Source organism: Phoca vitulina, unplaced genomic scaffold (genome assembly GCF_004348235.1).
Source record: "Phoca vitulina isolate PV1807 unplaced genomic scaffold, GSC_HSeal_1.0 scaffold1, whole genome shotgun sequence".
NCBI lineage: Eukaryota > Metazoa > Chordata > Mammalia > Carnivora > Phocidae > Phoca > Phoca vitulina.
Genome location: NW_022589704.1, coordinates 42,913,954 through 43,035,849, shown reverse-complemented (window position 1 = coordinate 43,035,849; position 121,896 = coordinate 42,913,954). Strand labels below are relative to the sequence as shown.

The window sequence follows — 121,896 nt, the reverse complement described above, 5'->3', positions numbered from 1 at the left end:
CTGGAAGCTGCCTTCTTTCAACATTTATTCCAGATAAAGGCACTGATACTCAGTACAGTTGGGTCAAAGTGAGTCATTGTGAAAAAGAATTTGACAAGGGATTAGTAAAATGGACATCTGTGATTGGTCTGGGATGGGTGAGGGGAGGAGTGAAAATGTGATTAATATTTTAAAAATAAATCTACATTTTATTTCGTTAAATGCTACTTATTTGCTGCCAGTTGTAAGAAAAAAATATATTCCGGGGGAGGATTCGGTGGAAATTCGGTGATCTAAATGCCCTTCCCATTCACTGTACTTCATCTCATGTGGCACACCTTAGCCTCAACTAAACAGGTATCTCCAGGAATCCTCTGACAAAATCCCATTACTCTTACAAAGATGATTTCTAGAATGCAAGACTCACACTCTTGGGAAGTAACTCTATACTGTGATCAAGAACTTGGTTTTGATTTTCTGAATCTAAGTGCAAATAGCCACTTACTGAACTCTTCTTCTTACTATATGGCCTCTGTGTCTGTTAGAGAGAGCAAACTACATATGTCCTTGTATCGTCTGCCCTCAAATAACGATGATGGTTGAGATCACATATGAAACCTCGGCATTCTGCTACCAGGCTCCATATTGAGATGTTTTTAAACATTTTGCTGAGTAAGAGTGCATCATACTTTTAATACATTCCAGGGAGTGAAAAGCTTCTGCAACCTTCTTTGGCTTCTAAATCCAATTGTTTATTTCCTGATAGTAGATTACCTCTTTAAAGATAAAACAATAATAATAATTTTATAATTCAAAATATCAATCAAGATATAACTTTAAACCAGGTTTACGATTATTCTTCTACTTTTGTTGCCAATTGATATATTTGAATTGCAGAAAATTGGGCATGTGGAGGAGAGATTGGGAGACTGCCCCTCAAGTTAGCCTGGTGGTCCTCCATCCAACAGACACGGGAAGGGGTGCCTGGGTGACTCAGTCGGTGAAGTGCTTGCCTTCGGCTCAGGTCATGATCTCAGGGTCCTGACATTGAGCCCCACGTCGGGCTCTCTGCTCAGTGGGGGGTCTGCTTCTCCCTCTCCGTCTTGCTCTCTCTCTCAAATAAATAAAATCTGAAAAAAAGAGTACTATCAGGAGCTTGCAAAGGAGTAAGTGAACTGGCCTTGGTATAGGTACAGAGTTAGAAGAACAATATAGGATCCAGTTGGGCACATGTGAATGGGTATAAAGGATGCGATTGGTAAGATGGAATGTCTCTGAGAAAGAAGGTTATATTAAAACCTTTTTCTCTTTGAAATCTTTTCCATTAAACATTAACTTCTCTCTGTATGGCTTGCCTCAGGGACAGAAGAGGGGTGGAAGAAGTTAGAGAGGGGTCCTCCAGAGGGATCTATCTGGTATCTAGGGTGATGGCTTTTACCTTCTAGAACTCAGGACATAAGCTTATTTGGCTTTTCTCTAAGGTCTTCTTGCTGGGCTTTGAGTAATGTAGGTGTGACTATGTCATTCATAACCTATTCTGAAATCTTAACACTTAATCCTTCTAGAGCCAAAATCATAAGTAACATGTGAGAAACAAAATAAAAAATGAAACAAAGACAAAAGAGTCTTTTGTTAATGTTATATTAACACTGGTTTCTTAAAGTGTCTTATCTTGCAAGTTTATCTGAAGCTTTGGTTTTTAGCATTTCAGTCAGGACATTCCCAATTGGTGGTGTTAGGCGGGTGAGAGGAGAGCTTCAGACTTCAACCATTTCCTGGAAACTGGTATATACAAAGCTGAAGAAATAAGATAGGATTGTTGGCAAAGATCAGTCTTTAAGCTTTTTCATTTGCTTCCTTCTTTTGAGTGTCAAGAATTTATCTTGTCATTCAGCAGAATATGGAGACTTCATCTAAAATTGGAAAATGAAAATGACTTTTGAGGAAACTATTGGTTTTTGCAAATAAGTCATCATTTTTAAGGTAAACACCCTTTTGTCTACTAAATACTTCACAATCTTTCTACCAATTAACTAGTAAGCATTCACAAAATTCATCCCACAAAAATGTAATGAGGAAATGAGTGCAAAATGTAGCAAAAGTTCTCTTATAACTAAATGATTTAAGACAACTAACATTGGATCAAGACTATGGGTTTTCCCATCCCTGGAAATCTTTGAGAGGACTAAAACTCACTTGGTTTATAACCCGCGTAGAGGAGCAAAATTTGCCACCCTAAAATGTGTCTTTTTAGCATGTGGATTATTTTAGGCTGAGTAGTTTTAAGAAACAAAAAGCTCAGGAAGAAACTTTGACCTTCCCCTTAACTGTCTAAAAGAATTTAGTTAGAGAAACTGGCTACAGGAAGGGAGTTATCACCATAGATAACTACAGTATAATATGAATTAGGTGTGGTAGACAGGGAGGAACTTAACAAAATTTTTGTTAAAATTCTTCTCTGTGCCCCATTGTTTCTGTATGCCCCAGCAAACATTTGCTTTTGAAATATTTACTCTTTTCATCTTCCTGTGAATTGTCTTCAATCCCTTTGAAGTCCCAGGTCCCAGCCCCTTCTCCTTAGCTCAGAATAGCATATAAGCCTCAAGTGCTTGTCTGTGGGCCTCATATTCTTATGGCCCCCCTGTTAGTACTTTATTAGTAATTATTTGATTTTCTTTTATTAATCCATCTCATGTCAATTTAATTCTTTGATAGCCAAAGGAACCTTTAAGGGTAAAGTAAAAATTTTCCTCCCCAACACCCAACATCAAATTTCTTGGGGCTCAGGGTCCCTCCAAGATTCTATTATTCTCATCTGTTCATCTGAATGTAAACTGGATTAACTTGATGGTATTGAGGAATAATAATAGATAGGATGCATCCTAAATCACATTATTGCATTTAAGATTGTGATTAAGTTCTCAGAGGAGTATTATTATGCTGCTACTGACTATAATTCATGTACTACTTGAAGAAGCTCCTGGGACAGGACTAATAATGCAAGTAAAAATTAAGAAAAATTGGAATTTGTGGTTCTTGAACTAAAATAAATATTGAACTAGGTTTATAAATAGTGACTAATATATGTTGTCTACTAAGGTGGGAGAGTGGTGGGGAGTGGTGCGGCCAATGGCAGAAGTAGGGACAAAGTGTACATGAGCGAGGAAGAGGAATACTTTGCCCTTTGATGGCTTTTGATGGAAAGAACTTAAAGCAGTTCAAATGAGTGAAGGTGTCTGTTTTCAGTGCCCCTATCAGTGACCCACAGGAACATACAGACACACCCAGTGTGATGCTCATGGATTTGGTCCAACAAAAGTGTTTTCTCACTTCTCAGGCAGAACTTCAGCCCCTTTGATTAACAGGTGCCACATTTGCTTCATTAGGAGTGCCCTTGACCAGCAATGGAAAAGAAAGGGAACATACTGCAGTTTCAATTGTTGTGGGACTCAGGTTTTCTCTCAGCACCGCATATACGCTTGGAGACATGGGAAGAAGATCTGATGGAGAATGTGGCTCCGTTGAATCACTTCGGCTTAAAGAGATAACAAGGTGCATGTTGAAAAGGATTAAAAATAATAGCTTCTGGTGACACTGTGTCAGGAACTCATTTCTAGGGCTTCCTCTATTTGTTTCACTGAGATGCCTAATTCATTGTTTGAAATCAGAGCATTCAGCGTACTCTGGAATATACGGCATATAAAAAGGCAACTTTATAATTCCAGTCATGGTAGACTATGGTGCTTCCTGAAGACTAGCTTTATGTATTAAAGCAAATGGGACATTGAGCATTAAAATGCTTTATTGTCAGGTATATGTACTCGGCTCTATCCGAGTAGAAATGCTTTTTTTAAAAAAAAGATAAATTCAGTAAGAGATATTTTACATGTGGCTAAGGTTACTTACATTGTTGAAATGGGTATAAAAACAGATGGAACATAACCTTTGTCCCCCCTTTCTGTTGGTCTTGAAACTGGAAAAGAAAGGCAGGAAAAAATGTTATCAATATTATTGATAAATTTTTTTAAAGTCTAGACAAATATAAGTAATGTTAAAAAGAAGAGCGGTATTGGGCGCCTGGGTGGCTCAGTTGGTTGGGCGTCTGCCTTCGGCTTGGGTCATGATCCTGGAGTCCCGGGATCGAGTCCCGCATCGGGCTCCCTGCTCGGTGGGGAGCCTGCTTCTCCCTCTGACCCTCCCCCCTCTCATGCTCTCTCTGTCTCTCATTCTGTCTCTATCTCTCAAATAAATAAAAATCTTAAAAAAAAAAAAAGAAGAGCGGTATTATGATTGTTTAGTGACTCAGAAAGATTTTTAGTTGAATAGATGAAACAGTATTTTAGGTGAACATAAAATGTGCAAGAAGAGAAAAACAGATCTCTTGGCAGGCCTAATCTGACTTTACATATTATTGTCTCCAAAATGCATGAGAAAAAGTGGGAGGCAACTATATTACCTGTCTTCAAAGTTATGTTCAAGTTTGATTATATTTGATTGATTTGTGTATTGCGGGATTTCTAGTAACTCAGCAGGGTAGCAGCAAGTCAGCGTCTGTGGGTGACAATTGTAGGCTATTCCAAAAGATGGTGCTCATAGATTTAGTTGCTATAGATGAACATTTTAATGGATTGTATACACTTTCATCAGAGACACAGAATGGTTAACTTAGATTACAATTATAGAGCTAATTTTATTTATATTCTTTCGTGTATTTAACAAATATTTACCAAATGCTTCTTTTGGCCAGGTGTGATTTTAGCCCCTTAGGATACAACCAGGAAAGGCAGGCATGTCAAGACTAGTTATTGGAAGGCCAGCAGGTGGGGAATGAAGCACTGACCCCTTAGCCCCTCCCTGGCAAGTAAACTACCCAAGCTGAGTTGTGAGACTACAGTAAGGTAAAAAATATAAAGCTTATAAACCTCAGGCTTCTTTTGCAGAAAACAGACTCCCCTAACCCTTAACAGCTTTCTAATCATTACCTCCTCTTTCTTTTCCTCTCTCCCAGTCATAGACGTGAAGTCAGCACCACTTCTGTTTTAGAAAGGAGAAAGCCAAAGCTCTCCAGGCGGCTGGGAGAAGGCACATAGCCGTGTGAAGTCTGGTCACAGCCACCGATTACTAACTACTCTGCTGGAGTTGGACAGCCCAGCTGTTCCTCTTCAGGAACTGTTGACGCACTACTTGCTTTCTAAGGCTTTGACCTTCACATACCCCCTACGTCTTATGACAATCAAAGTGAACATAAAAAGAGGAACTTCGTTTACTCCAATATGAGGTTATTTGCCAAAAGCTGAGGAAAACAAGCAAACAGAAAGGACCTAACCTTCGCAGGGCTGGGAGCTGTAGTGTTTACCGAAGGCTTTGTCTTTGGGAATGTCAGGATAAAGGTACTTCAGAGGGTTTTCGGGAATGTTTTCAGCCATAATAACCTTGTAGTCTCGAAGGATGTCGGCGAACGGCAGAGCAGACAACCGACCTTTATTGTAGGGTTCTACAGAGTGGAATCTCACTTCTCCTGGAAAAACAGAAAGGGTGGGTGGAGGGAGGTACATTCAGGTTCCTGCAGGCATTCTTGGGGGCCATTCTTCCTGCCCACGTCATCTTCACGTCACTGGCTATCAAGCAATGCCAGCCCTTTTCTGCAGTGTGGACGGCACAGATTGCCATGTGACTGAGGACACCCACACAGGCTGTGAGAAAGTCATGAGCCTCTCTTCTGGGACAACTGTAACAACTATATTCAAACCCCTGGACACATGAAAAACAGAACACCATGCTACACACTTCTGAAAACTGAAAGACCAATAACCAAACTCAGTACTACTTTCACAAGTATAAATCATGTACCATTTTCAGAATGGTCTACCCAGGTGAAAGTTATTCCTCCAAGGTGGCTTTCACTGAATCTTAACAAAAAGGTTCCAGGCATTTTATCCTTTAGCAAGAGGCGCTCCTTCTCTTTGCTAACAAAGCCCATGACATACCTAAAAATAGAACAATGCATAGTTTTACCTGATCAAACACTGTAATTTATTACATTTGTATTTATTTCATTCACAAAGAACAGACCTAAATTTGTTCTGAGTATAATAAAAAGTCAATGAAATACTCCTCTAAGATTAAAGTAAATATCAGTACTCTATGAAGAATGTAAGAAACTGAACTATTCCCCACCCCTCTATCACTAAACACGCTTGAAAGGAAAAAAACCAACAGCTTAAAAATAAGAACCTAATGAACTCATATGGAAAATATAGCCTGTAACTCACCCATCTATCCAAAGAGGAAGAATGTGTTTCTTAATTAGATCCAATATTGCTTCAAGCCAAGTCCAAAAGGTAAATGATTTACCAGGTAAGTGTTCCTATTGTAATAAACAAACATGTCAGGACAATGATTATTTTAATAGTTAATGTTGATACAATAATTCAAGTTCCATTTTTCAATGAAATACTTCCTTTAAACTTTTTTTAAAAAATTATTTATTTTAGAGAGAGAGAAAGCAAGCAAGGGGGAGGGGCAAAGGGAGAGAGAAAATCCTGAAGCAGACTCCCCACTGAGCAGGGAGCCTGATACATGTGATGCAGGGCTCTATCCCAGGACCCTGAGATCATGACCTGAGCAGAAACCAAGAGTTGGCTGCCCAACTGACTGAGCCACCAGGGCGCCCCAAAATATTTCCTTTAAACAAGACAATAGTTTAGAGTTTAAAAAAAAATAACTGCATCCAGGAAATCCTCAAAATCCCAGATTATGATATGGAGGCTTAAAAAGAAGCACTACTTAAAAAAATTATCTAAATGATATTCTTGCTCCCCTATTTGTACCTTGCAGAACTTGGCCCAGGTGAGATGACCATCACTGTAGCTAGACTGGACTAAAATAAAAGAAAAGAATGAGATTTTTATGAAACAATTAGACTTTTCAATTTGGTGCTCAATTTAGATTTTACCCAGCCCCTTTCAAAAATTCCTTAAGCACCTGTTATAGGTTTGTAGTGTACTTAATGCTAGAAACAATAAAAATGTAAGATATCATGAAATCTATTTTCTAAGAAAAAGTTCTTTTCAATGGAACTAAGATAACTTTAGAAAGAGGGTGAGTGTCTAGGGCCAGGCCCCCATGGATAGATAGGATATAAATTATCAGAGGAGGAGGAGGAGGAAACTAAACTCTAGTAAGAATAATGTAAGATGAAGCATAGTGGACATGAACCCGGCTTATATAGGAGACAGCAAGAGCTGTCTAATGTTGGTAAATAAACATAAAATAAATTTAAGTTAGATATGGCCAGATTACGAGGAGTCCTAATTATTACTATGAAAAGAATGAACTCGAGATCTATTAGGCAATAAGGAGGCACTGACTACTTTGACCCAGGGTGATGAAAGGGTACAAGAGTTTCTATCTAAATTTTTGAGGAAATTATACTCATAAGGATAATCTGATAAAGATCTGAAAGGATATGGCTGCTATCTATACTACACATTTAAAAACTTTATTCACTCAACAAATATGCCTACCATTGCAGTTTATAAACTAAATAAGTTCAAAAACCATATTTACATTAACTAAATGTTTTAATATTCCCCAAAGATCTGATTTATTTAAATACCTATTGATCAGATAGTAGGTCCAAGTGGCAACCCAGCATCACTTGCCAAATCACACATGATTTCACTACTGATGCTCAGATGCATCTGTGGCCCTACTTTAATTAGAACTGTACACAAACTCCATCTTAACTCTTTTTTGGTGCTAAGCATGTTCACCCTAGACTTGTCAAAATATAGATATCTTTTGAAATTCTTTTAGAAAAATCTTACGCTATAGTCACTACAGGAAGTACCAATGAGTCTGTTTTGCAAACTTTAAAAATATTAGTCAAAACTGAAATTTTCTTGATACGGACAATCAAGTATTGCCTGGGTGGCTTTTAATTTCTATTAAATTCCCTGGTCCTGGAATCAGCTACTGTCGAGTTGGTTAATGACCACTGTGATATTAATATGAAAGTCAAAGCACCATTAAGGCTTCGCATTACACTCAGTGGGAATGGCATAAAACACCCTGGAGACTGAAGAGCGGAATGGAAAGAAGGGGCTTTGGAACTGGACAGGCGAGGCCGGTGTCTTGGCTCTGCTGTGTACTAGCCACGCAGCCATGGCAAGTCACTTAACCTCTGAACTTAAGTATCCTCATCTATAAAGTGGATAGAGTAAGGAGTTATCCTTTCCTAAGAAAGATAACAAAACATTTAGCTCTGTGCCTGGCAATACAGTGGGCACTCAATAAATTGTGACTATCGTTATTATTATTAATAGTAGTAATATCACCTGGTTCTTTAAAACGCTTGAGTACCCCAAACAGAGGCAAGTCTTCCACATCTACCCCCTCTCACCTGTAAGCTTCTCTGCTAACATATTGAGTTGATCTGAGTTAAGGCCACGGCCGACATAGGATGAAAACTGCCAGCTCATCACTTCCAGGAGTTGACTCAAAGTGGCAGATGGAGGATTATTAAAGAAAACTAAGTTCTGAAATAGAGTTGTAATGATGATGATATTCATTAATCACATTGAACACACTATAATTCAGTATATAAAATTCCAAACTCTTTAGGCCAATCTAAGTTAATACAGAATATTGTCTCATCTCTGTTGTACATTTTAATTGACACTGATTTTGTCTTTTCCTAAAGAGTTCCTTAATCCTTGAGTCCAATAGAATATACGGCTCCATCTTATCCTTGAAAGAATCATTGGGCACCTCTTAACTTTCCCTGGACTATGGGCTATCAATCAACTCACACAAGTACTTAATACTGTCCAACAAATCATTGGGCAAATATTCTTTTCTGAAATAATATTAATCTTAAGCAAATCTATATCAAGTTATTTAATTAGTTCATCATGGCTTGGTATAAGTTATACCTTGACCAAACAAAGAATCCCAAAGCACAAAAACAGATAAGTCTCAGGCTAAAGTAGGTGACCCTATAATGTGAATTCATAATTACCCTGAGTCCTGTTTTATGAACAGTATAGTAGTCTTTTTCTTTTGATCTGGACAAGAGAATCTTCTGTATGACTAACTGCAAACAAGATTGCTTGTACCAGAAACTGGGTCAACAATAGTGAAAAAGAAGACTTCATCTCAGATTACTGGAAAGCAGAAGGTGTGAAAGCCAAGAAAGATGTCCTAAAGAGGGAAATAACTGAGTAATGTAGTGCAGTACAGGGAGAAGCATGAACTACGCTGGGCAGCAAGAAAATGAACCAATCCAAGAAACTTCAGAAGGTGGGAATAAAAGAGGATACAGCATCCAACAAGGAGTGGGAGATGGGGGGGGGGGGAATGGAGAGAAAGAATTTCTAGAGAGGCAGTTTCCCCTGAACCAGAGAACTGTGTCTGGATAAATGACCAAAAGGCATAGAACCTAATCGAGGTCTGGGGGCTTGGGTTTTGAAGCAGAAGAGAGTGAAGAAGAGAAACCAGAGTTCGTTGTTATGCTGGACTCTGTAAGTAGGCTGTGCATCTGCATTGTAAGCTATGTATGATCTGCACTCCCACATTCCTCATCCAGGAGCAGAGCAGAGTCTGGGATGGTTAGTGGGACAACTTTGGTGGCTTTCTTATAGAAGAAGGATGCTGAAGAAAGCTAAGTACAACAGTGCTGTACTCAGAGGACAGAGAAGTGACCCATCTTTCTTCCTCCATCCTGAAGTTGAACGAAAAGCTCTGAATATTTGTAGCTCCTAATGGGGCATGACATGTAATTCCAGGGGTGTAGGCACTTCTTGGCTTTAAAGACCAGATAAGTTCTCTAGTGGGTCCTGCTCTCAGTGCAGCCTGAGAGGAAGCGACACACCACGCACCCTCTGCAGCCTCCTCTCTAGAGTTAATCTGTTTCAGATGCCAGGGCACCGGAGGATGAGAAGGCATCAGGCTGAGTCATTTACCATATTGTTTCCTTATTGGGCACATTTTTTAAAAAGGGAAAGAACACTTGGAGCTAACTCATCATGTCTGTTCTTATTGCTAGAACCTAAGGTAAAAAAAAAAAAAAATTCTTAAGAGTGAATATTTGCTTTGAATTAAGAAGAAATGTTATTTATATTTGACCTATTTTTTCTAGACCTCGGTGGTTTCCAGGACAACACAATGAGATTTTGTAAGAGGGAACAAGGCGAAGGGCTGACTCATCTTTTTTGCCACTCCCTTCCGTGGTTGTCTTTTAAGAAGAGCATCTGTTTTCTGCTAGCTTTGTAACTTGAGGCCAATTTTTGATCAATGTTTCAAATAACCAGCAGATGGCATTAAAACCCAACTTGAGCCTAGAATGGATTAAATCTATAATCAACTGGAAAATTTGTAGAGTCAGAGGGCAGTTAGGCAAGATTGGTTGATATTCTAGGTCACTTATTTGGAAACGAATTTTCTACCTTTGTAGAAAAGTCTGTGTGGAGGTGTGACCAGAAGTAGTTGCGGAGGTAAACACAGCAGTTAGACGTTAAATTCTAGACCAAGAAGTTTCCCCACAGCCCAATTAACAGAGCCACAGGATGGGCCTAGAACTCTCTGTGATCCACATAGTTGGGAGCTGATCAGACCCTCAGAAGTAACAAATACCTGTCCGTCAGTTTTGCTAGCCAGAACTCTCCCAGCGTCCAAGTACATCAAAACATATCATTTTAAATATAACATGAGAGAGGATTCATGCAACTAAATATATTGGAGTTCTGGAAGAAAACAACCCACAAAGACATGCCAAATTTCATATATATAGATATACGAATATATAGTCAAAATTCATACATATATCTTTTGATGCAGATGGGTGTTTTGACAATAAAACAAATCAAATAGAATTAAAGGAGGAGAAATAGGAATAGAGACCCTACCTGGGAATCATTGGTTGACACATTGTACCAAATGATGGATGCCCAAGCATTAGGTAACTGACTGACATTGGAAATCATCACCACAGGTAATGAGCTGGTCTGGTTTAAAAGAGAAAAAAAAGCACAGTTATTACAGGTAGTTGCACCTTGCACTGATTTGATACTTGATCCTGTCCCCTACAGGGCTATCTCAAGCCAGCTCTACTCCTTTAATCCTGGTGTTGACACTGCCCTGGTTACTAAAATGACTTGTGAAGGAAAGGGAACTTTCTGAGCATCTATGAATCAAGGTATAGGGATGAAAGAAGCCATAAAAACAGGAACCCTTTCAGAGTGCTTGGTCAGTTAGCTTCTCCAGTATCTTCCCTTGACATTATACAAATACTGATACTTACATCATATATAGCCCAAAATGCAACAAATTAGAGCTTGCATTGATTTTGCCACTGTTCTCTTACTAAGTTACTATAAAGAATTTAATTTTAAATTTATCTTGAAATGGATCAATATATTCAATTTATGATCTGACATCTAATTAATGTCAGTACTAGACATGGGCATTTTCACTGCAGAAGATGGAGAGGTAAGCAATGTTGGAGTACAAAGCTTTATGAGAAACAGAGCTGCCTGGTCTGCTGTGGAACTCAGCTTAGCAATATTCGTACTGTCATTCTCAACCTCATGGAATAAACAGGCTTTCACAGACTAGTGTGCAAAACCAATCAACTTACATTAGTCCCTTCTCAATAACAGTGGTTAGATTTCTACAGACAGTGAAATACCCAGCTTAATAGCTCATGGAAACAGAGGTATAGGAAAAAGAGACGAGGAAGGCATTTATGGAAAATTTTTACATATTTACACTTATTAAGATAAAAAAGGAAAAGCAGAACTCTAAAACAATACATCCCACAAATAAGATCATATTCGGGGTGTGTAAAACTGTGTTTGTTCCTTCATGCACCCATTCATTCATTTATTTAACCTATGTTGAGCATCTATTATGGGCCAGGCACTGAGTCACTGGTAATGGAGTGACAAAGTCATGATGCCCTGCCTTCAAGGAGCTCATAGTCACTCATGTTCAATTTAATCCTCAAGATTGCTCTATTCCTTCTTTGAGTACAATAGTGACTGTTATAAGAGAATCAAAACAATGTATCGTTAATGTTCCTATCATTTGTCTTTACTCATTACATTAGAAAAGCTTTCCTTCTGAGGGATTTTATGTACAAGTTAAATTTTTGAAAATATATCGTTATGTGACATGGTTTAAGGATACTTATTTCTCTTTAGGCTTTCCACTAACTATTCGTGACTCAGAAGATCTCAGAAAATGAACCAACAAACATGCAATCTGGGCAAGCAATTATTCAATAGATATCCAATTGATAATGCCCATGAGATCTTTTTTTTTTTGCCCATGAGATCTTATCATTTATATTTAACCAGAATAGTATACATTCTAATAATAGAATGTTGACTAATTAGTAACTATCTGACATAATGGTTTTCTAAACTAAATCTTCTAAACAAAACTCTAAACAAAAATAAAAAATAGGGAATGTACTAAAACCTAGAAAAGACTCAGCTTTCATCTATAAATGCCAGCCAATGACTGAGTATATTATTAGTAAATAGTTGATTGACGCCTACCTCCAAATCTATGGTCAGGCCATAGAGGCAGATCTGTGTTTCAAAGGTTATAGAATGAAGCTCTTCAGTTACCATGTGACAGCCCTAGGAAGAAAGAAATCAATTGTTATCTTACGAATGCACTCCTACTACCTATTAGGCCTGCTTCTATAAAAATTAATAAAGTCTTAAAGTAAATGCCCCAAACATTCCCTATTATGGAACTTTCCCTCTTATTATTTAAAAAAAGTTATTTAGCGTATATACAGAGTGAGAAATCTTATTTCCACAAACAGAATGATTTTAAGTCTCCCTAACAATGTAATTTTTGACTTTTTTAAAATTCCAGCATATTTTCATCAGTTTAATGCAGACAAATAATTCTTTATTTTTAATTTTAAAAAAATTAGTCCTTCTGGCTTACAAACTATTAATAAAAGCAATGCATATGTGTATAGATATAACAGAAACAAGTCAGTGTCATAATGAATTTGTTTAAAAAGTGAAAGGAAGTTTTTTTAAGAACCAAAAAAAAAAATTGTGCAACAGAATCAGAGGGCAATCAGTCCAAATTAGAGAAAGAGATGGAGAGTTCCTAGGGGGATGTTGCCAAGAAAAAAGAAAAAAAAACAAAAAACTCAGATTGACCTGTTTGACCATATTGCAAGATGTTTTCAAGTTTCAGGGCGCCTGGGTGGCACAGTCAGTTAAGCGCCTGACTCTTAGTTTCTGCTCAGGTCATGATCTTGGAGTTGTGAGTTCAAGCCCCACATCAGGCTCCATGCTCAGCAGAGTCTGCTTGTCCCTCTCCCTCTGTTCCTGTCTTTGCCGTGCACTCTCTCTCTCTCTCTCTCTCTCAAATAAATGAATAAATAAATCTCTTAAAAAAATCTTATTAAAAAGAAAGAAGAAATTTTCAAGTTTTGAAGAAAAGTTTTGGGCTACATTAGTGATAAGTACATAAAATAAACTGATCAAATAAAATGAAATTAAGGCAACTTATAAATCCAGGGTAAATTGGAAGTAATACAAGAATGGAAATACAATTATACTATGATATATGGTTCAGCTGTTAATAATTTTCATATATTCATACTAATGTTAACACTGAATATACTGACTAAACCAAAATATGTTCTGTAATGATACTGTGAAGATGGGAGAAATTTATATGTATAGAGAACTGGTATAAAAGAGCCACAGTTTAATCTCTTATAAAAAGAATTCAGGGGGTGCCTGGGTGGCTCCGTCATTAAGTGTCTGCCTTCGGCTCAGGTCATGATCCCAGGGTCCTGGGATCGAGCCCCGCATCGGGCTCCCTGCTCGGCAGGAAGCCTGCTTCTCCCTCTCCTTCTGCTGCTCCCCCTGCTTGTGCTCTCCCTCTCTCTGTGTCAAATAAATAAAATCTTTAAAAAAAAAAAATTCAGGAGTTAAATGTATAAACTTTTTTAAAAATCAAGAAATACTAGTATGTGGATGGTGAGAAGTTTCCTCAGTGATTCAAACTAATTTCTTTTTTATTTTTAAGATTATTTATTTATTTATTTATTTGAGAGAGAGAGCAGGGAAGGGGCAGAGGGAGAGAATCTTCAAGCAGACTCCCCACTGAGTGCGGAGCCCAACGTGGGGCTCAATCCCAGGACCCTAAGATCATGACCTAAGTCGAAGTTGGACACTTAACCAACTGAACCCCCCAGGCGCCCCTCAAACTAATATCTAATGATTACTTAAAACCCCTGATGCAGTTGTGAGGCACATTTAGAATGAGATCCAGCAAGGAAGCTGACATATAATACACATGCCTGGAGAAAAGCAGCTCTGACAAAAGGAAGCATTATTAACTTTCAAAGCTCACATGGCCATCGGTCATGGTCTTTATTACTTTATCAGTGTAGTCCCAGCCAGGGACACTATTTAATTTCCCATTCCCAGGATCCATTCTTTGTCGACGGGGCAAAACATCATAGATAAGATGCACCATTAATGGCTGTGTTTAAAAGCCATCATCTGAAATGATTATGGATTTAAAATATTCATATTTATGATATTTTTATTATATGGCACTGAATAATGTAGACGGATTGACTTCGTCGTACTTGTAAAGAAAAGCACACATTGGATAATCTGCTAAGAAACTGGAAAACTGGCAGAACTACTTGACCAGGCTCCTGGAAAAAAGATACACAACCTTATGAAAGGTAGGTATAGATGTCACCATATTCTTTTTCTTTCCTCTGCTCAATGCCTAATAATACACCCTAGAAATCTAGAATATGTTAACAAATAGTTATGGCTTTTGACTTCAAAAGAAACCTCTGTTGAGGAGATATGACTGGGATAAGGCTAATTTTCATCTAAATTCCTTCCTCACCTCTTTTTTTTAAAAAAGATTTTATTTATTTATTTGAGAAAGAGAGAGAGAGAGTGCGCAAGCGTGGGGGAGGAGCAGAGGGAGAGGAACAAGCAGACTTGCCACTGAGCACGGAGCCCTGAGCAGGGCTGGATCCCAGGACCCCGAGATCATGACCTGAGCTGAAGTCAAGAGCCGGTTGCTTAAGCTACTGAGCCACCCAGGCGCCCCTCCTTGCTCATCTCTTAACAAGCCGTAATCTATGATAATGTAGCACGGGGAGGACTATGTGGAATAGAAAATAATTAACAATAATCCATTCACTTAATGAATATTTGTTGAATACCTATCATGTGCTAGGTTAGATGCTGGGATCTGGCTTAGATGCTGGGAAACAATGATAAAGGGGAAAATAATGGTACAATCACATGAGACATAGACCTTAATCACAGAATCATAGGAAATAAATGGAGAATAACAACTATTCTCAGCCCAGTTTATGGCGGGGACTGCATGGAGGGTGTCCCATAAAAAGTCGACATTTTTAGTGTTATTCTTGTATTGACGTCTCTTTTGGAAAGTGTTGCTACTACTTGAATTGTTCAGAAGGAAATAAACTTTCTGTAAAAATGCCTGGGCTAGTTGGCCCGTGAGTAGTGTATCTGTGTTTGAGAACAGTGACCCTTGAAAGAACATCTGTTTGGCTATTTTGTTCAATGAAACTCAAATCGCCCAGGCTTTACTAACAGCTTCTTTGTGCTTCATGACTTTCCACCACATAAACAAAATTACTCAACACCTCGGTCTGTGGCGAGAACTGTCATTTATCAGTTAAAGCCCACTGACCAAGAGCAAACTCGAGCGGCTGCGATACTAGCTTGCCCGTTCAAACAGTGACCACATTTCCACAATGACTCTCTAGCCAGCTTTTTGCCAGAGAAGGACATCTGGGAAAGCCTGCTTCCTGGGAATGTCTGTTTTACGGGGGCCACCGGATGCCTCCCCAGTCTGGCCGTTTGCTAGGGGAAGGGACTGTGGCTTCGCGGTGGCTTCTGCAAGGAAAGATCGAAGGCGGGAGAAGCAGGCAGCAGTGGCTAATCTTGGTTTTGTGACAGCGTGTTGACTGATTTCCCGAGGGGGGGCGGGGGGGGTGGTTTGCAAAATTGCAAAGCAAATCATTAGAATTAAATCCCTTTTTTTTTTTTACAAAAAAGTAAAGACCATGCTCTATGTTGCACTTTTGCAGATTACAGAACCTTAGTCAAAAAAGCTTTAGAAACTGTCTAAATCCAATGGTTTTCAAATGTTTTTTAACCTTGAAACAAATTCTTGAAAAGAAATTCACCATCTGGGTTCCAATCTGTAAAATATATAAAATAGAGCCATCTTGACTGAAACAGGGGTGGGGGACCCAGAGCTCCACCTCTCACCAACGCCCCCCCTCCCAAATCCAGAGATGGCTCCCAAGGCACCTCTTTGGTTGTTCTGGGACAGTATGGGTCTAATGCAACTTCCTCCCTTCATCCAGTCCTACAGCCAGGAACCTCTGCACATCTTGACCGACCACCTCTTTGTGGATAATATGAGTCAAACAGCCATGGGGTGCTAGGGAGGTTTAGAATGGCGCCCCTAGGGAACTATCATTCATGCTATCTTGGTTTGTTCTCAATCATTTAGTAAGTTCTGACAACCACAAAAGCAGACGGGAGGGGCCCAATGTGTGTGTGTGTGTGTGTGTGTGTGTGTGTGTGTATCAGATGGGGGGGCAGGTGGGGTGATAGTAGGAACCCAGGACATGTGATCCTATAAAAAGGGCATACATGTATGGTGTTTTGAGGTCTCAGGGACCTGGAGCCAGAGAAGGATGTGCTCAGGGGCCCTTGAGAGGGACCAGCCCCAGCCCAGCACTTTGGCAGGTGGGTAGAGAAGGAGAAGGAGCAGCGGTTTGTCCTAAGTCAGGTACCATCTTTACAGATATTTCTCCACCCATGTAAATAGGTACTCTTTATAAAGGGGCAGCTCTGGAGGGCAGATCAGGAAGAACCGCACCACATACCATCTCATTTGGTCCTATTAACAATCCTGTGAGTGCAGGTCAACCTGATCCCCATTTCACAGATAAGGAAATTGGAAGTTAGTGAGGGTAAGTGGCTTGCACAAGGTCAGCTGCCTGTAAGAGGCAGCCCCCAGCATGGTGCTATTTCCAATCCCCAACTGATGCGTGGAGGAGTAAGGGAGAGGTCAACAAAATTTCCTGAGAAAGCATTATTTTAAATTTCTTCTAAACTTTATAAGGCTTCTGGTGCGAGATAGCTATGGGATCTCTGAGTGGGCGGGCAAAATGAGAACAGTAAGAACAGCAGCCGGAGTACAGGGGAAAGGATGAGATGCTACTCGCACGGTCGCAAAGACCTCCCTTCTAGGAATCCCAACAAATGGAGGGAGTGCGCTGAGGTGACGGGCAGGAGGAGGTCAGCGCCGCTTCTCCCAGTGCAGGTTTTATGATCCCAGACACAGCATGGCGTAGTGGCCAAGAGCATGGACAGGGGAGCCAGACTACCATGGTTTGAATCTTGGCCTGACCACTCTGTGCCTCAGTTTCCCTACCTAAAATAAGTACACTAATAGTAACTACTTCATAGCATTGTCACAAGAATTATATAAATCAAGGTCATTGAAGCTCTCAGGGCCCAGTAAATGCCACAGGAGGATTTGTTAAATACGTTCTTATCAGGCTGTGAACTCCTGCCGTGGATGCTCACAGATAAGCAACAACTACTATTTGAAATCTGAGAATGAGGTATCATATCCGAGCCTTCTGGTTTTGTTTTGTTTTTTTAAAGATTTTATTTATTTATTTGTCAGAGAGAGAGAGAGAGAGTGAGCACAAGTAGGGGGAGGGCAGGCAGAGGGAGAAGCAGGCTTCCTGTTGAGCAAGGAGCCCGATGCGGGACTCGATCCCAGGACCCTGGGATCATGACCTGAGCGGAAGGCAGATGTTTAACGACTAAGCCACCCAGGCATCCCTCCTAGCCTCCTGTTTTCCTGACACTTTGGTTACTACCATCTCTGACCCTATGACTTTATGAACTCCGCTTTATTGCTAGATCTTCCCCAAGCTTTTTCCTGATTTTGTTTGATCGTTCCTACTGCCTGGCCAAACCCCTGATTCCTTTGCTCGTCTTTCTGAGCCCACTTCATATGTTTTGTGACTTTTCAGTAGTTCCTGTAGCACGTGAACCAACTTTTCGGTCTGGTGTGTTTTAAATGTACCTAGGTGTCATATTACAATTCTATCAACAGGGGGAGCTCAAGGAATAGCTTAAAATAAAACTGAGCTAGCAAACTTGGGGAAAAAAAGGAAGAATAAAATCATTCTGACATGACTGCACCATTTTGTTATTAATCAGGAAATAAGAGGAAATACATTCAAAGTAATACACGTAGACAGTGTTAATAAGACAGTGCTTGGTTATTATATAGTAGAAGATGATTTTACGTAGATTTCTTCTCTAGGGAAACCCAAGACTTTGATTTTACATTTATAAAGATGACAATGTATTGGAGAGTTGAGCTATTTAGATTTATTCCCGTTGATCTGTTTTACTTAAGAAACGTTCAGAAGCATTGTATTTAGTCTATCCAGACTTAGCAAATACTGCTCAGGGATGTGACGCTGCATGAAATGTTTGCAACTCTGGCCAAAATTCCAGTGAGATGCATGAAATGACTTTTTATTTATAATGTGCTAATGTTTCAATTAGGAAGTTTGGAAAATCTTTATGGATTTCTCTGAGGTGGGAACAATAACTCCTACTTATCTGGCTTACCAGAATCTCGTTAAACTCAAAAGCTCTGCTTCCGTTTGCCGCTCTGTCCTACGCCAAGGTCCTACCCTGGGAGGAAGGCTTAGCTCATCTTCCCTGGGGCTGTGATGGTGGGCAAATGCTCTTTAAGACACAATTAAGGGAATGAAGAATTCTTGGAAGGGAAAATGTGGAGCATTAAACCTGCTGTGGTCAATCTCTGTGGTTTTATGGGGAGGGCTAGCCTGATTGCAGTTGAATGCTGGATTTATAAGGTGCTTTTTCCTTCCAAATAATTCAAAGCAATTTCTCTTAGAAGCTGTGACTCTAAAGCTAGGAGACTGAACCCATACCAGCCACGCCAGAAATAAGTCTCACTGCTTTACAACAGCATTATGTAGGTGATCTTGCACATATAACATCTCCAAGTGGAGAGCGTTGGGCGTTACTACCCTGATCTGTTAGAGGAAAAATATGCAGTATTTCTCCATCTGCGAAGGATCACATTTTCAGTCACTGTCAGAATGGACTCAAACCCAGGTTTTCTAATTCCAAATATGTAAGGCATAGGCATACGCCCTAGCATCTAGGCCAGCTAAACAGGTGATCCCCAAGGCCACCTGCAATCCAGGATTTGACTGCTCTATCATTTACTGACTCAAATGCAAACACTTGGATCACATCAGTGTGTGCTGTTAATCAGTTCATCCAGTGGAATGCAAACCTTACATGTAAGGGCAAGGTAATTGATACCATAAATTAATAGGACTGTTTTTCCCGTGTGATTTTCACATCATATGTCATGAAGTTTGAGACTTGCCTCTTCTCTGTAGAAAATGAGTGATTTTCAGGTGTCTTGTAATAGCGGAGGGCTGACTAAAGACATTATGGACACCTGTAAAATGCAATACAGCGCAACCACTTTCAGTGTTCTCCAAGAGCATCAAGGTCATGGAAAGCTGTCCACCTGACATGGTTATGTGGGGAAGAAAGCAGGTTATAAAACAATGTGTATATATATATTTTAAAGTAATATATACATAGATAAAGGTCTAGAATGATGTGAACCAAAATGTTAATAGTTATTCTTTTATGAGGGTGTTATTATGGCATCTGGGTGGCTCAGTCGGTTGAGCATCTGCCTTCAGCTCTGGTTGTGATTCCGGGGTCCTGGGATCGAGCCCCGCATCGAGCTCCGTGCTGGGTGTGTGTGAGGGGGAGCCTGCTTCTCCCTCTCCCTCTGCCTGCCTCTCTCTATCTCTCTGTCTCTCATGAATAAATAAAGAAGATCTTTAAAAAAAGAGGCTGTTATTATATGCAATTTCTGTTTTTTCCTTTTTAAGACAAAATTTCTTACACTGTCTGCAATTATCGAGCTTTAACTTGTAACCAGAGAAACACAAATTTGACTTTCTATAAAACTATAAAGGGCAGTTTAAAAGCTTTGTAAAAACAAGAGATTATAAGGTTATTTCCCTAAAAAATTATCTTATAGAAAACATTTTGTACCTCATTTCCTTTGCCTCCAGCACTGGACTTCATTTCCTTTGGTTGCTTTGCAAAAAAAGAATAACAGCGTTTAGATGGAGAAGCATTATCAATTAAATATCAAGTTGGTCATACCTATTGTAGTGATTTTCTTGGCCACAATTTTGCCTTTTAGAACAGTAACCCAGATGTCTTCTAATTCATGGAAACCTAAGGTAGTTGCCTGGATTCGACAGAAAGAAGCTCTCTGTTTCATCTCATGGGATGCCACTTTAGAAACTTTCACTGAGGTAAGTGAACAAGTTGGCATACTATTAAGACTATGTTTTTTAGCCGACATTTTGGAAAGAGGAAATCATGCTGGGATGTCTTAAAATCTACTCAGCACTCCTTTGTACCTGGAAAGTAGGATCTGAGCTGAGCTGTGATGATTCTCAATCCCTGTGAAACCAAGTCCAACACAGAAGCCTGGGAAAACAGACGATGGGATAGTGTGCCCTATGGCACAGGAAGCTACTAAATGGCAGTAGAGATGGACACAAAAATGGTCAGGATCTAGATTACTTAATTTAAAAAAAGGCAGACAACAATTTATATAGTGTGTACAATCTGATCCCACTTAAAAAGTACATATACATCTATGTATAAAAGAAGGAAAATCAAAGTAGTTAAAAGTGTTACAAGGTAGTGAGATACAGGTGATTTTTCATTTTTAAATTTTTGCCTCTCTGATTTTCTACATTTAATTTTGTATTAAAAAGCAATTAAAGTTATTATGCAAAAGATAATATATTTAAAAATGCTTTGCAACTAGAAGTGGACTGTAAAAAAGTAAGGTTTTGTTAATTTATATATTATACCTGCTGGAAGAAAGACCTAACCACTTTTTGGTATGTTCCTTGTTCTTTTTCACATGACTTTTTTGAGAGACAGACATCTCTAAGTTAAGCCCTCTCTTACAGCTTTACTTATTAGCAAACATTGTCCATTACTGAAAATTTCTTAAGGATAGAAATTGAACGTAAGCAAAAAGAGCGCTAGTTATAAGGATGTATAATATATGACTCATCATTACACTTTATTTATTTATCAGTCTCACACTGGAGGGATTCAGTTAAAAAGAAATTTACTCTTCAATACTAAAGATCAAACAAAAACAAAATCAAAACCAAAAACCAGCATAAATTTGTATGGGCAGATATCTATTAACCTAAATTTTATCTTTTATTTTTTTTTTTTAAAGATTTTTTTTTTTTATTTATTTATTTGAGACAGAGAGAATGAGAGAGAGAGAGCACATGAGGGGGGGAGGGTCAGAGGGAGAAGCAGGCTCCCTGCCGAGCAGGGAGCCGGATGCGGGACTCGATCCAGGGACTCCAGGATCATGACCTGAGCCGAAGGCAGTCGCTTAACCAACTGAGCCACCCAGGCGCCCCTAAATTTTATCTTTTAAAAAGACTGTTTGAGGTTGATTCGGTGGTGCCCCAACACTCAGGTGAGGTACTTCCTAAGTGTTAATAAACCATAAGTAACCTGCGTCTGGCAAGAAAGTGGTAGAGTCTTTGGGAATCTAAGAACTATACAAAGAATTAGAAAGAAAGCAGGAAGAGAACTCTAGGTTAAGAGGAAGTGGTAAAAACAAGAAGCAACAGGGTGAGGCTGGGTCAGAAGCTTTCTAGACATGCCAAAGCAAACTGTATGCAACTGCCATACCCAGGAACATCCTACTTCCTCAAGCCACTCCTAAAATGAAAGCACCTTTGGCCAGACATGTTGCTGGATATCATTTCTCGGGGAGATTTAAAAAATAAAATCAGGAATGCCTATCCATTATAAGACCAATTATCTCTGTCATCATTATCAAAATATACTGACCAATTGCTGTCTATATTTAGGTACCATATCACCATTGTTGAGAACTCAGACTTCTGAGTTAAGGTTCCGTGTTCTTTCTGACATTTTTAATTCTTCAATGACGGCATGTTTTATTTCTCAATATGGCCCTTAATCTCATACAAGAAACCCCCCAAACCCAAAATACATTGACTTATAAGGCCTATTTGTGAATATGTATCTGATTAGGGGAGGGGGAGAAGTTTGTGTAATTGAACTCACCAAATGTCGAAATTCTACCGAGAGACTCCCGTTAGAAGATTCTTCAATGGACATGGCTTTGACATGAGTTCCACAAAGGACAAATCTTCGATTGCTAGAGGGAATATCTTAGCTATTTACATGGTCTCAGATAAAATATATTTATGAGAACAGCAAAAAAATTCTAAAATAAATTTCTTACCTTAGAGTTGAAACGTTCCTGTAAAACCAAGAAGATTCCTTAAAATGAGCTATTTTATAGATCTAGTAAAAACTTTCTTTGATACTTTAGAGGATAGTATAATATAGTCATAAATTTTCATTTCAAGACTTAATAGTAAAATTTTTTAAAGTAAGTCTTCATTGGGAGTTCTATTAAATGTTTGAACTTCAAAGTCAAATATTTGAAGTACGTTGATATGTAATGTTAGAGAAATACATTTAAAAGTTTGAAATTATTCTATAAAATGAGGAAAATTCTTTTTAAAAAGTCTCACATTTTCATGTTTCAAAATGAAATTAGAAACTTACTTGTCAATTGATGCTTTCACCTTTACCTGATAGTTTAGTTCTGGCAATTTTGTTAGTAGTCTGGAAAGACACATAAATAAAGAATCAGAGGCAAAAATGAAAAGTGCCAAGAGCCTTTTTATATTTAAATATTTAAATATATTTATGTCATATATATAAATCAAATTCAGGTTATCTCTAGTTACATGTTACTGTATTTTAAAAATATCCAATTCATTGTTGAATCACTATACTGCACACCTGAAACTAATATAACACTATATACTAACTATACTGGAATTAAAATAAAAATAATTAAAAATAAAAATGTCCAACTCTTCTTTAGTTTGTCATGTTACTGATGTTGACACCAGCCACTTAATATCGTATTGACAAACATTTGGAAAGTATTTTCAGCTGACGTGCATTAGATAATACATTGGCTAGGTCAGAAAAATAGCTATATATTTTGGCTAAAGCCCACATTTGGGTTAAATGTATAAATACAAGAAAAATTCTTTGCAAGTTTATTCATATGGCCCCATTTTATTCTCATACCATAACAAAAATTGTAAGCTTAGAAAAACTAAATGTCTTGATGATCACTGTTTTATGGTTAAAAATACTGAGAAAGACCAGGCCTCTGATGGAATGTGAAAAATTCCAATTCAAGTGCATTTGCAATCTTTAAATACACTATGAAAGTAACAGCAAAAATGTTCATAACTAGAAAAGATCTAACTCCAAACAAACAAGTGATTAAAGATCAGAGTAACAATTCCTTTAATTTCTTCTTCTGGTGTCAGCTCCTCCTTTATTCTTTTGCTTTCCCCAACTCCTTCAAGTTGGAACCTCTGATATACCCTCTCTGTGGGTTCAGTCCAGTTTCAGAAATATTAATTCAATCACTCACTCACTCATCCCAATCGTGCACTCATCCCAAACCTCATTCATTCACTCAGCATGTACTGAACTCTTCATCTCCACCCAGTACAGCCCTAGGTACTAGGGAGCTGGTGTAGTGAAGTGTAGGGAAGGGAGAAGTGTGGACATGGCTACATGTAAAAGGAAGAAGTCCAGCTAAATATAGTAGATGGAATATGGAGAATGGTGATAAGCAACTGATGGGCATTAGAGAAATATAATCATAGATGATAGCCCAAACAAAAGTGTGGGTAGAATGTGACGGAGGTTCCTTATAAATTCTGTATGAAGCACCGGATTGGTTTTAGGGTTCAGAATGTGATGTGTGTAGTTGTTAGCAGTGAGGGGTGAGGAGGTCACGTGAAATAGGGTAGGAAGGATCATAGATCAGGATCTGATTCACGGGAAGATGCTGATGACTAAAGGGAGTTCCATATCACCCCTTCCTTTGAAACAGGAGATGCTATGGTAGGGAGGGGTTTTAGGGAAAATCTTGAATACTAAGTAAATGATCATCTATCAAGACAGTGGAGATCAGGGCACAGAGAAGAAGGACAGGGACCCAACCAACAGGTGGAAGAGAAAAGCAGGAACACTCAAATCAGGGACTAATGGTCAATGTCCCAGTCATCGGTTCAAACACCATGCAAGGTGATGCCCATTTGGGGGCCTCTTCTACTCGGAACTCTTGGCTAAGCAATCTCTACTCATCTCTCTTTTTGTCCCAAAGAGCATCTTAGACTTATCATATCATCTATGGGGGTGCCTCAAGGAAAAGTAGGATGCCCATCACCCCTCTACCCTTTAGTGTTACTATCTTCTGGGTTATATAGAGATGTGGGGATGAAGAATGAACAACTCTTGAAAATCATGAAATTCTAAAAGAGAACCTGGTCTCTGACTTTTGTTCTTGGTTCCTAAGTCTTGCTGCAAAATTCACGCAAAGGAAACAATTAAGAATTTCATGTAAAGTATTTAAAATGCACACTGAAGAAAATGCCACCTCTTTAAAAATGGAGTTCTGAGGATGTTAACTTTTTGTAGTAATCATTTTGCAGTTATGTAAGCCAAGTCATTATGCTGTACAGCTTAAACTATAGAAGTTTATATGTTATATGCTGTATGTCAATTACATCTCAATAAAATGGAAATGAATAAAATAAAATAAAAATACAATTCTGCTAGTGATATGGGATCAGAAAACCTATCATGGGGCCCTAAATCACTATGTGGCATCTTCACCTCTTGTCCTGGTCAGAGGTAACTTAATTAGGAATATAAAGCTCGGGGGCCTTGGAGATTGATGCATGATGAAAATCTTTGAAATCTCAAGCTCAAATTCATGATTTTAAGTGTCATTGGGGAAAATGATACATTTTGGTTACTCATGCTAATGGAAAGGATCAAATGCATAGACAAAGCAACAATTCAAAAGCCATATGTCTTTAAATCCGGTACATAGTAAGGATATATTGAAAATTACAGTGTTGAGAGTTTTCATGGAAAATCCTATAAGCTATTTGCTCGGCAATCATAGGGGATGAATGTGCCACTGTTATTTCCTGGGTAAGATATTCAAAGCCTTCCATATTCTGTCCCCAATCTATTCAATTCTACCTCTCCCTGCTTCACTTACTTGCAAAACAGACCCAGGAAGTCATTATTTCTGTAGTCTCGCTCTCCTACAATCCCACTTTCCCTCCCCTCTCTGCTCCTCCCTCAAGGTCCTTCCTCAAAAGGACCACAAGACTTCTCCAGACTCTCTAGTCTTCTCCCAAGTTAATCTTTTCAGCAATTGATCCCATGATGCCCGATACTGTGATTCCATCCTTTCATGCTAATATCCCTCGTGTCTTCATCTTTACTGTCCTATTCTTTATAAGCAGGGCCCTCATATTAACATTTCTGAGGGTATCTACCATAGCTCAGTGCTGGGCATGCAGGAGGCACTTAATACAGAAGAGTTGAATGAAAGGCCCTAGGAGAGAAATTGGTCTTATTTAAACAGTGGCTGTGGCTCCACAAACAGAGGAAAAGATAGAGCACATTCTGCCTACCTTAGCTTTACAGTGAACTGAATAAGAGTTTTAAGTACCATCGGTCTCTGGGGGTGGGTTGGCATGCATGGCTGTCGCTCAACCACAAATGAGCTAGATTAAAAGGAAATAAAGCACGTCATTTGAAAGCATTGAAAATATCGACAGGCTGAAAACCACAGAGAAACAGGATGCTGTCCTCTTAAAAAATCCAAATTTTCTACATTTACAAGACATTCAAACCTCCGTTAAGCTCAAATCTTTCTAAAGACTGCTCATAGATAATTACCAGGAGATGGAAAAAATGCCTAAAGATTGTCCTTTAAATAATAACAGTAAATAATTCTTGTTACCCTTGAGTCGAGAATAAAAGCCTATTTTTATCATACTATTTTATCATAAAGTAAAATGTTAATTTCATGCCATCTTTTAACTGGATATTAGAAATCCTGGTACATAGTAGTGGTTTTTTTTCCCCCTTTGGATGAACTTATACACATAAACATGGCCTCTACCCTTCATTTCTTGGATATATACTTAAGAAGAAATTGCTGAAATCCTTTTCTAAAATGTGAAAAATGAACTTCAGCTGGATGTTGTGCTTGGCTCATAGAAAACTGAGTCAGCTTTTGGGAGAAGTGTTGAATAAATAGTGAAGAGCAGAAATGTTTCTGGAACTCTCTGGAGCTTTATTCACTTTACCCTGAGGCTCACTGTTTAACACTTCCCTACCTTCCTTCACCTTAACACCAAAACCCCAGCCAGGGTGTCCTTACAACTCCACAGGACTGAGGCTGCCATGAGACATTTAAATTTACTTACTTCTTAAAAAGGTTGTAGATCAAGAAGGTGACTCTTTCTAGCAGATGTGCTCTTTGCATGGGGATGGGGTCTCCTTCATATGTCATTTTAGTAGACTGTTCCTCTAATTTCTCCAATTGCCTTCTGAGTTGAAACAGACTTTCTGCCAACAGTGTAAAGCTATCAAACAGCAAATGAAAATCAGCAGCTAGTTTTCCCACTTAACAATCTACCATTCCGGGGCACCTGGGTGGCTCAGTCATTAAGCGTCTGTCTGCCTTCGGCTCAGGTCATGATCCCAGGGTCCTGGGATCGAGCCCCGCATCGGGCTCCCTGCTCTGCGGGAAGCCTGCTTCTCCCTCACCCACTCCCCCTGCTTGTGTTCCCTCTCTCGCTGTGTCTCTCTCTGTCAAATAAATAAATAAAATTAAAAAAAAAAAAAAAAGCAAGGGGCCTTTCCATTAAAAAAAAATCTACCATTTTAACTGTTAACCACATTAGCAAGCAATAAATTATTAAATAATTATTCAATTAACAAAATCATTCACTTAATTCCATTAAAGGTTAGTGGCAGTTCTTTATGTTTATTTCCCCAATCCTTTTTTTCCTCTAAGATGCATGACAGATGGAAAATGTTTTCAATGTTTTGTCATTTATACCTGTAGTTATAGAAATCATTTATAAAATTTTGTCAACATCAGGAACCAAATCCCTTTTAATGTTTGTTTAAAAGTCTGTTAAACATATAGATGTTAAGGATATGGTACTCATTAATGGGTAAAGAAAGAGCAAATTTAAAACTTTAAAGATACATGATATGAAGAATGTTATGTGCAAGAATACTAAAGAAAAAAAAAACAATATGAAATTTTTTATGTTTTTCACAAAACATATGTTTTTTACAAATCCTAAGTATTGGCCAAAAATGATCTGTCTGGAGAAAGGTACGGGCTTAGAGTTTGACTCACTATGTGGTGATCTCACCTTGGAAATGAAGGTGGGAACTTGGGCCCGAAGTCTAGGGAAGAGACAGCCTGAAACGGACACCCAAGGGACTGTCAACTAGAGAAGAGGTGGGATGTCTGGAGAGACTTGGTAAGTCCATCTGGCCCCGACAGCAGCTCTTTCTACTTAGAAATTTACTCCCCACATAGTGCTATAAAAACATCTGTCCACCCCCCGCCGATTTTGGTATAAGCACTGTTATCTGCTAAGTTCTTGATTGCTTCCTTTGTTGTTTATTATTTTTATTATTATATTTTATTTTTATTATGTATTTACTGTTTATTATTACAGTGAGGTTAGAGAATAGAAGCATCTCCCCAAGGACACTCAGTACGTTTTAGTATATGTGGGGCCGAAGCGAGCACACTCAGTATGTTTTAGAAAGAGCCCAATTCCTTACTGTTCTGGAGAAGAAGGCCCGGCAGGGCAGAGGTTTCAGTGCAAATGGCCCCAGTTATGACATATTTCCACTGAACTGAATTGTACCCTTTGAAAGCAATTTTAGATTTCAACTGAATGTTTTCCTTCTTTTTCATTATTTTTTTCTAAGTGTTCTTTCAATCAAATATTTTTATGTCGCATGGATGAGGAAAACCCTATCAACATTTGTTCTTGTAATACAAAGGGTAGTATCTGCATATGATTGCCTATGTACATGCATTGGGGATGTCAGGTCGTACGTAGGAGCCATTTGAGATTTTTCATTTAAATACAAAAATAAATCACTCTGTTGAAAACACAAAACACAAAACACAAAACCAGTGTTTAATTCCAACTTCTTAAGATACACCTTTAAAAACTGAGATATCTTTTCCCAAGCTTTTGAAGCTAGTGCTTCTTACGTCCCTACAGAAAGTTGTATTCATTGCTGGTTTCAAAAATTCATTGGAGTCTTTTAAGGTTAATATATTATGGGAGAGAATTAAGCAATTCTTATGCATTCTACAGATTTCTACAGATGCTTTATTTTTGGCCCCAAGGGAATAAGAGTAAAAATACGTATGGTATGCATCTATTTTTTCTCAACTGTGGAGTTCCCAGCGGCTAATAAACCATCAATAACCTCAATGAATTTATGTTTTGGTCTGAGCCTGCCTTCTCTGGCTGAGCGAAACTGAAGTTTTGTACTTCCTGTGGTTTTCACTAGAAACTAAAGTCAATTCGTTTTACCAGTTTTGAAGCTGGTCGAGCCCATTGTGGAGCGGCCCGCCGATGCAGGCGATCTGCTGTCTCCTCTTCCAGTCCTGCAGCTCTTCCATCAGCATGCTGTTCATTAACAAGTCCGTTTCATTTACTATTTGGGTCATCTTACTGAGGGCTTCCTAAAAACAAAGGTGACTACTGAAAAGATTTTCGTGAGATACAACCAAAGTCACTCATAATTCAACCCGTGAAATGATTTGTCTGACCTGGGGGATAAAGGCTTGGTTAAAATTCTCACCAAATATTTTATCAAATACTACCTTCTATTTATCACAGCACTGCCTTTTCCAACTTCCCATATTAAATTCTTATAATTAAGTAATGTTATTAAAGGAAAAAGCATGATCGCAGTTAACAATCTCATACTATCTCATAATATCATTGAATATCATCTAGTACAAATTCAAATCCATTGAATTTGTAACTCCTGTGACAATATTGAATCTTCTAGTCATACAGCCATATCTCTGCTTTTTAAAAAGACATAAATTAAATTTATATTCTTATAAATATATGCATTTATTCTAAAATGTGGTGACTAAAATTTGAGCCTTTCTGTGTTAGTGTTTTTAGGACTTTATCTGGGTTGAGGGAGGCATAGTGGAGAAGTTTAACTTTCAAAGGCCTAAGGATTAGAAGGTGTGAATTCCTATCCTGGTTTTGTGACAAGCCACGTGAATCTGGAAAAACCACTTAACTTTGCTGGAACTTGGTCTTCTGACCTATACAATGAGGTGATTGGAACAAATTATTTCCAAGGTTCCTTCTGTCTTAAAATCTTATTTCTAAAGCAGAATAAGATAGCACGCATAAAACATATAGCATAGATCTATTATGCATAAATGCATTAAGCTTATCTTGGATTAAATATTTGCATGTTTAAAATCTGATTTCTAACTGTTGAAGTTTATAATGTAGGGTGAAAATAAATTTTACATTTATTTGTGCTCACACAAATTCCTGCACAAAAAATGAAGCTGAACTTTTAGAAATAAACTCTTGATTTATCAGTGACTGCTCAAATTTCAATTGCATTTATTTTCAAGGAGAGATAGAAAGTTGAAATAGAGATGTTTCCCCTCTTTTAAAATATTTCATTGAGCCAGAAAAAGCTTTCTCCTCTCCTTGAAAGGAGGTTAGATTGAATATGTTCAGTTATCAGTGAACTATCCTGAAATCTATTCAATTACTTAGCATGAGGTCATTTTTCAGAGTGGAAACTGGAATGTTGATTTTTCTAATAAAATTTTAGCGGCCATCAAGTAATATTTTAATTACACATGTAGTAGAACCCATATCAACATATTAAGTACAGAAACTAAAATGGTCATGTCTGAAATAGTGGCAAATAAAAACTGGGTAAAATGTTCGCCTTGAAATTAATGGTAGCTACAGTAAATGTACTGCATAAACAAGATAAACTCTAGAGAGGGCCAGCTTTGTAAACTTAGGAAGAGAAGCATGGCAAACAGTATGGCACTCTTCCTAGAAACACTGCCGTTTATTCATTCAGCTTAAATAAAACTGAATGAATCCAAGAGCTTGATTCTTTTCAGTGGGAGCAGAATATAGGAAAAGGAGAAAAATAGGCAAAAGGCCAAATTAACGTTCTTCACTAACCTTTCTCTTGAAGTCGAGACTGTTAAGCATTTCTTGAAGAGTCAAAATTTCCTGATTCATTAGGGCATTGTTCTTGTCCCCCTGATCTGTGAAGGAAAAGAGATGAGATTTAGAGTCCTCTCCAAGGCAAAGCTCTCTGTCCCGAAAGCCAAGTCTGATGCAGTCCCCATCCTTAAGTCCTAAGATACAAGAGACTAAATGCGGGCATTGCAGAAGAGCTTGAAAGTAAGTCCCTATCTGTTCATTTGCCAAGAAGGATCACCTCCAAGCAAGCCAGGGAGGAGCTCTCTATCTTACAGACCTTGACAGAAGACCATTCCTCACACCATTCTCCTTTTTGGGGTGGGGAGAGGGTTAAAAAGGTTTTTGAAATGCATTCCTTTTTAGATACCTCTACACTGACAATAACCCTAGCTAGCTGGCATAAGTAGGAAAGGGGCCATCTTTGTGCCCATTATTAAATCATATTTGATTCTTCCTGATCCCTTTACCCACCTGTTCCCGCTCTACTTTTTATCCAGGAATTACAGAAAACTGCCTGGAAGGGTTGCAGTTTTATCCACTTAGTCTCATGAACTAATAAAGACTAAATCCTTTGCTTCCCCCCCACCTTTTTTTTCCTTTGCAAAATGGGCTTGCCTCACAGTAAAACTAGAAGTAGGAAAGAATTACAAAGTAAGAAAAATCTCTGACTGAAAAAACCCCAAATGGCTTATCCTCTTAAATGGGAGACATGGAATAAACATTTATACTCTTTAACTTGAACCTTTAACTTTATTGGTCTACAGCAAGTGATTGTTTATACCAACCCTCTTGTTTATGCAGAGTGAAGGTTGGAAATGCCCGTCTGACTTGAGTAATTGTGAAAAAGAGACCGCAAAACAACATTGTGCCAAATTTCTCCACAAAACAGCACTGAAATCCGGGAAATCATTCCTGGTTGTATTAATTCACAAACTTTCTAATTCCTAGATCCCACGTGTAGCAAAATCTTGCTCATATATAGTCTTTCATAAACTCAAAACTTCATTTTTTAATACTTTTCAGTCTTCACCAGCAAGATACAACTTGTTTCCTGTGCGTCTTTCATTTCACTTAAAACATTTCATTTCACTTATAACCAACAAAATGAATACTTAAAGTTGATGTTAGTGACAGAATGAGCATTTTTTATTCTTCGTAATGCTCATGAAGCACTAATTATAGTAATTGTCATATATTAAGTCCAAAATAATTTTATTGTTTAATGTATTTTGTTACATCCTACTTCTTAAATTGGTGGTTCACATATGAGATTTCGGATGAGACTGCTTCCTTTTCTTTCTTTTTTTTTTTTTTTTTTAAAGATTCTATTTATTTATTTGACAGAGAGAGACACAGCGAGAGAGGAAATACAAGCAGGAGGAGTGGGAGAGGGAGAGGGAGAAGCAGGCTTCCCGTGGAGCAGGGAGCCCGATGCGGCACTCAATCCCAGGACCCTGAGATCATGACCCGAGCCGAAGGCAAACGCTTAACAACTGAGCCACCCAGGCACCCTGGGTGAGACTGCTTTCAGTGGACTGGAACGCTTGGTGAAATTGGCAGTTGTAAACATTTTTAGGATCATGATCCCTCTGATAAGCTCTGATAATCCCCAGGTTTGTGCCATTTCTTCTGAAGGGAAAAACTGTACATATAAGCAACTATGAACATTTTAAAGATTATTTATTTATTTAAGAGAGTGAGCGAGCAGGGGAAGGGAGAGGGACAAGCAGACTCCGCTCTAAGTGCAGAGCCCAATGCGGGGCTTGATCCCACGACCCTGAGATCATGATCTGAGCTAAAATCAGGAGTCGGTCGCTTAACTGACTGAGCCACTCATGTGTCCCGCAACTACGAACATTTTAAATATTATTTCCTGGGAGTCAATACATCCTGAAGATGCCAGGATAACACATCACTCCTCACCTATGCCGAACAAGATTCCTATCCTAATATCCTCACTTTTAAATCTGAGATGAAAGTGAAGCGCTTGGTCACAATCATCCATACTTCCTTCCAGATAAATTTTAAGTTAACATTTCAATAGTTAAAGATGCTTCTGTAAATAAAAGATTTCTATCCAATTTGTTTTTAAGAATTATTTTAAAATAATTTTAGAATTACAAAAGAGTTGCAAAAATAGTAGAGGTCCCATCTGCCCTTTATCCAGCTTCCTCTAATATCTTACATCAGCATAGTACAGTTATCGAAGCCAGCAAATTAACATTGGTACAATCCTTTTAACAATCCTGTTAATCTCAATCTAATTGGAATTTCTCTGATCCTTCCACTAATGGGAACACACTTCAAACGATCAATCCTGTTACTTGTAAATTTTAGACACTGTAAATATTCTCATTCTTCCTATTTTTTAAAAAAACATCAAATTGTAAACAAACTCAATGTTTAATCACAAAGATATAGTCAAACAATTGCAGTGTCCTTACATTTTGACATTTATACAGTTATTGAAATTATGTTTTTGAAGATTTTTATGATATGGGAAAATACTTAAAACTTCAGAATGCAATACACAAACCTATGTAAAGGATTATCTCAAGTTTGTTGCAAATAAATAGATATGTGTGCATTTGAACGTATAGGGAAAATGTTGGAAGGAGACATACTAACATTTTGACAGTGTTTATCTACACATAGTGGAATTTTGTGTGATTTTTTATTTTTTAATGCTTTTGTCTATTTTCCAAATTTCCTACAGTGAATCACATTCTACCTATAATTAAAAAAAAATTTTTTTAAAGCAGGCTCCACACCAGTGTGGAGCTTGAACTCATGAACCTGAGATCAAGAGTCGTGGGCTTTACTGACTGAGCCAGCCAGATGCCTTATGTTTCTACTTACAATCTTAAAAAACATATTAAAAAACTCACCTAGGGATGACATTAGTAATTTCCTGATCATACGAGGCAACTATCATTACTTTTCTTAGTCATGATAATGATGTTTTGATTCTATAGGAGAATGTTTTTAGTTTTTGGAGATATGTGCTTAAAGTAGGAGTGATTTCTCATGAGCTTTATAATTTATTTTGAATTGGTTGGTAAAAAAAATATATTTATATGGAAAGAAAAGGAGGAAGCAAAATACTCCTCTCCTGTACTATCTCTTCAAAACAAAAACAAAAGCACTTCCCTTAGGGAGGTAGATCAGTTTGTCAATTCTGTCAGTATAAAGAGGAAATCCTAGTCATGTTGTCTTTATGTCCCTAAGTAGAATTATAGACAAAATAAAAACTTACCCATTGTCTGAATTGTTTTATACCTGTAGTCAAATTCATCTTGCAGGTCTTCTAAATATTTGGTGTCTTGTTCTGTCATCTTTTTACAAAAGAAAACATACTCACTCTGTTGTTTTAATTAAGCATGTCAGTGAAACATCATCATCAGTATTTCAAAGTATGCTGTTTGGTGCTTCCAGCCTCCAGTCACGTCCTGGACTAAGTGTATAGAACCTACATTTCTAAAGAGCAATACCCATGAAGGTTGAATAGCACTGGAAGAACCAGACTAAATCTGCTTTTCCATTTGCACTTCCTGATCATTTGGAAATCTTTCAGCATCTTGCCTCTTATTTCTCATTTAGTTCCAAATGATTCTACTAATGTCTTTTTTTTTTTTGCTGGAGAATATGGATACCTTTTCCCTTTTAGTTCCATATAACTCTGCATTAACGTACCAATTATCTTTTCACTTAAAGTCTCCATTCTAATCTGCTGTAGTTTATGGCAATTCAGTCTACATTTTTTCCCCCTCTCTACTTCTTAGAAAAATATCCATGTGTCCTGTTTCTGTTTTGAGATTTCACTTTGCTCTTCTCCAAACCTGGTGATGTCTGTCTGCTCATAATAGGTATTAAGTGCCAAGATCTGGGCTAAAGGCCTTTCTTACATTATCTCACATAGTCCTTCACAGCAATCCTGTGATGGTGGTCATCCTCACTTTTATAGATAAATGCAGAGATTTACAATGTGAAGGTTTAGAGGCATGGAGTTTGGTGGGGTAGGCCCAGTCTCCAGTAAATTGAAGCTGAAAAGTTTCCCCCCCAAGAAATCTTTTCTAATATGAACATAGTATGTGAGAGATAGTTATTTTATTATCAAATTGCCCTGTGATTTCTGTAAGGACTAACTTTGGGCACAGTTAGATGTTTGGGGGCAATAGCTAGCCTTGCTTGGTTTCTATGAGCTTACTCACCTGCACACTATTTTTAATGGCAGCCACTTTGTGCTCCACATTCCTCTGCCTTTCTGAGACTGAAGAACTTTGTAAGGATTTCTCCAGAGGTCCCTGGAAAAAGAATGTCTTGAAATTTCAATGATATGAATAAAACAAGTTTATGATAAGTGTAGTATATGTAGTATACTTTGAAATGAGGTTTGAATTTATAGGATATGGAATACTACACAGCCATTAAAAAGCATACTTTATTTAATGACATTTAAAGTAGCATTAAGTTGTTAAGAAATAGAGCAAATTATAAAAACACCATGTATTTATGATCCCTCTTCCTTATATATATGTATGTATAAATATATGGGTATATGTATAGACATGTCAACTCAAGTACATATGATTGGAAGAACACACACACCAAAACATTATCAATATGTAAGTGGAATTACAGATGATTTTGTGGCTTAAACTTTTTTTCCTAATTTTCTATAACAGACTTACGTTGCTTTTGAAATTCTCTAAAATGAATACATGTAATTTAAAAATGAGTATAGCAAAACTACATTAAATTGGACTTAAATTCAGAATTAGGGATGTTGACTCTGCTAGGATGAGATTTACTTTTACACTGGAACAAAGGGAGTTCACTAAAGAATATCTAAAAATGTTAGCCTAGTTAAATAGAAAGGCTAACCAACCTTTCCATGCACCATTTCTTGGTCATTCAAATAATCTAACATTGAGTGTTCCTTAGATATAAAGACACTGAATGTGTTCCTTAGATATCAAGCCACATAGATACCCAGTTAGAATGTCAGCAACCTTTGCCTTAGAGTTGGGCGAAGAGCTACGGTTAGAAAGGCTGATGACTTGACTAAGCAAATCAGCGGTGGAACCTCAAGTAGAACTAATGTGGTTGGCTACAAATCAAGTGTTCTTTCAACCAAACCACATTCTTCAGATTGGAAAAATAGTTATAAAATCCCTCTCTCTCTCTCTCTCTCTCTATATATATATATATATATATATATATGCTTCCATATATATATGCTTCCATATATTTGTATATTGGTTTGAAGGTTTGAAATTTTTGTGGTAGTATGTGGTACTGGCAGACTGTTTGTAGTTTCTAATTTGACTGATACCTGACATTTGAAGACAACACCCACACCCACACCCCCCCCCACACACACACTAAAATGACTGGAGATAAGAGGGATATAGAAAAGGATAGCTGAGAATATATGTGAGAATATCATATATTAGTAGTAACAGCATCTTAATTTTTACCTAAAATGCACTGAATCAAACTATATTTACTTTAGAAGCACTATACTTTAGATTTTAAATTAAATAAAAATATTATCCTTTATCTAAAAAAGAAGAGCAAATTGTTAAAATTTCATATTTTTCCAAAAACAACCATAACACGACAATAACTAAGTCTAAACATTTTTAACAGCTCAAAAAAAGATACTTTCCTGGGACCTTTAGAAATACATATAGTGGTGTGATTTACTAAATTATGGAGGACATCATCTGGAAATTGATTACTTACATACTCTTTCCTTTTTATAAGGATTAACTGAAAAAGTATTCCCAAGGACTTCATTGATCCCTCTACTTGTCTTTGATGGGGGCTCTGAATTCACTGAGAATAGTGTGATAAAATATAATCTAAAATACGGCAGGGCAAAGTACATTGAAACAATCAACAAGCAAGTATTTATGGAGTTTCCATAAGATAAAATTTTGTGTGTGTAGTTTTGGACTGGTGGAGGGTAGGAAATCGGAAGCCATAGAAGGTTTTGACAAAGATCAATCCCTGAGGATAATCATGCTGAGGGAAGCAAAGTCCAAACGGTAGTTAGGAATTCAGCTGGGAGGCAGTTAACTATATTCCTCAACTGATATTGTAAGACCATGGACCAGAGTGTGACCAATGGAAACAGAAAAGAATGTATAGAGAGGAGTCCAGAAACAAACTCTAGAAAGTCTTGGTAATTATCTCAGTATGAAGGCAGAGAAAAGGAATTACTCGAAGATGATCCTAAGATCTTGATTCCAAGTGACTGGAAGGATGGTGGCACCATTAACACAGGTAGAAGGAGCTGATAGGGAAGAAGGTAAGAATTTCTGTTTCAGAAAAATGGAGTTCCAAGTGATAACAAGACCACAAGTTCAGAAAATATTACCTGAACGGGCATATTGGCTGCAGCCAATATTCTCCTCTCTTCCCTTAAACAATTCGAAATAACCACAGCTACGTGCATTGGATTTCCATGAAATTTTCCCTGGAAAAAAAGTGAGCAAAAACAAACATAAAAGCTTAAATATATACATCATATGAAAACATCGCTACTTGTAAATCAAAAATAATCTCTCAATAAATATACGAAACTATTTGGGATTTGTTTCAACAATCTATTCTAAAGCCACAGAAACTTGTATTATGAAACTCCTATGGAGCATATTGCTCTCTCTTCAAAAATCATTTTTAATAATTAAAAATAATTCTTGAACACCCCTTAGGAAAGGCCCTGAACACACACTCGGGAGGATCCGTTTATTTTAGGCTTAGGATAGGTTCTAGGTAAAAGAGTTACTTCTTTGTAAATGATTATGCACCGGGGTGGTCCCAGCCGTTCGCCCGTTCACTCTGTGCTCCGTGGTAAGCTTAAAGCATTCTTTGGTCCCCGTTTGCCGTTGTTCATGTTGACTAGCTTATAACTATACGAATTTACTAGAGGGAGACTATCACACATTTCAGCAACAATATTTTTATCACACCTAAGCATATACATTTTTTACTACCCGGGCTAATGGTGCAGAACTTGGAACTGGCAGCCTATGGGCTTAATTCAGCCGGTCGGTACACCATGTGAGTTAAATATTATAATCCCTTCAGGAGGAGCATGTACTACCCAACCCACAGCTGCCATTGTATCCACCACTGAGAAACCCAGGCACTAATAATTTACCTTACCTGCCAAGACCCTGTAGGAGTTTCAGTTGTCTTGGTTTATAGGACTAATCCCAACAACACCATCATTTTAGTCAATACTGTTAAACGTCTTTGTTAATAGACCTTTTCCAAGCCAGGGTTAACAGGAAGCTTCATAAATGTAGACAAATACATTTATTTAGTTTCCCTCTACCCTCCTCTCTGAAGGACGTGCTAATTATCTACGAAATGGTCAAACGGGTCAATAAGAGAAAAAAAATAAAATAACAATCCATAAAGTGGGAAATTAACAATTAATCAAAAGGAAGATTACACAGATTATACAGATTGACAAACCAAAGGGTCTTTCAAGGGACGAAATGAGGTTGTAAACATTTTTATGACCTTCACTGCTGCCACAGTTTTATTAGATGATGCACATTAATTAGGACATCTATTTGTAAAACGAGGGTAAACAAGTTTCTGAGTTCCTGCTCTTCCATATTCTACAGGCTTCAAAACTCTTTTTTCCCTTTTAAATCAGAAAGCTCCAAAGAAAAAAATAAAAATGAATTGACAGAAGCTCATAAGGTAAAGAAATTAAAATGATCCTTTTTATTAAGCAGAGATACCAAATTTCCCATTTCTGCATGCTGACAATTTCAGATTCTCTCTAGTTAGAATTTGTTCCTGTTGGTTGTTAATTTTCCTATCTACTGATGTTTTCCATATACCTTCCATTCAACTTCCCAGGAAAAAACAATGGTTTCTCATTTTGCCTTTATTTTGCAAATATTCCATTGTTAAAAATAAAGGGCTTCTTCTGGGGCTCCTTTGGAGGCTCTGTTACTTATGTAAATTTGAAAACTCCTCTTCCCGTCCAAGATCTGGAGTTCCTCTAAGACCCTGAGAATCACCCTTATTTGTCCTTGTTTTTCTCACCATTATAGGAGCTTTTCCATGATCATTCAGATATTATCTTTCTACATTTGTCAGCTCCATTGTGCACATTTTCCTTTTCCTTTCCTACTTGTACTGTTTACCTTCCCTTTCAGATTCAGTTTCCCCTCATGTCTTAGAAGGTTAAACTATTCATTTTTCTCCCTTGTTCAGAGCACAAGATCACCATCGTGTCCATCTAGGCTATCTTTTCACTTTCCTTTTGCATTTTTCCTAACTTAGTCCCTCCCTTAAATGTATGAGACAAAAACTTCTTACGGAAAATTGATCATTATAGATTCAAAACCAAATTAGTGCTTTTTATTTTTGTAAATATCAAAGATGTACTCATGTTCACCTTTCAGTTACCACGTATATGGACCTCAAAAAAAAAAAAAAAAAAAGCAACCAAAACCAAAACCAAACCAAACCAAAACAAAACAAAAAAAACACCCCTGAGCGTGTGTTGGTGGGAGGAAAAGAACACCAGAGAGAAAAAAACTGCACATTTTCTGTTGTGTGTCTCTCTTGTCTCATGCATGTATAGTGCATATATCTTCTGCTCTGTATCTTGTCTTTTCCCAAGTGGCAATGAATAGAAGTTTCTATTTTAGTGAAGTCAAACTTATTAATTCTTCTCTTTATGGTTAGTGCTTTTTATGACTTATGAAATGTTTCCCTAACCTCCAGTCATGGAGGTTTTTTCCCTCTGTTAAGTCTTTATAGTGTTGTCTTTCATTGTAATTCAGTTGGAGCTTGCTAATAATGAGAGGTCTTTTTCACATTTTTCATATGGATACTCAGTTCTGACTGTATTTGTTGAACATTCTGTTTTTTTCACCATGCTCTGCTGGGCCAACACTTTCATAAGTCAAGATCCACATGTGGATGGGTTTGCTTCTGAACTCTATTCCATCTTAGAATTCTATCTCTGTTTTGTCAACAGCCTATTTTAATTACAAGAGCTTTATAATAAATTTTGATGTTAAGTAGGTTTCTTTGCATTTCCATATAAATTTTAGAACCAGCTCGTCAACCTGCGCCCATACATATAACCATGTTGAGAATTTGAATGGTACTATATCTTTAGATACATTTGGGAGACTTGGCATCTTTATAATTGTATTCTAATCCATTTATTGGGGTCTTCTTTAATGTTTCTCTATTAAGCATTATAATTATCTATGGGGATCTTACACATTTTTTGTGAGGTTTATTTCCATATAATTGGTATTTTGATAACAAAATAAATAGTATCTTTCTTTCCTAATTGTTTTTGCTGGCATGTAGAAATATATTTGACTTCCATATATTGATTTTGAAGCTAGCAACTTTGCTAAACTCTTATTGACTCTAATAATGTGTTTTTAATATCTCAACAATTCTAACAATTTATCTGTAGACTCTCTTGGATTTTCCACATACATAAATCGTATCTTGTGTGAATATTGATAACATTTTTTCCCTTTTCTAACATCTAACTTCCATCAGAATTTTACCTTCATCCTAAGTCTTACTTAGAAATGTACTGGTTAATTTCCAAACATAGGGTTTGGTTTTTTAACTTCTCTGGTTTTTTAACTGATTTTTTAAAAGGATTTTATTTATTTATTTTAGAGAGAGAGAGTGAGCTCTCGAGTGGGGCCCTAGGGGTGGAGGGAAAGGGAGAGAGAGAGAATCTTAAGCAGGCTCCGTGCCAATCCTGAGATCGTGACCTGAGACAAAACCAAGAGTCAGATGCTTAACCAACTGAGCCACCCAGACGCTCCTTAACTGATTTTTTTAATAGATTTAAAAAATTCTAATCAGAGTAGATGTTCTGAGTGACTTCAACCACTTAAAATTTGCTGAGACTTGCTCTGTGGCCCAGCAGATGCACCTCTCATAAGCTTGTGGAGATTGCCAAGTCTGCAGTTGTTCACTGCAAATGTCTTATCCAGGCTCATTAACCCAGGTTTGTTCATTGTTTTGTTCAAATTTCTGCATCCTTGTGGATTTTGTTTCCTGGTTAATTTGATCAATTATTGAAAGAGGTATGTTAAAATCTATCCTGTGGCTTTTTGTCCTGGTGGTGCTGTCACATACACTCAAACTTACACATTACTAGTGAGTCAAGGCTCCCATTTCTGTGACCTGAACTTTAATGATGCTTTTAGCTTTGAAGCAAAAATATAAACTATGACATAATGCTTTTTATCACTTGGAATTTTTATTTTATCCTTACTGAAAGGACTGGATTTATTTCTATGGAGATATAAATATTTAAAATCACATAGCAGTACTGTGCATATATAAAAAGGGTAAATACATGTGAAGTAAATTGGTTAATGTATTCCTAAAACTTCTTCATATACTTAGAATTCAAATTTTCTGAATCTCTTTTCAACTTAGACTCATTGGAATTCATATTTTTCCATAAAATAATGTCCTCTGGGACATCAAAAATATCCGTGAGGCAGCATTTCCTTAAAGTGTTCACAACTACTGTCTCCATCCTGTAAGTTTTGATGCTGACACTTTCCTGATCTTACCAGAAGTTCTTAATAGAAAATCTTCAGACAAGAACCAGGACTCACACTCCTTCTGCAAGTGGTCCTTAATGGTTTGTTGACAGAAACATTGAGGGATTGTAGTGGCCTAGTCATGCCATCGTGATTAACAACCATATCGCTATGCTTTTAGATGAAATTATTATTTAACTGCTCAGAAACACGTCCATAAAATCACTGAAGACTAGAAAACATAGTAGGTTCCTGGATGTCTATTCCAGAGGACTTCTAACCAGCCCTTTATCAGCTCAACCATTAACCATACTCTTTGGGTCCACTCCCAATAATATTTTAAAAGAACTTCTTCTTAGACATTGTTTAAATTAAATTAAATATGGCAGTAACTTCAGCAATTGGCAGGTATAAGATTACAGTGACACACTGCTTGTCATAACTCAAACTCATATTCTTGATCCCTTTAAAGATCATTTTGCATTGACAGTGTAATTTTAAGTCTCCTCAAAGAAAACAAATTCTCACACCAGGCATTACCTATTTGATTAAACACATATTGAACTTTTTCCTCAATGGCATCATGCTGGAAGTTAAGTGCATTCTGTTCCAAATCAGCAGGAAGTTTCTGATAAATGGATATCATACATCTTCAAGATAGTTCCTTGCAATGCATGATTCATTTACTCTGGCTTCCTATCACACTGAGATTGCATTCACCTATTGTGAGGAATTTGGCAATTTCTCTTGACACTGTTGCTTTGTGTATGATAGGCAATCCTTTTGCGTGAATCTCAATAATAAAATATAACATGACTTCTTCTGCCTATGTGTATCTTTCTTCCTTTCTTGCATCCTATAAAGCACTTTACTGTTACTTTCCATGAAAATATGGAATTTAGGATCATCCATCCAGTGACAAATAATTTGCTTAACAAATATCAAATTTATACCCTGCTGATTTGTTCCCACCCCATTCTGCATACATGATAGCTATTTGTTTCAATCCTAAAGCAGTATTCTACTGATGACACTTTAAACAGCAATTAAACTCAACATATGCTACGCCAACAGTGCACATCATTCAACTGAAGTGACAACAACACGAAGAGCTGTGACCCAATTTCACATCACTGGCAATGACAATGACATTGTGTTTGCCACCTGACAACAATAAGTAAGAGATGCTATTGATTATAAGATGCATTTTCATTTCAGAGATTAAAATGCTGAAAAAAAGTAGTCTTAGAATTAATAAATATGCTGTTTTATTCTTGTTCCTGCTTTATACTAAATTCTTTGGCTTTCCTTCAAATTCCTCTTCTCTTGCCCTTCCATCTAATTTCTAATTTTGACTCATCACTAAAGAGGGACTAGTTCATCTGCTTTTTTTCTCCCAAAAGGTCCAAGGAGTACCAGAATCAGAGGTAAAGGATATGAGAAGTCTTGCTTAAAATAATCTCCTTCATTCAGGTGGCACAGAATCAGATTTCACAACTAGACATTCACTCCTTTGAGTTCTTTCTCCAAGGATCCCCTTTAAAATGCAAACACAGGAGGAAGAGTTAACACTATATTTAGTTAATTTCCTCTGCATTGTGCAAGAATGATCGGATATTGTTTTCTGGCTGCAGTGACTTGGCAACTGCAGGATGAAAGCAGTGGGTCCCAGGACAAATACAGGGAGAAGTTTCGGGGGAGCCCTGAATGAGGGAGGCAGTAGTAATCAATGGGGATGTGGGATTCTGCAGAAACATGTAACCAACAACTGTCTGAGCTTGGGTTCCTCTAGAAGCTGATCCTGAAATATGAATTCCAGTCCAAAAAACACAATTATGGGAGGGAGGGTAACTGAGACAAAGAAAATAAGGCATCGGAAAAGGGGGTGTTATCAAGTCATTGGCTAAGATGGGCTGGGAGCCAGTGAAGAACATGTGACAGAGCTATCTACACAAGGGTTGCGGGGATATGGGGTATTTTTACACCAACTCCTGTCTTCATTAGCCCTGAAGCAAAAGAAATGTAGATGCTGGGACTCCACCACATTGAACTAAAATGATGAGGCCCGAGGGGATATGGGCAGGGCACCGCCCGCCTCTGCGATACCAGCTTTTCTCCCAATCTCAATGGGAGACATTTTGACTTCTCATTGTTTTTAACTACCTACAACCACATTATGCTCAAACGTTGACATTTCTTTTTTTGTTGTTATGTTAATCACCATACATTACATCATTAGTTTTTGATGTAGTGTTCCATGATTGTTTGCGTATAACACCCAGTGCTCTATGCAGAACGTGCCCTCCTTAATACCCATTACCAGGCTAACTCATCCGCCCACCCCCCTCCCCTCTAGAACCCTCAGTTTGTTTTTCAGAGTCCACAGTCTCTCATGGTTCGTCTCCCCCTCCGATTTCCCCCCCTTCATTCTTCGCCTCTGCTATCTTCTTCTTTTTTTTTTATTTTAACATATAATGTATTATTTGTTTCAGAGGTACAGGTCTGTTATGGTATCTCTGGGATATGAAGCAGTTGTCTCCAATTACAGAGTAAAATGTTTTCATTCACATTTTTATTGGCAATCTGCGATCTACTGCACATTTCTGGTTGCCAATTAGCTCTCTTCCCTTTTATCATCCCAAATACTGCTGTTAAATCATTTTTATCCTTGCCCCATACCAGCGCCAAACACACTGGCCAATTTCTACTTGACAATATGCTCTCAGCTCCAGCCTTTTACTATTTCCTTCCCTTTATTCTGAGCACATGATTTTTCCAAATGGCTTCTACCTAGTATCTCCTCACTAGAATCATAAGAACATGTCTATGGTGGAAAAAACCCCACTAATTTGAACAAGAGCTGATCTAGTTGTCTTAAGGCTGATCTAGCTGTAGAAGGATCACTCTAATAGATTTAAAAAGCAATTATCTTTCATGATAATTAAAACCACTATGAGATACCACAACACATCTGTTGGAAAGGTTAAATCCAAAACACACTACACCAAATACAGATGAGGATATGGTGCAACAGGAACTTTGAAATGGTATAGCCACTTTGGAAGATAGTTTGGCAGTTTCTGACAAAGTTAAATGGAGACAGTAAAAGGATCAGTGGTTGCCAGGAGTTGGGGGGCAGAGAGGGAGGGAAGGATGAATAGGTGGAGCACAGGGGATTTTAGGGCAGAGAAACTTTTCTATATGAGACTGTAATGGTGGATATATGACTGCAAATAAGACCCATAGAACTGTGTAACACAAAGAGTGAATCCTGACGTAAAGTATAGACTTTAATAATGATGTATTATTGATTCATCAGTGGTAATAAATGCACCAACCTGAATGCAAGATATTAATGATGGGGGAAACTCTCTGGCAGGGGTGAGGGGAGGCTAAGGGAGTAGATGGGAACTCTCTGTACTTTCCACTCAGTTTTTCTGTAAACTTAAGACCGCTCTAAAAAATCAAGCTTATTTTTTAAGTCATCTTATTGAAGTCACAGTTCTCACATATCCTTATGCTATTTCTCTTGGCAGGAATGAACAAATTCAAATGAATAGAGTTGCCTGCCTTTCTTGCTTAGTTAGTTTTAAATCGTCTCGTCACCACGAAGATTTTCTTGATAAAAAGGAAGTGAGGTATAGAGTCTCCATGGATAGAAATGATTAATGCCTTATTTCTGTTTATGCTGATAATAATACATCCATCTTAAAATAAACTAGCTAAAAATTAGCTGCAGGTATATATAGCTTGTCTTAGCTTATTTTTTCAATGAAAAGAAAACACTTCTTAAAGGAATCAAGACGTCTTCTGTAAATTCTGAGTATGTTTCCTGAGCCATGTTCTACATCTGTGAAGGCTCAACTCATTCTGGACAGTTGCTCTGAGATGCAGCCAGAGAGCTCTCTAATCAACTGAGGGGACCTGGGTTTGTGGCTGGTACCAGCTGTGTGACCTGAGGCAAGTCACTTTTTAACCTTCATTGCTTTAATTGTCCTATTAGTCAGTTGGGATAATAATGCTTGCCCATCATAGAGTCACAGTCAACATGGCAGACGTTTGAGAAAGAGCTTTGTAACTTGTAAAGCGCTCTGTAGACATAAGGAGTTTTCTTTGTTGCCTCTTGGGGGTGTTAGGAGAGTTTAAAGCTCACAAATGGCAAGTCAAATAGGAGATAAAAATCTTCCTATTGGTTTCACAGAAATGAATGAAGATACTGATTATAAAGACAATGAAGACTGAGGAAATATATTTACACGAATGTAAAACTCCAGAAAAAGGAAGAGTATGTATTTGGGGCTTTCAGAACATTAGACAGTAAGGACTTTCTTGTCATTTCTTTAGGACTAACTTGTGCATGCACATAAATACACTAAAAGCTGCTTTGAATAGAAAAAATTAACCCACAAGCTAGCAATTAGAAATAATAATAGTATAGTGCTTTCACTTGAGCATAATTCATACAATCTTTGGGAGAAAATAATTAACACTACACTCTCTAGGCATAGGAAAAAACCTGGAAGGAACACATCAAACTCTCATTGATGATTATCCTTGGGGAAATGGGGTTGGGGGGAATGGAAATTTTCACTTTTACCTCAATTCTTTGGCATTATTAGAATTTTTTTAAATAATTGAGCATGTGTTACTTTTATGATTAAAACTAAACAAGAAGTGATAAATTACATGTATATACTTCATATCAGATCTTTCTCTTTGCTTGATTTAGGCAAAGGTTTTTGTAAAACATGACTGTTGGCTTTGAAAAGAGGAAAAAAGAGAGTTTGGAGCCTAGTTAGATCATTATGCTCACTAAAATTTAGTGCTCCTCGGGAATTCGCAGCCTTGTAATTAAGAGATGAATGAACTGCTTAATTCAAAATGACAGGAAGAATACAAGGTAGATGTTAACAAACTCTACTTATCATTTTTATGTTTGAACATAACTATAATAGAACCTGCCATGTACTGAATACCTATTATATGCAGGGGGCTTTATAGGCTTTGTTTTTAATGCTGACAGTAACCTGCAAGGTACATATTAGGAAGCCCAGGGGTTATGTCATTTGTGGAAGGTCATAGAACTGGGAAGTTAGGGGGACACCTGGGTGGCTCAGTCGCTTAAGCGTCTGCCTTTGGCGCAGGTCATGATCCCAGGGTCCTGGGATCGAGTCCCACACTGGGCTCCTTGCTCAGCAGGGAGCCTGCTTCTCCCTCTGCCTAAGGTTCTCCCTGCTCGTGCACTCCCGTGCGCCCGCTCTCTCTCTCTCTCTGTGACCAAACCAACCCAAACCAAACAAAATAAACAACCAAACAGAAAAAACCCAAACAAACAAACAAAAAAGAACTGGGGAGTTAAGAAGAAGAAACCCTTCAAATCTAGGTGTATTTTATTCTATAAACAATGACCTTTCCAATTCATTACTGCCTTTAAAAAAATGCATTCCTTTTTTATTTAACCAAACCCTTTGAGCCACAGCTGCATTTAATTTTATTTTCCCTGGACATTATAATAGTTTCTATGATAAATCTGTTCAACGACTAACCATTCTCTATTGGAACCTCAAGATAGCTAGCCGCAGTGGTAAAAATAGACAAACCAACAGAAAATGAGCATGGGTTTGATTACAAAATGATTAAATCACTTCCTGAGACAACTGAGGTCTTAATTCCTCCGGCACTTATACTTACTTTTGATAGAGGCAATCGGCCATGGACCCTGGGTGTCCCTGCATGAACTTGCTGGATATGGCAAGAGTGCAAGGCCCTGACCATTCTTTACTCATTTTTCAGGGTTGTATTTGCTGCAAGCAAACTTAAGTGAGGTAAAAAGTCTCCCCGCCAGGTAAAGAGCAGGCTTGCTTTCCCTACCTATAAAAACAGTGAATTCCTCAAGTTTAGTGTCCTTCTCCTGTAACACAATCCGCTGAGTGTGCAGACAGCTATGATGGGCCCAGGGCATCACCCCAGGACTTGGCGCACGTGGGGGAACCAATGCAAATGAGCATGAAGCTCACACTACTGCTTTTGCTGCATATAATAAAGTTATTTTCTCTGATCCAGAGACATGTCTTTTTCTAGCACCCATGAAAACAATAACAAGCTCACTTGTTAGCTTGAAAGGAGAATAAAATCCCAGGCCCTGCACACATCTTGATACCTACTTGTGTTGTAAAACTTCTCACACAGCAGTTCCATTATTTATTTCTATATCTGATTCCCCATGTAGACTCTGCATCTTTCAAAAGCAGGGATTGGGCTTCTTCAAGACTAATCTTGAAATAGCTATCCCCTTATAGGAACTTCATAAATGCATGTTGAATGATCAAATGACGAGGTGAATAAATTACAATAATCTCCTCCTAACTGAAATAATAGAAAAAGCATATTATTCAATCTCTGTGTTGGTAAAGGCCTTTTTTTTTTTTTTTTTTTTTTTTCTAGAGGGGGTGAGAGGGGCAGAGGCAGAGGGAGGGAGAGAATCTTAAGCAGGCTCCATGCCCAGCACATGAGATCATGACATGAGCTGAAATCAAGAGTTGGACACTTAACTGACTGAGCCACCCAGGTGCCCCTAGGCCTCTGTCTTTAAATACTTCCAGAGTTTTTATTACTCATGGGGTCCCTAGTAGCCAGGAAGATGAAACTAGAGTCTTGAGAGTACTTGGAAGAGGACAGCAGGTAGGAAATAGTTCTGGAGATGGCAACTTTGCTTCTCAAAGGCCTGATGGGATCCTCACCCTGGTTGACCAGTATCATTGGTAGTGAGGCTGCCTTGAGGAGACTTGAACCATGAGGGTTCTCCCACGAGTGGGCTCATACCCAAGCTGAATCTCCTGCTTTCTGTATGGTAAGACACATCTTTTATTGATAGTAAAGGAATTGGTGTCCTGGGCTTATGTCTGGTGAGATCCTTTGGTCACCCTTTCACCTCTATTCTTGTGATAACAAGGATACATCATTATCATAATTACAGAGTATTTAGACAAGACTATAAAGACAGGAAAATGTAATATTAAATGTCAATCTTGGTAAAGAAGGTATACACACATCTCTCTTGCTGATGATATAATTGTATGTACAGCAAAAACAAGAGCTCTAATATTCCAGAATGATGACATGTTTTTTTTTTTCTTCCTACACTGGCAATAACCATCTAGAACTGGAAATGGGAAAATTGTTACAATCAGAATAATAAGAAAAAATAATTTTTAAAACTTAGGAATACATTTAACAAGAAAAGTTCAAGTCATATGATTTAAACTGCATCATATTGAAGACTTTAAACGAGATCTAAGGGGGCACCTGGGTGGCTATGTTGGTTAAGTGTCTGCCTTTGACTCAGGTCATGATCCCAGGGTCCTGGAATTGAGACCCAGATCCGGCTCCCTGCTCAGCGGAGAGCCTGCTTTTCCCTTTCCCTCTGCCTGCAGCTCCCCCTGCTCTCGCTGTGTAATAAATAAAATCTTTAAAAACTAAACAAGATCTAAGAGGGCATAAATTAAAAACATAGCATAGGATAAACATACCAGAATTCTAGGATGTGATACATAGTATCATAAAACTGTTAACTGTCCCAAAATGTTAAATGTCCCAAAATATATTTAATGCAATTGAAGTTAGACTCACAAGAGTTGCTTTCAGAGGGTTTGGGTTAAAGGGAAGAGTCAATAACGTTCATATGAAAGAAATGTTGCACAGCAATTAAGAAATTGTAAAGGCTAATTTTTTAGCGCTTAAAATATGTCAGGAAATTTTCTACGTGTTTTTTATTTTGCTTCATTTAATCCTCAAAACAACTGTTTGTGATAAATATTATCGTCCCAATTTACAGATAGGTAAACTAAGATAAAGAGATGTTAAGTAACTTGAAGCCAGGATTCAATTTGACACCAGAGTGTGTGCTTCCAATTACCCACCAGGTCATTGTCTCCAAGTTGGGGGGAGGAGGACTGCCCATATACTATGAAGTATATTTCTAATTCATAAATATACATTATAATCAATAGTACTGACATATAACTAATTAGTAGAACATACCAGAGAGTAGTAGAAAATTATCACGAGAAAAGTAACATAGGTTCAGTGGGGGAAAAAATGATTATTTTAAAAATCTGTCTGGTATACTTACCTATATCAATCCAGAAGAGAACATTGGCTCTCTCTGAGAAGAATTCTATTTAGATTGAGACTTATTTTTTTTTAAATGTTAGAAAAAAATTTAGGAAAACACGTATAATTGAAGAGTTTGGAGACTTGTAGCCATAGTAGGAGCCCCAGAAACTATATTAAAAAAAAAGATGCATTTTTCACTACCCTTGAATGCTTTTTGTATGGAAAAAGATGTCATAAAGCCAAAAGACATATGATAGACTGAGGAAAATATTAATAACTCATATCAAAGAGTTATTTACCATGAAATATATTTTTAAAAATACTAAGCATTTTTTATTGAAGTATAATTAACATAATGTTATATTAGTTTCAAAGGTACAGTATGTTTCAACGATTCTGTACATTTTTCAGCACTCATTACAATAACTGTACTCTATCTATCATCTATCTATCTATTTCAACCCCCCCCCCCCACTTCCCCTTTGGCAACCACCAGTTTATTATCTGTATTTAAGAGTCTGGTTTTTTTTGGTCTCTTTTTAATTTGTTCATTTGTTTTGTTTCTTAAATTCCACACACGAGTGAAATGAGAGAAATGTCTTTATCTGACTTATTTTGCTTAACATTATACCCTCTAGGTCCATCCACGTTGTTGCAAATGGCAAGATCTCATTCTTTTTTTATGGCTGAATAATATTTCATTGTATATTTATATCACATCTTCTTTATCCATTCATCTGTGGATGGATATTTGGGTTTCTTCCATATCTTGGCTTTTATAAATAATGCTGCAATAAACATGGGGGTGCATACATCTTTTTGAATTAGTGTTTTCATTCTCTTTGGGTAAATACCCACTAGTGAAATTACTGGATTATATTGTACTTCTCATTTTAATTTTTTGAGGAACTTCCACATTGTTTTCCATTGTGGCTGTACCAAATCACATTCCCGCCAACACTGCACAAGGGTTCCTTTTTCTCCACATCCTCCCCAACACTTGTTTCTTGACAGGTGTGAGGTGAGATCTCATTGTGGTTTTGATTCATATTTCCCTGATAATTAGTGATGTTGAACATCTTTTCATGTGTCTGTTGGCCATCTATATGTCTTCTTTAGAAACATGTCTACTCGGGTCCTCTGCCCATTTTTAAATTGGATTTATTTGTTTTTTGGTGTGAGTTCTCTAAGTTCTTTATATATTTGGGATACGAACCCCTTATCAGATTTATCATTTGCAAGTTTCTTCTTCCATTCAGGAAGAAGTTGCCTTGTTGATGGTTTCCTTTGCTGTGCAAAAGCTTTTTATTGTGATGTAGCCCCAATATAAAATTATAACTTTTGCTTTTGTTTCCCTTGCCTCAGGAGACATGTCTAGAAAAATGTTTCTACAGCTGATGTCAAAGAAATTACTGCCTATGTTCTCTTCTCAGAATTTTATAGTTTCAGGTCTCACATTTAGGTCTTTAATACATTTTGTATTTTTGTGTATGGTATAAGAAAGTGGTCCAGTTTCATTCTTTTGTATGTAGCTGTCCAGTTTTCCCAACATTTACTGAAGAGACTGTCTTTTCTCCACTGCATATTTTTGCCTCCTTTGTCATAGAAGAATTGACCATATAAGCATGGGTTTATTTCTAATATATCAAGAATCCTTTGAAATTGATGAGAAAGCCCAAGAGAAGAAAGTAAATAGAATGATAAAAAGCACATCCAAATAACCAATAATTTGTGAGAAAGGATGCCCAGCCTCAGTCAGAGAAAAGCAAATTTAAGATGGAAAAAAGAGGTATTATTTCTCAACCATCAGGCAGGCAAAAATGAAAAAGAATGAAAATACCTATTGCTAATGGAGATATGGGGCAGAGGGTCCTCATACACTTTACTGACGGAAATGTAGATTTTACAACCTATTTGGAAAGCAATCTGACACTATCTCCTGAAATTTAAAATACTTATGCCTTTGACTAGTAAGTGCATTTCTAGGAATCTATCCCATAAAAAGAAGAGCACTAGCCCATAAGAATGCATGCACAAGGTTGTTTGTTACAACACTGTTTATGATTGAGAAAACCTGAAGGTAAAATGCTTGCTCATCTAACAGGAATGGCTCAATAACCAGGGCACATCCACTCCATGGACCATTTGCTACCATTAAAATCTAGAGATTTCTGTGATGTAAATTTTGGAAAGCAGAGAAACGAGTAATAAAACTTCATTTTTGTAAATGACAAAATCTTGACTTCCCCACTTACAAAATTCCATAAACATACACATAAATTGTACATTTTCCTATTTTATTTAAGTAATCAGGTATAGGTATAGAGGAGCACACATTGGTTAACAATGATATCTTTGGGGGTGATGGCATGGATGGAGATAAGGGGAAAAAAGAAAAAAGTTTGTAATCAAAAAGCAGCATGTATAATCCCTAATTTATGGTAAATTCTATGAGTGTGTATTCAGTAAAAGCATGAGAAGACAGTGACCAAAATTTTCATAGTGGTTATCTTATTTTGGTGGAATTTCAGAGGATTTTTATTTTCTTCTTAGACTTTTCATTGTTTGAATACTTACAAAGATTTGTATTATTAAGCAGTCGGAAAAAAAAATTTAAAAACTATTTTCACAACAAAAATTCCATTAGTAAAAACTTTTATTAGTTTACATATTGGGCAAAAATTAGAAAATTAGAACTCCCAACGCAAAAGTGGAAAAATCATTCCAATCTGAAGAAATATAAACATTCTCTGAAGATTGTTGACATTTACAAAGCAACCCTCAAAGTGTCCCTGTAAGTGTGCATTGAACAAAAATCTGCAATCTATTTTGAACTGCAGCGGAGATATTAATACAACCTATCTAGCAACTGAGAGAAAGGGAAACTGAAAAATTGCTAATTTCGTTCATAAATAATGGAAAGTGAGTGCCCAAATGACCTATCACTCAACTGTGAACAGGAAGCCAGGTCACAGACCCAGTTCTAACACAATGAATCCTACTGTTGGTTTCCAGATGCCCAAGGTGACACTTCAAAGTGGTCTTTAGACAGGACTAAAATGCAAGCCACGCTAACATCTTTATGCTTAGAGTATCTTTTTCTTTCAGGGCACCTCTAGAAAAGATGCTAACCAGGTAAAATTTGTCCCTCGGTGACAGAGACTTTGAAGCTGACTGGCTCCAGCTTCCATGACTGTTTCCACTTCCAGCTTCCATCAAAATGTTTGATCTCATTGCCTTAGTTTCTTGCTCACTTACAGCTAATTAAATATAGTCACCTTCTCCTATCAGCTTGGATGCAAAATCCTATTAAGCTGTATGGGTTTCTCTATTTTATTACCTCAGGACCTCGGTCACTTGACATGCTGAACCAGCAGCATTTGTACAAGGCCTTTGTGGAGACACAGTTTACCCAGAAGGATGCCCTGGAAAGTCCTCAGGATTTGAGATCAGAAGTCAGGGTTTTACCCCAGTCCTGCCATTAACTATGACATAAAAAAAAAAAAAAAAAAAAAAAAGCAGCTACATTACCTCACTGAGCCTTGATTTCCTCCCCTATGAAATCTGTACCCTTTCTCTCCTAGGTTGTGAGAATCAGTGGGATGTCTGTAAGATCCCACTCAATCATTAAACAAAGGTCATTTATGTTTTTCTCTGATTGCAGAGGTAAAATACCCTTTGAAGAGAATTTTAAAGTAGAAAAATCAGTGAGAAAATACAATTACCCATAATCACAACATCTGGAGATAACTGATGTTAGTATTTTGATGTACCCATTTAGGTTATTTTCTCTGTGTATATATTTACATATGTTTATACACACTTTAAAAAATAAAATTCAGAGCACATCCTATATGTCATTATGTATCTGCTTTTCCATTTAACTGATAATCATAATGTCATTAAAACCTCTACAATATCATTTTTAACATTTTAACTGTGTAATAACCATCTACAATATCATTTTAATAGCTGTTAAAAGGTTATCCTAGCCCTAGTCTGATCTGTTTAATAAATTCTCCACTGTTGGCATTTAGATTATTTGCAATTTTCACCATTAAAATGCTGTGATATATTGTTAAACCAACTTCATCAAATGATGGCAGTTAGATCTTGTTCATTTGTTTTTGCCTGCTTGGTAGGTCAGAAACAGAAAAGTGTGTTAAAGTGTCCCACTACTACTTGACTTATATCTTGTGTTTATTATAACTTTTGCTTTACGTGTTGATTCAAAATGCTTTGTTGCTTACTGATCTGTGAATGGTAGCTGCTTATTTGAAATTGTCTCTTACAGCCATATCGTATTTGTCCTGATGATTGCTTTTGGACTGGAATTTGACATTACCTAACAACCTCCGAACCATCTTGAGCATTAAACGAGATGTTACATGTCCTTAGTACTAAAGAAATGTCAGCTATTACATCTCATTTCTATTTTATGATGTTATAATCACATCATACATATTGACCGTGCTTTCTTTTTGTCTGTATTTGCCTGATGGATCTTTGCCTTGTTTTTTACTTTTAACTCTTCTGGAGCCTCATTTTAGGGGTTGCTTGTAAATAGCATGTTATTGAATTTTCTGTGTTGATTCTAAGTGAAAATCTTCTTGTTTTTAAAGAGAGCTTAACCCCCTTGGGATTCATTGCTGCTTTTAATAGATTTTGTTTTACTTTGTCACCTGGTTTCCTATTTCTTTGCCTGTCTTGTGCTATACAGTCCATACTTCTTTTCTTTCACCTTCTCCACTATTTTTGGAATTTATCCAGATAGTTTGACAGGCTTCTAGCTTTAACCTTTAATTTTATCAGAAGTTATTTTTGCACCTAGTGGTTCTCCACTGTGTTTCCACCGTAGCCACCTGGTGGGTGGTTTCACGTTCGTACCTGCTTCTCTCCCTATGCACTGCGGGGTTGAAAGCATGGGCTGGGCTATGCACAATTCCCAGTGGCTCCAACTCTAATTCGGCCGTTTTCACTTGCACTCATCACAACACACCACGGTTGCATGACATTGTGATCGAAACCTCATTTATAGTGTCTGGAGTAAAAGGTAAGCTTTTGAAATTCCATGTCAGAATAAGGAATGTAGGATACCTTCATTAAATCTCCCAACTCTACCTCCAAATTTTTTTTTTTTTTTGGCAACCCGAAAAAGTATTCTTCTATCTATATTTATATTCATTTTGTTTTGTTTTGCTTTTAAGTAATCTCTCTACCCAATGTGGGGCTCGAATTCACAGCCCTGCGATCAAGAGATCAAGAGTTGCACGCTCTACTGGCTGAGCCAGCCAGGTGCCTCTAAGAATATATTTTTGACTGTTATTTTTATTCCATTTGTTTTGGTCTCTTTAATTATGTGTGTGTTGGCCTTTCTGTCTCTGTTTTTCATAATCTATTTTCCTCCACTTCCCTACACTGTGTGCTTCAAGTGTGCCTCCCACATTGCCCATTTATTATTTGTGGTATCAAATCTATCCTTTCCTAGGTCCAACACAAATTTAATTCTACCCCAGTTTCTCTTTTTCCCTCCTGAGAAACATTCCCGATCTTACGTACCATCTCTTCTTCTCATATTATGCTTTTGAAGTTTTAATTTCAATCTGTTTGCCTCTATGAGTCTTTGAAAGTCATAGTCTCAAACCTTGGTTACTCTCCATGGAGATGGAACAACTGTTAGTATAGGAGCAGGTGTTGGAAAAGGAAAGGTAAAAGCAGACTTGGTTGATAAAATATATATAAAAGACATATTTAAATTGCCACATAATAAAGAATAGGTTGTGGGAAAATACTTTTTAAAATCTAACGTCATGTTGTGTAACTAGCTGAAATCCAACTTCTCTCACCACCTCCTCTACCACTACCATCCTTGTTTAGCCTGGCTAAACATGGCAGCCAGAGCAATCTTGTTAAAATCTAAGTTGGGTCAAGCCACTCTTCTACCAAAGCCGTCCAGTGGTTCTCATTTCAAAAGAAATGCCAAAGTCTTTACAGTTTCCTACCCAAGCCAAAGTCATGAGTGGATGGCACATACATTATGCATCATATTCATGCTGACATATTCATTAAAAGGAAAAAAGGATAGTTTGTACAGTTACCAACTCCCCTCTTCCAGTTGATTATGAATACATGGGGGATTGCTTGAAATAACACTCTTTGTCTTCCAGATTATAAATATAACCATATCAATGAATAAAATATATAAAACACAGGAAAAGTATACATAGAAATATAAAAATCATCCCTAATTTTATCCACTAAAGATAAGCATCATTAACATTTTTATGTTTTTCCTTCCAGATTTTTAAAATTATTTTTTAAATATATATAGTATGATATAAAATTGAGATGTAAGTTTGTATTCCACAGTTAGTAAATAACACACCAGGATTATTTTTCCATGTCATTAAATAATCTTAAAAAACATGGTGTTAAATAAGGTTAAGCTACTAAATTATCTCCCTAGGCACAATCTGTGGAACCATTTCCCTCTTATGGACATTTAGGTTGCTCCTCGTTTCTAAATATAGTATTTAATGATCCCTGCTAGTAGAGATGAGCTGACAATAAATCACCGCTAACTTCTGGAGTGGGATAGTGTTGGCATCAGCATAGGGGGGCTTGGGATGGTCTGAGATGGTGGGTGTGTAACTGGGGTTTCCTGTGAAAATTGCAGAAGCAAAAGCAGGAGGAAGATGACCGGTCAATCGGCTTTCTGTTACTGAGAGAGGCATTTCGGTCAGGTCACTGTGGCCTCAATTGAATCATCGGTAACATTAGGAGTTGGATTAAATGGCGTTAGAATGCTAGCTCTCTTAATTTTTGTTTTGCTATCAACCTGTCTCAAGTCAAAAATAATCAGCCATCCATCAGAACACAGATCTTACAAAAGAGCTCGTAACCTCTGGGGTCTCATTTGTGCTTTTGCGGTTGTGTTGCCAAATAAATCACTTGGTACTGGGAACTCTTCCAACCTGGCAGAGCAGAAGACAAATCAAAACACATGCCTAATTCTGTTTAAGTTTCATGGTTTAGTGGCTGCTTAGAAAAAAAAATTAAAATGTGTCCAATTCAAGGAGCTTTCTGAAAAAAGTGCGCGTGAGTCAACAAATCATTTTAGGCAAAGCAAACATACATGCTCCAGGGCCAGAGCAAGACTGTGTCCCCGTGACAGTGCGCCTGTGCCCAGCATTCGAATTAGGCCAGATCCTGTTAAGAATAGTACAGTATGTGGAAAAAATCTCATTTTTATGTGGGAGCATTCCTGGAACCCTCTAGGTGAGAAAGATAAAGAGAATCGCACAAGAATGTTGCTGTCTGAAAAGGTGACGTGTTCGGTGCTTGATGATATACCCAGGATGTTGGTGAAGTGATACTGGAGTTGATATTGATCAGTGTATTTATTGAATTCAAATACTTCTATACATTTAACCTCATCAGTAGAAACTTGTGATTGGACAAAATAAATATAGGTGTTTTTTTATGTGTGTCCAGGGAGGTCAGTAAGATGAAAAATGTTTAAAAACTTCAGAGATTCACCTTCTTGTTCTTTTGAGCTCTTTGGTGTGATGGTCATCCTTTTATCCCCAGGGTTAAACCTGGTGTGTTGGCCTCAGTATGTGCTGAAAACATGTTTATGGGCTGAAACCCACCAAATCATCCTTATTTTTCCTTTATAATTTTTCTGCCTGCTACCAATCTTTTTTTTTTTATTAAAGATTTTATTTATTTGTCAGAGAGAGAGAGAAAGAAAGAACAAGCAGGGAGAGTGGCAGGCAGAGAGAGAAGCAGGCTCCCTGCTGAGCAAGGAGCCTGATGCGGGGCTCAATCCCAGGACCCTGGGATCATGACCTGGGCCGAAGGCAGATGCTTAACTGACTGAGCCACCCAGGCAACCCATCCTGCTACCAATCTTAAAGAAACATGTCACTTATCGTCAGTTCTAGACGCCATATATTAAGGAATGTTTACTGAGGGCTTTCTGCTAGGTACCATGCTCTATAGGCATTTTGTCATCCAGCTCTCTAACAGCCCAGTGATAAGGGCACAGCGCTATCACTCTCCTTATTTGATGGGGAAGATAAGGACAGCAAGGAGCAGAGGGATTAAGTCACTTGCCCAAAGTCACTTAGCTGGTAAGCCAGAGCCAGGAGGCAACCCTAGGTAGTCTCACTCATGAACGCATGTGCACATAAACATTATACTATTACTTTTTTTTTTTAAAGATTATTTATTTATTTATTTGACAGAGAGAGACACAGCGAGAGTATGCTATAACTTTTAAATTCTTTTTCCACATTGTGGTTTTGATGTGGTATTTTTTCTTAAGGTCACTGTGTGTGGCTTCAGTTTACCCAGGCTAAGTGGAAGTATTCAAAACATGATTTCTTTGTGTTTTTAGTGTTTCAATCCAGGTTATTACCATCCCTTCCTGCTGTTCTACTACTGTATGGTCACAGGAAGAGAATCACAACGACAGCTCTGGTTTTTCAGCAAGTGTTTATTATGTGGGGAAGTCCCCAAAATTTCTAAAGGCTGAAGAGCCCCAATTTCTACAGAATGTTTCTTTGTTAATGACCATAAATTTACAAAAAAGAGGTAGTTTCCATGTTCCCTGAAAAGTATTCTTGCAATTTACGAAGCATACCCAGGATGAAATAAAGAGATTGTTCACTGTTGAACTTATAGAGACACAACTAGGCATCAGGGAACTTATTTGGAAAGAAGCAGAACACATAACTATAAATGTAATGGTAGAGTATTATTCTAGATGAATAATATCCTTTTGGAAACGTATGTTTTTCACTTACAGTGATACAAAGAAATGGGTGCAGAAACTGATTTTGGAGTGTTAGGACAGGTCAGTCCAATATGGAAGGAAGAGCAGGAGGTGGTGGGGGAAGAAAGAGGGGGGACGGGTGAACTTTTGCTTATTTCACTTCAATTCATGCGTGCAAGTTCTTTAAAGCTAAGCGGATGAATTTTTCTCACTTAAAAAAAAAAAAGGCAATCTTTTGGGCAGCATCAGCAAAATACGGGTGATGAATAGGTTAGAGGGAGAAAACATGTGCCCTGGGACCATGATTCTGTGGTCAGACCTGGTTTGAACCAGCCAAAAGGTCACAGCCAAAATACGCGCGATTCACTGATGGAAACTCCCCTAAAATTCTAAAACACAGCATAGTTGCCCTTAAAAATTTGATAGAGATTGGCTAACAAAATCATTTTTCTTAATTGAATTTTCCACGTCTACTAAACTATGTGGAAAAATAAAAGTGCATGCGTGCCACGTCTTTTTCCATTTGGCAAAAACAGAAACCTCTTGGTTTCAAATGGAAAATCACAAAAATATTAGCTTTGTTTACTTTCCTATTTATCAAAGAGACTCTACTTATCTGAATTATTCACACACTGACAAGTATTAGCAATGTGATAGGGTGTTTCTGTTGCTGAGAAAAGGAGCGAATTTAGTTGAGCAATGGAACACCTGGTGTGCGCTGAGTACTTTCACTGATTTCCTGTGGTTTTCATCCCGGGGAGGCGTTCCTGGGAGGCGTTCCTGGGAGGCAGGTGGAATTGTCCCCATTTTACCAGTAACGAACAGAGGCTGAAAGGGAATTCTAGTAATTTGGATGAAAATTCTTGGAGCTTTTCATAGAAACATGAAATATGGTTAAATATTTTTTGAAAGAGGAGGAGGGAAGCCAGAATGTTTTCCCTTTGCATGTCAAAGAGGAAGAGGCCTCCTTCAGGCGTTCACGCCCCAAAGATCTACTGAAAACTGTCTTTGTGTGAGTTCTGTGTTGGATGTGTCTGTCCTCACTCTGATCCCATTTAGTTCTCTTCCAAGTAGTTCGGTAAGACAGGTACTGTGAAGGGCTAGCTCACAGATAGGAGAACTGCGCATTCTTGAAGGGAGGGGGCCTCCCTGGGTCATTTAGCTTGTCAGAGGCCGACCTGGAACTCAAACCAGGTTTCCGTGCCCCTCCAGAAGTCTTTCTGTAATAGTAGAGGGACACGTTGAAACACATTCACTGTTCTTTAATTTTTAAATTGCATTGGATTCCTCTTCTTCCAGTGCTTCTTAAAATGTTTCCATCTTGTTCTTTCCCATGTCTCACTCCATCTCTCAAAAACAACCCCACCGTTGGCTTTATGGGGTCACTTAGAGTTCCCACTCTGGCTTTCGTTTTGGGCCCCCACCTCTGTGAGGGGAAGAGGAGCGGGGAGAGTACAGATGATGGAGGCCCAGGGCATAGCGCATGTATACTTCTCACAGAACAAACCCCTGGTGGAAAATGGCCCCCATGCAGACCCAGGAACGGTGCCGAAGCGAACCTACTGATGTTGGAAACAATTTTGCCATTTTCTCTTTCTCACTCAACATGGTCAAGTTTCTTTGCATTTAAAGTCTCACAAAGGGCTCTTGATGGACTCCCTGGAAACTTACTTGGGCTTCTCACAATAGCAAGGTATTTGGTTTACTAACTGAGGGTGTGCCAACATTCTAGCTATGCAAATGGTCCTTAATAACATGTTATGTTCCCCAAGGGGTCCCATTCACAAAGGCCACAATCATCAAACCCTTGGTTTCCAATCTGTCCTGTCACCAAAGTATCTAACCACGGCACCATCTAACAAAGCCCAGTAGCCAACACCAGCCACACCACAGCCTGGGCTCCCCAGGCAGACACTCCTTCATGCTTCTCATGGGAACAAGGCCATGAAACAATCCCTCCTATTCCTCAGTCTGCACAACCATGGATTTGGTTTGATGCCATTGCTAGGAAGAAAAAGTCTCCTTTGGGCATTTATTCAACAAATACCCCAGGGCCAGCTATGTGCCTGGCTCTGTGATAGATGCTGGGAAGAAAGTGTATGAAAAGTGCTAAAGTAAACAAACAAAAACCACACACACACACAAAACCAGAAAAAAAGGAAAGTGTTAAAACAGGAATGGGTAAAAGCCCTTATACTTCCTGGAAGCCTAAAGAAGTATTCAGGAAAAAGAACTTGGAAGGGGCAGGGAGAGGAAATACCATTTATAAAATCTTCTATGTACCATGTGCTCTCAAATGCCTTCTTACTTAAAAGCCCAACACAGCCCTCCTCCTTGTTCTTATTTGACAAACAGGGCATCTGAGGCTCTGGGGAGCCAGATCCCAGCCCTTCCGGCAACCATAGGTCTTTCTGCAACACCATCTGGAGCCGAGTGTCATATGGATTTGCAATTTGCAAATCTGAAAAGAGAGTCATCTGTCTTTCTTTAAAGTATTTTTTCATGGTATACATGTACCTAAGCTGGAAGAGTTTACTGACCACTTAAAATGATACCACTGAAGAAAAGACGTATGAATTTCAATGGACACAGTTCTGAAGACCTGTATCACCGAGTGAGTTTCTATAGTTTATAGCACTAGATTGGATTACTTTAATTTTAAACATAATATTTCAATTGTAGAACTTTATGCACAGAATGCAAAAGTATAGATTTTATATGCATTCATATAAGGGGAAAATTTCAAAATTAACTTATGGTTTTAAAAAGCTGCAGTGCAGGGTGCCTGGGTGGCTCAGTCGGTTAAGCGTCTGCCTTCGGCTCAGGTCATGATCCTGGGGTCCTGGGATCAAGCCCCGTGTTGGGCCCCCTGCTCAGCTGGGAACCTGCTTCTCCCTCTCCCTCTGCCTGCCGCTTCCCCTGCTTGTGCTCTCTCTTTCTCTCTGTCATACAAATAAAATCTTTTAAAAAATAAATAAAAAATAAAAATAAATTAAAAACTGCAGTGATATTACATCCGGGATATACTTCTTATCCATCCTCTCCTCTCTCCTATCTTAACTCCCTATCTCATTCCATTTCCATTTAGATACCTACTTAATATTTCAGGAAAACGTATACAATAAGTATTAAAATAAATATGAATTAAGTAACAGAATACTACCAAATTTAAGAATGTAACTGGTGTTTTTACTTCTTGCATATTCTAGAGCACAGAGAATAAAAATTATCATAAATAAACAAGTTTCAGTACATCCATACAATGGAATACTACTAACAAAAAGGAATGAACTGTTGATACATGAAGAAATATAGATAAATATCCAAATAACTATGAGTGAAGGAGCCAGTTGTAAAGGGGCCCAAAATGTGTGATTCTATTTATATTAAAATTCTAGAAAACGCAAACATCTTTAATGAGCAAAAGCAGATCAGTGGTTGCCTGGAATGGGACCCAGGGCAGGGAGGGATGGGAGGGACAGATTACAAAGGGGCCCAAGGAAACTTTTAGGGGTGACGGATAAGTTCATTATCTTGATTGTAGTAATGGTTTCATGGGTGGATACTTACGTCAAAACTTGTCAAGTTGTACACTTCAAATAAGTGTTTATTGTAGATCATTATATCTTGATAAAGTTGTTAAAATGATCATAGACTATTTTTTCAGAGAAATATAAAGACAAAATTTGGAGATAAATTATCTACCTGTGTATAATTCTTGGGGCACAGAGTCTAGATTCAGAAAAACTGAGATTGTATCTTAGTTCTCTCACCTCTTAGCTATGTGACCTTTGTAAGCCTCAGTTTTCTCATCTATAAAATGGAGTTAACAGCGGTAATGACCTCACAGAGTTGTGAGGATTAAATGACCTAATGAAAGTAGTTAGCACAGTATACCCAGCATACACTGAGAGCTCACCATTATTCTGAGACGTACACATGCGTGTGTGTGAAATATGTATGCGTGTCTATTTTTTATATAAATGGATCATGTGGCGCAACGTATGTACAGTGTAGGATAACGATGAACCCAAAAGAAGCAATGAATCAATCTATGAAAAATGAAACAGTTATTACTGTTGTCACTTTTCCATCCTATTTTTATCAACTAGGTGAGGTAAGTCTTATTATTACCCCCATTCTCCAGCTAAGAAACCTGAAGCAAAGGGAGGGTAAGGTCAACCAGCTACTGAGGGGTGGCATTGGAACTGGAATAAAAGACACTTGGCTTCAGACCTAGGGCTCTTTGCACAGACCATCGGAGGAAAATTTAAGGTCATTTCTGAAGAGTATTTAACAATTATTCTGTGACTCAGATTAAACATACAACTTCTAGTCCCATAGCAGAACAAAGAGTAAGGAAAAGAATCTTTTGCCCTACACCCCACCGCCGGTTCACCGTGCTCCCTCCCATGCAGGGCATTCCCATGGTTCTCGGTTGCTCTGGCCCATCTTCCCACGACTCTAGGGAGTGGGCCAAGGAGGCCCACAAATTGCCTGACCCAGACTTTTCTGTCTCCCTGGACTGCTTTCCTATCTCTGTGCCTTTGCCTACACGGTTTTGCCCACGTGTAACACCTGCCCACTCTGCTTCTGAAGATCCTCCCCAAACCCTTACAACCACTGCTCTCAGACATTACTGGTGCCACTCATTCATTCGTTTGCTGCTTCCATCAGTTTACCCTGCACAGCAATTATTGCCAGGCCCTGATCTGGGTGCTTAGAAACCAACAAGTACCGTCTCCTCCATCTTCCCCTTTTTTGAATCTGAGCTTCTTTTGGAGTACCTATATTGTAGTTGTTCCTTTACCCTTGAGAACTATGGTAGGGGCACAGAGCAGGGCTGGAGGCATGGGAGACAAAAACTTATTCAAAATGTATTGAACTTAAGAGAAGGGAAAGTGTTGAATTTGTACAATAAAGAAGTTTTTTTAATATATAAATAATGCTCAGAAGCTTACACAAGGTAGCCAGATCTGAGTAAGGCTGAATTGGTTTAAAAAAACCTAGGAAACTTTTGGCCTCGCAGGGAGATGGAGGAAGGCAAGAGGGGCCACCTTTTGCCTTTTGTTGTCGTTTGAAAAGAGATCGACTAAGTTACAGATAAAATTTACAGAGTGCTCCAAATTGGGAGTTTCAGCAAAATGACCAGAGAAATAGTATAGAGAAAAATAATTACAGAAACCTGTATCATGAAAATCTGTGGAAATTTTTAATTTTTTAGAAAGTAACTTTTCCACAGAGGAAGTTTACTCAAGAGCAGCAGAGAATGTTACAGGTTTTTAAAATAGAGAAAGTGATTTATACAGAGAAAACGCTGTCAGGCATATGATTTTTGACATGCTTCTCCCTTCTGCTCAAAACTACCATAGACAGGAGGAGGTTCCCCTAGAGAGTCTAGTTATCGAATCTGATGTTTAAAATACATCATTTCTTAAGAAAGCTGTGGTCTGAGCAAAGGTGTGACATACATACAGGAAGCTGCTGTTATAATTTAGTCTGGGCCACAATTGTTTTACAACTTAGGTAGCTCTTCAGACTTAGTTTATCCAACGGAATTACAATAGAGATGGGGGAATAATTATCAATGGAAGTCATGAAAACCTCAAGCCTTAAGTGGTGTTGTGCTCAATGTTAAGCTACTAATACAATTTTTAAAGCTGAATAAGACATAAAACTTAGAAAAATGTAAAGCTTGAAGTTTTATCAAAGTCACGGTAATGAGACCATATACCAAGATGTTCCTTTCCCTAAACACACACACACACACACACACACACACACACACACACACACATGTTTTGCTGGTTACTTGTTGCATACATATTCATTATGCCTAAGGTCCTTTCCATATCTAAAGTGTTGTTTCTCTAAGATGCTTAAACACACAATGTAATAAACAGATCATGTAGTACACTCTGTGGACAGTAGAGAGAGTGGGGAGACTAAAAGAAGAAACAATACATCAAAAAAGAAGTATTTAAGAATAGTTTCTTACTGTTTTTTCTCACCTCCTCCATAAAGTTGAACAGGAAATCACAACTCTCAGTTGCATAATTCGTGTTTTCCATTCTCTGTATATTTTTCAGCTGAACATTTATTAGAAATATGAAGTCAGTTCTAGTGAGAACGCCATCACGACATACCTCATCACCTGTGACGCCACTTCCGTTTGCAATCAAAGCCCCAGGACTCTCCCGCCACAATCTTTCACCTGCCATAGGGTCACTGGCCTTAAGGGGTACAGAGATTAGGGGATTCCTTGGGAGTGGGGAGACAGCAAATATGAAAATGGAAGAGGATGCAATTCTATTTCCAATTCAGTTGGGCAGACACACTCTTTTGTTGGGTGGGTGAAAGGTAGGTTCCCACCCTCACTGGCAAAATGTCATGTGTCTTGCTTTCTGTGTTGTCATCTATTGTTACTTTTTTGTTCTCAGAACTGATGTGTTGATGTACATTAGTCTGGGTGCTTGAAAAAGTAAATTTATTGATTTTTCCCCTCTATATTCCATACTTTGATTTTATTTTTTGACAACAAGCACGGAAATGCATTATTTCTATAAAGAGAAAAATATTTATCTGTTTTTCAATTTCACCAACACTTACGGAGCCCCTGCTATATACCAGAGGTTATGCTAGGTATTGGAGAACCGAAGTTGAATGAAATATAATTCTACCTGCAGGTGAATTCATCAAAAATCGGTTCACGAAGAGCCCGTTTGTCAAAGTGATTCCTGGCTGTTGGCTCTCAAAAACTCGCAGTCTAATACAAAAGGTAGATGTGTAAGCAGCCATGAGATGTCTGCTTTATTAGTGGTGTGAACAAAGCCTTTGTTCAAAGCCCAGGGAAGAAAATGATTCTTCTTCGAGGTTAGGAATTGATTCAATGAGAAAGTATGATTTGATCTGGGCTCTGAAGGAGGAGTTGGATTTAATCTGTGTTGTGTCCTTAGTTTATTTTGTTTTGTTTTGTTTTGTTTTTCACGACTTCAAGCAGGATGACAGATAGTGTATTTTTTTTTAAAGGCCAGTTTGAACTCTAGATTTCCTGCCAAACTAAGCACAAAGGAGGTCTTCCTTTCAATTATGTGCTTTCACCTAGTGCTTATAAGAATTCCTAAAAGTATTGGAACACAGCCTCCTCCTCCACACAGGACTCACTGGGGCAAAAAGAGCATCTCCATTCTTCCAGCTTCCGGTCTGCTGGTGAAGCCATTTCCAAGAGATGCATACACAGGCCTGAAGTTGGATGGGCTTACAAGTTCTGACCTCAGTGATGCACTTCAGTGGCCTCTGGGCTCTCCCTTCTTCCAAATGGTGCCCTCCTAGCTGGTGGCCATGTTGTGCCTCACGATGGCAGTCAGGTTTATAAACAATCCTGACCCAAGGGGTCAAGAAACTGGATGTATCTCAGCTGAGGAAAGGCTTGGGCTCACAGGCAGATAGGAAATTAAAAAAACCCAAGACAGCTATTAGTCCATATAATGACTTAATGTGACTCCCAGTAAAGCAACCTAGGCAGTCTAGCACCAGGACACACAGCTTTCTAAGAGGGGTCCCCCACAAGTCCCTCCGCTTGGTCCCTCCGCTGTAACCTGTCCATCCTGCTTCAACACCTTGAAAGTTCTACTGTTTTGCAAACATCTGCTTTGATTTTGTGCTTGATGCCACTTTACCAGACTCCCCAAAAGCCTATGGGCCATTTCTATTGTGTCTCATTTGGTGCTTCCTCATCTGTGCACAGACTGCTGCTCCCAGTGGAGCAGTTTCAATAGCTTCCAGCTCCATGTTTCCAATAAGACTCTTAGCCTGCATTTAGTATTTTGGAGTCTGGGTTAGCACATGACCTCAGTCCTCAGAAATAACTTCCTACCAATCCACAGATAGTGAAGAAGCCCTTGATAAATTAGGTATCTTCTTATATATGTTACATCAGAAATATAGTAATCAATATACACCAGTTCTTGGGGGGGGGGTGGGGGGGCGGATCTAAAAATGTCCTCTGATTTTACATACTAGGTCCTTTGTTGCCGAGTCAAGCAGGGCTATGTGAAAAGGTCAGATAAGATTGCGTCCATTCTATTGTGCTGCTTAATACTCACTGGAGTAAGGGATTAGTCAAATGGACTAATGAACCTGTGTTCATGAAACCTGTGGTTCAAATGAACAGTATGGTCACGGAAAAAACTTTGAATGTTCTTGGATCATCAGAAAAACTTCATTTGCTTGGAATGTACTCTGCTCCTAACATGAAACCCTTTGTGGTAAGGGCCATAACTGGCAGAATGGAAATCTTTATGGTTTCCTTTTACTGTTGTCATTCCCAAGGTGAAGTGAAAATCACAGGTGCCCTTTGTCCACTGGTGCTGACAAGAAGGAAACAGTTTGATGATGCAATGCTTTTCGACCTATGACCTGGTACCACCATTCTCTACAGGATCATAGCACCCATTACATTCCAAACTGGACTCACATGCCCCTCATGTCTTGTTGCTGTACAATTACTTTGCAATCTGAAGTTTACATAAAGAAGAATCAGCTCAGTCATAATAAAAAATAGCCCAATAAAATTTCAGAAATATTACTTCAGGTTCGAAAGAAATACCCCTGAGTAGCCTGGAAAATTATCTTCTAATAAAATGATTGCAGATTTACACTAAATTAGAAGGAATGACCTCATAGGAAAGTTTTTTTTAAAGCACATTGTAATCAATTTAGACAAAGGCGGCATGTTTTAGAAATGGTCCATGATGGTTAACTTTCATTGTGAAAGCAGGACACCATAGGAGCTGACTCACAAACTCGGTTCCAGTGTAATTACTTGCAATTATTGAATTTCCACTTGGGTAGATCACACACATCATGAGGGCAGCATCCCCAACATCAGCAGTGTTCCAGGCAGAGAACCCCCTCAGTGCATACTTGTTGAGTGACTGAATGACTGAATAAATGAAAATAAATGTACTCAGACAAACTTTTCACAAGTGACAAGAGATTTGAGGGAGATAGTAAATAAATCTTTGGGAATCCATTACTTCCTCTAGAAAAGCAACTCCTATATCCCCTCCTCTTAAAGTGGCAAAGAATAATTAGCTCTATGTGAGATCTACACAAGATTTTTTTTTTTTTTTTTGTATTACTTCGGACAATGAGACTCAGTCTTAGCTACACATTATAATCACCAGAGGAACTTTAAAAAAAAAAAATCTCAATTAAAACAGAATCTCTGGGGTGGGGCTGAGCATGGCTGATTTTTCAATGTGTCTCATGATTCTAATAAGCAGACAATGTTGAGAACACCAGCAGAGGGGCACTCTTTCCCAAACTGGTCTGATCATAAGAATCACCTGGGTTGCTCAAACCACAATCATCCCTGAGTGGTATCAAGGGTTTTTAATCTCTGCCAGTTTGGAAGATAAAAAGTGACCTCTGCTTTGTTTGACAGAGAAGCACTCGTTTCTAATTCTTTAAGGCTGTGCAACTTCAAATTTCACCTTCTATAGAGTTGCCATTGCTTCTAATTTAGTGTCAACACAAAAGTAATTTATTGCAGGATTATTTTCTAGGCTATCCTGGGGCATTTCTTTTTGTCCTGAAATAATATTTCTCTAGATTTCATTAGACTATATCTTTATTACTGTAAGTCGATTCTCATCTATCTAAAGTAATTGCAGTGTGTGATTAAGTGGCAGGATGAGCTGTTTGGACGCCAAGGGCTGTGGGGGTGTAGAGGGAGAGAAATCGATGTGAATTTTAATGACACATAGAGACGACTAGGGCTGGAGCTTGGTGAATGTTGGGAAGTCAGTGGAGCCTAGTCCTGGGCAGAGGGCAGGGCAAGTTACGAGCAAAGGGTCTATTCTAGGGATATGAAATACCCATATTCTAAGTCCACCATTGCTCCCTTTTCTTCTGATGCTCCTGCTTGGGATACATCTCTCCTTTGTAAACTCTCCGATCTAATCTCTCCTGTCCATATTCCCAAACCCTATCCTTGACCTGCTCAATCAGAACTGAAAGTGGGGAGCTCAAAACCTACATTTTTAAAAGTTCCCTAAGTGATTTTTATAATGAAACATTAACTTAGGGGGATGAATCTACATAATTCAAGAAGAAGACAGATAGGACAGAATGTTCCCCAAAGAGAACCAAATGCAACAAACTAGTGCTTATGTCTAAATAAATCAGATATACCATTTTTCATTTATCAAACTGGGAAAGATTAAAACACTTTGTACCACTCAGTGTTGATGATGGAATGAGCTTTTACACACTGCTGGTGGGAATGTGAATTGGTACATTACTAAAGGACAATTTGGCAATTCTTATCAAAGCCTTAACATTTTTCATATCCTTTGACATAGTAATTCCACTTTTAGAAATTTATCCTAAGGCTGTAGTCTCAACCTTGGCAATTTATCAGAATTGCTTGTGAGGCTTTTATGAACTACAAATTTCTGGGTCCTATTCCTTGGAGATTCTGATTCTGTAGATTTGGGTGAGGTCTGGGAATCTGGGTTTTAAAATGCTGATGTAATTTGGGTTTATTTTTTTAACCTCAAGTAATAAAAAAAGTTTAAAAAAATCGGTGAGAGCTCCCATCCTCCACTTTCTCCCCTCACTCCCTGTGGGCAATCACACTGGACATATTTTTTTGGTTTTCTGCTCAAAAACATATATTATTGTCATCCTTCCATTTCAGGATATACAGATCTAATATTTTAATAGTTATTGCATGCACTGAAATAATTCAATGCATTTCACCGTTGTGAACATTTCAAGATGGACATTTGAGATCATTTTCACATTTTTGTTGTTATAAATAACAAAAACATAAACATTCTTCGATATCTATGGATATCCTTCTCTTTGCCTGTGTGAGAATTTCTGTAAGATAAACATTCAGAAATGGAACTGTTGAGTCCCATCAAACTTTGAGACTGACAAATTGTTTTCCAAAATGGTTTTACCAAATGTAGCAGACAAATCTAACTGTCCACTAAACCTCCTTCTTCCTCTCTGACAGGATGCAGTAGGCCCTTGGAAGTGGGAAATGGCAGCCCGTTCAGAAATTTCATTTCTTAGCCTTCCTTGCATGATGCAGGAGGCACACATCTAGCTCTTCCTAACGGAAAGCAGAGGGCATGTCATTTCTAGGCCAAGAAATCCAAGATATGGTTGACTTCACACTCTTTCTCTTTATCTCCTGTCTATCTATAGAGACATCCCGTCCCATTTGGAGCAGCCAAGACACACAATGGAAGGAACTTGGATCCTTGAATCGCAATGAAAAGTAAAAGAATAAGGTATTCTTATCCACACAATAACCAAACATTGGACTGTCATGTGCATGATAAATAACATCCTATTGTCTGTTCTTTAATACAGTAACTATTGTTATCCTCATTAATGTATCAGTTTACACTCATGTCAACAGTGGATATCAGTATTAAAAACAACTCTACAGGGGCACCTGGGTGGCTGAGTAAGTTAAGCGTCTGACTTCAGCTCAGGTCATGATCTCAGAGTCCTGGGATCCAGCCCCAGGTGGAGTCCTGTGTTGGGCTCCGCATTCAGCGGGGAGTCTGCTTCTTCCTCTGCCCCTCCCCCTCTTTGTGCTTTCTCTCTCTCTCTCTCTCTCTCTCAAATAAATAAATAAAATCTTTTAAAAAAATAAAAACAACTCTACAGGTGATTTTGATGCATGGAGTTGAGACCCACTGTCCTAAAAAAAAAAAGACTCATTGTCTTAACAGAATAATCATAAATATGAATGGGCTTTTGACAATAAGTATGTGTGCTTCACTTGTTTATATTGGTGAAAAACTGGAACAAAAGTAATAAATGTCCAACTAATAGGTGGATACAAATGACACTGTAAAAGAATATTTAATGGCATAGAATGCCATTCCATGGTGGTTTGAATCATTTAAGTGAATGCATTAAGCTTCAGAAGGAGGTAAAACAATATTAATTTTTAAAATAAGTTAAAATATATGTAAGTAGAAATATCAGCAGGAAATATACTATAATGTTAACAGTGGTTAGCAGTTAAAGATGGGATTACAGATGAATTTTTTTCCTTTTTATTTATCTTTTATTTTCTAAACTTTATTGGATCACCTTTGTAATAAGAAATAAAGTTCTTTAAAAATTGGTTGGTATGGGGCACATGGGTGGCTCAGTCGGTTGAGCGTCTAACTCTTGGTTTTGGCTCAGGTCATGATCTCATGGGTTGTGATCTCAGGGTCACGAGATCCAGCCCCAGAGTCAGTCTCCACCCTCAGGGGGGCATCTGCCTGAGATTCTCTTCTCCCTCTGCCCCTCTCCCCACTTGCACTTTCTCTCTCTCCAATAAATAAATAAATCTTTCAAAAAATTTGTTGGTATGTTATTAACCTACATTAGCAAAAAGATATAACCTAAGGAACTCAGAGATAAACTATCTACATGGCTCTGGATTCGTGTCGTCTGAGGCTCAATAGCTTATAAAAGTTGGCTCTCTCTGAGAGGAGACCTGAAACCAATGCTTATTACAAGGCCTTATAAAGAGCAGTTTACCAACCAGCACATGCTCATTAATTGACTGACAAGGTTGGAGATTAGGACCTATACGTAGAGCTAAAAAGAGTTATAAACAGCTACAGACCTAAGACATTAATAGTCCCCAAATACAGTTTCTGTCTTCTAATGCATGAAGAACTAGTTTTTAAAAATGAGAACCAAATATTCTTCCATTCATTGAGGAGTTCTTCCATTGACTGATAAGTGAACGATGGGAAGATGGGTGCAATTAAGAGCAGAGTGACAAAAGGAGCCCTTTCCTGATGACCAGGTCGTTAAGGCTTTGGAAAGGCTCTGAAGTCTGTGCATGTAATACCCTTCCCTAGAGATTTTAAATAACAGGAAACAGATTGAGGTGGTTCAGCTGTGGTTTTAAAACCCAAAAGATGGGACACTCTGGGGGCCCTTCTCTGCTCTTTGATTTCTCTTTTGTAGATGAGAATGTAGGAGGGGAGAATGAGGGGTGTTAGATTCCAACTATAGCACTTAAACATGACAAACAAAAGTTAGATGTAAGGTTTTAGATTTCGTTGCGCTTATAAAGGTGAAGTGGAGTAAGAATTGGAAACTAAAGACCCAGGTCTAGAGGACTGATTAAATTATGGTATGTCCATAAGACGTGAAAGATCTACATAAAACATTGTAAAACATTGCTGAGAGAAATTACAGACCTAATAAATGGATGTTTCATGTAGTTACCAGAGACTGGGACAGGGCTAAAGGGGAACGCAAGATTGTGGGTCAAAGGGTGCAAAGTTGCAGTTATGGAGGATGAATAAGCCTAGACATCTAATGGGCAGCATGAGGACTATAGTTAATAATACTGTACTGAATATTGGAAATATGCTGAGAGAGCAGATTTCAGGTATTCTTAACACACACGCAAAAGTGGTAACTATGTAAGGGAATGATACATTAATTAGCTTGGCTGTAGTACTTCATTTCATTTCATCTCATTTCATTATGTGCAGGTATATCAAATCATCATGCTGTACACCTTAAATATACACAATTTAAAATATATCTATATTTCTTTATAATATATAAAGAAAAAACTAGGTTGTGTTTTGTATCCCATCTGGTAACTCGGCTTTGGAGAACAAAAGAAGAGGTAATACTTCCAACTCATTTTATAAGGTTAGTATAACCTTGAAAGCAAAACCAGACGAGGACTAAAAAAAAAAAAGGATATGTCTGCAATTAGATGTGAATCCTATATAAAATATTAGCAAGTCATTTGGCAGTATATAAAAACCAAAGTTTATCTCAGGAACATAACAATGGTTCAATATAAGAAAATCTATGTCATACACACTAAGTGTAGATTAATAGAGATAAGTATATAATTATCTTAATAGATGCAGAAAAATCATTGGATAAAATGTGATATTCATCAAAATTTCTAAAAATCTCTGTAAACCAGGAATATAAGGGAATTTCCTTAACATCACAAACCTACAGCAAGCATTACCTTAATAAAACATTTCAACTGTTACGACTGCTTCACTTCAATATTGTAATGGAATTCTTAATCAATAAGAGAAGAAAAAGAAATAAACATGAAACTTGGAAGAGAATAAATCTCTCCTTATTGCAGATATGATAGTCTGGAGAAAATAAAAGAGAGTCTGCATAAAGCTGGAATTAATAAGAGAGTTCAGGAAGATTTGTATTCAAACATCAGTAGTATTCCTATTGACTAGCAATAATCATATCGAAAATGTAATAGAAAAAATATCCCTCAAAATATCAATAAAATCCCTAGTTTTTTTACATTACCATGGCTTATTTTATAAAAATTCACATTTATTCATTTATTTTATAGGAAGTTTCTACCTTTTGACCCCCATTACTAATTTTTTTTAAAATTCCAGTATAGTTAACGTACAGTGCTGTATTAGTTTCAGGTGTACAATATAGTGATTCAACAGTTCCATACATTACCCAGTGCTCATCACAAGTGCACTCCTAATCCCCTATTTCACCTATCCCCCCTCACCTCCTCTCTGGTAACCATCTGTTTGTTCTCTATAGTTAAGAGTGTGTTTTTTTGGTTTGTCTTTCCCCTTTTTCCCCCTTTGTTTTGTTTCTTAAATTCCACATACAAGTGAAAATTATATGGGGTATTTGTCTTTCTCTGACTGGCTTATTTTGCTTAGCATTATACTCTCTAGCTTCATCTATGGTGTTGTAAATGTCAAAATTTCATTCTTTTTTATGGCTGAATAATATTCTTTTGTATGTATATAGTATATATGTTAATATACTATATATGTGTATATATATATATGTGTATATATATATATATATATATATGTGCCACATCTTCTTTATTCATTCATCTATCAATGGACACTGGGGCTGCTTCCATCGTTAGGCTATTGTAAATAATGCTGCAATAAACATAGAGGTGCATATATCTCCAGGGATAAATTTAAGGAAAGATATGCTGTAATTTTATGGGAAGTTTAAAAGGAGCATTGAAGAACACGGAAGACCCGAATAAATGTATTGTTGACCCTTGAACAACATGAGTTTGAGCTGCATAGGCCCACTTACATGAAGTTTTTTTTTCAATAAATATATTGGAAAACTTTTTGGAGATTTGCAGCAATTTGAAAAAACTCACAGATGAACCATATAGCCTAAAAGTATCTGAAAAATTAAGATAAAGTATTTTTAGAAAGTGTTGATTTCAACAAGAAAATCTTATCATCTAAATTTCACTTATGGGCTCTAAATTACATTTTCAATAATGACATGACGTTTGCTCCATTGTGTTAGGGATACTCATTGCAATAAGGCAATAATCATTTTTCTTTTCTTTTTTTTTTTTTTTTAAGATTTTATTTATTTATTTGACAGAGACAGAGATAGTGAGAGCAGGAACACAAGCAGCGGGAGTGGGAGAGGGAGAAGCAGGCTTCCCCCCGAGGAGGGAGCCCGATGTGGGACTCGATCCCAGGACCCTGGGATCATGACCTGAGCTGAAGGCAGACGCTTAACGACTGAGCCACCCAGGCGCCCCGGCAATAATCATTTTTCAATGTCAGCTCAACCCTTCATTTATTAAACAAGACACTGAGCCCTACTATGTGCTGGGCTCTGTGTTAAGCACTAGCGATGCAAAAATGAATGTGCTCAAGGAGCTCTCAGTCTTGTGGAAGAGACAGTTAAGTACGTAGACACATTACTTCTAGTCACTTCCCATTAACTTCCTACTGCACTCCACTTAGAATTGACCAAACTCATCTAGCTTTCCCACTTCCTTCCCCAAACCCAATCTTCATTACGCATCAATATCCACATAATAACCCAAACTAAAACCCTCGGTCATCTCTTATTTCTCACTCATTTCATATGTTTCACATCTGTTCACTCATTACATGCCAATTCTTTGACCAAATTACTTACAACTCCAGCCCATTTTTTTCTGTCCCCACTGTCACTGCCCAGCATCCTGTTTCCTTTCCTTTTAACTATTGCAATAATGTCCAAATGTCTCCATGTCCCTGTTTCCACCTCTGCCACTCTATCCTCCACATCGTTCCCATCAAGTCTCTATCTCCCTCTCAGTCTCTGCCTCTATCTCTACCTCTTTCTCTGGGAAGACTTTTTATTGTTCAGGGAAAGAAATACAAGAATCTAAAGGAGAAGATATGATGAGCTGATGGTGTGTTGAGCTACAGAGAATCAATGAGATCTTAATTATTTTCCAAAGTAAATTCTGACAGATGTGAGGTAAGTTATGAGAACCTGTTAAGTATGAAAGGCTGCTAGCCATTTCTGTTTCTCACTCCCATATCTTTCCACTGAGGCAGAGATCACAGATTGGATGATAGAAAATAGGAACCTTCTTGAAAACAGACAAAGGGTCTTCTCATTTTTTAGCCACCAACATACTTCTTGGCTATCCGTACCACATTAGCACCTCAATGCACACTTAGGAGCCCACTCAGCGGCTGGGAGAGTAAGATCTATGTTCTCGATGAAAGTAGCCAATCAGAGGATTATGGTAATAGAGTGCTGAAGATCAACCATGTGCCAAGTACTTGGATTTGGATCCTCATTTTTGGGAAAAGGTAGAGGGAGAGATAGGTATCAACTGGGCAAATCTTTTGTCTTTCGGTCATCTCTGGAAAAGGCAGTAATGCAAGCCTGGAGGGTGCGTGGTGGGCTTAGTGTGAAAACCAACTTCTTTTCCAATTGTGAACATCTCATTGATAAGTTAAAATGGAAGCCTTTAAAGTGGTTTGGATCAGTTAAAGGGAATCACTCAATGTCTATGAACTAAAATGAGTTATCTACTAAGTTCAGATATCTACTTGATCATTACTCAGTCAAACCACAATTTTACATATAAACATAAATTGGCTTCAAACTGACAATTGGTTTCTAACTTGTTGACAAGGGGATTTGTTTTTGCTCCAATTTGTATGCTTTTGTTTATTAAACCATCTTCTGCACAATGTACATAAAAGTGTTTCACAAAGCAAATGTTTAAGGTAACAAGTTTTATGAACTACTTGGTCTTGGTTAAGTATCTTTTTGGAAAGCCTCCAGATCATAATGGATTCAGACCAGTATAGACAGCTTCCCTATGGGTCTTCATCTTCATGTGATAGGGACAACTAACTAAAATAGAAAACTTCAAAAAAAATAAACTGTTGGCAGAATGACAAAATTCTCCTACTTTTAAAATGAGTATCTGCCCAATTTTTTCTTCACACCCACCATGACACTCCTAGCAAATGAAACCACAGGATAATAAAAGTCAACTTGTGACTCTAAACATCCTCATATCCTCTTTCTCAGCTAACATCTGTGTCTCGACCCACTTTCCCAATGGCATGGTTAGTCATCACACTATGGGCTGTAGGAATCCATTTTTCTTCCTGGTTGCAGCTGCTCGCTCTGGGGTTGGCAGCTCCTCTCTAAACCTCTGCTACCGTCCACCAGGCCAGTGGATTCACAGGCCACATCAGTGTGTGTGGAGTTCCCATTCAGCTCCTGGACAGATTTTGTGGGTTTCCTGTTTCCCAAACCAAGGGTTGGACTTGACTTCTCATCATCTGAATAGTTCAGTTTTTGTTTTCCTTTAGCACACGACAGCTAGTTTTTGTGTTAAGAAAAATGAAATGTATTCAGTCTCTGGCTCAGTTCTCTAAATTCAAATAATTTGAAGAAAGGAAATATAGGGGTAGGAATGAGAAAAGAAAATACTTTCAACCTTAGGAGAATTTTCTAATATTTCTTAGCCTATAGTAGATAAGGGGCAGGTCGTCCTAGAGAGAAAACTAGCTCTGGATATGTTTTCAGTAAAAACATATATTTACACCACACTTTGGCTTAAAAACCTTTGATCACTCCCCATTGCTGAAGTCCCAACAGCTCAGCATGGCACTCAAGATCCTCTTATAACCTCCTTTTAATGCTTTGAGTGCTTAGCTTGTTTGAGGATAGGCATTCTCTCATTATGTTCCTACTCTTGTTTTTTTTCTTCTCTGTATATGATTCCCTTTCTTCCCTTCTCTTCTCTTCACAGTCCTGAATCATCCTTCTAGAATCAGCTCAGATGTTCCCAACTCTGCCAATTATGATTGTAGATAATTCTCCCATGGTCCTTACCCCACTGCATCATAAGTATTTATTTGCACTTTTGTCTCCATCCTAAATTGCAAGCTTTTTGAACATCAGGGTTTTATCTATGTCCTCGTCACCTTGTATGTTCAGCAATCAATAGAGCCTGATGTTAAAATTCATATGATGGAACCGATATTCAGTCAACAAATATCTATGGAGTAGATACAGTATACCCCAAATCAAACTATAGGAGCCTACTCTCAAAAATCCAAACTGTCATTTGGAATAAAAAAACATATGTGCACCATACACAAATTTCTTTTAATTTAATTAATTTCTTTTTTTTTTTTTTTAAGATACACAAAGTCATTATAGCATAAAGAAGCTCTGGCATACATGTCAAAGAGAATCAGAATTCAGAGAAAGGACAAATCACTGTGGACTCAAGTAATAAACTGGTAGAGAAGACAATAAGGAGGGAGGACAATCCAGGCAGCCTTGGATACGATAAGAGAAAGGCTTGGAGGAATATACACAAAATGATTCATGAATGAAATTTCAGGTGGGTAGGATCTTGAGTTGATCATGCTGGATTCCATTCCAGCGTGATGTGCACAGGACAAGGAATGCAATGCCCACCATCTGCCTTCTGTTGACTATCCCAATTATGCAGCAAACAAAATCTCGACAAGTAATTCACATTCCATCTTCAACAGCACAATATGCAGGTCTTTAAGCCTCTGAGAAATAAGCACCCGGTAATTATCTCAGATGAAAACAGATTCGAGGTGTGCGTGCAGGGGACTTGGGGAAATAACCGTGGAGTGAGACAAACTGGCTCCAGCTCATGAGCAGCAGGAGAGGTGAACGATTGAACCCTCCACTCAGCTCTTTCAGAGTTAACACAGAGTGGCGATATCGGGTTGTTTTCAGGTCATAAGTTGAGGTCACCCCTTCACTTCTCTTTACGTGTGGTATACAGAGGGGAAGGAAGAGGAGTGAACTGAGAAAGTAGCAGGAGTTAAAGGGTAAGATCTGGCAAATTCAGAGTAGATCAGCAGTTAAAGCAGCTTTTTTTTTTTTCTCCCTTCCTATTGCAAAAATATTTCTAATCCTCCACCCTGTCATGTTAAAAATCTCACTTCACCTGATACTCGGGACCAACAATAGGATTTTTGCAGCCTGGGTGAGAAGGAATCCACCATCTGCTCAACTTTCGAGGAGTTTTCAGCTCCAGCCCATATTTTTGTTCAAGCAAACCCAAATGAGAAACCCTCTGAGGAAGAGGCCACGGTGATGCAGAGAGCAGAATTTGTGAGATGTGGGTTACACTTGTGTCTCTTCACCTGTGGGGTCTAAAACTCTCATTAACAGAATCGTTACCCTGGTCAGTGAAAAATACCTGGTGGGTGGTGGGATCGCTAACCACAGAGTTAACGCCAAAACCCTGAACACAGCTTTCTAATTGATGGAGAATTTTTTTCTATCAGCCTGCTTCCCCTTACTTCCTGAACACTAAGTTTTGAGGAATGGCCATAGAAGTTCCTCTAAGTTAAAAACCAAAACATCGGGGTGCCTGGGTGGCTCAGCCAGTTAAGCGGCCGCCTTCGGCTCAGGTCATGATCCCAGGGTCCTGGGATCGAGCCCCATATCGGGCTCTCTGCTCAGCGGGGAGTCTGTTTCTCTCTCTCCCACTCCCCCTGCTTGTGTTCCCTCTCTCGCTGTCTCTTTCTCTGTGTCAAATAAATAAATAAAATCTTTAAAAAAACAAAACAAAACATAGGAGGTGTGAATTGTTTAGACTGTGAGCTTCATGACTTCCTCCAATAGCATTTCTAGTGCTTAAAATGTGACTGGTAACACAGTAAGGACTCATTCAATATTTGTTGACCAAACAATAAGATTGCTATATAATATTTATAAAAGACAAGCCCAGCATGAAGTGACACAGAAAGTATGAAAATGAAGAGATGAATTCATTTACTGGTTGGCAAATGGTAACAAAAAGAAAACCACGCCATAAATTTCAAGATGAAAAACAGTAAGTGGATCAAAGAAGGATATTTTAAATCATTTTTTTAAAGTTTAATTCACCAACATTGTCTTGTATCTACGCTCCCCACAGCATAGTAACAGGTATAGAAAGCCAAAGCTTCTGAAGTTGAAGTTTGGAAGTGGTGATAAATCCATAGAAACAGGAAAAGACTTCAATATGTTAATTTCTTTTTTTTTTTTTTAAGATTTCATTTATTTGAGAGACAGAGACAGCAGGAACAGGGGCGGGGACACAGAGGGAGAGGGAGAAGCGGGCTCCCTGCTGAGCAAGGAGCCCAACACAGGACTCCATCCCAAGACCCTGGGATCATGACCTGAGCCAAAGGCAGACACTTAACCGACTGAGCCACCCAGGCACCCTTTCAATATGTTAATTTAAAAAAAAAATCAACAGAATTTTCTAATAGGTCTCTCCAATTTCCTCTTGACTCACAACAGTCTGTTTAACAGCCAGAGGGAGCTTTTTAAAACACAGAGCAGTTCATGTTACACCCCTGCTCAAACCTGTCAATGGCTTCCCATTACTCTCAGAATAAGCTTCTCTACAAGACAGCTTTCACACACCTCTTTGATCTCATCATCTTTTGTTATTTCGTATTTTAGAGGCAATCCACAATTTGTCTAATAACTGCTGAGTTTTGTCCATTTAATAGACATTATTTGGATTTCAATTTTTTTTTTTTACAGATTCTAAATCTTTTTTTTTTTATTCTTTTAATTTCTTCTGCACTCTATTTTCACTTGTAGTGGTACTTTTGAAATTTTACCATGCATGCTTAACATCTGTGTTCCATTTCCTTCAGTAGTATCTGTGTGGTGAATTTTCAATTTTGCATAATAATTTAGCTGGGTATAGAATTTTAAGTTGATGGGGGCACCTGGGTGGCTCAGAGGGTTAAGCGTCTGCCTTTGGCTCAGGTCATGATCTCAGGGTCCTGGGATTGAGCCCCGCATCGGGCTCCTTGCTTGGCGGGGGGCCTGCTTCTCTCTCTCCCTCTACTGTTCCCCCTGCTTGTGCTCTCTCGCTCTGTCAAATAAATAAATAAAATCTTTAAAAAAAAAAAAGAATTTTAAGTTGATGGATATTGTATTCCAGCTCTGTGAAGAAATTATTCTACTCTTCTCTTTCTTGTTTCTGTTTTAAATTTAGCTTTCAGTTTGTCTCTCATTTCTGTGTAGGTAATATATTTGTTCTCTCTTGCTACTTTTGGGATCTTTTCTTTCTTTCTGATGTCCTTTATGCTTGAGATCTGTATTTCTAGAATCCAAGAATATATGACAGTCCCCAGTGCAGCTCCTACTTACAGTTAAAAAATCATTTTTGGTTCTATAATTTCTTCTAATGTGAGGAGCTTACCTATGTAATTAAAAATCTGTTCTATTTTATCTAGCATTTCTATGTATTTTTAGTGGGACAGTTTTTAAATTTATCTAGAAATTATAAGTCAATACTGAAATTATGGACTATTTCAAAATGAACAGTGAAAGCACTACATATTAAAATATATAAAGTACTTCTCAAAAATATACAGAGTTAAATTCATTTATAAGAAAAAAGAGAAAGGCTCAAAATAAATAAAGCACTTGAATAAGGAAGTTAGAAGAAGAACAAAAAATTAAACTGAAGAAGTAAGATGGATACACCACCAGATTGATATGTGATATATGACCACTACGAGTATGTACAAGGATATGGAGCCAGGACTCTTACTCTATTAGGAGAGTGTAAACTGGTATCACCATTTTGGAAAACAATTTTGGCATTATTTAGTGCAATTAAAGATGTACATACTCCATGATTCAGCAATTCCACTCCTAGGTATCTATCCTAGAGAATTTCATGCACATTTCATGCACCAAGGAGCACACAAGTTTAGCTCAACATCGTTTGAAATAGTGAATGAATACTAGAAGTAACCCACATGCATATCAACAGTAAGATGGATAAGCCGTGATATATTCACACAATGGAATACTATGTAGCAATGAAAATGAATACACTGCTGCTGCACACATCAACACGGATCCATCTTAGGAACAAGATTAAGTGAAGAAAGAAAATTGTCAGGAATAAATATACTTTGATCCCATTTATGTAAGATTCAGTAACTTGCAAACCTATACACTATGTTTTCTAGGGATGCCGACATATTTGGTAAAACTATAACAAAAAGGAAGAGACTGATAAATGCAAAATTTAGATTAGTGGTTACTCTGGTTGGGAAGAAAGCAGAGTGGAGTTGGAGAGGGGGCACAGGAGACTTCTAAAATTCTGGTAACCACTGCGTACAAAGTGTCAACAGGCAGCCTTCTATCCACATACGTATATATAGATGTCTGGAATGACACTCATCAAATATTAATGTGGTTATATGTAGGAGTAGATTTTGGATTATCTCACATTTTTTTTTGCATTTTTTTCTGTATTACTTTAATTTTTTATTATGAATAAGCACCATTTTAATTTTTTTTTTTTTAGAGAGAGAATACACACATACACACATGGGGAGGGAGGGACAGAGAGAGAGAAAATCTTAAGCAGGCTCCACAACATGGAGCTTGAGCCCATGACCTGAGCCAAAATCAAGAGTCGGACGCTTAACCGACTGAGCCACCAAGGTGCCCCCACTTTAATTTTTTAAATGTCATTCTGAGGGAGAAAGATAGAGAGGAAGTTTCTTATGGACTGCATATTTGTGTCTCCTTAATTCATATGTTGAAGTCCTAACCCCTAATGTGATGCTATTAAGAGGTGGAGCCTCTGGGAGGTGATTAAGTCATAAGGGTAGAGCCCTCATGAATGGGATTAGCATCTTTATAGAAGAAAACCTAGAGATTAGGAGAAGGAAGGGAAAAATGAAGGGGGGGAGGTCGGAGGGAGAGATGAACCATGAGAGACTATGGACTCTGAGAAACAAACTGAAGGTTTTAGGGGGGTGGGGGTGGGGGGATGGGTTAGCCCGGTGATGGGTATTAAGAAGGGCACAAACTGCATGGAGCACTGGGTGTTATGCAAAAACAATGAATCGTGGATCACTACATCAAGAACTAATGATGTATTTTATGGTGACTAACAAACATAATAAAATAAAATTAAAAAAAAAAAGAAAAGAAAACCTAGAGAGTTCCCTCCCCACTGGGCCATGTGAGGTCCAGTGAAAAGGCAGCTGTCTCTGAACCAGGAAGCTGAATCAGACACCGAATCTGCCAGCACCTTGAACTTCCTTGATTCCAGAACTGTGAGAAATAAATGTCTGTTATTTCAAATCCACTCAATCAATTATATTTCAGTTATAGCAGCCTGAGCAGGCAAAGATACAGTGAGGAAGATGAATAAGTAGGAAAAGAGGCTTGTGATAGAAAGCCCAAGAACAAAGATCCAGCAATCAAGCTCCTGGGTATTTACCCAAATGGGTTGAAAACTCCTGCCCACCCAAAAATTTCCACATGAATGTTAATATCAGTTTTATTCATAATTGCCAAAAATTGATCAACAAACTATAGTACATCCATACAAGGGAATATTGTTCAGCAATAATGAGAAATGAGCTCTCAAGTTACAAAAAGACATGCTTAAAAGCATATTACTAAGTGAAAGCCATCTGAAAAGTCTCCAGACTATATGATTCCATATGACAGTCTGGAAAATGCAGGACAAAGAAAAAGTAAAAAGATCAGTGGTTGCCAGAAGTTTGGGGTAAGGAAAGGAAGGATGAACTAGTAGAGCAGAGGAGATTTTAGGGCAATGAAACTGAAATGGTGGATATATGATTTGGACAGCACAGAGAGTAAACCCTCATATAACCTTGGACCATAAGTTAATAATAGCGTTATCACAACAGGTTCATCAATTGTAAAAGATGTACTACAGCAACGCAAGATGTTTCTAATAGGGGACACTGGGGAGGGGCAGGTAGAGAGGGAGTATAAGGGAACTTTCTGTACCTTCCGCTCAACTTTTCTATAAATCCAAAACTGCTCTAAAATATAGTCTATTGGTTAAAAAAAAAAAAAAAAGGCCCAGGAACAGGGCAAAGCATTCTTGAAATATCTAGGGCAGGTATTTCTTTTTAGCAAATCCTAAGCTTACCACATTCTTCAGAATTTTTTAATGCTTCTAACACCCCTGGGGTACGAACGAGTGTGATTCTGCTCCCACTGCTGAGGAAACTGAGGCCAGAGGGTGTAAACGTCTTGCCCTGGGCTATACAGCAAGTGCATCCCAGAGCCAGGATTCAGCCTGAGGCAGTCCTTACTCCTGGCCTTGACCTGAAGCTGCCTCCCTGTAAAGGGGCAAAGGTGAGCTGGACATCAGTGTTCAACTGCTTCCCACCTCAGAGTAAATTACAATATTGAAACTGGAGAACTCAGTTGCTCTGTAAAGAACTAAAATAAATCTGCCTTACACCGGTTTAATTCCCCTGGAACTGTATCATTTGCTCTTTTTTGCTATAATAGCATGGATTGCATTTAAAATCTCAGGATGAAAACGTTCAAACAGGATAAGCACGATGTCAACAGTCTTTTGATAGGAGGTTCTTTTCCTCTTTTAATTCTTGGGGAAGCGGAGGGTGTTGTTTTATCAAAAAGACTTGTCAAAAAAAAAAAACAAAAATAAACAATAATGGGAATATGATATATTAAAAAGAAACATAAAATGCAGGTTTGTTTAGGTCTACAACCATAGTTGACAATGTTCTCTATTACTATTTTTTACTGAACTCTGAATTAATACAAATACTCAAAAAGTATAGCTTATAAAATGAAGGAAAGAGCAAGTGTTTTGTCAGTTCAAAATATCTTAACCAACCAAACTGTTTTTTGAGTTCCTAGTTTGTAGGAGAACCACAGTGGGTACCGGAGGGAGCAGGGAGGTCAAAAAAGGAGGTCAGGCTTTTACTTCAAAGAGCTTGTGACCTGCTTAGACACATTCAGCACAGAGGAGATGCTGGTTATCTTGCAACCTGTGCTCCATGAAGGATGAGGGTGAAGATTTCCTTGACGCACTGGGACATCCACAGGTCCTCCAGGAATGACTGGGAACTGGGCTGGAGTGAGAGGGATGGCGTTGCATTCTTAGCCATGGAAAGAGGCTCAGAGTCTTTGAAGAGTGAGTTTGGTATGTTTGGGAATAAGAAGATCTATTTTTCTGGGGCAGGGATGTCGAGGAGCTTGGGGCAGTTTGTTGGGAGGGGTCTACAGAGATAAGATGTTGGAGCGTCAGTGACAAATACAGAAGAGTTTTTGCTTGAGTTGAAATGTGAATGAGAGTTACTGCAGGTTCTTGAACTCCCTCAAAATCTTATCTCCACCTCCCCCCAAATGGGCTGTAAATTTACCCTTGATTTCTCCTAAGAAAATCCTGTTCTTTTCCCCACCACCAACAAAAACCATTTATTGGAAGCCTATTTTTTTGCCAGAACAAAAACTCCAGTCTTCTTTACAATCCCCAAAAGTAAATAAGGATTATCCTCATTTACATGAAAAGATGTGAGCATTCAGAAAGATTAAGTGATTGCCCAAGGTCACATTTTGAGAATTTCAAATTTCAGAATTTCCACATACCGTGCATCATTCATTTTATCCATCTGTGTCCCTTTAGCCAAGTGACCTGTAGGACCTTTGCTTCTAGGCCAGATAAATATGATTGATACGTACATAATACACATACACAAATTTTTATTTTACGTTTTGGGGGCCAATCTCTGTCACTGCAGTGAGTCAATATGTAAATGAATGGGCATGGCTGTGTTCACTAAAAATACAAAAATTTGAATTTCATGGAATTTTCATGTCACAAACGTATTTATTTTATTTTTATGCTTTTTCAACCACCTAAAACTGTAACAACCATTCTTAGTCAAGGGCCCTCAAAACAGGCAGGGACTTACTCACATTTGACTTGTGAGTAGCAATATGCCCACCCCTGTTTTAGGTTTATTGATTGGAGCCCTAAGCTAATAAAGCCAAGGTTAAATGTCTTATCTCTGTAGAGACTGCTTGCTTTATGCTGTGAAAAATCCTGTTTTGTTGGCAACAAGCTATTTTCCTACCTGGGCCACGTGTTTTGCAAACCTGTAGGGGATTACAAGGGCAAAGATGGCTCAGTGCAATCCATACAATAGGAAAAACAACATACACGCCCCTCCCACAAATGTTAGTTACTTCCAGCACATTTCTATTATAGTCTAGGTGAAATTTTCTAAAAATGTATTCATTGTAACTTTGGGATTTTAAGAATGCCTCACTGAGAAATGGCACATGCATTCTTCATGTTGTCTAATACATTGTATAGACACTCAGGAAATATTACAGCAGCTCACGTTCAGAGTTCGTTATGTATGTTAGCACCTCTGAGTTTAACTCAGTATTAGCCTGCCCTTAATTCTTTGGATACTTGTTTCACTACATTCATTCATTCATCCCTGTAATCAATGAATATTACACATCTACTATATCCAGTCTTATGGTAGGCACTGGGAATTCAAGGCTGCATACTAAAGTCCACAGTTTTGGGGAGAAGACAAGCACACAGAAATCCCACTGGTGAAGAATATACTAAGTGCCATGGTGCAGATGTGTTGCAGGTGTTGTGAGAACCCAGACCACAGACGGAAGAGCTTTGCCTGGGCGAAACTTTGGAGAGCTAGAGGCTAGAGACCCAGAGCTAGGGGCTAGTGAGTACCAAGGAACGCTTTGGGAGGAGGTAAGTTGTGAACCAACTCTGGAAGGATACATACAACCATGATGCCTCTATCTACAAATGGGAAAACAATACTAACTAAATTGTTACATGAGAGAGAGAGGCAAGAGAGGACTGGGGGATAGCCATGAACCTATTATCTTTGAAATCCCTGTTCTAGCATTGTCAACTTTGAACATAACTAGTAAATAGTCACATGCAAATCACACACACCCTCCCACTTACAGTGTACTTCAGATTCAAAATTTCACGAAAAACAAACATTAATTAATAAAATAAAATAGAGCATAAAATTTAAAATGATAAGAGAATTCAAATTTCCCCTCTTAAATCTGAACTGAAAATAATATTAAGGGTACAGATTTGATTTTTTCGCTGAATTTAAGACACATAAATCCAAACATTTTTGAAAAAGTAGAATGCATTCTCACCTGAAGGACTTTCCTGATTCTTTTTAGATTGTGTATCAAGAGCAGGTTTTTCTCTTTGGAAACACGACCTAACTGTTCATCCAGTTGTATTAACAAGTTTTGAAGAAGAATTGTTGCCATGGTTTCATTGTTGGAAGCCGCCTCCCTAAAAAACAAAACTGTTATTACACAGCAGGAAACAACTTAGTAGAATGTCTACTTTTTTACCATACTAATTTTAAAAGAGATCAATCTATTCCACAGTGACAAGCATTTAAAGGCTTTTACAAATTAAATCGTACACATCAAAGTAGACGCTAATCATTAGGGAAATGCAAATCAAAACATGAGCTACCACTTCATACCTATTAGGATGGCTATTACTGAAAACCCCAAATAATAAGTGTTGGTGAGGATATGGAGAGACTGGGACCCTTGTGCACTGCTGGTGGGAATGGAAAATGGTACAGCTGCTGTGGAAAACAGGATGGAGATTTTTCAAAATATAAGCAGAGAATTACACACAGCAATTCCACTTCTGGGTAGATACTCAAAAGAATTGAAAGCAGGACCTTGAATGGATATTTGCACATCAATGTTCATATTAGCTTTGTTCACAATAACCAAAAGGTAGAAACAACTCCAGTGTTAACTGGCAGATGAATAAACAAAATGTGGCACACATCTACAATAGAATATCATTCAGCCTTAAAAAGAGAAGGAAATTCTGATACATGCTACATGAATGAACCTTGAAAAAAATATGGTAAGGGAAATACATCAGCCGCAAAAGCACAAATACTGTGTGATTCCATTTACATGAAGTACCTAGAGTCATATTCAGAGAGACAGAAAATAGAATGGTGGTTGCCAGGTCTGGGGTACAGAGAGTGAAGAGCTATTGGTTAATGAGGACAGAGTTTCATTATGGGAAGATGAAAAAATTCTGGAGATGGACAGTGGTGATTGCACAGCAGTGTAAATATACTTGATGCCACTAAACCATATATCTACAAATGGTTAAAATGGCATATGTTATGTTACATATATTTTATCACAATAAAAAGTTAGAGGATTATTCAAAGCAAAAAAATTATTGTGCATGATAAATAGAGCTTTAAAGAATGATTATAAAACATAATAAGAAAAAATAATTATTTACACTGCATCTGTAAACTGAAAATTGAGATAAACAACAGGTTTACTTCTTGGCTTTTTAATATTTAGAAATTACTGGGATTTGGGCTTACAAAAAAACCAAGGCACTAGAAGCCTTAAGTTTTCATCTACAACCGATGAAACCAGAAAGAACAATGATTCTCTTCCTTCGAAGAAGCTTTCCAAATCCTTGAAGAAAATTCTTTATCGGCAAGAAGTCACCTACTCAGTCAAAAGCAGATCACAGAATAAATCCACAGGGATAGAGCATAACGCATTTGTACATCAACGTCTAGGGAAAATACAATAATGTTTGATCCTACCAGTCTTGATTTTCAATCCACTGAGCCAACAGATGTCGAATTTCCATAGGAAAGTTGTCATCGTAGAATTGATCTACTTGCTCCAAAAATTTGATTTCTAATTGTTGGACTTGATTCCACTGAGACATGCTATAAATGAAGAGGTAAAATTAGAGTTTAAAAATAATGTTAATAACTGTGGTACATGTTTTTTTCCCTTAGATTTTTTTTTAAAGGTTTTATTTATTTATTTATTTATTTGAGAGAGAGTGAGCAAGAGCGAGAGAGAGAGCACGAGTGAGCACAAGCAGGAGAGAGGCAGAGGAAGAGGGAGAAGCAGATTTTCCACTGAGCAGGGAGCCTGATGTGGGGCTTGATCCCAGGGCCTTGGGATCATGACCTGAGCCGAAGGCAGACACTTAACTGACTGAGCCACACCCCTCTCTTAGGTTTCAAAGACAATGTTGTCCATTAGTTAAGTAACTGAAAAAATTTTTCTTTTATAGTCACCTTATATAAGAAAACAGTAAAGAGAAATGTTTTCAATCCAAAGATAAAAATTCTGAGCTTTTTCCTAAGTCATCCCTTCTAAAGAAAAAAAAGTTCTCTATCCCCAAACCATGTCCTGCTTTGCTCTAATAGGAACTCCAGAACTTTCTCCAGAAAGTTTTCATTCCCCCTCAACAGCTCCAATCTATCACACAAATCTGTGTTCTCAACAAATTCCTTTCCTATCCCTTGCTCCATCTGCACTCTTGACTTTGAGCAACCTGAAGGCAAACATACTCAACTGCACCTTCTCAGACCTCTTTAGACTTTCTGTATGAGGAGCACCCAATAAAAGCTTCTTGTATGTCTAACTGCCCAATCCTTTTTTCTTTATTTCAGATTTGTCTGGCTTCCAGAGTCATACTTATATTCCTAGACCTCTGGTCAAATTTGGTCTTAGCTTTATGAAGAGTTTCATGTATGCATTTTTGTGGGCTCTAATTCTTTCAGTTCAAAATATCTCTGAATCAATACATATTTATATTTCTCCGTATGATGATTCACTATGACTGGGCAGAGCTTTTAAAGTCAACTTTTAATTAGTCTCTGGTATGCAACTGACAGTGGTTAAACCCTCAGGTTAATTGAGGAAGAAACCACACTAGATATGTATTTGGCAGCCTCTCACAAAACAAAAATATGTGTTTCCCCCACGTTATCCTATTCTCACCAATTTAGCAGCTTTAAACATTTCCTAACTCAGGGAGATCAATACGACATCTTGAAGTTACAGTATTTTACTTTTTCCAAAGTCAAAGTTCTGAGAGTTTTATCAGCAACTTTAGATAAAGGAACAAAACTTTTACATGATTAATCACCATAATATCTCAGCCTATCTTGTAGGTAAGTTAAGATTTCCTTTTGCCTACAGAAGGTCATGATAACAGATTTCATATATTTCATATATGGATTCCTCAGGTTTCAAATGGAACCATTCTGGGGCACCTTTTCCCTGATCTAAATCAATAGGGGGATGTTTTGCTAAAAGAAAGGAACCAGGAAAAGAAATAATGTTTTATTTTCATATCACTTAATATCTTGAAGACCTTTACACGCACCATTCTAGGTATATTGTGAGTGTCTCAGTAAGTGCTTGTTAAATGAGTGGCAATTCTGATGTGGTTGTGAATAGGGCAGGTGGAGAGTAAGTTTTACTCCAACTTTAAAAATGAAAAAAAAAAAAATCTGCGTGACAAGTAAGCAAAATGACTCCTACCCAAGATGCACAGCTCCTAAGGACCGATCTGAGGTCTCCTGAAACCAGACACAGTTGTCTTTGCAGATGCTGGAGATATATATAGATATATATATCACAGACTTGGAACATTTGTTCCCATGCTATAATGACATTGTCCTGCTATATCCCTGTCAACTTATTCTAGATAATGGTGAGAGAACATGAGCTGAAAATGCCATTACGATCGTCATTACTACTTTTCTTAAATCCTTGCTATGATTTGGGTGAAAATCTGTTTTCTAACTAAGAATTAACTGGGCTTAACTTGTCCCAAAGTTAGATAAATTACTCCTAGGACCTGGGTCTACCTTCCAGAGAGCTGAACTTAAGGCTGAAGATGGGAAGGATAAGGTGTAGAGTCCAAGGACCTTCTTCTCTGTTGAAGCCTCTAGAAATGCCTTTAGTCATCCTTAGCTCCCTTCTTGGCTCTCACTCTCTAAGGGCTCATTCTCCCATCACAAGAAAACTATGGAATATTTCTTCTGAAAATTGAGTGCCTGTCTATTCTCTTTGAATGTCCTAATATAATGCCCCTAAATAATGCCCCTAAATAAAGGGGCATTTTGTCACGCTGTCTGGGAGCTGAGAGTGCCACGCTGGCTCTGGGACACGCAGCTTGCAATGGAGATGATATGCCCTAAAATACCACTCCCTCTCATCAAAGCCACAGCCACTGGCTACCCCAGCTCCGGACTTGTTTCTGAAAGCCAGGTACTCAATCTAACGTCAGGCACTGTAGCTCAGAGAAGCTAAGAAAGTGAAGAGGGGCTCACTTTCAGCACTTCCCGAGGACACACCTCCGCATCAGCCACAAGTGTCCCTCCCACCGGGCAGATGTGGGGGCTGAGCCCCCGAGTCTCACCGAGAGACCTGTGCCCGAGCGCGTCTCTGGATCATGAAGTCGGACGCTGTGTCGAATCACCCATCCTCACACCAGCTAAAGTGAAGCGACTGTCACAGCACCGAGTGAAGAGCACAGCCTCAGCAGCATCCTGCATAAGCACTTCCTGGCCCGTGCTCCTCCGGAGAAGCAACACGAAGGTGTGCTCTGCCTACTTACCTGGCTCTCTCAGCCCAGGTCCCAGGTTGGTGTCAAGTCCAGAGTCAGAATCGCCCTTCACAGTCCCCAGGACAAAGCCGCTGACGCCATTGTCAGTAGGGGATTTGCATCTCTCCTCCCACTTGAGGCTTTCCTGTGCGTCAGTGTTAGCGTCTCTGGGACTTTACTTGAGTCGGGTCCCACCCACTCTCTATTCTAGAAATGCTAAAGAGCAGAAACAATCAGGCCGAAGCCCCTTTGCAGGGCGCCCTCTCCTCATCCCCACCAATCACTCCTGTAACTGCCGGGGGCCCAGGGGCGTCAGGAGGTGGGTGGGTAGGTGGGGGCTACACACACTTTTCTTCAGTGGTTTCCCAGATAATCTGAGACAACCCCCCCCCCCCTCGCCCCCCAGAGACTTACTTGCCTAGAGGTAAATTCCTGGCTTCCTCCTTTCAGGCTCCACTCACCCTGGTGAGCCAGCCCCTGGGAGGGATAGGGGTGCCAGGACCAAAATATCAAACTCTTAGATCTCACCGTGCTCCAATTCCAGCAGGGTCTGCTCACTAGGAGGAGGACAGCCTCACCCAAAGGTTCGGGCCAGCTCCTGTGCGGGCTACTCACGCCTGCCCTTACTAGCCCAGCATCCTCCTTCCCACCTGCCCAGTAGCCCTGTACCTGGTTGCTATGGGATGCTTTTCTCCCTTTGTGACATGGGCCTGTTCTAGAATCACAGAGCTGGAGGGAGCCTTGGTCTCATCTGATTCTAATGCCTCTTTCGTATCTGAAGAGACTGAGGCCCAGAGAGGTGACCAGAGTCACTCAATGAGTTAGCTTCTGACCCTGGATAAGAGGCCAGGGGTTTGCACACCCTCCCTGGTGGTTTTTGACTTCATCTCTTCCAAGCTAGATGTTAACCCTCGACACACAAGTTCTACTAAAGATTCAGGAAAATAAAGATAAAAATAAAGGAAGATAGACTGAATGAGGCAGAAAGAATGACTCAATTTGTTTATGCATGAGTCTTCAGCAATTCACCAAGGTAAAGGTCTGCTTTCCCACTCTCAGATCAGTCATCAAGCGGGTACACTTACCCAGGGTTCCCTCTCCCTCCTGACATTATTAGCACGATCACGTGCTTAAATTCACCACCCCTGTCCCTCCCGCACACACAAAAATAAGTCGGTTCACTCCAAAGTCACACTCCGCATCACTCTATTCCCTGGTCAGGCAGGCCTAGTCTTGGCTGCTTGCTCACTGGGCAGTTTCCAGGAGCTTCTGCTACTCTGTCCCCACCTGAAGAAAATGCCTAATTTGGGTTATCCCATAAGCTATGGGGCAGAGTCTGGTTTTCTCTGGGGAAGCAATCTGTCCTGAAAAAGTCCACAAATTCTTGGCACTCAAAATTCTGTACAATCTGGCCCCAACCTATCCTGGAATCTCCCCTCATCCCCCCCCCCCCCACACGCACACACACTCCCTACCCAGGAGCCCAAGATCTGAGGCAGACCAATCTGTTCTGCTCCCTAGATGAACTCTCCTATTTCAGTATTGATGCTCCCTTCAACTGCAGCTTCCTCCCCCCATTTGTCTACTTACTGAAATCCTATCCCTCTTGTTTCTAAATTTAATTTTAATTCCAATGTAGTTAACATACAGCGTTACATTAGTTTCAGATGTACAATATAGTGATTCAACAAGACAACAAGTCCATATGTCACTCAGTGCTCATTAAGATAAGTGTATTCTTAATCCCCTTCCTCTATTTCACCCATCTCCCCACCCACCTCCCCTCTGGTAACCCTCTGTTGGTTCTCTATAGTTAAGAGTCTGTTTTTTGGTTTGTCTTTTTTAATTTTTTTGAAATCCTTATCCTTGGTGAAGATTTCACTGATGACTCCAACCCACAGCAACGTTTTCCTGCTCTGAATTCTCATCACACTTCCCATCCAAATGAGTGCTGTCCAAGAAAAATAAAATGCAAGCCACATGCTTAAATTTTCTAGTAGCCACATTAAAAAAGGTAAAAGAACAGGCAAAATTAATTTCAATGCTATAAATAATCCAATAATACAGAATATTAACATGTCAGCATATAATCAATATAAAAATTTTTAATGAGATGCTTTGCATTCCTTATTTCATACCAAATCTCTGAAGTCTGGAGTGTAATTGGCACTTTCAGGAAATCGCCATTTGGACTAGCCACATTTCAAGAGTTTAATAGCCTCATGTGGCTGGTGGCTACCCTATTAGCACAGATCTAGACCACTCATTTAGCACTTTTCACTTCCTGCCTTCCAGTGTTAGTCATACTGGTTTTGCCTGTCTTTATCATCGTTATACTCAACTGTTGAGTGCCTGCTATACAAAGCAGAGACTTCTTTCTCTTCTTCCTTTTAAGGACCTCACCTCGGGACTCCCTCGGCAGTTTTCAAACTGATCTCATGACACCTTTATCCTCTTAAAAATTGTTGACAGCTCCAAAGAATTTTTGTGTACTACTATTCTGTATTAAATTCATATTTACAGTATTAAAACTAAATCTGAGGAAAAAAATTAAAATACTTACTCATTAAAAAATATAAGAATAAACCCATTATGTGTTAAAATAAACATTTTTTAATGAAAAACAGTATATTTCTTATATAAAAAAATTAGTGAGGGGGCACCTGGCTGGCTCAGTTGGTGGAGCATGTGACTCTTGATCTCAGGGTTGTGAGTTCGAGCCCCACGTTGGATATAGAGATTACTTAAGTAAATAAAATCTTTAAAAAAAGTTTTTGTTACATTTTTTAAAAAATTAAAAAAATTAGTGAGAATGAGTGGCATAGATTTACATTTTTAAAAACCTCTAATGTATAGGTTGGGAAAAGACGGCTGGATTCTTATATCTGCTTCTGCATTTTATCTTTTGCAATTGTTTTGGTTGAAGTATTTGAAGAAAATCTGGACTCGCACAGATACGTAATTGGAAAAGGAAGAGCATTTTAATAGCCTTTGCAGATAATGTGGCTATCCTTCTTTGATGCGACAACAAAACTCAATAAGTGGTAGTTTTTTAAGGGTTGGCGCACTGTGGAATGTGAAACTCCATCAGCAAGCTTTAAATATACTGTTACATTAAAATCTGTTGGCATATCTTGTATTTTAAATGGAAATTTTACCCACACATGATTTTGTAGTATCACATATTGGTGTTTTGGAAAACTATGAATCCACTAAATTACACAGGTCTTCTAAATGCTGACACACTTTATCATACAAATCAGAAAATCGTATTAGCTAATATCACCACGGATCTCATTAGAAAAGTATTTTTAGGGGCGCCTGGGTGGCTCAGTTGGTTAAGTGACTGTCTTCAGCTCAGGTCATGATCCCAGGGTCCTGGGATCGAGCCCCACATCCTTGTGGGCTCCTTGCTCCGCAGGAAGCCTGCTTCTCCCTCTCCCTCTGCCTGCCACTCTGCCTACTTGTGCTCTCTCTCTCACTATCTCTGTCTCTGTGTCAAATAATAAAATAAAAAATCTTTTAAAAAAAAGTGTTTTTAAGTATCGGGAAATTGTTAAGCTCAGAGGGAGGATGCAAGTTTTCCAAATTCTAATTTTTGCTTGAAAACTCCAATTTTATTATTGGAAACAGACATTGCCAAGTGTTTTTCCTGAAGTGACAGTTGCACCCTGTTCGTTTTCAGGAAAGTGTCTTCCAGATACCCAAGTTTGAATAACCATAGTTTGTCAAGTCATTGTTCCAAGTAAGAATGATGATTTGTGACAATCACACAAGTGCTTTTTTTTGAGACAATCATCATACCTCAATGTGTATACTTCTCATTTTATGACAGAATATTACGAGACATTAATTTAAAATTTAACAAAATTAATTTTCCTGCTTCATTGAGAACGTTATTGAGTTAAACTGGCATTTAAACAGTTTTAAATGTGTGGTGGTAAAGAGTACAATGACTTCTAGAATAATTTGGCATCGCTGCCTTTGTTCATGCTGAGGCACCAACATTACCCACCATTGCTTTGGTACCATCAGTGCAAATGTCAACAGAGTGAAAAGGCAAAACATTATTATTATAAAAATAGTTTTGAGGCACCTGGGTGGCTCAGTCAGTTAAGTGTCTGCCTTCAGCTCAGGTCATGATCCCAGCATCCTGGGACCAAGCCCCATGTCTGACTCCCCGCTCAGTGGGGAGTCTGTTTCTCCCTCTGCCCCTGGCCCTGCTTGTGTTCTCTCTCTTTCTCTCTCTCAAATAAATAAAATCTTTAAAAAAATTAAAAAAAAGTTTTATTTTCACAGACAGGTGGCTTTTCCTAAAAAAGGTCTTGGGGACTACCTCCCAGATTCCGCAGACATTTATGAAACCTCTGTTTTGTCTACCATATCTTATCCACCACAGTCAGTTTATCCAGTGGTATATCATGAGGGAATCTGTGCTCAAATGAACACTTTTTTCTTTGGTTAAAGCATCTGCCTTAAACCTCTACCTTCCTATTTCATGAACTGAGCCAGGCTTCTAAGAACAGGTATCTCTATGCCCACTTTTCTTTCTTAGAATCAAGTCTAAATAGCCAGGTCCCAATTTCTTGGCCCTACATTGACCCTGGCTTCATCAGTCCCTTAGAGTCAAAAACAAAGAAGAAGGAGGGGGGGGGTGGGGGGTGGAGAAGAAAGAGGAGGAAGGAGAAGGAGAAGAGGAAGAAAACCAAAGAAAAGCACGTTAAAGTGAAATCCCTTTGAGTTTACCAAACTCAAAGATCACAACAGATTCTTCTCCCCCTATAACTGATGCCCAATTTGCCCTAGTTAAATCCCTATTTCTAATTTTTTTTTCTGTCTCATCTTAACGTGGAAATATCAGATTATAGACTTGCAGAAAAACAGATTCTTGTTCTGATTGTGCCACTTTCTAGGTGTACAAAGTCAGATTAGCTACTGAATGTCTCTGAGCCTCAAACTCTGTAAAAATGGGGACATTACATCCCACATGAAATTGCTGGGAAGATTCAAAGATCTAATGTAAGGACTGAGATAAGGGAAAACATTCAGTAATAGCTGCTATGAATAGAATAATAATAACCAGGTCGTGAGGAACTTTGAAAGTGACTCGGTTGGGCGCCTGGGTGGCTCAGTCGTTAAGCGTCTGCCTTCAGCTCAGGTCATGATCCCAGGGTCCTGGGATTGAGCCCCACTTCGGGCTCCCTGCTCAGTGGGAAGCCTGCTTCTCCCTCTCCTGCTCCCCCTGCTTGTGTTCCCCTCTCTCGCTGTGTCTCTCTCTGTCAAATAAATAAATAAAAATCTTAAAAAAAAAAAAAAGAAAGTGACTCGGTTAACCCTCCTCCCTTCTTTCCTCATTCTACAGATGGGGTTTCAAGTGGAGATGAAGAGAGGTCAGCTGAGATAGGCAGGTTCACATCTGTAGATCAGAGGCAGAGAGGATTCAGTCAGTCCTTCTTGACTGCTTTTTCTATCATGTCTAGGCAGAGCTGCTTGGGTGGGAGTCAGCGAGGGAAGAGAAGGGGCTATCACTTTCCCTGATGCTGGTTGTAAGCCAGCTCCGCCTTCTCCCAAGGCTTGTACAAAGAATATAAACATTTGTTCGTTTTCATTTTTGTGGAAGCACCTTACCTGTCCCATCCAAGCTTCCTCTCTAATGTGTCCTAAGGAAACCAGGGGGAGTTAGAGTTTGAAGTTGGACAAGGGAACGTGTACATACAGAAAGACATACTGAATTCGACGGGAGCGCATGTTAGTATCAAACGAGCAGGACAGCAAGGATAATTGGGACAAGACGGTCTGGCGTGGGTCTTAGCTCATCTGAACGCAGGCCCCTCCAGCTCCAGCAGAACAGAGACAACGCCTTTTACAAATGGCTTTAAATCTCCATCTTGTTAGTATACTCAAGTCCAGTTTCCAACAACGGTACTCCCTCTACTGCCACGTCAGGATAATTGCAAGTTACAAGACCCATCGCTCTTTCCAACAATCATAGCACTTCAGCAGCTCTAACTCCATGCCAGACAAAGTACTGAGATTTACATGCATCGTTTTACCTAATCCTCACCATGCTCCACAGCATTAAGTATCATTCTTATTTCTAACTGACAAAGAGATGAGGCTTCATGAGACTAGAGGGACTGGTAAACAGTAAGCTGATGGTAAGGGGCAGTTTCCAGAGTCAAATTCAGGACCGTCTGGCTCCAGAAACACTTGTAATCTTTTGGCTTTACTAAAAATTTTATCTGCTTATATAAGAAAAGAAATAAATGTCTCAGAGAGCTACGGGAGAAGTAAGTTTAAGGACCTAAACACGAATCCCAAAATAGAGAGGCTCATTGTATAGTCTATTAATTAAAGATGATGCGTATACTCTGATTCTCCAGCTTTCCCTTGGGACATATGGACAGTTAGCCATGCATTTAAAAGTCCTGCATGTGTCATGATGGTGGCCACATTGCCAAGAGAGTTCCAAACCATTTAGCAAATTATGTGGTTCTATAGCATCTTGCTTATACTGTGTATAAGGTGACTGCTTCTGCTGAGCCACAAATTGGAAAATGAGTTTCAACAGCAGGCTAGGATATTTGAATTGTAGACTCTTCCCCAAAAATTCCACTTTTCTGGTCAGTTAACCACCTTATTCCATTTAATGTATTTTTCATATGTTGGTCTTTCTCAGAATTGAATATTGAGTGGATCAGAACTACACGTTGGGGGCGGAGCAAGATGGCGGAGGAGTAGGAGACCTGGATTTCGTCTGGTCTCAGGAATTCAGCTGGATAGGGATCAAACCATTCTGAACACCTACGAACTCCGCAGGAGATCGAAGAAAAGAATAGCAGCAACTCTCTGAACAGAAAAGTGACCACTTTCTGGAAGGTAGGAGATGTGGAGAAGTGAATCTGAGGCGATATTCGGGAGGATACATGGCGGGGGAGGGGGCCTCTGTCAGCCGCTACCGGCAAGTGATAGAGCCGTGGAGCACAAAATCGGAACTTTTAGAAGTCGGCTCCGACTGATGAGGGACGTCACTCCGGTGGCTAAGCGGGGGGGTGAAACCCTCGCAGGACAGTGTGGTCTCAGGACCCTCGGGGTCACAGAAAGTCCGGGGGTGCCTGAATGCGGCAGAGCTCCCAGGTATCGGAGCAGGGAAGCCGGCTGCAGAGACGGAGCCCAGGCACGGGCTCTCAGCTCGGGGTTGCCATAAACCGTGATCCGCGGCACAGTCAGGCCACTGCTCCTCCAGCAGGGACCCAACAAGCGGCAGATCCAGGGAGACTCACCTTCTTCCCCCGGGAGGAGAGGTGCGGGAGCACACCGCAGGGATCTGCTGGGTTTGGAGACTCCACACAGGGTCGGGTGCCAGAGATAGAAACGCTCGGTCACAGCCTGGGTGAGCACGGAGCAAGGCTGGAGACCGGGGAGACGGGAGTGACTGACTGCTTTTCTCTGGGGGCTCACTGAGGAGCGGGACCCCGAGTTCTCGGCTCCTCCGGGGCGGAGACTGGGAGACCACCATTTTCACTCTCTGCCTCCAAAGCTGAACGGAAAGCTTGCAGGGAACAAAAGCTCCCGAGAACAAACCCGAGCAGATTACTTAGCCCGGACTGGGCAAGGGCGGAGCAGTTCCGCTTTCGGCAAAGACATTTGGGAACCACGGCAACAGGCCCCTCCCCCAGAAGATCAGCGAGAACAGCCAGCCAAGACCAAGTTTACCGATCAATGAGAGCGGCAGAACTCCAGCGCTAGGGGAATAATGCACATAGAATCCATGGCTTTTTTACCATGATTCTTTAGTCTTTCAAAGTTAATTTTTTTTAACTGTTTTTTTTTTGAATTTTTCTTTTTCCCTTTTTCAACCAACATCTTATCAATCCCTTTTTTAAAAAACATTTTTATTTTTCATTTTTAGAGTCATATTCTATCCCTTCATAGTAGTTACCCTTATTTTTGGCATATATATATAAGTTGTTCTCTCTTTAAAATTTTGAGATAGTTTCTTCTAACAGATCAAAATATACCCTAAATCTCTAGTGTATGGTTTTGTTCTACTCTCCTGCCTGATCACATTCTCTCCCTTTTTTTCTTTCTTTTTTTTTAAATCCTCTTTTCTTTTTTCAAAAAACTTCTTATCAATTCCTTTTATAAATTTTTTTATAATTTTCATCTTTACAGTCATATTCCATCCCTTCATCATATCAACCCTTATTTTTGTAGATATATAAGTTTTTCTACTTTAAAATTTTGGGAGACACTATCTTCTAACAGACCAAAATACACCCAAAATCTAGTGTGTGGCACTGATCTATGCACGAGCCTGATCATATTTGATCATATTCTGTTTTTTTTTTTGTTTTGTTCTTTTTTTTATCTTTTTCTTTTTTTTTTTTGCTTTTTCTTTTTTCTTTCTTTCCTTTTCTTTTTCCCCCGGCTTCAGGTCTTTTCTGATTTGTTTAGAGTATATTTTCTGGGGACGTTGTTACCCTGTTAGCATTTTGTTCTCTCATTCATCTATTCTCCTCTGGACAAAATGACAAGACAGAAAAAATCACCTCAACAAAAAGAACAAGAGGTAGTACCGACTGCCAGGGACCTACTCAATACAGACATTAGTACGATGTCGGATCTAGAGTTCAGAATCATCACTTTAAAGATACTAGCTGGGCTTGAAAAAAGCATGGAAGTTATTAGAGAAACGCTTTCTGGAGAAATAAAAGAACTAAAATCTAACCAAGTCAAAATCAAAAAGGCTATTAATGAGGTGCAATCAAAAATGGGGGCGCTAACTGCTCAGATAAATGAGGCAGAAGAGAGAATCAGTGATATAGAAGACCAAATGATGGAACATAAAGAAGCTGAGAAAAAGAGAGATAAACAACTACTGGATCACGAGGGCAGAATTTGAGAGCTAAGAGATACCATAAGACGAAACAACATTAGAATAATTGGGATTGGGGGGTGGGAGGATGGGTTAGCCTGGTGATGGGTATTGAGGAGGGCACGTTCTGCATGGAGTACTGGGTGTTATGCACAAACAATGAATCATGGAACACTATATCTAAAACTAATGATGTAATGTATGGGGATTAACATAACAATAAAAAAATTAAAAAAAAAAAAAAAGAATAATTGGGATCCCAGAAGAAGAAGAGAGAGAGAGAGGTGCAGAAGGTATATTGGAGCATATTATAGCAGAGAACTTCCCTAATTTGGGGAAGGAAACAGGCATCAAAATCCAGGAGGCACAGAGAACCCCTCTCAAAATCAATAAAAATAGGTCAACACCCCGACATCTAATAATAAAACTTACAAGTCTCAGAGACAAAGAGAAAATCCTGAAAGCAGCTCAGGAGAAGAGATCTGTAACCTACAATGGTAGAAACATTAGATTGGCAACAGACCTATCCACAGAGACCTGGCAGGCCAGAAAGGACTGGCATGATATATTCAGAGCACTAAATGAGAAAAATATGCAGCCGAGAATACTATATCCAGCTAGGCTGTCATTGAAAATAGAAGGAGAGATAAAAATCTTCCAGGACAAACAAAAACTAAAGGAATTTGCAAACATGAAACCAGCCATACAAGAAATATCGAAAGGGGTCCTCTAAGCAAAGAGAGAGCCTAAAAGCAACATAGACCAGAAAGGAACACAGACAATATACAGTAACAGTCACCTTACAGGCAATACAATGGCACTAAATTCATATCTTTCAATAGTTATCCTGAATGTAAATGGGCTAAATGCCCCAGTCAAAAGACACAGGCTATCAGATTCAATAAAAAAAACAAGACCCATCGATATGCTGTCTGCAAGAGACTCATTTTAGACCCAAAGACACCCCCAGATTGAAAGTAAGGGGGTGGAAAACCATTTACCATGCGAATGGACACCAAAAGAAAGCTGGGGTGGAAACCCTTATATGAGACAAATTAGATTTTAAACCAAAGACTGTAATAAGAGATGAGGAAGGACACTATATCCTACTTAAAGGGTCTATCCAACAAGAAGATCTAACAATTGTAAATATCTATGCTCCTAACATGGGAGCAGCCAATTATATAAGGCAATTAATAACAAAGGCAAAGAAACACATTGACAACTATACAATAATAGTGGGGGACTTTAACACCCCCCTCACTGAAATGGACAGATCATCTAAGCAAAATATCAACAAGGAAATAAAGACTTTAAATGACACACTAGACCAAATGGACTTCACAGACATATTCAGAACATTCCATCCCAAAGCAACAGAATACACATTCTTCTCTAGCACCCATGGAACATTCTCCAGAATTGATCACATCCTAGGTCATAAATCAGGTCTCAACTGGTACCAAAAGATTGGGATCATTCCCTGCCTATTTTCAGGCCACAATGCTTTGAAACTAGAACTCAATCACAAGAGGAAAGTTGGAAAGAACTCAAATACATGGAGGCTAAAAAGCATACTACTAAAGAATGAATGGGTCAACCAGGAAATTAAAGAAGAATTAAACAAATTCATGGAAACAAATGAAAATGAAAACACAACCGTTCAAAATCTTTGGGATGCAGCAAAAGCAGCCCTAAGAGGGAAGTATATAGCAATACAAGCCTTTCTCAAGAAACAAGAAAGGTCTCAAGTACACAACCTAACCCTACACCTAAAGGAGCTGTAGAAAGAACAGCAAATAAAGCCTAAACCCAGCAGGAGAAGAGAAATAATAAAGATCAGAGCAGAAATCAATGAAATAGAAACCAAAAGAACAGTAGAACAGATCAACAAAACTAGGAGCTGGTTCTTTGAAAGAATTAACAAGATTGATAAGCCCATGGCCAGACTTATCAAAAAGAAAAGAGAAAGGACCCAAATCAACAAAATCATGAATGAAAGAGGAGAGATCACAACCAACACCAAAGAAATACAAAGAATCATAAGAACATATTATGAGCAACTATATGCCAGCAAATTAGATAATGTGGAAGAAATGGATGCATTTCTAGAGATGTATCAACTACCAAAACTGAACCAGGAAGAAATAGAAAACCTGAACAGACCTATAACCACTAAGGAAATTGAAGCAGTCATCAAAAATCTCTCAACAAACAAAAGCCCAGGGTCAGATGGCTTCCCAGGGGAATTCTACCAAACATTTAAAGAAGAATTAATACCTATTCTTCTGAAACTGTTCCAAAAAATAGAAATGGAAGGAAAACTTCCAAACTCAATTTATGAGGCCACCATTACCTTGATCCCCAAACCAGACAAAGACCCCATCAAAAAGGAGAATTACAGACCAATATCCTTGATGAACATGGATGTAAAAATTCTCACCAAAATACTAGCTAATAGGATCCAACAGTACATTAAAAGGATTATTCACCATGACCAAATGGGGTTTATCCCTGGGCTGCAAGGTTGGTTCAACATCTGCAAATCAATCAACGTGATACAATACATTAACAAAAGAAAGAACAAGAACCATATGATCCTCTCAATAGATGCAGAAAAAGCATTTGACAAAGTACAGCATCCTTTCTTGATCAAAACTCTTCAGAGTATAGGCATCGAGGGTACATACCTCAATATCATAAAAGCCATCTATGAAAAACCCACAGCGAATATCATTCTCAATGGGGAAGAACTAAGAGCTTTCCCCCTAAGGTCAGGAACGTGGCAGGGATGTCCACTATCACCACTACTATTCAACATAGTATTAGAAGTCCTAGCCACAGCAATCAGACAACAAAAATAAATCAAAGGCATCCTAATCGGCAAAGAAGAAGTCAAACTCTCACTCTTTGCAGATGATATGATACTTTATGTGGAAAACCCAAAAGACTCCACCCCAAAACTGCTAGAACTCATACAGGAATTCAGTAAAGTGGTGGGTTATAAAATAAATGCACAGAAATCAGTTGCATTCCTATAAACCAACAACAAGACAGAAGAAAGAGAAATTAAGGAGTCGATCCCATTTACAATTGCATCCAAAACCATAAGATACCTGGGAATAAATATAACCAAAGAGGCAAAGGATCTGTACTCAGAAAACTATAAAATACTCATGAAAGAAATTGAGGAAGACACAAAGAAATGGAAAAATGTTCCATGCTCATGGATTGGAAGAACAAATATTGTGAAGATGTCAATGCTACCTAGAGCAATCTATACATTCAATGCAATCCCCATCAAAATACCATCCACTTTTTTCAAAGAAATGGAACAAATAATCCTAAAATTTATATGGAACCAGAAAAGACCCCGAATAGCCAGAGGAAGGTTGAAAAAGAAAAGCAAAGCTGGCGGCATCACAATTCTGGACTTCCAGCTCTATTACAAAGCTGTCATCATCAAAACAGTATGGTACTGGCATAAAAACAGACACATAGATCAATGGAACAGAATAGAGAGCCCAGAAATGGACCCTCAACTCTATGGTCAACTACTCTTTGACAAAGCAGGAAAGAATGTCCAATGGAAAAAAGACAGTCTCTTCAACAAATCGTGTTGGGAAAATTGGACAGCCACATGCAGAAGAATGAAACTGGACCATTTCCTTACACCACACACAAAAATAGACTCAAAATGGTTGAAAGACCAAATGTGAGACAGGAATCCATCAAAATCCTTGAGGAGAACACAAACAGCAGCTCTTCGACCTCAGCTACAGCAACTTCTTCCTAGAAACATCGCCAAAGGCAAGGGAAGCAAGGGCAAAAATGAACTATTGGGACTTCATCAAGATAAAAAGTTTTTGCACAGCAAAGAACACAGTCAACAGAACCAAAAGACAACCGACAGAATGGGAGAAGATATTTGCAAATGACATATCAGATAAAGGGCTCGTAGCCAAAATCTATAAAGCACTTATCAAACTCAACACCCAAAGAACAAAGAATCCAATAAAGAAATGGGCAGAAGACATGAACAGACATTTCTGCAAAGAAGACATCCAAATGGCCAACAGACACATGAAAAAGTACTCACCATCACTAGGCATCAGGGAAATCCAAATCAAAACCTCAATGAGATACAACCTCACACCAGTCAGAACAGCTAGAATTAACAAGTCAGGAAAAACAGATGTTGGCGGGGATGTAGAGAAAGGGGAACCCTCCTACACTGTTGGTGGGAATGCAAGCTGATGCAGCCACTCTGGAAAACAGTATGGAGGTTCCTCAAAAAGTTGAAAATAGAGCTACCTTACGATCCAGCAACTGCACTACTGGGTATTTACCCCAAAGATACAAATATAGTGATCCAAAGGGGTACATGCACCCCAATGTTTATAGCAGCAATGTCCACAATAGCCAAAGTATGGAAAGAGCCTAGATGTCCATCAACAGATGAATGGATAAAGAAGATGTAGTATATATATACAATGGAATATTATGCAACAATCAAAAAATGAAATCTTGCCATTTGCAATGATGTGGATGGAACTAGGGGGTTTTATGCTAAGCGAAATAAGTCGATCAGAGAAAGATAAGTATCATATGATCTCACTGATATGAGGATTTTGAGAAACAAGACAGAGGATCCCAGGAGAAGGGAGGGAAAATGAAACAAGATGAAACCAGAGAGGGAGATAAACCATAAGAGACTCTTAATCTCAGGAAACAAACTGGTTTGCTGGAGTGGAGAGGGGTGGGAGGGATGGGGTGGCTGAATGACAGACATTGGGGAAGGTATGTACTATGGTGAGCACTGTGAATTGTGTAAGACTGATGAATCACAGACCTGTATCCCTGAAACAAATAATACATTATATGTTAATAAAAAAATTTTTATTAAAAGGCTTAAAAAAAAAGTGAACTTCCTTAACCTAATAAAAGGTATATTCGAAAAAATTACAGTTAACATACTTAATGGTGAGAGACTGAATGCCTTCCTCCCAAGATCAAGAACAAGGCAAGGATGTCTTCTCTCATCACTCCTATTCAACCTTGCACTGGAAGACCTAGCTAGTGTAATAAGACAAGAAAAAGAAATAAAGGGCAACAGATTGGAAAGGAAGAAATAAAAGAAATAAAACAGTTTCACAGAAGTAAAACGTATTCACAGATGTATGCTGACAATCCCAAAGAATCTACAAAACCCCTCTGGAACTAAGAGGGGAGTTTAGCAAGGTCACAGGATACACTGTCAATATACAAAAGTTAATTGTAATAAACAACTGGAATTTGAAATTTTTAAAAACCATGAAAAGTAATTTGATATAAATCTAACAAAAATGTTTAGGATTTATATACAAAGCATTAATGAAAGAAACCAAAGAAGGCCCAAGTAAATGGAAAGATATACCACACCTCTTTTTGATATTCCTTTCTTTTATTTCCTTCAGTATGACAACAATAAAAACCATACCTGTCATTCTGAAGCCTGAGGAGAAAGAGGAGGTATGCAACAGAAACAAAACATAATTTGATATAGATCATTAAACATGGGTCACTAGAGTCCACCAATAGAAATTTTTACTGAGCCCCTTTATTCTGTGCAAGTTTTGGGCCATGTTTTCTTCTCTCTCCCATTATCTCCCCCTCTTTAGCTCCCTTTGTATCTTTCTCTTTCCCTTCCTTTCTTCTTTTCTCTGCTCTCTGCTCCACATTCCTGGTTTCTATTTATGTCTTTAAATGGAGCCCTTAGATGTCTTTTTTTGCTTTCTTTTACTATCTCATACAGCTTAACCAAGGTTTTTTCCTAAGCAAAGATAGTTCTGTACCTAAAATATTTGAGAGAGAGAGAGAGATACGGAAATATAATCTCCTCTACCCTCTTCAACTTGGTGTTCAGATAGAATTGATGTACATTAAACCATTATATCGACTTTATATAACCACTTAAAAACATATAAATGTGAGCCATTATAATTATCAAGGGTAGTGACAACCTTGGTGAGAATGAAATGCCTCCTCAGGATGGACTAAGGTACTGAGGCACTCCGTCAGCCCTCTGTCGGTTCCGTAAACATTTCTTGAATAGGTGCTCCATGCCAGGTACTGTAATACAAAGAAAAATAACATGTAGTTCTTTTTTTAAAATTTTTTATTGTTATGTTAATCACCATACATTACATCATTAGTTTTTGATGTAGTGTTCCATGATTCATTGTGCACAACACCCAGTGCTCCATGCAGAACGTGCCCCCCCAATACCCATCACCAGGCTAACCCATCCTCCCACCTGCCTCCCCTCTAGAACCCTCAGTTTGTTTTTCAGAGTCCATTCTCTCTCATGGTTTGTCTCCCCCTCCGATTTCCCCCCCTTCATTCTTCCCCTCCTGCTATCTTCTTCTTCTTTTTTTTCTTAACATATAATGTATTATTTGTTTCAGAGGTACAGATCTATGATTCAACAGTCCTGCACAATTTACAGAGCTCACCATAGCACATACCCTCCCCAGTGTCTATCACCCAGCATTCCCATCCCTCCCACCCCAACCCCCACTCCAGCAACCCTCAGTTTGTTTCCTGAGATTAAGAATTCCTCATATCAGTGAGGTCATATGATACATGTCTTTCTCTGACTTATTTTGCTCAGCATAACACCCTCCAGTTCCATCCACGTCGTTGCAAATGGCAAGATCTCATCCCTTTTGATGGCTGCATAATATTCCATTGTATATATATACCACCTCTTCTTTATCCATTCATCTGTCGATGGACTTCTTGGCTTTTTCCACAGTTTGGCTATTGTGGACATTGCTGCTATAAACATCGGGGTGCACGTATCCCTTCAGATCCCTACATTTGTGTCTTTGGGGTAAATACCCAGTAGTGCAATTGCTGGATCATAGGGTAGCTCTATCTTCAACTTTTTGAGGAACCTCCATACTGTTTTCCAGAGTGGTTGCACCGCTTGCATTCCCACCAACAGTGTAGGAGGGTTCCCTTTCTCCGCATCCCCGCCAATATCTGTCCTTTCCTGACTTGTTAATTTTAGCCATTCTGACTGGTGTGAGGTGGTATCTCATTGAGGTTTTGATTTGGATTTCCCTAATGCCTAGTGATGGTGAGCACTTTTTCATGTGTTTGTTGTCCATTTGGATGTCTTCTTTGGAAAAATGTCTGTTCATGTCTTCTGCCCATTTCTTTATTGGATTCTTTGTTCTTTGGGTGTTGAGTTTGATAAGTTCTTTATAGATTTTGGCTACGAGCCCTTTATCTGATATGTCATTTGCAAATATCTTCTCCCATTCTGTCGGTTGTCTTTTGGTTTTGTGGACTGTTTCTTTTGCTGTGCAAAAGCTTTTTATCTTGATGAAGTCCCAATAGTTCATTTTTGCCCTTGCTTCCCTTGCCTTTGGCGATGTTTCTAGGAAGAAGTTGCTGCGGCTGAGGTCTAAGAGGTTGCTGCCTGTGTTCTCCTTTAGGATTTTGATGGATTCCTGTCTCACATTTAGGTCTTTCAACCATTTTGAGTCTATTTTTGTGTGTGGTGTAAGGAAATGGTCCAGTTTCATTCTTCTGCATGTGGCTGTCCAATTTTCCCAACACGATTTGTTGAAGAGACTGTCTTTTTTCCATTGGACATTCTTTCCTGCTTTGTCAAAGAGTAGTTGACCATAGAGTTGAGGGTCCATTTCTGGGCTCTCTATTCTGTTCCATTGATCTATGTGTCTGTTTTTGTGCCAGTACCATACTGTCTTGATGATGACAGCTTTGTAATAGAGCTGGAAGTCCAGAATTGTGATGCCGCCAGCTTTGCTTTTCTTTTTCAACCTTCCTCTGGCTATTCGGGGTCTTTTCTGGTTCCATATAAATTTTAGGATTATTTGTTCCATTTCTTTGAAAAAAGTGGATGGTATTTTGATGGGGATTGCATTGAATGTATAGATTGCTCTAGGTAGCATTGACATCTTCACAATATTTGTTCTTCCAATCCATGAGCATGGAACATTTTTCCATTTCTTTGTGTCTTCCTCAATTTCTTTCATGAGTATTTTATAGTTTTCTGAGTACAGATCCTTTGCCTCTTTGGTTATATTTATTCCCAGGTATCTTATGGTTTTGGATGCAATTGTAAATGGGATCGACTCCTTAATTTCTCTTTCTTCTGTCTTGTTGTTGGTTTATAGGAATGCAACTGATTTCTGTGCATTTATTTTATAACCCACCACTTTACTGAATTCCTGTATGAGTTCTAGCAGTTTTGGGGTGGAGTCTTTTGGGTTTTCCACATAAAGTATCATATCATCTGCAAAGAGTGAGAGTTTGACTTCTTCTTTGCCGATTAGGATGCCTTTGATTTATTTTTGTTGTCTGATTGCTGTGGCTAGGACTTCTAATACTATGTTGAATAGTAGTGGTGATAGTGGACATCCCTGCCACGTTCCTGACCTTAGGGGGAAAGCTCTTAGTTCTTCCCCATTGAGAATGATATTCGCTGTGGGTTTTTCATAGATGGCTTTTATGATATTGAGGTATGTACCCTCGATGCCTATACTCTGAAGAGTTTTGATCAAGAAAGGATGCTGTACTTTGTCAAATGCTTTTTCTGCATCTATTGAGAGGATCATATGGTTCTTGTTCTTTCTTTTGTTAATGTATTGTATCACGTTGATTGATTTGCAGATGTTGAACCAACCTTGCAGCCCAGGGATAAACCCCATTTGGTCATGGTGAATAATCCTTTTAATGTACTGTTGGATCCTATTAGCTAGTATTTTGGTGAGAATTTTTACATCCATGTTCATCAAGGATATTGGTCTGTAATTCTCCTTTTTGATGGGGTCTTTGTCTGGTTTGGGGATCAAGGTAATGGTGGCCTCATAAATTGAGTTTGGAAGTTTTCCTTCCATTTCTATTTTTTGGAACAGTTTCAGAAGAATAGGTATTAATTCTTCTTTAAATGTTTGGTAGAATTCCCCTGGGAAGCCATCTGACCCTGGGCTTTTGTTTGTTGAGAGATTTTTGATGACTGCTTCAATTTCCTTAGTGGTTATAGGTCTGTTCAGGTTTTCTATTTCTTCCTGGTTCAGTTTTGGTAGTTGATACATCTCTAGAAATGCATCCATTTCTTCCACATTATCTAATTTGCTGGCATATAGTTGCTCATAATATGTTCTTATGATTCTTTGTATTTCTTTGGTGTTGGTTGTGATCTCTCCTCTTTCATTCATGATTTTGTTGATTTGGGTCCTTTCTCCTTTCTTTTTGATAAGTCTGGCCAGGGGTTTATCAATCTTGTTAATTCTTTCAAAGAACCAGCTCCTAGCTTTGTTGATCCATTCTACTGTTCTTTTGGTTTCTATTTCATTGATTTCTGCTCTGATCTTTATTATTTCTCTTCTCCTGCTGGGTTTAGGCTTTATTTGCTGTTCTTTCTCCAATTCCTTTAGGTGTAGGGTTAGGTTGTGTATTTAAGACCTTTCTTGTTTCTTGAGAAAGGCTTGTATTGCTATATACTTCCCTCTTAGGGCTGCTTTTGCTGCATCCCAAAGATTTTGAACGGTTGTGTTTTCATTTTCATTTGTTTCCATGAATTTGTTTAATTCTTCTTTAATTTCCTGGTTGACCCATTCATTCTTTAGTAGGATGCTCTTTAGCCTCCATGTGTTTGAGTTCTTTACAACTTTCCTCTTGTGACTGAGTTCTAGTTTCAAAGCACTGTGATCCAAAAATATGCAGGGAATGATCCCAATCTTTTGGTACCAGTTGAGACCTGATTTGTGACCCAGGGTGTGATCTGTTCTGGAGAATGTTCCATGTGCACTAGAGAAGAATGTGTATTCTGTTGTTTTGGGATGGAATGTTCTGAATATATCTGTGAAGTCCATCTGGTCCAGTGTGTCATTTAAAGCCTTTATTTCCTTGTTAATCTTTTGCTTAGATGATCTGTCCATTTCAGTGATGGGGGTGTTAAAGTCCCCTACTATTACTGTATTATTGTTTATGTGTTTCTTTGATTTTGTTATTAATTGGCTTACATAATTGGCTCTTCCCATGTTAAGGGCATAAATATTTACAATTGTTCAATCTTCTTGTTGGAGAGACACTTTAAGTATGAGGTAGCGTCCTTCCTCATCTCTTATTACAGTCTTTGGTTTAAAATCAAATTTGTCTGGTATAAGGATTACCACCCCAGCTTTCTTTTGATGTCCATTAGCATGGTAATGGTTTTCCACCCCCTCACTTTAAATCTGGAGGTGTCTTTGTGTCTAAAATGAGTCTCTTGCAGACAGCATATCGACGGGTCTTTTTTTTTTTTTTTTTTTAATCCAATCTGATACCCTGTGTCTTTTGATTGGAGCATTTAGCCCATTTTCATTCAGGGTAACTGTTGAAAGATATGAATTTAGTGCCATTGTATTGCCTGTCAGGTGACTGTTAGTGTATATTGTCTCTGTTCTTTTCTGGTCTATGTTACTTTTAAGCTCTCTCTTTGCTTAGAGGACCCTTTTCAATATTTCTTGTAGGGCTGTTTTTGTTTGTCCTGGAAGTTTTTTATCTCTCCTTCTATTTTCAATGACAGCCTAGCTGGATATAGTATTCTTGGCTGCATATTTTCTCATTTAGTGCTCTGAATATATCATGCCAGTCCTTTCTGGCCTGCCAGGTCTCTGTGGATAGGTCTGTTGCCATTCTAATGTTTCTACCATTGTAGGTTACAGACCTCTTTTCCTGAGCTGCTGTCAGGATTTTCTCTTTGTCTCTGGGACTTGTAAGTTTTAATATTAGATGTCGGGGCATTGACTTATTTTTATTGATTTTGAGAGGGCTTCTCTGTGCCTCCTGGATTTTGATGCCTGTTTCCTTCCCCAAATTAGGGAAGTTCTCTGCTATAATTTGCTCCAATATACCTTCTGCCCCCTCTCTCTCTTTCTTCTTCTTCTGGGATCCCAATTATTTTAATGTTGTTTTGCTTTATGTTATCACTTATCTCTCGAATTCTCCTCTCGTGATCCAGTAGTTGTTTATCTCTCTTTTTCTCAGCTTCTTTATGTTCCATCATTTGGTCTTCTATATCACCAATTCCCTCTTCTGTCTAATTTATCCTGCAGTTAGAGCCTCCATTTTTGATTGCACCTCATTAATAGCCTTTTTGATTTTGACTTGGTTAGATTTTAGTTCTTTTATTTCTCCAGAAAGGGATTCTCTAGTATCTTGTATACTTTTTTCAAGCCCAGCTAGTATCTTTATAATCATCATTCTGAACTCTAGTTCCAACATCTTACTAATGTCTGTATTGATTAGGTCCCTGGCAGTTGGTACTGCCTTTTTTTCTTTTTTTTTTGAGGTGCGTTTTTCCATCTTGTCATTTTGTCCATAGGAGAATAAATGAATGAGTGAACAAAATGCTAAAAAAATGCTAAAAGGGTAACAACGATCCCAGAAAAATATACACTAAACAAATCAGAAGAGACCTGAGGGGGGGGGGGGGGGGGGAAGAAAGGGGAAAAAACAGAAAATGAAGAAAAGAATATGATCAGGCTGGTAAATATATCAGAGCCACACACTAGATTTTGGGTGTATTTTGGTCTGTTAGAAGAAATTGCCTCCCAAAATTTTAAAGAATGAGAAACTTACATATATATATATATATATATATATATATATATATATACACAAAAATAAGTGTAAATACAATGAAGGGATGGAATATGAGTGTAAGGATGAAAAATAAAAACGATTTTAAAAAAGGAATTGATAAGATGTTGGCTGAAAAAGGGAAGAAGAACAATTCGACTAAAAAAATAGAAAAAGAAAAAAATACAGAAAATTTAGAAAAATTAACCTTGAAAGACTAAAAAATCATGGTAAAAAAGCCATGAATCCTATGTGCAGTATTCCCCTAGCTCTGGAGTTCTGCCATTCTCATTGATCGGTAAACTTGGTCTTGGCTGGCTGTTCTTGCTGATGTTCTGGGGGAGGGGCCTGTTGCCCTGGTTCCCCAATGTCTTTGCCCTAGCAGGAATTGCCCCGCCCTTGCCCGGTCCGGGCTAAGTAATCTGCTCAGGTTTGCTCTCGGGAGCTTTTGTTCCCTGCAAGCTTTCTGTACAGGGTTGGAGGACGAGAGTGAAAATGGTGGTCTCCCAATCTCCGCCCTAGAGGAGCCGAGAACTCAGGGCCCCACTCCTCAGTGAGCCCCCAGAGAAAAGCAATCAATCACTCCCATCTCCCTGGTCTCCGGCCGCACCCTGTGCTCACCCGGCCTGTGACCGAACGTTTCTATCTCTGGCACCCGACTGGGTGTGGAGTCTCCAAACCCAGCAGATCCCTGCAGTGTGCTTCTGCGCCGCTCCTCCCAGGGGAGGAAGGGGAGTCTCTCCGTATCTGCCGCTTGTTGGGTCCCTGCTGGAGGAGCAGTGGCCCGACTGTGCCGCGGACCACGGTTTATGGCAACCCCGAGCTGAAAACCCGCTCCTCTGCTCCCTCTCTGCAGCTGGCTTCCCGCTCTGATACCTGGGAGCTCTGCCGCACTCAGGCACCCCCGGTCTTTCTGTGACCCTGGGGTCCTGAGACCACACTGTCCCAGCAAGGGTTCCACCCCCCGCTTAGCCACTGGAGCAATGTCCCTCAGCGGAGCAGACTTGTAAAATTTCTGATTTTGTGCTCCGCTGCTCTATCACTTGCTGGTAGCAGCTGACGGAGGCCCCCTCCCTCCCCCGCCATCTATCTTCCTGAATATCACCTCGGATTCATTTCTCCACACGTCCTACCTTCCAGAAAGTGGTCGCTTTTCTGTTCAGAGAGTTGCTGCTATTCTTTTCTTCGATCTCCTGTTGAGTTCGTAGGTGTTCAGAATGGTTTTATCCCTATCTAGTGAATTCCTGGGACCAGACGAAATCCAGGTCTCCTACTCCTCTGCCATCTTTCTCCTCAAGGATCAGAAGTTCACTTCTATTCCTTGTTTTTTGTTTGTTTGTGGGGTTTTTTTTGAGAATTTTTATCATGAACAAATATGGAAATATAGGTGTTTTTTTTCTTACATCTGTTGATATGACCATATGTTTTTTCTTGTTTAGTCTGGTAATATGATGAATTACATTGATTTTCAAATGTTAAACTAGTCTTAGATTCCTTGGAATAAACCCCATTTTGTTGTGACGTATATTCCTTTGTATATATTGCCAGATTTAATTTGCTATTATTTTAAAAGGATTTTTAGCTCTATTTTTATGAGAGATATTGGTCTGTAGCTTTCTTTTCCTGTAATGTCTGTTTTATTTTGTTGTTAGTCTCAGGATATGTTGAGAAGTGTTTCTTCCTCTTCAGTTTTCTAGAAGAGATTGTGTAGAATTGGTATTATTTCTCCCTTAAATTTTAAAGAATTCACCAATAAAGCTATCTCTGCCTGGAATTTTCTTAGTGGGAAATTTTTACCTTAGAAATTCAAATTTCTTTTTTTCTTATTGAGGTATAATTGACATATAACATTATATTAGTTTCAGGTGTACAACATAATGATTTGATATTTGTATATATTGCTAAAATGATCTTCACAATAAGTCTAGTTAACATCCATCCCCATGCATAGTTACAAATTTTTTTCTTGCAATGAGGACTATTAGGATCTACTCTTTTTCTTTATTAGAGAGAAAATTATTCTGGTTACCTATTTCCCCTTGAGTGAGCTTGATAGTTTGTATCATTCAAAGAATTTATCCACTTCATCTAGGTAGTTATATTTGTAGACATAAATTTGTTAATAATATTCTCTTTTTATTCTTTTAATTTTAATCTATAATAATGTCACTCTTCTCAGTCCTGATACTGGTAATTTGTGGCTTTCTTTTTTCCAGGACAATCTGACTAGAAGTTTATCAATTTTATTGATCTTCTGAAAGAACAAGCTTTTGGTTTCATTGATTTTCTCTATTGTTTTTCTGCTTTCTATGTCATTGATTTCTGCTCTTGCATTTATTATTTCTTTCTGCTAACTTTGGTTTCAATTTGCTTTTCTTTCTCATGTGTCTTAAGATAGAAGCTTAGGTAACTGATTATTCTAATATAAGCATGTATATAGTTCCTCTTTGGCATAGCTTTAGCTCTATCCCACAAATTTTGATATATTAGAGTTTAATTTTCATTCATTTTCTTCAAAATCTTTTCTGATTTCCCTTGTGATTCCTTCTATGATGTATGGGTTTGGTTTGGTTTTAGAAGTGTGTCACTTAGTGTTCAAATATTTGGAGATTTTTTTAGATATCTTTTTATTATTTATTTTAACTTAATTCCATTGTGATTGGAAAATATATTTTTTAGTATGTGAATTACTTTACATTTATTGAGTCTTTTTTTATGGCACAGAATATGGCCTATCGTGGTCAATGTTTAGGGTGCACCTAAAAGAATGTGTTCTCTCTGGCTGTTGAGTGTTCTGTCAATAGTAATTAGGTAGAGTTGGTTGATAGTGTTATTCATGTTTTTTGTTTCACTCCAGATTTTTAGCTTATTTATTCAATTATTATTATTAGGAGGGGTGTTGAAATCTTCAGCTATAATTCTGAATTTTTCTCCACTTGCATCACTTTTTGTTTCATGTATTTTGAGGCTTTATGTTTAGGTGCATAAACATTTAGGATTCTTTTGTCCAATTGATGATTTTTCCTGGTGTGATTATGAAATGACCCTTTTTAACTGTGATAATATTTTTTGCTCTGAAGTCAACTTTGTTTTATATTTATATATCCACTTTAGCTTTCTTTGATTCATGTTAGAATGGTATATCATTTTCCCAGTATTTTACTTTTAACTTTATTTATTTTTTATTTGACGTGGGCTTCCCATAGGTAGCATATAATTGGGTCTTACTTTTTTACCCAATTTGATGATTTCTGCCTTCCTTGTGTATAATAAGCTTCCTCCACTCTGGTTGTTGAAAATATGTACTATACTTAGCTCTGCATGAGCTCTAGACGTTGTTCTACCCACTCCTTTCTAGTTTTTATCCCCCTAACTCTGCGTAGTCCCCTCACACACATGCACTAATCAATACTGAGCAGAAGAATTGAGGGGAGTGTTCCTCCGTCTCCTCTCTGGTGCTCTGCCCTGTGCCCTGTCTGCCTTTTTAACCAACGTGGCCTCCCCAAACTCTCAACTCTGTCTTTTCTTCTTGGGAGACTGCCAGGCTCTGCTTGAGTTCTCTCTTTCTGCGCTGCAGTGTGGAAACTTTCTCCAGAAAGTAAGATGGAGCAGAAAGACGGCCTCATTTCTTTACTTCTCTCAGAAATCATTCTCTTACACTGCCTCTGTTTGCCAATGCCTGAAAACCATTGTTTCATTTATTTTTCTGTTTTTTTTCTTTTTTTCTTTTTTAAGTTGTTTAAGGTAGGAGGGTAAATCCACCCCTGGAAGGGCCACCAGTTTTTGTGAAAGAAAACAAGACTCTCAGTTAAATCTGAATGTCAAACCAACAGCAAGTATTTGTTAGTATATGGATGGTCAATACTTAGAGCATAAGTATGTCTGAAATTCAAATTTAATGGGGCTTCTTGGATTGTATCTGGCAACTCTAATCCCTGTTAAATCCATCATGTTCAAAGCAGAAGTCCCCAGACACTCTTTTAAGTGCTAGAGCTATATATTTGTTTGGAAATCCACTCAATTCAGTATGAAATATTTACTGAGCTCCTACAGTGTGCTGATCACAATGAGAATGATTTAGAGAGGAAGCTTCTTGAGGATATATCAAATTGGCAGAGAAGACAAAATAAACATATGAAACTATAAGTGCTCAGTTGACCTACAATAATAAGCATAAATGTCACAGGAATTCAGAAGAGTTAAAGGCCAAAATGAATTGAAGAAGTCAGAAAATACAGGAGATATGGTTCACAGAAAGACTGAAGGGTGATTCGGTAAGGCGAAGGGCAAGGATGTTCTACCTGCCTAACAAAGCTAAGAAACTGATGCAGAACTAAGCCTAGCATCCTCCCAGGCAGGGAGGAAAATAACCTGAACAAAAGAAAAGATGCCTTGGGCGAGTCATGATAGATGAGGTTATTTGGTACCAGGACATCTGGGAACAGTTGTTCAGTTTGTTCACTGCACAAAAAGGTACCTGGTTGGGAGGATGAGTGAGGACTGAAGTTTAAACTGCTCCAGTTCCCAGGACATGAGCCTCTGTGCAGGGCCTCATCCAATTGGAGGAAGTGATGCTTTCATCTAATTTTAACTTGCTTTGTGGGACATTTGAGGACACTGAGGTCCCTGGGTGGGAGCTTCAGTATCTCCCTTCTGAGTTACTTCTATACCTCTGACTCAGATTCTTTAGTGTTGGAGTCACTATAGGGAAAAGCTGGGGGGAGATGTTAGAAGGTGCAACATCTGTGAACCACAGACATTGCTGTACTGGACTGCTGTGGAAGAAAAGACTGGGGAGGGACAGAATGAAATTTAATGTTATGGTTTGAAGGAGCAAAGTAGGTGAGCAACCTGGAGCTGATAGGGCTTTGGATAGAACCCCTCTGAAGTTCAACATCTCAGCGAGTCATCTCGTTGTTAACAGATGCCCTCCGATGAAGGACGGCCCTAAGCCAGCGCTGGGAACTCAGAGGCCTCCTGGAACAGGCCGATAAGGGGCTTGTGGAGAACTTTGCTAACAGGTACCCGAAAATCTTTTTTTCTCTGGAAAATCTTTCAGGAGAAGCTGCAAATCAAGATTTTTAATGAAAAACTGAATCTCAATTGTTGGCATAGTTTAAAAAATTTAACCCACACCCCCACATACATCCCACAAAACACAGTGTCGACTTACACTGTTCTAAGCAAATAATGCACATCTGTAAATGTGACAACTCCTCGCGTGTCTTCTCATTCTAAAGGTCTATTTCCTAGACCTAACCCTGGTACACGCTAGCTACATTATCTCTCAGGGTCCCCCAAAAAAGGAGAGAAAGAGAAGGGGGAGACAGAGGAGAATTAAGGCAAACATTATTCTATATAGCAAGAGAGGATGAATGCAAGTATTCTGGAAGATGTGAACGAAAACAGCTACTTTCTCTCCTCTTCTCATTCATCAGTTTGATCTTAAAAGAATGGGGCAACCAGATGCAGACTTAATTGGTTGGAACTTCAGCTTCATGTTTAGTTTTATCACCAACATTTCATACTAGCATCCTTATCTGGAAACTGGGAGGGCTGTTATGACTCATCTTTACAGAAAAAGCATCTAGCAGAACTTCCCCAGCTTGGAATTCCTTGCTACAAGAAAAAAAAAAAAAAAAAAACCAAAAAGCAAATAACCACCGGTAACAAACAATTTGTGAAAAAACTGACATGAGAAGGGTAAATCCTTCTTTCTTACATATATAGAAATTATTGAGGACTGTGCAGCCCAAAAACCATCTAAAGTAAACTAAACCAAATTAGATGCCTCCACAGACCCACGGAAGGCGAACCTATGTATGTAGTTCCACTGAGTGAAAATAAAGAACTAAATCTTAAAAATGAAGGGTTGTCATCTTCTTTCTCTTAAGAATTGTTTGACTTCTCAAGTCGTTGTTAATGAGGAGCAAGAAATGTATGTCTTTCCTGTTGGGTTACTGCCTGCCTTGAACTACCAAGTTCCTGCTTAGTTTTATGTTCGATTAGAGCAAAGGGGGAAAGTCTAACACACAAGAAACAGCACAGTTTTTAATGGAAAAGTGCTATTGTAAGGACAGCCGGTCCTATTACATACATCTTTCTCTGTTGGTCAAGTTGCAAAGATTTTTTCCTTGGTTTGGAGGCTAGAACATTAACCAAACACCAGAGGGCACTCTTCTCACAGGGAAACCAACTCACAAGGAGACTAAAAATGCAGGCTTCTGAGCTCCTTTCACATTTAAACCGGAGGAGTGTTATTCTCTAGGCTTATGTCATTTGTGATTGTATAATGGTCTTGTCCCTGAGCTATCACAGGGTTTACAGAATTAATAAACTAGACCCTTTTATCACGGAAGATGTTACTGAATAAGGACAACATGTGTCCATGGATCTAGTTGTGGCTCTGGCTCAGAAAGGGCTCTGGCCCAGGTATTAGATAGTACTTCACACCAGGATGGATGTAGGGGGAAGGAGAGGGGAATGTGAACAATAATACTTAGGTCAAAAGATTACAGGGATTTATTCTGGGCTTTGCTTAACCTGAATACCTGAATGGTGACATTGTTAGATTCATATCTATGTGAGATCTGAGCCAGGAATTTGGTCAATTGAGATAAAACCTTTCTTTGCACTTTATTTATTTAGGTTTGTCCACTTTGCACACAGTAGTAATGCCAAGATATCCAGCATCTCTTGCTCTCTACAACATTCGCCATATAACCCACCAAAATGTGTCATCTAAGTAAAGACAGTGTACTCCGTATGCAAATGCACCTTCAAGACAAGTCCTCTGGTGGTCCCTTCCAAATAAGCTGCCACTTTTAAGTTCTCTCTTTTGGGAAATTCTGGAGCCATTACTGCTTATTGGTTGGCTGGCTGGCTGGTTTTTCCAGAGAAGTTTCTCTAAAAATCCAACTCATTTCTTACATAAAGGCAAGGCCTCTGCATTCCCTTCCTTATTTGCGACAAGGGGTAGAAAAATTCACAAGGAAATTATAAGAGAAGGAGTAATCTTTAACAAGTGCTGTTATGATGAAAATGATTAATAATCATTTATTACATAAAATAGCATTCATTCTCATAAATACAGAGATCCACGGTAATGTACTGAAGAACTGTCTTCCGAACTCCCTTTTCAATGGCATTCAGTCTGCAGATGCAGGGAGGAGAGCTTGTTGTGCGTGGCCGTATCAGATGGAACATGAAACTCTGACATGATTGCGCGGTGGTAATGTGTACCGTAAGGGTCTTGTCCTCTTGCCCACACTCTGCAATACTGCCCCATTGTCAATAAGATGTCTGGCTTACCTGGGCTTTCCTCTAAAAATGTTTAAACTAAAATAATGCTGACATCATAGCAGAAGCCTATATTGCCTGTATATTCCTTACTTCCTGTGCCATTCCCAGAGAAAGCCACCGGATATTGCTTAATAATGATAACAATGGATTTCATACAGAGGTTGGCAAAGGGAAAAAAAAAACAATGAGATCATCCAGTCACCTCCTCTTTCCAGCAAAGGGCAGAATCCCCAGATAGGGAATCTAACACTCTATTTAAGGCAAATGGCCAAGTAGTAAGAACTACACTGACTTCGTTGTCTCCTCTAGCAATACTGACCAAGCACCGAACATGTTTTAGTTGGCTGCACTCATGCCCTACTTAATTCCCTTCAATGGGAGCTTCCAGTACAGTGCTGCTCTTCTCTTTGGAGATACCCAATAGAGTAAATGTTGTCTGGTGGAAGGTAATTAACTCTTGTAAATTATGCCTGCGCAAAACTCAAGGTCAGGTTACTACCGAGAACACCTTGACAAGACAAGGCCAACACAGAGAAAAGTCCTAGAGAGTCCTCCTGTCTGGGGGGTTTGTCACCTTTGCTGTGTAGTGCATTGTGTAGACTCTGGCTCAGAAAGGGCTATTGTTCAGCCTTGCTTATTCACCTGACTGAGTTTATTCAATAGCACAGCTGAAATGCTTGGTCTCTCACCCTGAGGCTTTGGTCTTTATACCACCTGGAGAGTCTACCTTGTTCCTGGGTATATTTTAAGTTCAAATACATAGCTAATTCAAATTCTCAAAGTGGATTTTATAATATTCGGGGATGGCAGACTAGAATTATCCAGACTGGCTGCTAGATTCCCACTTCACTTTGGGCTTTGTTGTGAGGAACAGAGAAGTCTCCATCCGGCAATGTTTTATTCCTCATAGCGACCTAGGCTCTTGGACCCATGGCGGGGGGGTCTGACTCTCTCTCTGGAATGCTGAGTGGTAAGGACCATGGATACCTGAAATTTTCAGTGGCCTCTTTTATCTACGGAAGATGTTACTGAATAAGGACAACATGTGTCCATTGATCTATTTCTATCCAAAACCCTGGACCCCTGGACGCCCCACTTAACCTAGGGAACTAGTTCCTTTTTTTCTCCCCTTAAGCAACTTGTGGATGAATTTCTATCAGAAGCAACCAGTTATTGCCTGACTGATAGAGTATCAATATAGTACCACACTATGGAGAAGAAATAAGGACAGAGGGCCCCAGAAAGAGAACCAGAAACCGACAGTAGATTGTTTATAAAGGAGCTGTATTCAAAGCTACAAGGAGTATGACTTACTTCACAGTGAACTTGCTGAATTGGTTGAAGTTTTGCAGGGTTACATCTGTTATTCTTTAACATTTCGTGGCAGACTGAGGAAGTGCCAGCACACTGGGAAAAGAGCCAACATAAAATGGTTGTATAATAAAAGGGAAGAAGGTTTCGTTCTGAAAATTAAAGACCTGTAAGCTCAACTTGTATAGCAAGGGGAAAAATTGCCACAGTGAATAACGTGACTAGAACGAGGTATTGACTTTACATGAACTACATTTTCCCCCAGACCAGTCTAATATTTGAATCCATTGACAAACGATGGGCGAACTACAGCTGAGTATCAGAGCTGGGGCTGGTGGTGCAGATCAAACAGCCAAAAGCCAGAGGACCCGGGACAAGACTGCACTCTCAAATGTAGAGTAATGAAGGTAGAGACCAGAACTGGGGCCACGCTTGTGCCAGGGGTCTAAAACCAAGGGCATTAAGACAGTCGAAGATGCTATGCCAGTTCTGTCCTTAAAAAATTGAATTTTCAAGCATGGGCCTGTGAAGATTGTTTAGTTCCAGTAAGACAAAGGGCTCTCACTAGATGACTGCTTTGCACGTTATTATTTACTCATTTGTCACTCACTCATTCACTCACTCACCAATCACTTATTAAATGCCTCCTTTTTGCAAGGCATCTTAATATGTGTAAAGAAAATAAAAATGATGAACAGTTGGTGAAGGTTTTGCATTTTGATTATGATCTCATCAGTACTGGCTATTCTACGTTAAAAATTACCCAAAGAATAACAGTTAGGATGTAACTAAGTCTTGATTACTTATTCCATTGCTTGGAAGATCTGATACAAGCTAGGACAAAAATTCAAAGAAAAATTAATGTCTTAAACAGCTTTTTTAATCACAACTTGGCTCATTTTTTACTTATTTTTAACTTACAGTTGAAAGTATCATTCCAGCCTTGTCTGTAGATCCCAGATTTCTGACTTTTTAAAACGCATTGCTTTATACAGTTTCAATATGTTGCTAACCAGTGCCCTGCTTCTACCAACCAAAAGTGCTGTCTTTTACCCACAATTTTGTTTTTTTCACAGTCAGGAGCAAAACAAACATGAAAAAAACATACGGAGAAAAGATTATTTCAGACTTTTCACTGTTCACTTCTATTTTTACTTTTCTTATAAATCAGTAAACTGTTATTCTTGCAACCCTGTTTCTATATCTCTCTCACTTTCTGTGGCTTTTCGTTGTCTATGTTCTCCTGCATAATAACTCATTAAAAATTTATTTAAAGATCTCTGACAAGCTTAAGTGAACTCTCACTTTTCATTATGAACTTGATGTAAAACATTTTAAGCAGTTACTAAATAATTTCCTTATAACCGTAGGCAGGTGTCCATAAGATAAATCAGCGGGTGGTTTATTTATACCTCTGTTAATTCAGTAAATCACCGAGAACCAACAGTAAACGATGAGCTGTAATAAGTTAAAACCAGGTGAGATGTCAGCTTGTGCAAGATACCTCCCGTCCATCAAATTTGTTCCCAATTGCTGAAGAGACAAATGTTAATATTGAACAAAAATACCTCCATACAGGTAATTTATGGTTCCTATCAGGTAATTTGAACAAACCAGGGAAGACTGGCGGAGAAGATGGACTCTAAGTGGTGGGGTTGGGATTTGTGATAAGGACTGGGAAAATACATGATAAGTGAAGAGAAAGGTGTGAGTACAAGCCAAATAGACAGAAAAACACTGTGTTCAGGCAGGTAACTCGAGGTGTATTGGCAGGAGCAAAAGCTTCAGATTGGCAAATAGAAGTGGATAAAGCCAGTGAACAGTGAGTGTTGTGGTGTTTTGAATGTCAAGCTCATGAGTTTGGAGTGTTTCAATGGCCCAACTGTCTTCCTCTAACTTCATTCTCAGCCACTCCAACCCATCCTCAAAACTTCCACCAAAGTCAATCTCCTAAAAGATAAAGCTAACATATAGCTCCTCTGTTGAAGATTTCTCGGTGTATTTTAAAGGGTGTGAGTCCCTTGGCCTGCTCAAGAATGGGTGTCTGTGAGACTCTTCACAACTGAACACCAAAATGAAATTTCCCTCTGGCTGAGCTTGGCCTGGTAGGGTCCCCAGTGGCCCTGGCTGGGCTTGTAGGGAGCTGGGTAAATAAGATCCCTCTTTAGCCCAAGCAATAGTCTTGGACAGGGATGGAGAAATGCCTGGCAACACATCATGTCATGGCAAAGAGGCTGAGAGAACTCTCTGGGGACGAACTGAATTCCTGGGACACTTATGCCATGGAACTTGATGTTACAACCTCACGGAACTCAAATGGACCTTTGCTTAACTGGGTCAAATTCACATTGTAAATGCATTTAATTTCAGCAAAGCATCCTTTATATTATATTTGTGTTGTTAATTTGAATTTTATAGATTATATTTTCATTTAAATTTAATTTTAAAAATTTGTGTTGTGCCTGGTGGAAAGTAGGGATGGGTATATATCCTAAGGAATTTTTACCTAATTTTATATGTACCTACTGAAGTAACACTATGATAAAAGTAATTTTAGTAAACAGTGCATTTCACGTAATTAATTTACTTTAAGATTTTATTTATTTATTTGAGAGAGAGAGAGCAAGCGTGAGCATGAGCAGGGTGAGGGGCAGAGAGGGAAGGAGAGGGAGAGAATCCCAAGCAGACTCTGTGCTAAGTAGAAAGCCCAACTTGAGGCTCGATCTCATGACCCTGAGCTCATGACCTGAGCCGAAGCCAAGAGTTGGACGCTTAACCAACTGAGCCACCCAGGCACCCCATAATTATTTTATTTTAAAAGAGTTGTGCATATTATCCAAATAGGGAAAATAGCATAATCTCATTTAGTCTTAAAATAATCTCTGCAAGATAGTTATTACTATCCCCATAATTATAGATGAAGAGACTGAGGGTCAGAGGGTTCAAGTAACTTATACAAAGTCAAACAGCAGTTAAGGGGCAAAGTTGTGAATTTAACCCAGTCCTGTTTGATGCCAATTCCTCGGCACATACAGATTCAAAAGCCATCTTCAGAGACAGAATAGAATCTGTGAATGAGGGTTCTAAGAAACAGAAGCAGAGAAGTATAAGGACTTAGACTCATCCACAATACCTACTTCCAGGCTGCATCAATGCAAAAGAAAACTATGGATTGTGGTCTTATTGAAGCAAGGAATTCGATCTGATGACTTCAAATCTTCTCTTACCCCCTGCAGTCTATGATTGCTTAACAGATTTCTACTGCTTCCCCAACATTTCAGTTTCAAGAGCTAAGTTGACACA

The 121,896-nt window shown here is 38.6% G+C and overlaps 1 protein-coding gene across 5 annotated transcripts; it reads right to left on the bottom strand.

The window, feature by feature from the left end:
- Positions 1-1,070: 1,070 nt before the first annotated feature.
- On the bottom strand, positions 1,071-96,779 carry STAT4 (signal transducer and activator of transcription 4). 5 transcript variants are annotated; one of them, XM_032405975.1, is made up of 24 exons: positions 96,746-96,779; positions 86,650-86,778; positions 85,190-85,334; positions 36,768-36,866; positions 34,594-34,686; positions 33,639-33,717; positions 30,359-30,444; positions 28,706-28,857; positions 26,552-26,710; positions 25,751-25,843; positions 22,791-22,850; positions 22,462-22,479; positions 22,281-22,374; positions 20,187-20,231; positions 12,543-12,626; positions 10,887-10,985; positions 8,384-8,519; positions 6,810-6,859; positions 6,252-6,346; positions 5,830-5,966; positions 5,306-5,497; positions 3,886-3,952; positions 3,406-3,514; positions 1,071-1,892 (listed from the first exon to the last, which is right to left on the bottom strand). In XM_032405975.1, exons 2-24 carry the CDS (start codon positions 86,775-86,777, stop codon positions 1,866-1,868), a joined length of 2,247 nt encoding a protein of 748 aa, XP_032261866.1. In that variant the 5' UTR covers position 86,778; positions 96,746-96,779; the 3' UTR covers positions 1,071-1,865. The 5 variants fall into 5 exon arrangements, with proteins under 5 accessions (XP_032261866.1, XP_032261857.1, XP_032261885.1 ...); XM_032405966.1 differs by lacking the exon at positions 96,746-96,779 and adding an exon at positions 89,475-89,589; XM_032405994.1 differs by lacking the exon at positions 96,746-96,779 and adding an exon at positions 89,475-89,589 and having other exon boundaries at positions 5,336-5,497.
- Between the last annotated feature and the right edge of the window lie 25,117 nt (positions 96,780-121,896).

What these genes read in the sequence shown, in the direction of transcription:
- STAT4 (XM_032405975.1), bottom strand. Translation starts at nt 86,777, where the DNA reads ATGTCTCAGTGGAATCAAGTCCAACAATTAGAAATCAAATTTTTGGAG. An exon ending in GTCTCGACTTCAAGAGAAAG is followed by an intron (nt 28,858 to 30,358) that starts GTTAGTGAAGAA and finishes CTTTGTTTTTAG; the next exon opens with GAAGCCCTCAGTAAGATGAC. An exon ending in CTCGACCAGCTTCAAAACTG is followed by an intron (nt 26,711 to 28,705) that starts GTAAAACGAATT and finishes GCTGTTTGATAG; the next exon opens with CTTTACACTGTTGGCAGAAA.